Consider the following 144,179-nt stretch of genomic DNA (forward strand, 5'->3'; position numbering starts at 1 on the left):
ACCTGCGTCCCAGCTGCCCTTCCAAAACTGGGAAATGCTTCCAGGGAAAAGCAGTCTTAGGAACTGGACTCAATTGTTAGCTTCTTCATCTTTAGGCAGATTCTGGCTCCACTCGATTCTCTATTTTTAGTTCCCTGATGCTCTTAGCCTGAGCATTTCATATTGTATTCAGCTCACATATTGTACTCAACAAGAAGTTGGTTTCAAAGCAGAACTTGGCTGTCTTAAATGATGTTGACAGTACTTTTTGACACGGTGGGAGAAAGCAGAAGGAACATGCAGACCCTGATGGTAATTTCAAAGTACAGCACAATTGGCATCAGCAGGGAGTGGAATCCAGGGCACTGTATCCTGCGATAACTGTGAACCTGAAGGTGTCAGGGGCTGCTCCCTCCCTGGCCTATTCCTGGTCAAGAGCAAGGGCAACCTGCCCAATCTGCATGCTGAATGGTCTCACCTACTCATGCATGGTCCAGTCACTGCTTGAGGAGTAACTTTGATTCCTATGAATAATCTTTTGGGATTGAGCTGTGCCGACTGGTATCTTCCAAAAAGCTGGAATAGCCTTCTGAGGAGCCAGGGGCTGGGACAAAATAATAGGCTCCTTACATTTGAAGAATTCATGTGTAGACAAGGAGAGGAAGAGGTAGCTCATGGACACACAGGGAACCGTCTACACAGTCGGGCCAGAAGACCAGGCATAAATATAGAAAAAAAAGGGGAAGTTGGAACAAGGTTGGAGGAGGAACGCCATGGTGGGACAAAGAGCAAGAGCAGTGGCTACAGAGCTGCCCTGCCCCAGCAGCCGCAGAAGACTGGCTCCAGGACCCTGAGGCTTCGTCGCATCTCAGTTATGTGCTGCTTAGATGAGTTCAGTCATCCCAGGAGCAAATCCCCTTGACTCAGGCTCACAAGTTGACCACATCTCCTTGCCCTTCCTGTCCCTGGCCTTCAGAAGCACTTGGTATCCATGGGGGTAGATCTCAGACCAGCAGACTGTTTCCACATATGGCTAGAGAGTAAATAAATATACTTCGAAGGCCACAAGGTCTACACTCCAGCTGCCGGCTCTGTGGTGGCAGCGCAAACACAGTCATAGACAAATCATACATGAATCAAAGTAGCTGTGAGCCCACAAAAGCTTATTGAGGAGAATCGGCAGCAGACTAGGTTTGGCCCAGGCTATCATCCCAGTGTGCCAAGCCATGATCCAAATTAATCAATAGTGCACTTCTGCTGCATGAGAAGGAGCTTGGTAAGATTAACTGTTCTTTCATCTTCATACACTCTCCGATGTAAACACTTGTTAATGAAGGCTTTTAATTGCCATTTTTAGTAAACATGATGCATTCCATTTTAATCTCTTTCTAATTGGCTGACTATTGGGGAGAGGCAGTCTCAAATGTTTCCCTCTCTATGAGGCATCAGGTCCTTCTTTAGAAAAATAATTCATCTTTAATGATTTTTAAATTAACTTTCAATAAATTAGCCCTGATGTAATTGATTAATTATTACTCTGGCAAACAACACTTAATGTGTATTGATGGGGTACAGTATGATGTTTTGAGTTGTCCATAAACTGCAGAATAATTAAATCAATATAATTAATGTATCTATGTCTCCTCACCCACTTATCATTGAGTGTGTCTGTGTCTCTCTGTGTGAGAGGGTGTTTAAAATAAAATCTATGCTTCCAGCATCTGCTCTTTTGAATCTGATTTGCTGTCTAAGTTCCTGCACCGGAAATTTCTGCTAGGATCCACGCAAGTGAGTCAGCTGCCGATGGTTCTCTCTGTTCCCATTTGGACAATCTCTGATGAGCACATGCACTTCTCCGTCTGTTACCCACTGCTCCACATCCACCTGCTCTTGCCGTTATCACTGCTATTGTCCACAAAATTCTTAAGGTAGCGTGAGCATGCCAATCAGTTGTCAGCAAAATGACGATGAAGCTGCCTGAACCATCTGTAACGGAGAATTGCGTTTGAGTCCTAGACGAAACACTCCTCTTGGAACACCAATATGAAAATGCAAGCCAGGGGGTTTGCTCCACGAGAAACACCACAGTGTCCTTGGCTGCTATTGTGTCCTTCCTGTGAATGGAGACAGAGAACCACAGGGGAAATTCTTAGTGATCAGTGGCTGGACAATGAAGAGAAAGGTCACTGCTATTGGCTGGGAGTGACCTGTGCTCCCTGAGGACCGAGCAGGGAGTTTGGGGGCAGAAAGGTTATGCCCATGTTTCTGAGTGCAGCACCTTAGGTCAGGCCCTGGATCTTCTCTGAGTCACCCTTACCTGTAAAATGTGAGTCTGCAGTCAATGGGCATTGCTGGACTCTTCGCAGTCTGGCCCTTCAGTACCACACATCGAGAGGGAGGGTTTCCATCCCCGCCCCAGGAGCTGCACTGTGTCTGGCTGGCTCTAGATAGCATCACACACCAGAAGTGATGGGGCCATTCCCATCAATCCTCCGGAGGCTGTACCCTTGCTCCTGTGTCTCTGCTTAGAACAAAGCTTGACTGCTCTGCAGAAAGAGAGGTGGTGCTTACAGGAGAGCCAAGGCATCCAGCTGAGAGCAAATGATGCCCAGACACACATCACTGCTTGGAGGATGTTGGTTGTCGCTCTAGCTTGTGAAATGCTGTTATCATCATAGGAGACCCCATGTGGCAACATGCTTTGTGAGTGTTAAGCAGCAGACACACCAGGCTTTCGCATCCTTGGGCTCTGCACATATGGACTCAACCAATTTCAAACTGAAAATATTCAACAGGTGCGAGTTTGGTACAGCAGTTAGCATGTTGGCTGGGATGCCTACATCCTGTACCTGATACCTGGGTTTGAGTCTCAGCTCTGTTTTCCATTCCAGCTCCCTGTAGATACATATCCCGGGAGGCAGCAGGTGGTGATTTGAGTCCCTTCTACCCACATGGGAGACCTGAATTGAATTCTAGTAGCTGGCTTTGGTATGGCCCAGCTCTGGCTGTTGAGGGGACTTGGGAAGTGGAACGTCGATGGAATAACTCTCTGTCTCTCTGCCTTTCAAATAAATAAAACATAAATAAAATTTTAGAAAGTTGGAAACACTCTGCAAGATATAGGTGTAGACACTGATGTCCTAGAAAAATCATCAAAAGCAAGTGAAGTCAAGACCAAAATAAACAAATGGGACTACATCAACTAAGAAGCTTCTGCACAGCAAACAATCAACAAAATAAAAAAAGCAACAAACAGAATGGGAGAAAATCTTTGCACACTACACAGGAGACAAGGGACTAATCTCCAGAATATATAAAGAACTCCAGAACAATCAAAACAACAAAACAAACAAACAAGTCAAGAAATGGGCAGAGGAAATGGGCAGACATTTTACAAAGGAACAAATCCAAATGGTTATCAGGCATATGCAGAAATGCTCAAGGTCCCTGGCAATGAGGGAAATTCAAATAAAAACATCAATGAGATGCCACTTAACTCCAGTAAGAGCCCACATACAGAAATCCACCAACAACACCTACTGGCGAGGATGCGGGGGGTGGGGAAAGGAACCCTACTTCACTGCTGGTGGGATTGCAGGTTGGTGCAGCCAACCTACCATACTGTGGGAATCAGTATGGTAAATACTCAGGCAACTGAAAATCCATACCTACCATATGACCCAGCAATACCGCTTCTGGGAATATATCCAAGACTTGTTACATGAGAAAGCAACATGCACCACTATGTTCATAGCAGAACAATCAACAATCGCAAAAACACGGAAGCAACCGAAATGCCCATCAACGGAAGACTGGATAAGCAAACCTTGGTTCATCTACTCCATAGTATACCACCCAGCTATTTAAAAAGAATGAAATGCACTTCTTTGTGGCTAAATGGGCCCAACTGGAGACCATTATGCTAAATGAACTAATCCAAAAAGGTCAGATATCACAAGTTTGTCTTAATATAAGATAATATAATGTTAACTCTAAAAACTGTACCTGTGAATTTTATCTTACTGCACTTCTTGGCTGTTTGTACCACATGTAATAAGATCTTGTGATGCAACCTATTAAATAATAATTCGTGATTGCTTCTGATCACGTGAGATTGTTAATGTCCCTTTTCGCATTGATATTACTACTTCCCATCGGTGACAATGGTCTAGTTCTTACTGTATTCCCATTAGAGTCACACAGGTCACGCACTGGCATTTGTTTCTACAGGAAGATGTTGGATACTCTTGTTCAGCACCTTAGCATCACATTGATACCTTTGTTACAAGTTCAATAACACTGTGGAGATGAAGATCCAATATATATTTTTTCTTTGTGTTTTCTCTCATCCCTCGGAGGACTGAACCAAAGGGGATATAGAATGGAAACGTAGCGGAAATAAATATGTTCATAGGTAGAAACAGGGAGAAGTATGTCACCATGCATGCAGCACAAGGATGAACTCAGAGAAACGGCAGATAATCTCCTACGTTGTTGGAAGATACCTCAATTGACAGCATGATGGACTTCTAAGGACACACAAAAAACATCTATTGTAAGACTGGAGGGGAGAACAATAAGGGGGAGTGGGAACATGGGAAGGAAAGGGGAGACCCCAGGGCCTATTAAACTCTGTCACAAAATTTAAAAAAAAAGAGAGAAAGAGAGAAAAATTTTAAGTCACATTTATTTTTATTTGAAAGGCAGATTTACAGAGAGAAGGAGAGAGATGTTCCATCTGCTGATTCACTCCCCAAGTGGCTGCAACAGCCAGAGCTGAGCCGATCCAGACCTAGAGGCCTCTAGCGGGTATCCATGCGGGTACAGGGTTTTAGGGATTTGGGTCACCCTCTGTTGCTTTCCCAGGCCATTTGTAGGGATCTGTATTGAAAGTAGCGCAGCCAGGGCTAGAATCAGTATCCATATAGGATGCTTGTGCTTGCAAATAGAGGATTAACCTGTTGAGCAACCTTATCGGCTCCATAAAAAAGTTTTTAAGAAGAAAAGATTTGAAAAACTTTGAATATGAAATGTGCATGCAGAGGTGTTATTTTGATTTGTTTCTGCCATTGGGCTGGTCTATGATCTGGGTTGCACTATGGCACTCAAGTGAGAACTAGATGTCCACCCTACATGGGCCTCTCCTTTGCTAATCTTTGGTCATCCTCTGGTTGTTCTGACACATCCCCCTGCGTGCCTTGGATTGTGTGCACCAACAAGTCATTGTACAGGTCCAATTGATGACCCCTGGAGTCTGGCAGTAGCTTCTGAGAATGCCTCATGCTCATCCACATGTAGGTACAGATGTGGCTGTAGGATCAGGCCCAGGCTTGATGTGTCTATTGCCAAGTTTCAAATATGTTTGCAACTTTGATGTCAATTTTTCCATCTGTTTACCTTCTTTTCTTCTTTTTCCTGAACCTCAGTCTTAGACACTGCAAATTGGGAGGTGGTTTGGAGCAAAGCAGTGAGCCCATACTTCCTTACATCAGGGTGGTCACTGAGCAGACTGTTTTATAGCAATGCCACAGTGTGGCTGTCTGTATGGGTGGTGGTTGTTTCAGACACTTGGGTTTGGCCTTGTCCAGGTGAGCTTGGCAGTGGCATTATATTTCTCAGTGGACAATGTCAGAATGGGGTCAGTTGCATGAAATGGAGCTCTGATGTTGCTGTCACTCTGCCCACCCTTGGGCCCCAAAACCTGTCATCCCAACAGCTTTATAAAATCACAGAAGGGGCAAGCAAGCGTCAATGCTTTGGGCTTCATAACGGTGAATTGATTGGTCTAGACTCAGATTAAACATACCTAAGTCATTGCTAGGAAGCTTTAATGTTCTCCCAAACATACCCATGTTCCTGAGGACCAGCTGTCTGAGCCAGTGGGCTCGCCATCTCAGGTGGTCCAAGTTTACAGTGAAGGGCATTGTCAAAACCAAGGGGCTCGGCAGCGTGGCCTGGTGGCTGGGGCCCTCGCCTTGATCCCATGTGGCCGCTGGTTCTAGTCCCGGCGGCTCCACTTCCTCTCTGTCTCTCCTCCTTTCAGTATATCTGACTTTGTAATGAAAATAAAATAAATCTTTAAAAAAAAAAAAAAAAACCAAGTACAGTGATGTGAGGTGTCACACAGGTTGGTAACATGCAACTCCACATCTCACTGTAACAAGAGCCACCTGTGTCCTATAGGGAAGTTGGTAACCGACTCCCTGTTTTCTCTGCAGATGATTTTACTTAAAAGCCATCTCTCAGCAGCACCTCTCACCTGAGAGCTCATTAATTTGTGGCAGGCGGACTTCTGGCTGCTTTGTGGTCAACATGGGTTACTCTAACAATGCCACTCTGGCTGAGCGGTTTAAACAACAGACATTAGCTTCTTCACAGTCTGGATGTTGGAAGTCCGAGGTCAAGCTTGAGACAGAGTTGGTCTCCTCTGAAGCTTCTCACCTTGATTTGCAGATGGCATCTTCTCTGTGTCTGGGTACCAATCTTCCAACGATACCAGTCATGCTGGATTGGGGCTAGTCCAAAGAACCTCGTTTATGCTTCATCTACTATGCCCTGACAGTATCCCTGCTCAGGGCAACACCATGGGGCCTTGGTGGACAAGGACGTGCCCTTCCTGGCAGGGCTGATGCTATTACAGTGAGCTAGGAGTGAGGTTCTTAGGACACTGCTGTGAGTGAAGTGGGAGCCCACTGCTTTTACAATGCTTGTGGTTGGCTAGACTCCTAAGGGATCAGGGAACATAATATACACATGAGACCCTGGAGGGGCCTTTATATAGAGTCAAGCAAACAGTAGGTTTGTGCTAAGCCAACCGGTTGTAGATCAGCCAACCTATGTAGGGTGGAAGGACTTTCTTATCTGGGCCTTCACTGAACAAGTGGGGAGGGGGGTGGCTGGATGGAATTGTGCTATCGATCCAAGCAGCCCTGTGACTGGCAAGGGAAGCGGGCTGGCAAGGAGGTATCCAGGCCATGCCAGACCTGAACAAGGCCTCTGCCAGCACTGGTACTGCTTAATCAATGAGGCAAGAAGATGATATAATGCAGCCAAGCTCACCTTCCTCACCAGGAACATCGGTTCCTTCACCCCTGAAGTGAGGCTGCAGAGCTCCATGGGTAGCAGCACCTAACATTACTCACCTGAGACCTGCCATAGAATAGTCTAGCTCATAGGAGCATCCCCAGCCACTTGTTCTAGAGTCTATCCTTCTCAAGGACTACACTCATTCCAGGAGAAAAAAAAAACCCACTAAGAGCCCAGAAGATCCATCTCGGGGCTGCACTTGGAGGCCAGCTTGCATGCATGGTGGAGTGGAATCATTTACTCAGTCTCCAGCTGGCTGTGAGAGCCCTTTCATGGAATTCTCCAGCAGGTGCCCAGGGGTCTGTGGAGCCACATTCTCTGCTGGAGTGGGAGTGCAGAGCTTGACAGTACATGGGCATTGGGAGGAGCAGCTTTCTATTACCCTTGGTTGTTTCTCACTTCTAGTGCACAGCTTTTCACGTGCTCAGGCTGGCGACTGCACCACATGCCCTGGAAGTTACCACTCAGCAGGGAGAGAGCCCCAGGATGCTGAGACTGAATCTCAATGCCCTCTACTTTGAAATAGTGGAGATGACGGTCTCGGAAGGGCCTTCCAGCTCCTGAATACAGCCTCATGTTGGGCTATCCGTTGGCATGAAGCAGTTCCCTCTAAACAATGCTCAAGCTGCAATGTGCTGTCATGTGCCTCCATGCTATGGATTGGAAGTTCATCTCTGCTGCATAATGCCTGGGGTACCAACTAGGAGGGCACAACCTGGGCACCTCTCTCCTTCCTCTTCAAACTGCAGTTTTGTGTGTCTGACGTGAGCTTCTATACAGCATGGCAGTCTCAGGATTAGCAGGTGTATCAATGGGGGCTGGAGGTTCCACAAGTGCCCATTCCAAGAGGTATGAGTGGAAATGGGAAGCTCTTTAATGTGCATTCTGGAGTCCCAGAACATCACTTCAGGAACATTCTATGGGCCAAGGAATTCTGGAAGGTGAGTAACTGGCTTGCACTTATTGTATACAGAGCAGCAGAGAAGATCTAATCATGTTTTAATCTGTAAGACAGTAGGAGACAGATTGAGAGCAGCCATCTGTTGGTTCACTTGCCAAATTCTTGCAATAGCCCTTTTTGGGGGAGGGAAAGGAATTGAATCTGGGAGCTACAAACTCGGTATGGGTCTCCCACACGGTGGCAGGAGCCTAATGACTTGAGCCATCACCACTGCATCATAGATATCTATTAGCAGAACATGGAGTCAAGAGGTGGAGTGGACTCAAACCCAGGTGTTAAAGTTCAGATCATGGGCATCTCAGTGGGCATTAGTGGCTAAGCCTGATGCCCATTCTGATCATGTCTGCTGTGCCAAGATACACCTGCCCCTGAACACAACTCATCTCTAGCCTGCTCTGATTCCTTGCCTATGAATTCTCCCCAGTCTGAAAAAATTACTCAGTGCATGTGTTGGAAAGCTTAGCTTCTCAGTGGTAACCTCAGCCAAGAAACAAGAGTGTGTGTGTAGTTACAGCTGGGGAGCTCCCTGTGGACTGAGCCCCAGTTACCACAGGACAACACAATTTTCCCTGTGGCCCTCTTATGTCCCAGTGTCACATTCCCTGTCCCTTCCTCACACTTTACAGATCCCCTCCCCGGTAATCCACTTACCCTCAGTCTTTGCCCCAACATCTGCTTTTGGGGACTCCTAAAATGAAGAGGAAGATTTTCCCTGGCAGGTTTTGAGAAGATACATGTTAAATAATCAGCAAGAACTCGTGTCGGTTATTACTGTTGTATTTCTTTAAGATTTATTCGTTTATTTGAAAGGCAGAGTTACAGAGAAAGAAGGAATGACAGAAAGATGTTTCACCACTGGTTCATGCTTCAAATGGCCACAACAGGCCTGGGGCCAGGCCAAAGCCAGGAGTCAGGAGTCTCATCCAGGTCTCCTAGGTGGGTGTAGGGGCACAAGTGCTTGGCATCTTCCATTGATTCCCCAGGTGCATTAGCAGGGAGCCGAATTGGAAGTAGAGCAGCGGGGACTTGAACTAGCACCAATCTAGGATACCAGCAAGCAAGCAGCAGCTTAATCCACTGCACTATGGTGGTCCCTAGCTTTACCTTCTAGAAATGCTTTACATCACAATGAGGTTAGTTTTATAATCCCAATTGGAAAATTCCATAGGGCTACAGTGACCCAATGCCTGGGTAGATTTTGTCGCTAAACTGCTTATACCTGTGTAATTATTTGCCCTCCAAAGTTCAAGAGCCCTTACCATCCTTGTGTAAATGACCAGGTTACCTGGAGCCAAGAGTTGCTTCATGAACTTGTGTGGGATATAGATGGTGTGGTGGCATGAAGGTGATGACACCTGACAGGTGTTTCCAAGGTGGAAAAGCCTTGAGGCAGAGCAAAGCAGGTGCCATGGTTTGCACAGCCGGCTCCCAGCCCGTGGTCGCAGTGTCTTCCTGTGGTTTTGCTTCCAGGATGATTACATCCATTTTTATAGCCTTGCTGTTGTAGAGTTAGCTTTCACGGATGCTTGCCAGATAATGTATGCACTAAAGGCCTTCATGAATGTGACCTTTTTTAGTTCTCACAAAAACTCCTTGGTATTGGTAGGAGAGGACAGCAAGGTTTCAACAAGACAAAAAAAAAAAATGTATTCTAAACTCAAGGTGCCAAGAAATCTCTCTTCTGACCCCAACCTCACAGCCTTCTTCAGTGACATCTAACACACATTCCCGGGTACACACAGATAATCACACGCGTGCCCAGCAGACATTGGAAAGGAAGTTTTTGGTTCACAGTGGCTGTGATTTCTCTTTCATTTCTGAGATGTCCTGCTCCATCTTGAAAATGTTAGACCTATTTGAATAAAACTTAACAGCAAGAAAATAGGACACTGCAAGCCCCCACCTTGCTGGAACTCCTGTGGGAAGAAGCCCAGGAGTCTCGTGACAGGGTTAGGGGGAGTGTGGTCTGTCCCAGGGCACGATGTCAGAGCATTCATATATATATATGTAATTTAAATTTTAAAGCTATATATAATTTATGTATATTACATATAAACGCATAACTTAAAAATAATCATGAAACCAACAAAGAATAAATCTTTTTCCACTTGCATTTTTTTTAAAGATTTTATTATTATCGGAAAGCCGGATATACAGAGAGGAGGAGAGACAGAGAGGAAGATCTTCCATCCAATGATTCACTCCCCAAGTGAGCCGCAACGGGCCGGTGCGCGCCGATCCAAAGCCGGGAACCAGGAAACTCTTCCGGGTCTCCCACGCGAGTGCAGGGTCCCAAAGCCTTGGGCTGTCCTTGACTGCTTTCTCAGGCCACAAGCAGGGAGCTGGATGGGAAGTGGAGCTGCCGGGATTAGAACCGGCGCCCATATGGGATCCCGGGGCTTTCAAGGCGAGGACTTAAGCCACTAGGCCACACCGCCGGGCCCTCCACTTGTATTTTTAACACTGCTGACCACACTAATCTCCTCAAAAATCTTAGTTCTTGGAATCTTTAACAGGCTCTACAATTATGGGGATTAAGGTTAACTTTCAAATGAGCAGAAGGTCATTAATGGCCTTCAGTAAGCACTTGGTTAAGTCAGAGAACTCCGGCTGATCCCATGATGCACTTGATAGTCTATGGGTTCTGTGCTAGTGCCTAGAATTTTGGACAGTACCCCAGAGTTACAGCCACTGGGAGGAGTCTGTATTTTTATAAGGCAAGTCCAGATCTAAGTTCATGTGTACCCATTGCCTTTTGTGTCAGAAAAGATCTTGCTCAGCACATCAAGTATGCCCGATCTGCCTGCTACCTCAGACCACGCTAAGGCAGAAATGCAGGCCCTTTATGTTCATATACAACCATCCCCAGCTTGTCCCAAGCCTGTAGTTAGGCTGAATCACACACCCTGGCACTCTTTGATTGCTAGGTTGTAGTTGCCCCTTGTGTATCATAAACCTGCAGGACATCTTCATCAGAAGCACAGATCCTGACTGAAGCTCGTAGTAAAGGTGCTACCCATTGGCACTTCTAGAATGTTCCACATCCGTGGCTATAGAACCATCTGAGAAAGGCTGCTTGAGAGTCTCTACCATGGCTTCTCAAGGGACCTGGCTGTCCCCTCTGTGCTGAAAGTTGGTGCTCCCCACATACACCCACGACAGGGCAGGACTGCTGGCCAAGGAGTTGAGCCATGTCTAGCTTGGCCTCACCTACGGTCCACTACCAACTCAGGCTGTCCTACCCAGCGACTGGTTCCAGGGGTGCACAAGAGTCCAGCCCTGTCGCCTTTATTAGAGACAATCTTAAAGTACCCCAGCTGAGCCCTCCCCTGGGTTGACCACCTCTGAAGTCCAAATCCCCTCATGCTACCCTATGCCATGTTCTTCCCCTACTCAGGGTGAATCTCAAGGGCACTGTGCCTATGCACTCCCAACTCCCCACATTCTGGCTTATCACTTTTCTCCAAATGCACCTGTAGGTTTCATCCTGGTCACCTGTGCACCAAACATTTCTACCATCCAGCCCTGTGGCTGACGGGCAGTGGGCACAGTGATTTGTATGTCCACTCTGGGTGCTCTGGGGGACCCTGCAGCCTCTCTGCTCTGCACTGATGTGAGTCTCAGGCAACCTACACCAGGAAGAGATTCTCAAGTTTTCTGTGGGTACTTAATTGGGTCAAGTAGTTACCATTTGTGTACCTGTATCCCCTAGATGTGGGACTCCCGTGGCAGCAGCAGAAACTTTAACATCTGACCCATGCAGCTCCTTCAGTTTTGAGCTTCCTTCTCTGCATTTTCTGGCCATGTTTATCTGTCATGTTCTAAAGGGAATGCCGTCTTCATAGGGCCTTCTCTGAATACAGTGGGAATTGGACTCTGTAGGGAGGTGAGGTCTGCGGGGTGGACCCTCGACTGGTACGGACCTAAGTTAGGTGCCAAGGGTATGTATGTGTGTGCAGCATTGGAAGATGCCAATATAAAGGGTGTTCTTTACACGGGGACCAAATGTCACAGCTCACATGCCATGCAACAGCCTGGACCAAATCACTGCTCTTCCAGCCTGTGCAGCACATCCATGTTCTTGACAGATAAAACAATTCATTTAAGCATACCTGCCTACTCTGGGAGGGCTGAGATCAGGAAAATGGAGATTGTAGCTCAGGCCCTTGCGACCAATGTGTTCCCCTACTGTGGTGTGGAGGCTTTGAGTTTGTGGCAAAGGAGTTAACATAGCAGAACATCTTCACGGGAATATACTTTCAACACGCAGATCCAGTCTACCCAAGACAAAAGGGACATTCAGTAGCATCCAGTGCGTGAAGCGGAAGACTCAGAGCGTCTTCTAGAATGTCCTCAAATGAATGGACAAAGGGACCAGGAGACAGACATGCAGGACAGCTTTCTTCTGGGGTCCCAGAGGGGGAATGGGACATGCCAGAGCCACAGAAACAGACTCCCGGCCTGTGCACATTTTCAAGTGGTAATCAGGATTCGCTATGGTTGCTGTGGGTTGGTTCATACAAAACTGACCTCTTGTGAGGAAGAAATTCAACTGAGCTCTTGAAGAGAAAACCCTCCATAGATCAAAGAGAACAAACCAATTCAAAACTTGTACTTCCTCATTGTTCTGCTGGATTTCAAGTGCACTTAAGGCAAAAAAAAAAAAAAAATACACACCAAGACACACAGGCCTATTTTAAAAACAACAGGTATTTTTACATGGGTGTCTTGGCCTATTTCTGAACAGAAACTGGACTTGTACATCTGCAAGGGTTTCTACCCACCTGGGTTTGGCCTGCACAGTGGTTGGGAAAGAGCAGCCTGGGGTCTAACTGAAAACCCATTTTCCCTTTTTCTTATGATTGATAGAATGCCATGAATTTATAGCATCTGTGTTCCTATTACACACAGAGGCCGAGATTGGAGCTGAGCCCAGGCTTTCCTGGAAATGGTTCCTTTGAAATTAGCAGGTTCGCTTAAACCAAAGAAGCGTTATTCTGTCTTCCCTTGTGACTTGCATCATCGTTTGGATTTGCAGATTTCTTTTTCAAGACCGTGTCTGGAAGCTTGTGCTTATTCTGTGAGCTTGAAGGGGAGTGACAGTGTCTGCTGTGGGCTCCCTCTCATTTCTGGAACACGCTACAACACACGCTCAGGAGGGGATTTCACAGATTTGCACATCTCCACACGGATAAGAGAACTGTAATACAGGAGCTTTGACTTGTCTGTGTGGATCATCCAGTTCAATAACCCGAGGACGAGGCTGTGAGGTGTGGGCTGTGAGGAAGTTAAAACCGCAGGGCAAGACCCCATCACACAGTGGGGCTGCATAAGGGAACTGCCCAGGTCTACAGCAGCAGCAGTGCCAGGCTTGAAGCTCAGTGACCTCTCCTTCCACGATTGCAGCTCTGACTCTGCTGACACAATATGTTGGCACAAATGCACTGCCATTTGACAACACTCACCAATCTCCAAGAGATCTTCAAGCCAAAGATGTATTGGAAGCCTTTCTTTTCACACATAGGAAATTTGGGATGCAGCGAAACGTGGCTGATCAGCGATCCCCACAAAGGAAGAGGCAAGAATCAGGCAAACACATGTGCAGAAAGTGCCATTTAAATCCAACATAAAGCACCTCTGCTCAAGAAACAGCCAACAAGGCAGAGCCATGCTTTGACGCGGTTGTAACCAATATCCTCAAGAAGAGTGGAGACGGCAGCCCAGCCATGAAACAAGAAGAGGATGGTATGAAACGGAGCAGCAGAACTCTGAAATCTAGAAGAAAACCTCAGCAGTAGGGTCAACAGCAAAACAGACGTGAAGCAAGGTAGTCCGCGCTACTTGTGGAATGCCATTCAAAGAAATCAATGTAACAGAGAAAACTGGTCCATGAAGGGAGAACCAAGCGTGTCCTTATGTAACTATTGGGAGATTTAGAACACAAAACAGAAACTCAAGGAAGGGCGATAATCAAATAATGATGCAGGAAAATTGCTCTGCACTTTTTCATTCAAAAGTAGGGCCAATGTCCCAGTGGGATGGGGCCAGTGCCACTGCGTGGGCTCACACTCCTCACACTCAGGAAGGCTGTTCACTTGCTTGTTCTCCACCATAGCCATCCCAAACTTCCTGATAACTCGGTCTTGCATGTGGTTTGTTAGTGAAATCTGATAATGCAGTTTCTATATCTTGCTCCTTGCTGTCCCACTGCGTCCTGAACACCCATAAAAACACAACTGTAGTGAGTATGGGATCCATGCAAATCACCAACACTCAAAAGGCAATCAACAGGTCATGCAACGTTGTACCGCTGCATGGGAAGACGGTGGACAACTACCAGAAATCAGACATGATCTGTTTAGACTAGAACTTGAGTCAAGCACAGAGGCAAGGGCTTTCTAAGAGATGTGGCCAGCAGGGCACCTGTTGTCTCCCCTCTTTTCTGTGTTGCTTTCATGTGTCGGTCAACCATGCACTCTGAGGGAAAAGATGAAACCCCACCCACACCCCTGTCTTCCAGAACTTCCCTGCCCATCTCTCCGCCAAGCTGGAAGGAGTTGGCAGATTGTGTGCTTATCACAAGGTGAAATAAAAGCCACTGATTTCATTTTGTGCAGTTTTCCCACTGCTCTGGCAAGAACCCCGTATGTACAGTTGAGCAGCAAAATGCAAACTGTGATTCCTTGTCTGATTTAAATACTCTTAATTTCTGCAGCATTAAAACCAATACTGCACAAAAGACAAAATTTTAAAAACCAATTTATTTATCTGAAAGTCAGAGAGACAGAATCAGACAGAGATCTTCTACCTGCTGATTCACTTCCCCAATGTCTCCAACAATCAGATCAGGATGGAAGCAGGGCCAGACTTCAGCGGACGAGGTATGGCCTGACACTGCAGGCGAAGGGAGCACTTGCTAGCAGAGCACAGGCCTGAGAGTGCGAACCGTGTGAGAAATCAGCAGCTGGTCCTGGCTGGCAGTGTGACACCCAATCATGGGCACACCCTGGGCACACTGAGCACAAGCAGTCCTCTGTGGTGCAGAGGTCCTGTACAGCACATGCTATGGTTCCACAGTGGGGGACGTGATGGGCAGGGGCTTCTCCAGTGAGCAGAAAGTGTTGATGCAAGGCAATAGCCTTGGCTCTGATGGTCATGAGTGGTAACAGGCCACAGCCTGAAGCCAGGATGGAAGAGTCCCACTCCTAACACATGGCAAGGTTGATCCCCCTGCAAGGTCTGTGGTGGGCTGCAGCTGAGAAGCCACTGGGTGGGCTGCAAAGCATTGAACTGAATCCTGGAGTGAGTTTCTTCCTCCGCAGCAAGCATGTGCCTGTTGTGGCACCCCCAGCTATGTGGGGGTTGGTGGGGTATAAGGCAGGGCCCAGATCAGGGTGAGTGCTTCTCTTTCAGCTGGTCCTGTCCCCTGCCCCTCCATCTTCTCGCCTTAGTTCTTTTACTTCAACTATTCAAGATGCAATGGTTCTGTGGCTGGAGCAATGTGGGCATATGGGTATGCCAGGAACACCAGGATAGACAGTTGCAGGGCTCTTCATTACACAGGTCCTGAGAGGACAAAGGGAATGCGGGGTCTCCCCCACAGGTTCCTCTTGTACCCAGTTGAAGGAGGGGATGAGCCGCTGCTCGCCACCCAGCCTCCTGGCCCGTGAGAGACAAACAGAGGCACAGGGGTTCTCTCTAAGCAGTTCCCATTTATTGGGGAAATTCAGATTCTTATACAGGGTAAGGGATCCTCAGGCCAGGAAGTTCAGGAATTCCAGAAGGGGAGAAACTAGGAGCCAATTACTAGGAGAGACTGCGGAAGCCACCTCCCATAGGCCAGGGGTAAGTGAGTGAGATGGCCCTGGCCAATCAGTCGTTCTATGAAATGACGTGACCCCTGCCCTGGTTCATGCCCGGGGCTCTGTCCTTGGCTGCCATCTTGCCCGCCACCTGTGACCCAGTGACCTTGACTGTTAGTTACCATTTTATTGACTTAGTGACCTCTGAGCCCCACAAGGAAGATACGATGCACCGGGCCATATGACTGTGAAGCACTGTTGGACTCCCAGGCCTGGCCTGGACAGGGAGCTCAGTACACGGTCCAGTGGTGAGTCCACGTCCCAGGCTCAGCAGAACCTGCTCTGGAGCCAAAGACCTGCAGGTGCTGGTGGCCCTGGGACAGCCTTCATGGAGAGGGAGTTCAAGAACATGTGTTAATTTTGAAATATGGGACTGGAAATTTTACTGTGCAGGTCATTTTTCCCATCATAGGGTAAGAGTGATCTCCTTAGTCACCTGTCACACCCAGCTGTGTTATTCTAAAACAGGTCCCTCTCCTTAGCAAATGCACCAAGTAGGCTTGTAGCCAGCTATGCTTTTGCAATGGCTTTGGCACATGAATGTCTCAGGGGCACTCTAAGACAACACTGATGGCCCCCCTTGGTGGCCCTGTGTGCGTGTCCCTCCTCCCATGGACGTTTGCTGTTGGGAAGTTCTTTGCTGCTAGCAGAGCCTGATTCCTGCTGAGATAATTTTGCTTTTATTACAAAGGCGGACTGAGCAGACTCTCGCTGCACCTTCCATCTCTGCACTTTGCAGACGGATGTAAGGGACAGCTTACCTTGAAAGCTTACACCCCACTCTGTGGGGTGCAGGCTTTTACATCCAAGCTGGGTTTCAGCCTTTGAAACCCTCCAGGAGGTCCCCATCTAGAGAGCAGTGGGCTGGGTGACAGCTGGTTCCACAGCCCCAGAGGGAGCAATGCATGTGCAATGACCATGACATGGACAATAGAGCATGGCACGATCCTATCTGTGGTTCCTCAGGACACCTGGCCCCAGCACTGTGAGTCCTAGGGAGCCGACATCCACTTGTGGAAGCCATAGAGCTTCTGGCAAACAGGACCTGGATCCAAGGGCTTGCACCTTCCCCCTCCAGGGAGCGTCACAATAGCCACCTGCTGTAAAATAGAGAAAACAAAGGCCCTAGGCATCTCCCCTCCCATCTGATCCTATTGTCCTTTGATGGCTGTGGGCATACTCCAGCTCTAGGGTCTCTGGTAAAGCCTACCTCACAGTACCAGGAAAGCGAAAGTCCTCATTGTCCAATACCAGGTAGCGATCTAAACCCCAAACAAGCATTATTTGTTTGGCTGCATCTGCTGAACAAGGCAGTTATTTAGAGGAACTAAGGATTCATGAGGGACCTCATGGGTCTAGAAGGGTGTGTACCCTGTCGTCTACCCGAAACAAGCAAAGCAAGCAGTAAGCAGTCCTCCAGGACAACAGGACCCGTCAGCTAGAGATGGACACAGGAGGGATTTCTTGTAGGAACTGGCATGACTACTGCAGAGCCAGGAAAGCTGGTGGGATTCAGTCAGTCCTAAGCCCTGAGACTAGGGGAAACAGTGACTGTAGGAGGAAGATGGTGCAGACCTTGCTGCTCAGGCAGAGGGAGCACTCTCTCCTGTTCTGCCTTCTGTTCTACCCAGCTCCTCCAGAGTTAAGGCTGCCCACTTTTGTCGGTGAGCATGGTTTTTCTCTCTTAGTCTGCAACTCAGAACTGACTTCAGAAGCACCATGGGAATACACCAACATGCAATGTTCTCCAGCTCTCACCATCACAAGTCCAGCTCTGTCAACTTACCCGTAGGCGGTTCCTTAAGCCATACTTACTCTCAAGTAAAAACAGTACCAAGGTCTTCATTCCACCTAGCATAATGCAGCCACCTCGCATTCAACTGAAAAGCACTAGCCCCTTTCCCCTTAAGAGAAAGCAGAGTCCTGGAGTTGTGTTTATGCTCTCCCCTCAATGGTCCATAATTTAAGCATGATGATGTAAAACGGAGCATGCTGAAATACTAACACAAAGGCAGTTCACTGTGTGTTACCCAGAGAACAAGGAAGACAAAAGCTATCTGCTGACTGTGTGCACACGTACACTCCAGTGTATTCTGAACAAAGCAGAGAGGCAGTATTCACAACCACAGCCCTCCTCTTTGGTTCCTGTAATTGCTTACATGGTCAGAGCCAGTGTTCATAATCATCTTCCTCCTTCACTGCCCATTCTGTCTTCCCTGCCCCTTGGCAAGCACCCCAGCTCATTTTGGTCTTTTGCTGGTCACAGGCATGGAGATGCCCCAGGGGGCCCCGTGGTAGTCACAGCCAACCAGCCCAGCCAGCACTGTAAATCCCTGCTTAGCTGTGGACTCAGAGGCCTGCAGGCGCTGTCCAGAGCTCATGGAATCCCAACCATGCCCCGAGTGTCCTGGGGGAAGCCTCTGGGGGCACAGCATACATCCACGGACACAGAGAACAAGAGTTTTGCTAGAGGGTGGCCTGGGGTCCTGGTGCGGGGAGCCACTCACACTCCCACACTGCCAGAAATGGCTCCATAGAGCTTCCTGCCTGTGCCTGGACACAGAGAAGAAATTTTCCAGGCGAGCCGGCTCTCAGAAATCCTGACCACAATGTTGGGCGTCACGATGACGTGTTGTGTGAATTCCTACCTCTGTTTGCAAGTGCCCCGTAGCTGTGCTGTCAGTTAATGGCAAGGGCGTGAAACAGTGAAAACAGATACACAACTTTTCAATACCCAGGAGCTATCAGCAATCACACCTTTTCACATCCCCCACGTGTCCTCATGGCTGCAGCCAGAAAACAGCTCGGCCTCTGCTCTGCAACTTGTCTGGAAATCAAGGAAAATCACAAGTCTTTCATGCTCTACCCATTGTGGCCAACACCCCAGCAAGGTGCTGGAGGGCCCATGTTCGGAGCTTCAAGCATGAGGCTGTGGAGCAAGTGTCAATCCACAGCTGCCTTGGTCATTTGGATTTAGTTTTCTGACCTAGAAAGCAGAGGTTGGCTTGCCATGAGGTCCTGTATCCCTTAAAGAAGAATCCACTACACCAACCTCATTGCCTGTGGAATGAAATTACTTGTGTTTGCCTTCTCCCGCAATCCAAGCCTGGACTCCCCCAGCTCCAGCAAGGGAACTGAGCATTCCTGATGTTCAAAGTCCTTCTCCAGGTAAATGGAATGCCTCCTTTAGTTCCCACCTATCCAAGGACTCCAGGCTGGAGGTCCACAGGCCTGGATGAGGGTCCCTTAGTCAAACATCCTACATCCCCTTCAGTGATCAGAGTGACTACCTTTCAGAGCCAAAGCAGCACGCACCAAGAAGCTCTGTATCAAGAAGAAATGAGGAAGTCGGTGCAAATCCCCTCTGCCAGTCCATGCCTGGACACCAGGGATTAGAAATTGCTTGCCTGGCTACAACAATCTTCTGCTAACTCACTCAGTATATTATCCCAGTATCTGTTAGGATGTGAGCTTCAGTAATGCATCCAGAGAACTTGTCTCACTTTTAGTAACAACCAATACCGCCTAAGCAGACAGCATCTTCACTTCTGCCAGCAGATGGCCAGGACAGGCTCTTGTCTAGTTAGCTGCCGCCACCTAGCGGCGGCCTGGAGACTAGCCCTGGGAGGTTGAGCCGGTTGCTTGTCACCGTGCCAGGGTGCTGCTTGGGCCCATCCACCTAGCTTTCCTGCCACCACGTGATGATTTTGAAGGAGGTTCCAGTGCGTGATATCTGACTTCCACATGCAGTTCACAGGGGGCAAGGCATAATCCCCATGTTTCTGGACACTGGTGGCATTTGGCTGAAGGAGAAACTGGCCAGAGGGAGAGGTGCTCGTGGCCAGTGATGTTGGGTGTCCCAGCTGGCTCCCCCTTTGCCTTCCCTCCAGTTAGAGCTCACAAAGGTGTCTCTTTAGTCCAGCCCCCTATCCCTACAAGTCACAATTGGTGAAGATTTAACAGCATAAGCAAGGCTGGGAGCGGAGTCCCAGAACTGGGCAACCTCACACTTGCTCGATGCTAAGGGCCCTGAGTCCCTGTGAGTTACAGGTGAAAACAGGGAGCCCAGACAGTCACCCTTCTCCGTGCGCTTGGGAGGAGGTGGGGTACTGTGGGACATGACAGAAGCCCACCCTAAGACCCGGAGGGGATGGGTTGCAGATGAAAATCAACTTCCTTGGTGTGCCTAGAGGGCAGAACCAGAACATGGTAGCTGGACCATGAGGATGGAGCCCAAGGATGGGCAGGAGAGAGGTGGCTTGTAGGACACACACCTTGGCAGAACTGTCTGTCCCTGCTGTCCTTGGAGGTGTTAGGAAACATGTCCCGGTCTTACACAACTCCTGCCCTACAACCAAGTGAGCGCAAGGCAGGCAGACCCCCGAAGCTACAGCAGCAAGGAGTGGCCAGGAATGTTCTCCTGATAGGTGGTTTTGAGGGACCACCCATCATTCAGTGGGCAAGAAGGCTCCCCCAGCACCTGGCCTTGGCCCAGACTGGCCTGCTCCAGATCTCCATGTGTCCATGGACGTGACTGCACAGGAATCCCAGCTGCTAAAAAAGATGCCCCACATTTCCTCCATCCAGCCGATTCTAGAATCTGCCCAGCCCTGCCCACCTCATCTGCTGTCCCAGCCTCAGAGGTCATGAAGAGGAGGGCATGGGTTGTAAATTGTAGCCACTAAAGTATCAAAGTCAAGACATTTAAGAGGCCTTGCTGCTCTGGCTGCTCAGGGACCCCGGGATGCACACAGACCTGGATGGAGCTGCAGGAAAGACAAGGGCTTGGGCTGCCCTGGAGCAAAAGGGCAGAGCCATGGAGTTGGGAGACCCTTGGAAAATGCACAGTAAAATGCACTTATTCGTGCAGATTCAACTCTGCCTGAGGCCGGTGGGATTCCATAGCCTGGAGCTTTGGCATTCCTCAAGCAGCACAGTTTGAGTTTGCCTACTGCCTACTGTCCCAAATACCACCATGCAGGAAAAAGCCACAACTGAGAAGTGGGACGCATGGAATAGAATGGTCACATCTGGGATTCTCCCATGGTGCTGAAACAGGGACCTGGCCTGATGCTTGGCAGGCATTGATCCAGCCCCGGAGGCTCAGGCAGCGGGGGCGGTGCAGGTGAGGCATATCAAAGTCTTAAGATGACTTCATGGGGTTGGAACAGCAGGGCAGGTAACCCACCCAGAAGTGCCAACTTCCTTGCTGTGCCCCGCTCGCTGGCCACAGCTGCCCCTCTGAGTCCTCTGAGCTACTGTCCCTGAAGTGGAGGTTTGTGTCCCCTCTCTCTCACCTTCACTCACACAGCACCTGTGCCCTGAGCAGGTTTAGGTAGGCACGGAGCTTTAGAAGTAGGAGGGAGAACAGGGCAGATCTTTGTAAGGAGGGCTGTGGGACCCAGGCCATGTGTGTGTAGGAGTCCTTACCCGAGAAGGACTCTGGATCCAGGGTCCCCAGATGGGATGGTCCCAGGGAGGCCAACACATACACACCTGGACATTACACGAGCAGCCCCGTCTGCGTCAAGGATAACCCTTCCCCCAGCCTACCCTTCCCCCAGCCTTCCCAAGCAGGGCTGGCCTCGAATGCCTCATGGGGTTTGGATTTCCCACTGGATGAATTCAGGATCCTGCTGGCCCTAAGCCCTCCCATTCACCCCCCAATGCAGGCCCTGGAGCAACCTTGGGTTGCCTCTGCCTCCGCAGGGGAGCTTCCCCACGACCATGACTCCCAAATGCACGTGAGTTAGCCCGCAACTGAAGATGTTCAGGGAAGCCCTCACTGCTTCTTCTAGGGACAGATGTTCACTGTGAACAACCTGCAAGGAGACTGAGGGCTTTCTAGCACAGTCCCTTGCAGCCATGGCCTCTCCACTACAGGGTCTCAGCTGCTGGTGTAGCCGCAGGACTCTGCCCCTCCCCTTGCAAAGGGGATCCAGCTGGGACCACTTCAGACCCTGACAACTGAAGGCAGCTGCTCTCACTGGAACCCTGGGGGGTGTCCCCCTCCAGCAGGCTGTGGTGGATCTCATGCGGCTTATGTTGCGGCTTCAGAACTCCACAGCTCGGATGAAGCAGCCACCTCACACGGCCCTGCACCACTTGTGCAGGCGGGCTCGCCCCAGAACATTGGGAAGTGCATACAAAATGCTCTCTTCAACAGGTTTCCTGGGATCAGGGCCGGCTCACTGTGCCCTACAACACCAGTATTCCATGTCGAAGCACAGGTTCATTCAAGTCCAGGATGCTTTGCTCTGGCTTAGGTGCACCAGTCCTACGCCTGGTGACCACGGTGGGAGTGAATCAGGAGATGAAAGCCATCTCCGTTTGCCTGTGGGTGTGGCTCTGGGCTCCCCGTTGATCCTGGCTCCACCAGAGCTTCCCAGCCCAAGCAGCTGAAATGGCAGGAACCTGTTATCCCACAGCTCAGAGGCTGGAGCCCGAGAGCATGGTGAGGCTCAGGGTTGGGTCGCCCCCAGCAGGTCATGTGGGAGGAGCTGACCAGGGCTCTCTACTCTCTGCAACTTCCAGGGTATTCTGTGTGTGTCCCTGTGGTCCAATTTCCCCTTCTACAGACACAGCGTGCTGCATTAGAGGCAGCCTGGGAGCGGTCTGCACCTGCAGGGAGATCTTCCGAGACAGTTCCCTTGGGAGGGCTGATGCAGGTGCCCTGCTGTGCAGGAGCCTCTCAAGGCCGTGAGAAGGGCAGCCAGTACCCCGAAGGCTCTAACCTCCACTCAGCTTCCCCTGCCGTCCACAGAGAGGTCCTCACTAACCTGTCACACAGGCCCAGGCTCTGGCTCTGTAAGGAACCCTTGCTGCCCAGAGTGACTTCAGGAAGGATGGGAAGCAGATACAGGCATTCCTAAACCCTTGGAATGAATCCAGTAAGGGAAAGAAAGTGCCTGGGCACAGAGCTATGGCCTGAACTGTGGCCCCATAGCATTTGAGTATATGCACGGAGCTTGGTCCCAGGACCCCTGAGGATACCAAAACCCTCGGACGTGGGGCTGGTGCAGCACCATACATCTCCTGCCCTCTTGCACAGCTCTGGATGACTTAGCACACGGACCTTGGAAGTGCATTTGAATAATTGTTTTACCTTATCATTTAGGGAATGATGAAAGGAAAAGTCTATGCATATTCAATACAAATAATACTGTTCACAGAGGTGAATCCTGTGGATGCGGGAGGTTGACAGTGTCCGAGTGCCCCCGCCACTGCCCTCCGGACCCCAGTATATAACCTCTGCAGACAGAATTAGGATCCTGTGGGGACACAGCGGACAGGCGCCCTCTACAGGTCATGGACAGAGGCCTCCCAGTGGAGGGTACCCTGCCAACACCAGGATCTGAGACTAGGAGAGGACACCCACAGCTGGTGGAAGGCTTGCTTCCCTGTCCAGACAAAATCTCCCTCTTCAGGCAAGTACTTGATGCCAACGCGTCATTATCGAAGCATCACGCTTTTGCTTTTTCAAAACTGGGGACTGGATACAGTGAAATGCTTAATACTTTTAGTGTTGCTGAGCCCAAGCCTGCATGAAGCATCCTCAGTTCAGGTCTGTACATGGAGTTGTCTATTTCAGACCTCCCAACTACTGGACAAAGCCTTAGCTTCATGGTGTACTTTGACCAGGGCTGGTTCTGATGAAAGGCCCTTCTCTTCATAAAGAAGGTTCCACCATTGTGAACACATCACACTCCAAAGCCGTGAGAGCATCAGACTGCACAAGCCTCTTCTGTGGCCTCTGGGGAAGCCTTGAAGGAGGTGAAGCTGCTGCCGAGGGAGACGTACACCTAAGGAGAACAGGGCTTCGAGGTGGGGGTGGGGTTCTTGGTAGTGTGGGGGCAAAACTCTAAAGGCCCAGGGGGATGCTGGTAGGGGAGACGTTACAAATGGCTACCACTCTGAGTAATGCTCATTGCTGGGAATCCCGAAAGCAATGTGATGAAATGACCTTGAGCTTGTGGTTCCTCTCCTAGGTGAGGCCTGGTCTCCACAGTTAGCTAGCCTGGGAATCTTGGAGAATCATGCTAGGCGCACCATGGCTTCCGATGCTCCTTCTCTGCCCCCACCTGGTACCCTGGCATGCATACACCCAGCTCTGCAGACAGAAGAGTGAGGGGTGGTGGGTTCCCGGCTCTGGTCCTTGGTGTCCTGTGAGGCAACACCGTGAGCAATGCCATTCATCTCTTCTTTCTTTGCAATGCCTGAAGTTTTTGTTTTTTCCACAGGGTGCTTGGGATCATAATCATAAAGAGGTTGTGAGGTTTGGGCCCGGCGGCGTGGCCTAGCGGCTAAAGTCCTCGCCTTGAAAGCCCCAGGATCCCATATGGGCGCCGGTTCTAATCCCAGCAGCTCCACTTCCCATCCAGCTCCCTGCTTGTGGCCTGGGAAAGCAGTCGAGGACGGCCCAATGCATTGGGACACTGCACCCGCGTGGGAGACCCGGAAGGGGTTCCAGGTTCCCGGCATCGGATCGGCGCGCATCGGCCCGTTGCGACTCACTTGTGGAGTGAAACATCGGATGGAAGATCTTCCTCTCTGTCTCTCCTCCTCTCTGTATATCCGGCTTTCCAGTAATAATAAAATCTTAAAAAAAAAAAAAAAGAGGTTGTGAGGTTTAACAGCTTAAAAGCTACTGAGCCAGTTTCTCTATTAGTCAAGAGAGCCCAACACCCTTATCACCTAGCCAGTTTATAAACTCTATAGCACCTCCAAGAAAGAACTAAGTGGCCACTGGAAGATTCAGAGTTCCAAACGTTTAGCCTAGAAGGGAAACTGCCAACCTGCCAGAGCTCAGGTGTAGATCACACCATCAGCTTGCTGAACCTGGCCCCACTGGTCCCAAGTCCAAGATGTCCAGCAAGGATGAAGAGCAGAGAGGGCAAGCCGACCAGTGCTTGGAAGCCTTAACTGCTGCATCTCTGAAGATGACCAGCTCCTGGACTCCCGAGCCCGACTCTCGACCAACGGCACCAGGCTGTGCCAGTGGGCATGGGCAGCAACATCCTCCAGCTTCCACTGATTCCAGTGAGTGACCAGGCTGACACCACCAGTGTCATCAAAGACCTCTCGTTCAGCATCTTTTTCATTTGTTGCTGTCTTCTATGTCATACTTTTTTCCCCCCCAATTTGCAAGAAGAGGAGTGAATAACAGCTGTCCCAAAAGCTCATTGCTTTTTGACTCAAAGTAGAAAACTTACCAGAACAGCTTTGCACCCTGTGAAATACTACGCAAATGGGAATTCTAGCCCAGTGTGCACAAAAATCCCAGAGTGTGCATTTAGCCATCAAAGCAATTTGCATGTGTGGGAAATGCTGTGGACACTCACAGGTCCGGACGTTTTTTTATTGTGATGTCTTTTGCATGCTGGTCTGCCTGGTGCTTAGAGGAGCAGCCAGTGGGTGGCCAGAATGCATCTCACCAGGGTGCTGGGCCCAGGCCGAGAGTGGCGAGTGAGGCAACCTGGGGGCCACACCCCGTGTCCTCAGGAGTGTCTTCCCAGGAGCCACTGCTCCATCTCAGATGTCAGCTCAGCATTGCCAGGTTCATCACAAGCTGCAAGTCACTTCCTGTGCAGTCAATGCAGCTGAGGCACCAGCCCCTGTACAACTCGCTCTCCTTCTGATGTCGCCATTGAAGAGGACTGCACCTCAGCAGAGAGCCTTTCTGGGTAAGTGCTGCTCCCTCTGGGACCTTCCTGACTCACTACACTTCAAGGTTGAGGTCTGTCTGTTCCAATACCAGGGACAGAAAGAAGTGCAGTGGGCCCTGCCCACCTCGGCAGGAAGCAGAACTCCCTGTGACCTCATTGGAGGTACACGGTGGCAGGCAAGGGGACCAGGCTCTGGATGCTTATTTTTGTGAATGAACAAGTGTTGTGCTTGCACCATCGACGTTTTTCAATGAGTGCTCCTCAGGGTGATGACAGCCACGGAAAATTGAGTCATGAAGGACATCAGAGTCTGTGACTCACAGCTTTGCTACAACGATGCTCAGCAGAAAAGAATAGCTCTTGGAAATGCAGCTGGCTGGGTGGTGTGTGGGCTGTAAGCATCCCTTGCTTGCTGGCTGCCCCATCCGGGGTTGACGCCTGAAGCTGAGGTTCGCAAGATGGGGTTCCTGCGAGCGGGAAGGGGTGTGGATGAGCAGCTCAGGGCATGGATGCCATTCAAGGTGATTCTCCAGCTGGGCAGTGGCTCTGGGAAAGTATTCCTTCTTCCTGGAGGTTAGAGTTTTGCAAAGTTACACATTAATATGTGGCCTGAAAAGGCTTCATGTGGTGAAACATCCAGCGGCGTATCCGGGCCCCTCCTGCTGTATCCAGAGGCTGTCTTCCTGTTCGCTGACGGAAACGTTGACTGTACATGTTCTGTGGGTGTCTGAATGCACGTGTGTGTGCGCGGAGGAGCAGTGATGTGTGAACCCCAACCTCAGGAGCAAGCTGGTTTCTCAGGAGCACAAAGAACCGTTCCTTTGATGTCAAGGTCACTGGTGGTAGATAATTTTTTCCAGTTCCTTTTTACCGATAGTGTCAGCAGGATAAAGCAAAGGTTATTGAACTACATTCGTAAGGAGGAACAAGGGAGCATATGGCGTCCTTTTTTCATGGTTTGGGGCTGTTATCCGTAAACCCCAGTTGTAGGGGGCAGGGACTGACTGGTGAAGTGGTTGCAGAGCTCATGATTGGCATTTGGGATTGGCATTGGGAGGACTACCTGCATGTGCCTACAAACCAGACCTCTCCAGTGCAGCTGAGCTCCCAATTACAGGATCCTTCAACCACAAGTTATACAAAGTGGGTCATCTTGAGTGGATTCAGGAAGACAGCAGGGCTCTTGGATTCACCCCTAATGGAGGATTGTGGGTCTTGTCACCATTCCCCGTGGCTACCTTCAGAACCTGACAATGTCCATATGACCACATCCGGCATGGCCTCGAAGGTGACCCCTGATGATCTGGCAGCACATCCCAGTGTGCTGAGAAGGCAAGTCCCCCCATGACTGGGCACTGAGCAGGACACTTCTGGGGTCAAGAGAATGGGGAACATGTTGGGCTGGGAAAACCACAAGGAAGGCGTTTATGGAGTAGCTGATGGCGTTCAGGCTTTGGGCTGAGGGGCAATCAGTCTTTCCCACTCTTTCTGGCTTCCCAGGGAACCCTCTTTGAACGTGGCAGATCGGACTTCCAGACTCGAGTTCCCAAATGTTTGGTTGGATTCTCTTTGGACGCCCTAGAGTGCTACAGGAGACACACATAGAAAAGGGTTGAAGGTTGCATGGAGACAGGACCTCTTGCTTTTAGTAACACTCTCAGACAGTAACACTTGCTCTCACCAAGGAGGCATGGAGATCCACCCTGAGATCATAAACCAGAGGCCCGGAGAAAAATACCATGCTCTTCAACCCAAATGAAGAGATATCGTTGTCCTCTTTTTACCTGCAGCTTCGCTGTCCATGGTTTAGCTACCTCTCGTCAATGTTCATCCAAAAATGGGAAGTGCCACAAATAAACAATTCAAACATTTTCAATTGCACGCCATTCTGAGTAGCATCATGAGCTCTCATACTATCCCACGCTGTCCCACTGGGGACAGGAATCATCTCTCTCTCCAGGGTATCCACTGTGTATGCACTACCCACCTGCTCAGTTCCTGTCTCAGGTATCAGATCCACTGTTGTGGTATGGAGGTGCTTCTGCTGCAGTGACTGGTGTTTTCAGTAGCAGTGACCTCAAGTGCAAAAGTCATGAAGCTGTTGATGCGGTTATGCCAAAGAAAGACCCCAAAATGTCTCCAGGCAGTGAAAAGCCCAAAGCACAGTAAGACATACTGAGACCATATCCACATCACTATTACTCAAATGCATTGTCATAGTTGTCCTATTTCATTGTTCATTATCATTCTTGATCCCTGGTGCATCTAATGTATCAATTACACTTCCTCACAGAATGTGCCTACAGGAAAAACTGTAAACCTAGGGTTGAGTACTATCTGTGCCTTCTGGAACCCACCTGGGATCCTGGTATACATCTCTCATGGATAATGGGGCCTGCTGTCCCAAACCCCAAATTTCGTTTCAGCTCTTCCATAAAGCTTTCTTCTTTCCTGGAGTAACATGGCAGAGCAAGGGATGGCTCTTGCTACCCAAGTCATGGCACAGTGCCACCTGCTGGCCACAGTGCAGAACTGCGGCTGGCAGTAGCTGGGTAGTATCAGCGAACATTTTCAGAACAAAGCCACAGTGCCCAGCAGCACACTTGTCAGCACTGGCATCCCTGCTCTCCAGTGGAGAACAGGCTCAGTAGGACTTGCCCAAGGACAGTGCTGCAAACACAGCTGTCTGTTGTGTCTACCTGGGGCCAGACTTGCATCATGGTCCACTCATAGGGGAGCAGCCCCCGCAGCCAGCCCAAGGGGCAGTTGCTGCCTGCTCCTTCCCATCTTGGGGCTTAGGAGGAGCCCTCAGGCCAGCTGTTCCCATCATCTCCTCCTGACCCCTGATGGGCTGTAGTGGAGAGGATCCTGCTGGGTTGGGAAGGAAGGTTGTAACAGGAGGGTCTCCCGGTGCTTGACCACAGAGGGCACACAGGAGACAAACACAGAGACCCAAGGCATCTCCACGGGAGGACAGCACAGTGAGGACGCGGAGTAAGCTCATGGGATGTGGTCTGTTTGTAAAATGGGCACATCACTGCCAACTGTGCGTGTGCAGGATGTGGGGGATGCCTGGTGTGTGCAAGGTGTTCTCATGGTGTGTGTTCCAAAGGCAAATGCTCCGCTCATGAGCAGAGGACACGGCCCCTTGGTGGTGGGACAGGCCCCTGCCTGGCAGCTCCCCTCCTTCCCCATGGCAGGGGCTCCCAGGAGTCTGCCTAAATCCATCTTTGCAGCACAGGCAGGGGCCTCAGCCTGTTACCAAGCACATCCCACACCGGTCCATGCTCTGTACCACCATTTAAGAGCGCCACCTATCATGTCTCCATCACTCCCATGACAAGCACCTCAAAGCTAACTGAGTTTTTACACTGAAAATCACAATTTAGGAAAAGTATCCAGTGACGTGGCTGAGCTCCTCTGAAACAGATGGGAAACAGGCAGTGCCATCAGCTGGTGAAGAGGGCTCGCTGGAGGCCAGCAGGACCGGAAATCCAGCCGTGGTTGGGAGAAGGATTTCTGCAAGCAGACCTCCAGCCAGACTTGCAGCCCCCAGGCTGATGTCAAGGGGACATCTCTGTCCAGCCGACCCGAAGCGGGGCTGGGTGCAGGGGCACGAGGGAAGCCCTCATTCAGATGACAACAGACACACAGTGATGTTACCCACCCAGTGCATTTCCCACCAGCGATGCACGCAGCCCTGCTCAGGAGCACAGTTCCACAGTCTGGAACCTTCTGCCCGCCTCTGCCACTGCTCTGCCCCCTGGAAGACAAGGTCAGGAGAGAGCGTAGGTCCTAGGTAAAGGCGCATGCAGAGCAGTGAGAGGCAGCGTGCTCCAACTATGCTCACGTGAAACACCCTGTAAGAAGCCTGCCTTTCCCCCAATGGCCAGAGTGGACCCTCCTCGCAGTGTGGATTCTGCCTCTGCTACCTGATTCTATGGGACCTTCTCGATGCCCCAAGGGCAAAGAAGTATTTTTCCCATGGGACATGATATTCAGTGTTTATAAGACTTCCCTGCCACAGGATGTGGGCACTCAGGAACATGCTGCCTGAAGGAGGGGGCACAGGAGATGGTCTGGGGGGCAGGGGGACACAGCACCCCTTTGTCCAGCCTTGCAAACAGAGCCGAGGCCCTGACTCCCTCTTGGCCTGGGTATGTTCTAGAGAGGACGGGGGAAGGAGGGGGCAGGTGTTATAAAAGAGCAGTGAGAGAGACAAGTTCTGAGGAACTCTCCATAATCACTTTCATATAAGGAGGCTTTAGGAGGTTCACGGAAAACGGAATTTAAAAATACGTTTATTTCTGTTGCGAAAACATTCGAATCCATGCCTTGGCTTTCTCCATCCTACTCATCTTCCAAGGACAGTCTGAAGCGCCCTTGTAGCTCTCTGAGCGAGTGACCGTTAGGAAAGGCACCCTCTGGAGAATGAAGGCAGACCCCCCAGGGCTCAGCATCATTCGCTTCTTTTCAATCCAGCAGCTCCAGGCCCTTGCTCTTACGAGCCCACCTCTATCTAGGGCTGGCCCACAGGGATCTCATCCCCAGGGGCCCCAAGTGTGTTCAGTCCACTTGGCACTCAGGGGTCCTCCCTGGGTGCAAATGATCAAACTGCCAGGCAGCACGTCCATACCAAAAGGTATGGAAGACTTCTAGAAACTTCTTAATTCCTGCCAGAGGCTCATATCTTCTCTGGTCTAAGCAAGGGAAGGACGGTCACTTGTCTCTCTGCTTCAAGTCCCTCTGTTAGGAGTAAGGCCCCTCCTTCTGGCTGTCCAAGGAAGTGCTCCCGTTTTCAAAGGTCTCCGGCGCACGTGAACATGGGCTTGTTCGTAGCATCACAGCTGACACACTGCCGACAACGCTTCCACACGTTCGTGGCCTTCAGCAACATTCTACTCATGTAGAATCAAACACTGAGTCGAGGATTTGCAAAGTCTAGGAGGACAGAAAGGGACTTTCTGGGGTCTTGGCGCTCCAACTCACAGCCACACTCCAGGCCTCTCCATGGCAAGGGCCAAGGTCTTTGGCTGAATTATGAGTTAATACTTTTGAAGGGATTCCTCATTGGATGACATCGGCCTTTGCATCGTCTGCCTGTTGTCGGGGTTTCAACGTGTCCCAGAAGTCCACAGGTTGGAGACTCAACGCCGAATTCCTGGGTGGACCGTTTGCGGATGCTGCCGCAGTTAGGAGGTGGTTTTGGTGAGATGAGGTCCCGAGGCTGGGCCCCCACGAAGGCACTGCAGCCATTCTGGTGGTTCTGTTTGGTTTTAAAGCCTCGGAGCTTTTCTCTCCCTGGGGAAGCTGTTGCTGGAGGCTCAGCCTGTCCCAGAGTCACCGGCTCCTCCTCCTGCCTTCGTGCCCCTCTGTCTCACGGGCCGCCTGTGTCCCTGCCCGCTTTGAACATGTTGGGCTGTTGTCAGAGCTCTGCATTCCCTGGCCCAGCAGGCAGAGAACGCAACCAGGCCCCGGAGAACTACAGAGACAAAAGGAATTCCGAAGCAAATCCTGCAAGAACGCATCAGGAAAAGCACACAGCCAAGAATCCCACGCGTCTACTGGATCCTGTCGGTTTCCTTCTTCCGGGACCCAGCCAGCTCTCCTGACCGGCAGAGAGCGGATCAACACTGAAAATCAAGTCAACTGTTGGCATTCAGGTTCCTGGGGTTGAGTCTCCCGTCGGGGCAGCCCGGCCAGGCAGAGAAGCCCTTAGTTCACCACGTCGTAGTAGTAATTGCGCAGCCGCAGTTCCACTGCTACAAACCCGGGCCTTTTCTCCACACTGGAAAGAGACACAGCAGTGTCAAGGCCAATGGGGAAAAAAGCCTTCACTGGCAGCTGACAAGGCCAGTGCCCCCTGGTGGCGTTCTCCGGGGATTGCACCCACAGCATGGTCATTGAACCCACAGCCTCAGCCCACCCCTGACCTGCGGAACCCTGCAGCTTAACAACATCTCCAGGTGGTTGATGTTCACCTGCAAGTTGGGGGCACTGTGCACTAGACCTCAATATATGACCCCGGGGTTCAGATACTATCTCCTTGTGATTCTAGAAAAAAACAGAGTATGCCTGAACACAATCAGATGGTTAACATGCTGCAGATATATTGAATGCACAGCTTGTAATGGTGTTAAAAGGAGAAAGTAGGTGGGTAGGCATCATGGCTCAACAGGCTAATCCTCCACTTGCAGGCGCCAGAACCTCATATGGGCACCAGTTCTTGTCCTGGCTGCTCCACTTCGCAGCCATCTGCCTGCTGGTGGCCTGGGAAAACAGCAGAAGACGGCCCAGATTCTTGGACAACTACACTTGCAGAGCAGACCCAGTCGAAATTCCTGGCTCCTGACCTTTAGACAGGATTCTCTTTGGCCATTGCAGCCACTTGGTGAGTGAACCAGAGGATGGGAGATCTCTCTTTCTCTGTCCCTCCTTCTCTCTGCAAATCTGCCTCTCAAATAACCAAATCTTTAAAAATCTATATGAATATGGACATAACAATAACTCTCTTACTCATGGACCCAAGGGTACTGTGGATTTTCTGAAACTGGACTGTTGACAGGGGTTTGCATTAAACCTCAAGAACTGAAGACTCGGATCTTAGCATGGCCAGCCCTTACCACTGACAAGCCAGAGACTCGCAAATGCAGGCTTTGGTTAAGACCAACACTTACAGGTGTCCCTGCTGTCACTGCACAGACCAACTGGATGGGAACAGATCCAGTCACTGTCGGAGATAACAGGGATTGGCTTGGGACTCTCCTAGAGGTGAAGATGGGTAAGCCCTTCACACACAATGGTGTGCTGCTTACACAGAATCTTCACAACCCTCCTCTGTGCTTGATTAAATTACATTTACTTATTGGAAAGGGAAACTTTGCACCTGCTGGCCACTCCTCAAATGACATAGAATAGCCGGGACTTGGCCAGGCCGAAGGCAGGAGCCCAGAACTCTACTGGGTCTTTGACCCCGAAGGCCAGGGACCTAACTACCTGAGCCGTCTCTCCAGGGAGTGCATCAACAGTGAGCTGGGATTGGGAGTGGAGCTAGGACTTGAGCCCAGAAGGGATGCCAACATCCCAAGAAGCATTTTTAGTAGCTGTGCCAAACACCTGCCCACTCCCACTTACGCTCGATCATCCCTGGATGAGGTACAATACCTAATTAGTGTGCTTTACTCACAAATGATTATCATACTGTGTTGCTTGGGGACTGATAGCAGGAGAACCAAGTTTATACATGTTCAGTACACAGAAGGCATTCGGAACATTTTTGATCTGCAGTTGGTTGAATTCTTGGTCACAGATGCCATGCATATGTAGGGCTGACTCAATCCTTTAAAACCTTGAGACTGTAACCTCCCTTAGAAGCTATTTTTCTTACTTTGCAATCATCTGGCCATGTTGCAGGTGGATAAGGTTGTCTGACAAGTGCCACAGAATTTGCGGTTAGACTCGGGGTCAATGGCTACCTCCCTAACTCCCAGGTATGTCACATTTTTCCTTCCTGGCTGAGCTGCCCTGAATTTCTGAGTGGCATGTCATAGGTTCTTGGAAAGCACGAACAGAGTCTGAGTCCACTGGCAATGTTGTGTTCTGAGAGTTCTAGAGATTGCATTTCTCAGGGAAGTACATCCTTACCCAGTCCATCAGAATTGGCCCAAATCATGGTCATGCCACACTATGACCAGCAGTTAGGAAAGTAGGCATACAGGACACACACTTGCTGTGGGTACTTGTGCAACCCTCTTGGCCAGGGATGGCTGGCAGCACTAGCTGTTAACCAACATTGCTCCCACCCCCACCCTCACACACATCACACTGATGGTCAAATTAGGGCAACTGGAAACTTGCTCTCTAGACTCAAAAGAATACAAGTGCTTGGTCCAGGAAGCAAGCCGAGACTGCCCCATCCCCTGTGGTTCATGCAGACAGAAGCTCATTCCTGGCTCATGGAAGGGCAGGAGGAGTCGTTCTGGCCCTTGGCCAGGCCACCTGTCCCCAGCCGGTGTGTGATGAGGGGGCAGCCAGGGCCAGTACTCACTCATATGTCCAGCACAAGTTCATCAGTTCGTACATCTCCCTTGGGCACCCTGGAGGGCATCCCATCCGCTCTCCTTTCTCCAACATGGCAGTCACTTCACTCCCTTTCATCCCCTGAAACATGCAAAACACATACACACGTGAGCTGTCCGAGGCCAGTGTCGGCAAAACAGTACAGCACCTCCCACGTTCTGCCTGACACAGAGGCACACGGGCTGTCCACCGCCTGCTTCATCAGGGCCAGAACCAGGAATGCATGCTGGGGTCACATGGCAGGGATGGGCTACCCAGGGGCAGGGCTGTGCATGAGGAAGAAACAGAGGGCTCCTAAGGTTCTGCTTCTTCATCAGGGGGTGGAAAGCTCATCGAGCAGCCTCCCGGGATGCATGTCAAGCGAGGGGACACGTTCCTAGAACCATGTCATCAGGCTACGTGGATGTTCTGTGAGCACCTCGGGGCTCACCCCCACACACTACAATGGCTGCGGTGTTCACTTGATAATGTATGCTTACAAAACCAGCTTGGGCGTGCGGCCTCTGCACCGAATGCTGTTACACAGAAGACGAGTATAAATACTCGCCTTAAAGACTCTCAGTAATCAAATAGCTGCAAAATAGCAACTACCAGGAGTCATCGCTTCTAGTTCAGCTCGGATGACGTGGCTTATGTCTCATGCATAAGTACGTGTATGGGGAACTAAGCGCACACTCTCCTGGTAGCATCAAGCACTTCATTCTCAGTTCTGAATACTGTGAGGTCACATTCACTGGCACAGCCAAACACACAGGAAGACTCACACATCATGATTCCCTTTGATTTCCAGGTCTGGGCTGATGGGACAGCCACATAGCTAAATGAAGGGGAGGGCAGTGAGAGGGGCTCACCCGATATGGCTTCTGCCCGTAGGAAAACGCTTCCCACATCAGCACGCCGAAGCTCCAAACGTCACTCTTGCTGGAGAATTTGTAGTAGTTGATGCACTCGGGGGCGTACCATTTCACGGGCCACTTGCCATGCGTCTGTGCCTGGAAGCAGAGCACAGGGAGATGTGATGTCAGCAAGCACAGGGCTGCGCCCGTGGACACAGCAGCCGATCTGGGGGCAGTACAAGTGCCTACTGACAGAGGGAGGGAGCCATGACAACATGCAGGCACCCTGTGATGTGTGCAGTGAGCCGGGCACCAGATGAATCCAAGGGATCCCAGCTACCAGAGAGCTTCAAGGGGAGCCCAGCTCCACAGGCAGGAAGTACAATGGGGTTGCGTGAAGCTGTGGGAAAGGGAAATGAGTTGTTCAGTGGATATGGAATTCCAGTTCTGTAAGGTGCCAGGAGTTCTGGAGACAGCTTCCGCAACAGTGTGAGTAGACTTGGTATAACTTAGTGCATGTAGTGTATGCTTGATAATGGTTAACATGATAAATTGAAGTTAAATCTATGTTACCACGATTTTTAAAGAGTATCACCATAACCCACGAAATATAGAAATAGAGAGAGATAGGAAACAATGCTCTTTTCTAAAAATATATACTTTTTATTTGATAGGCAGAGTATACAGAGAAAGAGTGCAAGACAGAGAGAAAGGTCTTCCATCCACTGGTTCTTTCTCCAAAGGGTCGCATGGCTGCAGCCGGGCCAATCTTTTTTTTTTTTAAGATTTATTTATTTTTCTTACAAAGTCAGACATACAGAGAGGAGGAGAGACAGAGAGGAAGATCTTTCGTCTGATGATTCACTCCCCAAGTGACAGCAATGGCCCGAGCTGTGCCGAACCGGAGCCAGGAGACAGGAACTTCCTGCAGGATCCCAAAGCATTGGGCCGTCCTCGACTGCTTTCCCAGGCCACAAACAGGGAGCTGGATGGGAAGTGGGGCCACCGGGATCAGAACTGGCACCCATATGGGATCCCAGAGTGTTCAAGGCAAGGACTTTAGCCGCTAGGCCATGCCACCAGGCCCTGGGCCAATCTGAAGCCAGGAGTCAGGAGCTTCTTCCTGGTCACCCATGTGGGTGTAGGGGCCCAAGGACTTGAGCCAACACCTGCTGCCTTCCCAGGCCATAAGCAGGGAGTTGGATCAGCGGTGGTACAGCTGGGACACAAACTGACACCCACATAGGATCCTGGCAGAGGTTTAGTGTGCTGTGCCATTGCACAGACCCTGAAAACCACTCTCAAAAATGACTCTCAAATCTTAGACTCTTTTAGTGGGTGTTTAATCTAACAGTCAAGATGCTGGTTAAGCCCATGGATTTGATCCCTGGCTCTGGATCTTGACTCCAGTTTCCTGCTAATGTGTACCTTGGGTGGCAGCAGGCGATGGTTCCACTGTATGGGTCCCTGCCACTCCTGCGGCAGCTCAGGTTGAGTTCCAGGCTCCTGGCTCCAGCCTAGCCTAGCCCTGGGCAAGTGGGCATTTAGGGAGTGAACCACCAGAGGGGCGTACTCACTCTTCCTCTTTCTGTTTCTCTGCATCTCAAATAATTACAGAAAAAAATTTTAAATCTTTAAGCACTGCCTTAGGCCATGCACAGCTTCACAGGACACACGAGGCCGAAGGAGTCAGGCCTGAGAATCACTTGATGGGTGCTGCTTCCAGAAACACAGGCTGTTCCCAAGGATATTGAACTACCGTGGCTTTGCCTACACTGCTGAGCCAATGATGATTATTTTAGCAAGACTATGTGCTGGCATCATTTCAAGATGCCTTCAGTGACCTAACTGTCCAACTTAAAAAGTCACTGGTAATAAAGAGACCACGGCTGCGTGACTGAGGCGTTAGCCCAGAGTCTGGGATTTAAGCAGAACACTGCAGAGTGGTGTCATCTTGCAATGCCACCTGGGGAAGCCTATCTGGGAGGTGATTTCTCTCCACCATAGCTGGTCCTAAGGGGCACCGGGCGGAACGGCTCAGGAGACTCAAAGGTTCCCTGAAACTTCTGTTTCTAAACTTCTTTCATGCAAATCATCTTGTCTATCCTCTCTACGACCATGGTGAAGTGCATCTGGTGGTAGAACAGACTTGTTCTTGGGTGTCCTGGTGCTCCCCAATCTAGACTATGGCTTCCTGTAGTCTCAATACAGGCTCACGAGGCTGCCTATCGGATGACAGCTCCTTTCTGAGAGTTCCTGTCAATCGCTTGTCCTCCATGTGCTCCCTTAGCCCGTGGGCACTACCAACTCCCACCACCTGCCACACGACGACCACTGCAGGGAGGAACTCGGGCAGGGACCCACAGTTCCTCCTGCCCATAGCCACATCTGCCCATCACTACCCCCGGCCCCCAACATACATCCTGCCACTCAGGTCCCTAAGAGAATCCTGTGTTTCTGAGGGCTTGGTTATCCCCAGAAACGTGCCATGGGCACCCTCTCCCCCACTTCCTAGGTCCCCATCGCATTCTAGCTCCCAGGTCTCAGGTATAACTGTAGTTTATACAAAGATGGGATTTCTTGTTTTCCCACCTTCTGCCAGTTATTGAGTTCATTCCAGGGCTCAGAGAGGGGCAAATTCCCATGAGAAGCTGGGGTTGATCACGTACACTTAGATTTTAGGATGTGCCCAGGTTGGTATTAATGTTATGTTTCCCAAGAAATCTATCTTTAATTCTCTGTAACTTCTGCCTCCACTGACAGGCAGCACATTGCTTATGAACCTCATCCGCAGCAGCACCTTGACCTTTGTGATCCATTCAACACTTCTATTCCTCTGCATATCAATTAGCCCAGTAGCGTAATTTCCACATGAAGCCCCATTCTTGTCATTGGGAGTGGATGACACATTTATTCTCAGCTTCGTTTTCTAACTTGTACGCGTAAAGGAAGGTGTTCATTAAGCAGGTGCTTTGCCAGGGATCCAGACCTACATGTTACAGAACAGTGTCTCACAGGCTGTTATTAGACATCTCAGGGGAAAAGCAGTCCATGGATGAATCAGATCTGAGAGACTCCGCATGCCAGAGGCCTCTGCTGAGAGCATGAGAGGGGCTTGCACAACTCCTCCACCAATCGACCTAACACACGCTTGACAGAGTGGCTTAGCGACAGGATCACATTCTTCTTCTTTTCAACAAGAATCATCTGCTAATATCATGATTCCTTACTGTTCTGTGGAACATCACCCAGGAGACACTATGCGGAGTAAATCTCAAAGTGTGATATACTAGAATGTTTCTATTTCTCAAAGAAATGTTTATTTGTTTGAAAGGCAGAGCTAGAGAGACAGGGAGGGAGATAAAGAGAGAGAGGGAGAGAGAGAGATCTTCTATTCTGGCTCATTCCCAAATACCCACAAGAGCCAGAACTGGAGCAGACTGAACCCAGGAGCCAAGAGCGGCTTCCAGGTCTTCCCCATGGGTGGCTGTTCTCCACTGTTCCCCCAGGCGTATTAGCAGGCAGCTGGATCAGAAGTGGAGCACCCAGCACATGAACTGGTGCTCATGAGGGAAGCTGCATTGCAGGCAGTGGGTCAACTCACATAGCATTGACTCCAAATGTCTGTATTTTCAATAGGTTAAAGCTTAATAAAAAGATTTCAAGTAGTATTTTTTTTTTTTAGATAAACTACTTCTTAAAACCTTGACACAACAAAATAACACAAGCCCAGCCTTTGCCTTTGTGTTTTTGTGCCGTGGCACTGAGCAGTCATCACGGCATTCCTACCTTGTAGTAGTTCTCATCCGCCCTGAGCGCCTTGGAAAGCCCAAAGTCGCTGATCTTGGCGTAATGTTGCGTGACCAGCAGCACGTTTCTTGCAGCCAGATCTCTGTGCACAAAATTGCACTCCTCCAAGTACTTCATCCCCATGGAGACCTGATGGACCAACTCTATGATGTTCTTGTCCTTGACATGCCTGCAAGTCACAACGGTGCCGTCAGCAGCCATTTCAGAACAAAGGGACCACACTCCTCCCAAGGTGGCAGATGAATCTGCTCAAGAGTGGCAAGTGGTGACCTGTGACCTCGTCCGCGCACGGCACTGCAGGACTGGACACGGGTCTCTTACTGGCAGGACCTGGTCTGCATTTCCCACACTGCTGTTCATCCCTGGCTCATGGACCACCAAGCTCCAGGTGAAATCCTTGCTCCAGGACTGGGTGGGGACAAAGCCACCCTGTGTCTCCTCTGTTTCCTATCTGTGTGGGAGAAGTAGCAGCACTACTTTCCACAAGGAGTGAGATGAAACAGAGGCCCGATGCGTAGAGCTGAATGGGCTCTGATGGCCATGGCCAAGTGTGGATGATGTAATTTACAGCAACTTAACACAGGACCAGGGGTCAGCCAAGATGACCAGGGGGAGGAACACTGGGTCCAAGACCCCACCATGAAATCCTTCAAAAATGTGAACATTTTCAGCACTGATATGATGATCTAAGAGAAAATTTGATACCACGAGACTGTTTGAACCACAAAATGATGAAAGGTGTTGTAGCAGTGACTGTGTGTATAAAGTGCAAATGAAACACAATGGATTTCATGTTTAGACTTGTGTTCCTTTCGTAAGATATTTCACTAGATGGATAGATATACACAAATATCCCCCAACTCAAAACCACATCTGGCACTATGTACTTTGAATAGGAGACACTTAGCCTGAATGAAACTTAACATTATCCCTTAGAAAATATTCACTTTAAACAACATGTATTCTAGGGCCAGCACTGCGGTACAGTATGGTCCAGCCCAATCACAGCTGATGCAGCCTTGTGGCAAGTGAATCGACATATGGAAGATCTTTCTACCTCTGCTTCTCTCTGCCTTTTAAATAAATAGATAATTTTTTTCTTCCTTGTGAAGAGTCATTTTTATTTTTCCTCGAGGTTTTTTTCCTGAATCAGTATAGGCAACTTCAAAAAGATCATGGAAAAAGTCAAGTCAAAGATGTTTCTGTGGATGAGACAAAAAATTCACAAGCAAGTTTTTCATCATATACGTTTTCAACTTTAACAATGTTTATTTTGCTGAAAGGCAGGATGCCACGATGCATGTGGGTGGGTCCACGTGTGCACACACGCATGTACACACGCACACACACACATACAGAAAGAGACAGCGGCAGAGAGAGGAGCTCCTGCTCACGGGTTCACTCCCCATACTGCCGCAGTGGCCTGCGCTCGGCTGCAATAAAGCAGGAGCCTGGAGCTCCGATGGAATCTCCTGTGTTGTTGGCTGGTGCCCAAGTGCTTGGGCCATCTTTAACTGCTTTCCCAAGTGCATCAGCAGGGAGCAGCCAGGACTTGAGTTGGCACACCAGCGAGAGGAGGTGCTGGCACTGCCCGTCGTGCCTTAACAACCACTGCACCACAATGCCAGCCCACCCCATCCCATCAATGCTTTCAAATATTTTGTGTGTGTGTGGTTGGGGGCACGGGCAGCAACATTGTAAGTTCAGTCACATGGCTTATTCATCCCCAAATCCAAATGGTGGTCAGGGCTATGCCTGGCTAACGGCAAGAGCTAAGTCAACGTAGGTCTGTCATGTGGTAGCAGGAATCCAAGCACTAATTTAGACCTCTCCTGCTGCCCTCCAGGGTACACAGTAACAGCAACCTGCAGTCTGAGTGAGAGGCAACAAACTCCCAAAACATTCCAATGTGGGCACTGGTACCTTACCAGAAAGGCCACCTGCCTGCTTCTGCACAAACTTTTAACAGACCACTTAGACGCAGTGAGTCAAAGGGAAGAAAGAATATAAAATTGCCGCCTTTGAGTTTTTCTCTGAGCACCAAGAACCAAAGGAGTTGGACCCAGACTCTCATCTCCCTCACCCGCTCTCCCATGGTTGCTGGGTGTGGACTACTCTGGGAGTGCAACCCACGAAGCCGTGTTGGAAGCAGGTGGGAAGTTAGGCCCCGCCCCTCCCGGCACCTGCGGATGGATACCTGTTCTGCTGCAGATACTTGTTGAGCGGGCCGAGTTCCGCCATCTCCATCACCAGCATCCAGGACTCAGCCTCACAGATCCCGATCATACGCACGATGTAGGGGTTGTCCAGCTGCTGCATGACATTGGCTTCGGCCAACAACTCGTCTTTCAGGGCGGGGTCGTTGGCCTCATTCTTCAGGATTTTCACAGCCACTGTTTTCACCACTCTGTCAGGGGAATTGTAACGCATTAATCTTCGCAGACTGGCTTGTCTCCGTGTCTAGCCTGAGCATCCCTGACCCAAAAGGCTTGGGACCACCGGAGACTCCACATTTCAGAATGCCTGTATACACATAGTGGGTCAGTACAAGTATGAATGGGAAGTGAGTCTAAATAGAACATCCATTTGTGTTTCACAACCACCTTACACAAATGCCCTACCCTGAACTTTACTTGTACAAAGGAACTTCCAAAAGTTAGCAGACGGTGATAATAAAAGGTAAGCTTTTTTTTTTTTTTTGGTGCAAAATTTTTGAAATCCGTGCATACAATGGGTCTTCTAAAAGATCATGAAAAAATTTAACATGAAGAAACTATGCCTAGATTTCAAAAATTTTGTGCCAAAACATGCTTATCTTTTAATTCTACTTTGCAGTGAAATTTCTGGAATTTTTAAAAGAAGTATTTATTTATTTGAAAAGTAGAGCGAGGAAGAGAGATTTTCCATCAGGTGGCTCACTCCCCAGGTGGCGGCAGCAGAGAACTGCTCTGGTCTCCCCTCCCTGTGCGTGGAGGCCTAAGGTCTTGGGCCATCGTTCACTGAGTTCCCAAGCCATGAGCAGGAAGCCGCATTGGAAGCGAAGTTGCTGGGACTCCCACCGGCACATGCGATGCTGGTGCTGCAGACAAAGGTTTATAATAAAACTGCATCTTCCTGGGACGACTGCTGCTTTTGTGGAAAGCCCAAACTGGAGACTAAAACTAGAGCTATCCAACATAACAGGTGAACTAAGAACCACGCGTGCCTGACATACAACTTACTGCTGTTGCTAAATGAACATGCCTGTGCCTCCCACACAGCTGGATTTAGAACGTCTCCAGCACCCAGGAGCCTCCCTGGCTATTCGTTGAGACCAGGAAAGTCACATTTGAAGACCTCTCCAGACACCTTATTCTTGTTTCAATTCTCTTGTCTCAGTGGTCTCTCATCTGATTTGTTATATAGTGCGAGATGGTGTGAGAAGTAGACGGGGCTGACACAATGGTTCAATTGGCTAATCCTCTACCTGCACGCACCTGTATCCCACACCAGTTCACATCCTGGCTGTTCCTCTTCCCATCCAGCTCCCTGATTGTGGCCTGGGAAAGCAGCAGAGGACGTCCCAAAGCCTTGGAATCCTGCACTTATATGAAACATGCAGAAGAGGCTCCTGGCTTTTCTGGTTTTGGACCAGCTCAGTTCCAGCCATTGTGGTCATTTGAGGAATGACCCAGCAAATGGAAGATTTTTGTCTCTCCTTCCCTCTGTAAATCTGCCTTTCTAATAAAAATACAATAAAAGCAATCAAATCCATACATCTTCTGGAAATGTGGCAGGGGGAGATTTCCCAACTCATTCAAGAAGACCAGCAACCCTCATGCCAATGCCAGATTGAGAGAAGAACTCACTGACATTCTTCATGAACTCAGATACAAACATTGCAGGAGATATTCCTATAAAATAAATAGATACAATGCATTGTGAACAAGAAGGGTTTATTCCTAGCATGCAAGTTGGGTGCAGCATTTGAAAATTAATCCCGGGCATTCACCATAGTGTTTGCTACAAACACTATGTTTGCAGCATAGTACAAACTCTCCATTTTCTCCATGTCTGACACCTGTAACTAATGCCCCATATTGTGGTGACGTAGCGACAGCTCTCCCTGCCTGAAGCAGGAAGGAGGCAACGCCACTCTTGCTCCACACTGAACAGCAGCTCCCGGCTAGTACAGCCAGGCAAGGACAAATGCAAGGAAGCATGCGATCTAATGTGATGAAATCAGCCCACTGTTACTCACAGACGACAGATTTTGGATCACAAAATACCTTAGCCATCTACTAGAAATAACAAGGGAAAAACACGTAAATTTGGTAACTCTGCTGGCTGTCGGGCTCATGTATCAGGTGTGGAGACCACTTGCTCTGCCATTTGGATACGTACAACATCATTCTTGTGCCGTACAACACTATCAAACACAAAGTCAACCTGCCACAAATCTACTGAATTTCAAGTCCTGTCTGCAGTTGTCTTAGCAGGGCCAGATGAAATGATTTCATGGGTCTTAATTGGCCAGGGGACTGGACATGCCCTGTACCTCTGCCCTCTGTGGTAAAATTAGCCATATTTCAATATCCAACTAACGTCGAGGATTAGGAAATAGAACTGTCAAAAAAGGAACTGCACAGGTCAAGGTCAGAAGCAGCCAATGCACAAGGCTGATTCCAACACAGGTTTGTCCAGATCTCTGCACTGCACACCAAGCGATTCCACGGCAGGACCAGAGAGAGCCTGGAGACCCAAGCCAATGCAGAATGGCCCGGGTCCACTGACGGAAGGACGGCATTTTGCCCCTGACTTATCTAAACAGCCTGTCCTTCAAAGCCTCACACTGAAACTACACATCCCGAGTCATAGTCCCACTGACTTAAATATCACAAACGTTCCTAAACTGGGAGAAGGTACGCAGTAGTACGCAATAAGGGGAAGCTTGCATTCCTTGTACCACGTGACTGTGATGCACACAGAACACAGTATGGCCAAGCTGGAGAGCATGTGGCAATGTGGTACACACACACAGAACACAGCACGGCCAAGCTAGACAGCATGTGGCAATATGGTACACACACAACACAGCACGGCCAAGCTAGACAGCATGTGGTGACATGGTTCACACACAACACACACAACACACACAACACAGCACGGTCAAGCTAAGGGAGCATCTGGCGACGTGGTACACACACACACACAGAGCACACAGCATGGCCAAGCTGGAGAGCATGTGGCGACGTGGTACACACACACAGCACACACACACACAGCATGGCCAAGCTGCAGAGCATGTGGTGACATGGTACACACACAGCACACACACCATGGTCAAACTTGTGCATTTAGACACGGTATACACACACATGTGAAGGGCCCAGCCTGGAAACAAGAGGTCACAGGACTACTTTTGTGGATGATTCGCTCTGCAAATTATGTAAATAGTCCACTTACAAGACAGGTCAACAAAATCCTCTTACATTGAAAATATCCTGGCACAATTAACCCCGGCCACACTGCAGCCAGTCCCAATTCAAAGGAGGGTTTTGTCTCAAGGGACTTCAGGATTCAGCATTTCTACTGAACAGGCCATATGGGCTGCCTTCTGAAGAGCCAATGAAACACAAAGGCAGTTTAAAAAATGAACAAGTTGAGCTGTGACAAATGTACGGATGTGTAAAATTACAAGATAAAGCAACTACATAATTAGTCATTACATTTGGAATAGACATTTTTCTGAGAAAAATGAGATGCAATTAAAAATCAAAGGAAACGTGAAAATACTGCATTGTTACTGAATTATCGAATTTCAGTGAACTAACGCACATGCGTATGTGAGCGCGTGAAAAGATACACACCCATATACACACTGAAAGTACTCATGGCAGTAGCGTCTGGGTGCCACAAGTGTGATGACCTTACCTTCTTTTATTTTCATTTCTGCTTGCTTCTATTTCGTAATTTCCCATAATGCACAAAAACTCCATTTAACCCCAAATAGTTATCCCCATGGTTAATTTACATAATGGTACGCTCATTACAAGTGCACTGGAAGCGAATAAAAATCGTAACGTTAGTAGGCATGCTCTGCTAAATATTGTGTTTGGGATTAAGCACACGGATGCAGCCTGGGCGAGGACAGGTGTGGGGAGGATGGATCGGACCCACTTACTTCTTCATCTGGTAGTAGCCCTTCTTCACGGTCCCGAAGTTACCAGAGCCCAGCTCTTTGTCTTCCAGGGTCAGCAGCTTCCGGTCCAGGTAGACCTCTTTGGGTCTGATCTCTTCAGGGTCGGCGTATGGGCTCTCATACACCTCCGTGTCCATGGGCATGGCTTCTCTCTGGGGCCCTGCAGCACAGTGAATCAACATGTCACCCAGAGCAGAGTCAATCAGGAGGGATCCACTGGGTACAACACCTCCCTCCTGCAGGGCACCTGCTGAGATCTCACAGCAAGCGAGCGTCAGGGCCTCAGGACCAGGGACATCCAGGAATCGGTCACACACACACCAGGCTACCCCAGAAGTGCAGTCAGCGTTAGCCGTGGTGCACCAGGGTGGCTTTCCTAACTGTGTCAACCCTGGCATACATCAGGAGTGAACATGTGACTTTCAAGGTGAGCCCATGGCAGGGATAAAATGAGCAGCACTACCATCCAGTACCCTGTGGCCCTAACGGCTCCTGTGGCTTTGCTGGACACCCCTCTCTTGGAGCCATCAGATTCTACCAAAGAGGATCTCCCTAAGATTACATGTGTGACAAAGCTCATCCTGGAACACCTGCAGAGACCACCCACAGAGGGCCAGTGACTCAGTGCAAACAGAAGATGCTGAGCTGTCCCCAGCTCCCCTGGTTCCACGCCTGCTGGCCCAGCTCCTGCCACGGTCTGGTGACCACGGACCCTGAACTACAACTGTCTGGTTGAGCCTGGTCCAGGAGATCCTGCATTAAATCACCTTACGTATTTTCAGCAATAAGCAGATCAACCTGAAGAATAAAGGCTTGGGCGTTTTATGGGACAGAGAAAGGGCATCCCAAGGGCTTGTGTTTGGTGAGGAATATTGAGCTTCTCACGGGTATATATCTTCCTGAACCGGGTCCTTTCATGCTATTCCCTAAGCACATGGAGAACTCTAGAAACTCAGTCATTCCTTCATCCATGACTATATCTTAGGCATACTGTGATAGCATCTTTCCAAGAGTACAATCCTCACGGAAATGTAACCCTAAGAAGTTACAAGGAATTCCGAGGAAGCAGCAGGGGTTTGTCAGCTCAGCCAAAAGACAGTGAGGGAGGGGCCCAGTGGAAGAAATCCCTTTCCTTCTCCCGATCTCACCTGCTCCTGGACACGCGACACCTACTGCTGGCCACTAGATGGCAGTGCGCTTACTGCTAACCAGCACGGCACAGGTTGCAACCACAGACAGTGGAGCAGGTTCTTGAGCCGACCCTGCAAGCTCCAAGCAGCAGATGCTACACACCACGAACATCAAAGTGCATCTCTTACCTCTTTCGGCTGCCCAGGGCCCTCGTTCTGGCTCGTAAGGATTGAATGAGACGCTGCTCTCAGGCCGGTTTCCTTGGGGCGGGGGTGCCTGCAGGACACATGTGAGCACAGGTCATTTTCCCGCAAATGCACGCGCGTCTTTATATCGCACCAGCCGCGTCTCAACTTGCACGGGGCAGACAAGAAGCGAGCGAGGAAGACAGGCAAGGAAATAATAGCATTAGCTCGTTCTTCGGGTGACGGGATACTGTGACGTCTGAGCAAAGCTGGAGCTGTGTAAGCCCAGGGCATGGTCAATCTCCAGGGCAGTCACAATTCTCTGCTCCCGCCAAAAGTGTGCAAGGATTTCTTGCACCCACTGCCTTTATTTCTTACTTCGGACTCTTCCCCTTCAGTTTCATCTTCTTATGGGCATACACTTTATGAAGATAACTTAACACAGAAAATTAAATAAGCAGCTCCCACTACTTCCCCACTCCCCAGGATCAGGGTGCATCCATGTCCCCACATGGATCTTTGCCTTGTGGGTGACGTGGCAGCATCGGGTCCAGGTCAGAGGTGGCGCCAGTGCACTCCAGGTTCTGAAGGGGAAAGGCAGGCTAGCTGCTGCCCTCCTGGGAACCACACGGACCACGACTGCGAAGGACAGCAGTCGTGGGTCTTGGGAGGTAAACAAATCACCCTCTCTGTTCACCTGTGGGAAGCTAAGTCTGCCTGGTCCCCAAGCACGAGGGAATGGAGCACACTGGAAGCAATGCTCTGCTGGCCGTCAATCACGGCAAGCTGCCTCGTACTAAACACACCGTCACTGAATTGCGGATACTCCATCAACAGTCTACGGCAGGAAATGACTGCGGGAAAGCCTGCTCTCGGCATGCTTGAGGAAGTTTCCTTTTGAAAATTCTTGTATCTGCAGTTTGCCAGGCTGGCCCTCACCCCCAAGTTACAGCAAGCTTTCAATGTGACACACAGGTCACAGCAAAACCACTATTCAAAGTCCGTCCGCCCCCCCTCCCCACGCCCCGGCCGATTTTCAAACACCTGAACGGCAACTTCATATCCATGGCCCTTATCAGTGCCCAAACACCAGCCACAAAGATGCGAGATAACGCCTGGTAGAGCAGAAATCTGAACACATCACACGAGCCCTTGTCTGGCGGTCCACACTGAATTCACCTGTGCTATGCTGATATTACAAGCCAGACGCCAACACGATGGCGTCACCACCCGTCTCCCAACCTCCTGACGTCCATCTTCCATGCTGGATGCAGGTGGCCATGGAGGCTGGTGTGCTGATGGTAGCAAAACCCCTTCCTAGAATGCTGAAGGGCAACCGCCTAATCAAATGCAATACTGCCCAGTCCACAGCCGCCAGGCTCACTCTCAGCACTCCTCCCAATGCGCTTAACAGAAACAGCTAGAGGTTGGCTTGATGTCTCAATTGGTTCACTGGTGCAGAATCCCAAGGTTTTGGGTTGTCCTCCACTGCTTTCTCAGGTCATAAACTGAGAGCTTGATGGGAAGCGGAGCAGCCAGGACACAAACCAGTGCCCACATGGGATGCTGGCACTCGCCATTTAACTGGAGGTTTAAAAAAAGTTTTTAAAAAGTTTCTGTTCTTCCACTGCACTCCTTTTTTCCCTACAGGGAGCAGCATTCTGAGGTTCACAGAGCAGATCTGAATAGCCGGTGAAACTAAAACGCATTGCCTGGCAGGGCTCCCCACACAGGGAGAGGGGACCGACTGTCCTTGTAACATAAGGCGTCCTTCCTGCCCTCCGTCCACTTGGGACACTGTCCCGGGCTACAGACTTTCCATCCTCAGAGTTTTCTACAGAGCAACAGGGGTTCAAATCCAGAAGGCAATGTTATGTGTAAAGGAATTTTAAAATGAAAAGTGGAATAGCTATTAAAAAAAAAAGATATTGGAAAGCTCATCTGAGGGGTAAGAATTGGTAGTGATTCCTGGGATATGAGTAAGACACACTGTCGGGGGGCCAGGGGAATGCACCCCGAGTGCACCTTGGCCTATAGACCAAGAGACAAGTGTGGGAGCTCTTTCAGCAAGTAAACTGGCACCCCATTTTTCGCCAACACAGCTGAGGGTTTCACTTCCCATGATGCCTAACACAGAGAGCCGTGCAGTGATGAGCGACCGTGACCCGGCCACCAGCAGCTCCCGCGGCTCTCAGCAGAACACATCTGTTCTCCACCTGCACCCCTCACCCCTACCCCATTCCGCTCTGCTGACTGGTGGGGTGAGGCACCACACTGGGAGAGTGTTCGACGGGAGACAGCAAGGCAGGGATGTGAGATGGATCAGAGCCCGGATGGACACGCAGTGTTGGGGAACAGTGTCTGACACCACCTGCACCAGCAGGTGCTGCGCTGTGAGAGTTTTGGAGAGAAGGCACACAAAATTACAGGCTAGCTTGCTGGCTATGATTTACATGTTAATAATAAAATCCTCAGGAAGCAGAGATTCCTGCTCCACATGCCCGCTGCTTGTCACTGGTCTTCCTGCTTGGTGTGGGATCAATCAGGTATTACCATTCCTGCATAGAGAATAGCGGGTGGAAAACAAAATGCCAACAGTTCCTTTCCCTGCAGTTCTAACAGCAGTCAAAACAGGAATACCACCAGAGGGCGCCAGCTGTCTAGCCTTTAACTTTTCAAACCAGCAGGTACTAACCAGTGGGACCACAAAAGAACTAACAATCGAATTCAGTTAAAAACGATGATTGAGCCTCTTAACGGTAGGGCTTAACAAATATCAAAAGATGCATTTGAGTGCCTATGTCTAAGAACTTCGCACAGAATTAATTTTATTTTGGTGTCCCACAATCTGAAATCCATATAATGAATGGGCTGCCAGGAGAGGGATGAACCAGTCACTTTACAGCAAAGATCTACATGGCTTCTATCACCGCACTCCATGTTTCCCACGGCCTTGGTTATGGTTTTATGGTTTAGCCATCGCCAAGGAACAGGGAGTGGAGGATTTCTTGCCTTTCTCCCTGCTGAGCCCTGGCTAACTGGCCACTTAAATATACATTTTGAAACACTGCCATCCATGTGTGCATGGAAATTCTGGGACAAGTTTTTTTTCCGTTACATTGTCTCAGACGAGGCTCCTTTGAGGGGCAATGCTTACAGGCTATGTTCAGCTCTACAGGATGCTACTGTGCAAGTCCTGCCCTGGTCCCCTGACCCAAGGGAACAAAGAGAAAAATCCCAGCCCTAATCAGTGGAGGGTTGTTTTGTTTATTTGTTTGTTTTTAACCTCAGTACTACCTGTACTTGTAGCTTTTCGCTAAATTTATTTCTAATTTGTAAGGATGAACACATGACTGCTTCTAAAAGTGTAAAATGCATCTGCTTCTCATTATAAAAATGTCAAATTAGTTGGTTAATCATCTCAGAATCCGAACATGCTATTCACAAACTACCTAAACGCTAGCGCTAACTCACGCTCTAACATGCTTTTTTTTTTTGCCTCTGAATGATTAAAAACAAACTAATTTCTCTGAGCAAATTAACAGGTTCAACCAAGTTATTTCCCCGTCAGCTTAACAGAAGGAACAACTGACATACTGTGCACAAATGTTTTCTTACGACCGACTAAATAATGGTTCGTTGCCCGTCTGTTTGTGAAAATACAAACACTACTTCTTCTAGCATATTCCTTGCAAACAACTGAAAGATTTTCAATTCACAGCCTCCCTCAGGAACTCCGGCTGTCCTCTGGCTGTCTGACTTCTATGAAAACTCACCAGCTGTGTCAAAACCACCACACGTGTAAGTAGGCAACACTCCGGTTTTTCTCTTGCTCTCTCACCCTTTTTAACATTTTTTTTTCTTTTTGGTCAGGAAAATATTTTCATCATACTAATTACATGAATTCATTTCTAATATTTGAATCGCCCCCTTTAAAAAATTAATTTGAAACTTGTATCATGGTGTTGGCGCCTTAAGCAGACCTGGGCAAACAGGGTGACTAACAGCGTTAAGACTGCACGTTGCTATGCCCTCTTAACCAGGCCTCCATGGCAACCGGGCAGGAGCCAGCCAGCGATACAAACATTTTGTGTTGGTCCGCGGGCCCATAAAGCTGACACATTTTCTACTTGGTAGCTCCTCGACTGATGGCACTATTGTGTAACCTGTTATAAAAGGAGCCAGCTCTTGTGGGCTACGGATGCTGCTGTGTTCCGATCACCTACACCACTGCCTAGATAAACCGCGACCCATCGGCCCACGGCTCCACGAGTGTCTGCCTCAGTGGCCCTGCTGACCAAGTGTGGGACCAACATACAGGCAAACGTGAAAAGGTACAAGGGAGTTTACAATGAAAAACGGTCTTGACTCTCTTGTTTGGATTCCAGAGGTAACCAGGGTTTCTGGAACTTTCCATATTCTACCAGATTATTCTGTATCATATTGACTAACCCATTTGATATAATTGAATATGTGCACGGTTTTATCTGTTACAGCTCACGTGTTTTCTAAACATGTCAGGTTGCAGCTGCCTTCCACAGTGGTGGCTTTTCTCTGATTTGCTTACAATGGATAAATATGTCCATCATTACCGAACAATCCTGATTATAAAATGCTGCAATAAAAACCCTCATATTTACTTGACTGCACACGAATACAAGAATATCTGCAATGACAAACATCTAGAAATAAAATCAGACAGGTGATTTCTTTGTACATTGGACGGATGTTGCAAAATCACCTCTCTTAGAGATGGTATCATTTCACACTGTCCCAACAAGTGTGAGATTGCCTGTTCACCGTATCCTCACCATGCAATGGTACCAAGCTTCACATTGGGGTCAGCACACCACAGCTTTGTATTTCTTCCCACAAAGTTGAAAAATATTTCTTAAGTTTGAGCACTAATGATTTTTGCTTTCATATTATCCACTATCTTTGGATAGCATCATTTTTAATGTATATTTATTGCTATGTGGTCATGCTTACTGCTACTTTCTTCCCTTTTCCCTGTAAATGATCTCTTTCAGTCTAAATTACACTGAACATTATTTTCCAGCCATTTTTTTAAAGTAATTGTGAGTGATGTGAGCTAGCCGAAGCCTGCTGGGAAGATGACCCAGGGTGGGACTAAGACTTTGTATTTCATGACACTGCGTCTTCCTTGGGGAGTGTAATGGCTTTCAGTGCATAATGTTGGCTAGCTATGGGATCCAGCAGAGACCCAGGCACTGCTGTGAAGGAATCTGGGAAATGCAATTAGAGCGGATGTAGAATATAAACCAGCAGATGTGCGTTAAGGAAATTATCCTAAGGGCTGTGACTTCACCAGACAGGGAGTTTTTAAAAAAGAGTTAGGCTTTCCCAATTCAGAGAGAGAGAGAGAGAGAGAGAGAGAGGGCACAGACAGGTAGAGGAAAGACTGATACAGTAGCACCTCTGAACAGTAATTGTGGTCATGCTTGAAAGGTTTTCTCTCCTGCCTCTTAACATTCACTCCTGTGGACACTGGACTTCCCCTTCCAGTCCCAAAGGACACATACGGCAAGTCTTTTCAATAATTCAACGTGTGTGTGTGTGTGTGTAGATGTGCATATGTGATGGGTGTGTGTCACGCCTGTCCATGAAATCAACCTCTATATGCATGGAGATATGCCTCTATGGATATATACTAGGCTACTGCAAATAGTTCACAGAACAAATGTAACCACAGGATACATTTATTCAGTTATTTTGGTGGGAAAAAAAGGGCTGAGATTCACAGAATTTTTTAATACTCTGTATTTTCCATGAACTTGTTGAAGATTCTTTGATGTGGCTGCAAGTAAGTCCACGTATACACAGACGCACATGTGTAGGTATCAATATGTATGTGTGTGCATGTCACATAAGGACTCTATGTGCATGCGTGTGTTATAAGCAATTTCCTATTGCTCAAGCGTACTGGCTTGAACTGAGTGATAGAGCCGGACACTGCAGAATTAAGATAAACATGAAATGCTTTTTCTGTTCACGACTGCACCTAGGCTCAGGACTTACTGGTCCACAGGCTGCAGGTCATGCTGAACAGCCAGGAGCAGCAATTAAAAAGTGACGGTATGATCCGGGAGGTGGCCCATGTCCACTGAGGTGGCAAAGGGGTGAGATGATGGGCACCACACAGCTTTCTTGTGTCCTGGGAAAGTGTAAAACAAACAGCCTTCCACGGACAACCATTGTACCTCACGAGCTTCACTGTTGATCCCTGGCGGTGCATGCGTGGATTTAATGCATTGATAATCACAACCTTGAAAAGATGTGTCATCACTGAAAACAGCTTGAACCAGATGCATCGTGAAGCACCACCTGTGTACTTCCCCCTGGGTGAGGGCCCAAGTGGAAGGGCAGGTGCTGGATGCCCAGGGAGGGTCGGGGCAGTCTGAGGCTTCAGGCTTAGGGAGCTCTGCCACCCGCACAACAAGTCCAACTCCCTTCTGTTCTATGGGACTAGCCTTGCCTCCAGCACAAGTGTCAACTGGGAAAAAAATCTCGGGCACTTTATGACTTCTGTATCTGCTGTTTTAACAAACTGATGCAGGCAATTTACTCTGCGAGTCTGTACAAAAAATTGGGAATTGTTCATATGAAGCGAGAAAGAATCATTAATAAGGATTGCACTATCTCATTGATGACAAAGGCAGAGAGTAAAAAGCAACCTGCATATGTCATTTATGTGAAGGTATATCTATGTGTGTGTGTGTGTGTGTGCCTGAGCAGTTCACTACAATAAAAATCATTAAAAGAAGGATTCCGTGAGGTGGGCCTTTGGCACAGGGGTGAAGGTGCCATATAGGTTGCCCACATCCTGCAGCACAGCACCTGAGTTTGAGTCCCGACTCCATTCCCAATTCCAGCTTCCTGCTAATGCACAGATGGTGGTTCAAGTACTGGTGTCCCTGCCACCTCCGTGGGAGACCCAGGAGGGTGAATCGGCAGATGGGATAGCTCCGGTTCTTTCAAATAAATCAATGAAACATTAAAGAGTAAACACGAGGGGACAAGCACATCTATTTCTCTAAAAAATTTGACCATAAAGCAAAATCTAGAGTTCCATCACATGCCAACATTACTGCCTCAAAAAGAAAATATATATATATATATTTTTTTTTTTCTTCTAATTCTCTGTGTATTATAAAGTTCTTTGTGTGTTGGATAGCTGCCATTCATGAAGTTATCACAGGGCGTGACCCTGGGAGTTGGGGTAAGTCATCAGATAGGATGGCACGTTCCAACTAATTCCGTGTCTGGCCCTAACAGCACCAACGAAGCCCTCGACACAGCTAGCCTCACCCACCTGAAGTGCTCACCGTGCAGTTCACCTTTCAACTGCACAGGGGGCGCCATTCCTCCCAACGCCATGTATACAATCCCTTACCTTCACGGGGCAACCAACAGTCAGCTGATTGTCGCTGAGAAGATGTCCCATCATGAGAATTGGCTGGCGCGACCATGCTCATTGCCGTGACGTCACAGCTCCATGTTAGCAGACAGCGGGTGAACACGGATGCACTGCACTGCATGTAGCTCAACTGGGGACCCACATGAAAAGCTCAGCAAGCACTTATGGCCTAGACTGCCCAGGCCGGAAGGTGCAAGTGAGGGCTGAGCATGGCTGAGGCGCGGAAGCATTGCAGAAGGAACAGGAGACGTATATGCAGTGCAGGGCAGGCCAGGCAGCGGGGCACGGGCTGAGCGAGCGTCAGTCCTACCACTTAGGGACAGCAAGCAGGGCACGTCTTAGCACCTTTTTGTGGCCAGACTTTGGGAAGGTGTAGGATCTGATTCTGGAGATGATTCCGCCTGCCAACCACGTCTAGAAACCACAAGAGCAAGGAGGAAAAGTCAATTTAGTTTCGGAAAACAAACACTGGGCACCTGACATGACCCGGTATCGTAACCACTTCTGCCATTACACCACTAACCCGTCCCCACGCTGCCAATGAGAATGATCACAGGCAACACTTGGTCATTTGGAAAGCTTCCAGAAAATTCTATGGCTTGAACAGAAGGACAAAGAAGAAAAAAAAAGAAAAAAACATTAGGGAAGTATCTACCACTGAAGGCTAGCAAATGAGAGTTCTGTCATTTGATAGCTGATGTTTCCTACACATCAGTAAGTCATACCTCCAGGCAAACCATCCTAAAGAACCCACAAGTACACCTAGCCATTCAGGCAAATGCTACTGCCCAAAGGTGTTTATGTAAATACACCAAGATGTACATTGAGGGCATCCGCAACTTTTTTCTATTGATTTTTGCCAGTCAATAAAAGTCTATTTCCAAGCATTTAACTTCTCAAAGTGATTGGTTAATGCATGGTTTAACACGCAGCTTGCTAATCTTCTAAGGCTTTCAGACCTAAGCTTTCCTCCCTCTCCAACAACGATGTGTTTGCTTCATGGAACACACAATATTCAAGTTGGACTGCCAGGCACAGATCCATGAGTGGTGTAAAAGGTCCAACAAAATGTTAACTCTATAAGGATTCTGGCCCCAAATCCCCTGGTATTTCAGCTTCCTCTGATCTGAGAACAAGCAGGTGTTGCCTGGATTGCCTCCCCATTTTCAACATGGGCTCATCCCCAATTGGAGATGTTTCAAAGTCTGTGGACTTCATTGTTCAGGGGCAGGCAGCAGGCAGAAAGTCAGGTGAACATGGTCTCCTGCCCAGGTGACATTACAGGGCACTCAAAGCCCACACTGCAGTCTGCCCATACCAGCAAGGAATCAGTTACTAGGGAATCCTTCCATACCCCATGGGGTCCCTCCCCCACAGGGGCATCTTTGAGCAAGTCCTTCTTCGAGCAAGCCACCATGGAGGGGTCCTGAGCCACGTTCTCACTGACAAGGGTAGGGTGGTCCCTGGCCAAGCTTGCCCTGCTCCATCCTTCTCTGCGGCCTTCTCTTGTCCAAGACCCTGGCAGCCATCCTCATCTCAGGACGCCTTCTACTTGCCTTTAGTTGAACCAAGTCATGCAAACAGCTCAGATCCCCTGGGAGCAGCCTGAGATGTGGTTTGATCCCCCTCCCCAAAACCCGGACCAGCAACCTCGGGGTGACATGCCATCTACCAGGCATGTTACATGGATCATGCATTCATCAGAAGAGGCTCAAGGCTGAACTTGCACAAGTGCCCATTTCTCAGATCTAATGGGAGGCCAATTCTGATGTAACACTGGCCTTCATCTTCACTTTGCTGTGCTTTTAGTAAACAGCGAGAAGGGAGCCCAGCCAAGAAATGGGGACAGCTTGGTGGGCTTAGCAGTGCTATTTAACACTGACCAGAACTCCTACGTCAGTGAGGGGTTTGTTTGCCCACTATACCTATTGGCTGAAAGGCACTTTTCCATCTGTGCTAACAAAGCCTGGCTTTGCCTTAAGAGGTATTTCTCATGACACTTACCGCAGGATGGGAGCTTGGAAGTTGCGGACGAGCGTCAAAATCAAGGTTTCCTGATTAGAAAGAGCATGAACAATTATCATGATATCATGAAACCAACTTCTTCCAGATCGATCAGCCTGACTGACATAGTGCTGCTTGGGAAACAGACACACTTTCTGCCCATATTCCTTTCATTCCCCCGTCACCACCTTTTGCCATTAAAACTTCACTTTTTCAACGTGAAATTGATCATCCATTTTGGATCTGTGAGATCAAAAACTGGAGCGTGCTGACATCACATGTTTCACACATCAAACATCAGGCCTCGTGCAACCAGAACAGGCAACAGGACCAGATCTACACTGAGGCTGATGGTGACCGCTGGGATTCTAGTGACTTGGCAACTCACCTTGCTGTGAACCGATCTTCTGACATGGAACCGTAAGGACCCTTAACAAACCATCGGGTTTGTAAGAATAATGCTCCACAAGCTGAAACGGAAGACAGGGAGAAAGCATGGCTCTTGAGCAGGCAGGACATACAGGCATCACATCTGAGACTCACTGACTGCTCGAGGGGTTTCGGAGGTGACTCAGGAATCTTCTGTGTCCACACAGCCCTCTCCAGAAGCATGGTGGAGCACACTCTGGCACCCCTCCTTGGGTGAGGGGTCAATCAATTTTCCCAGGAAAGGGCCAGCTTGTGATGCTAAGGCTTCTGTGGGCCACATATCATATATCATATATATCCCTAATCCTTGGGCTTTTATCAGTGTGCAAACCACTGCCTTCATGGTCTGCACAGGACCATGCTGGGAGCCACATTTGGTCTGTGGTTTGCAGACCCTGCTGGAAAGAAAAGATGGCTTGAACAGGGTCATGCAGTGACTGCCACTCCCAACAAAACAGAACCAGGGTCCTGAGGTCAGGGTGGGGTATAAAGGCAATTCTGATGTACTTTCCCATCCACGGTGGCAAGAAAATACCCAGCGAGAAATGCTGAATGAGGCGAGCATGCAAGGATACAGCAGCGGAATCAGTAAAAAATAATGCACCATCTAGGGATGGAACTTTCCAACAAGGAGAGGTACTTAAAACAGCCAGTGCAGAACCACGCAAATCCAAGGAGGATGCCACACACGGAAAGCAGTCACGTGGCCAAGGTCCACTGGATGTCTTTGTGGAACTGATGGAGCCAGATGCATATTTGTAAAAAGCTCCAGGGGCTGATGATAGTCTGAGAGGCCACACTGCATACAAAGGCAAGCCCCGCCCTATTGATTTCTGAGTCTCTGGGACAAGCAGCCCTGTGGGCCCTGCGCTCTGCCCTTGAGGGCTGAAGAGGAGTCAAGCTGTACCTGCCAAAGTGTGTCGAACTTCTTCCCCTCTGGGATGGAGAGCTTCCCAGTCTTGTCTTTGTCGATGCGGTAATGCAGTACCTTCCCTTCATGCAGCAGGCACAGGGCATAGGACCCATTGTTGTCTCTGGCCCTGATCCTAGAATACAGGGTGACATTCCATCAGTGCCATCCGGCCAGGAACAGGAGCCGGTGTAGATGCACCCTGGCTGGCGTGAGCAGCAGGTGCTCTCCAGTGGGAAGAGGCAACTGTGAGCATCTCCCAGCCTGAAGGTCAAGCTCTCTGCCCAACATATGCAGGAAGGCCTGCCTTACAGGCAGTAGCTGACAACAAGGAAATGCTAGTAGGTTGGGGTGCAGTATGGCTAAACTCCAGGGGGTTAACGGGGAGAGTGTGGGTTTGGGTGGACAGCAACATAATCCAGAGTGACTTGCAGGTATGAGTCCACAAGGGGAGCCCACTGTCCTACTGGGATCTGGGTTTGAATTAGATCCACAAACAGTACAGAGTCGAGCTCCACTGTCCAGCTTGGGGCTGTGAATTGGGGCTATCTGATGGGCATTTTAACTGCAAATCTACAGGACCACAGACAGAGGCAGGGGAAGACCTCCTTTCCCCAGTATCGATGTCACCCCCCATCTTCCCACGGCTGGGAAGGAAGCATGAGGCTGGGATATAACACGGTTTAAACTGTGATGCTGCCAGATGAAGTTCTTGAGTGAGAAGGGCATCCCTGTCAAATGGGGGTCAGTGGGTGACATCAGAACCACACTGTCACCCTTGGTCACCTTCTGTGTGCCCTGCTGCATGGACTGGTCATCACAGCCCTGGAGCCTGGTACCAAGCTTCATGAACACACCCCAGCCATCCCTGAGAGGAGCTGCTTCTGATCCTAGGGGAGGCAGCAGGCCCGCCAGAAGGACGTGAGGAGCTAAGAGACAGTGCGGTCCAGGCGGTGGCTGCAAATCCCCCACGGCAGCTTCACGCCCTTCACCCTCCGCGGCCCACTTCATTCCTTTGGGCAACTCCAGACCTTCTGATCCCCCCTGTCAGTCAATGACACCTTCCCAGGAGGTACTCCCTTCACCTGGGACCTCTATCCCTCTCTTTTGCCTTCCTGAACATAGCCCACGTGTGGTTTCCTAACTTTTTAAACAAATGTCGTAACTCCGTACACTGTGCTTTGGACGTGTCTCTAAGTCAGAGACAAGAGCTTGAAACGGGGACTTCAGACCCCACCTAGCCCACCACAAACTGACTCCCCAGCTCCCTGCTTCAGCCTGGCCAGCTCGGGCATCTGGGGGTTAAACCAGCAGATGACAGCCTTGTGACATACTTCTTACAAAACAGCAGGTCAAGGAGGAAACAGAGAAGGTAGCTAAGGGCTTTGCTTTTGGACAAGCAACAGCTGCGAAGGTCCAATGTCTCCCCGGTTGCCCAACAAAAGGGACCCATCCTGCCATCTCTCCCCATCTGGAAACCTGTGCAAGCTCCTAGTGACAGGTGACCAGCAGGTAATGTACCCGGCCCCTGGACACAGACTGAACAGGCCTCCCCCTCTGGCAGCTGGCAGGAAATGAGGGCAGAGAAGGGAAACCCACAGGCCCAGCATCTGTAGGTGGTAAAGACCAGAAGGCTCCTAGACATCAACGGCCAGCAACTGTGAAGTATCTCTAGGCTGCAGGCAGATCCTGGGCGGGGCTGTTGCTCACGTGGCATGCTAGAAGCCGCAGCCTGCCAGCCTGGCTCCTCCCCTGGGCCCTCCTCCTAATGTTGAGCAATCTCCCTTGGTGAGTGGCAAAGGTGGCACGCCCATCCAGGTTTAAGATGAAAGCAAAGGCAAACTTTCCTGTTCCTGTCTTTGGTTTCAACTGCCTCCGGGCTGTTTACAGATGCCCCCAAATATGTACTCAACAAGAAGCAAGCTAAGAGACATGGATTCTGCTGGATTAGAAAGCCTGCAATTTCTCAGACTTGACCTTGGGGTTGTAACTCAAGACTGCTTTTGGCCTGCATGGGCATGGCAACTCCCCTGGGATGGGTGATCTCAGGTGCTGGGAGGAGCAGGCCTCACACCTGCACTGTACAAGGTTGGTGTGAGCAGAGCATGAATTCTGTCAGGGCATAGCCTGGGAGAACAGAATCCCTACCTGCCCCTGTGGCACCCTCCTGGGTGAGGGTGGGAGTGCGGTGACACCATGTACGGAGGAGAGTGAAGACCCTAGCAGTGTGGGAGATGCATGTGGCCATGGCTCCTGGGACATCGCCTGTGTCAGCAGCTGGTCTCAGCCCAGCCCAAGAGGCATTCTCTTTCTCCCCCGTTCATCAGAGTCAGGAGGGGCAGGGGGTACACCTGGGAGCAGCTATGTGCACAGTGCTTGAGAACGAACAGGCATCGTGGCCAGGAGGGCTCATGCTGTGGCGAGTGCGCAGGCTTTCTCAGGCCATCAACCTGACAACGGCTTCTCACGGAGGAGAGCCGGGGAGAGGGGAAGGCAGAGATGGAGAAGCCAGGGGAAGCCAGAGATGGAGCAGAGCCAGGGGAAGCCAGAGATGGAGCAGAGCTGTGCAGAAAAGAATCTCTGCTCGGGAGAGGCGCCAGCACAACTATCCACTAAAGACAAGAAGATGCAGTTCCTGGGGGCTTTGGGCGTACACCACAGCAACATTCAACAGGAGCAGGTGCATTCCACGCAAACAAGGGAAGCAAGATCCTCCCACGGCACAATCCTTTGGAGGGGCTACGGGGTCCTTCTGAACACACCTGCCTTTGAGATGCTGGATCCCAAATGCCACCACCTCCTTCTGCGCTCCTTCCTGAAGTTTAGCTCTCTGAGGCTGCAGCTGTTTGGCATCAGTCCACCACAGCTTTGGACAGGTGGGGGCTCTGCATGCTGACCCGGCTGTAAAACCATCTGAGAGACTGAACTCAGCATTTACGGAGGGCAGAGGGGGCTCCCAGTAGCCCACTGCGGGCTCATGAGCACAGGAGCGGTGATTTTTAAAGTACACAATCAACTTTCAAAATTTAGAGGTGAAACAAAAAGTGATTTGAAACATTATCAAGGAAAAGTGGGCTGCAAATCAAAGCAAAAAATGTGCGTTTGGCTTAAGGGCAAATGCTAAGATTAGCAATGCAGCGGAAGGGGGTAGCCTCTTATGCCAGCAACACCATGGACAACTGGAGATGAGATTTCTAAGTCATGAGGTTGAAAATACACCCAGTACTGAAGACTCAGGATTCCTGCAGATGAAAGTCAATCAAATATGGATTCAAAAGCATAACCCCAAACAGAATGGAACATGAGTTATGAAAAAGGAAAAAGGAAAAGACACAGACATATTGCCAAGGACAGTCAGGTATTAGGATAATCAAATATGCAATATCAATTACCTATGTAAGAAATGTTTAAAGAAATAAAGAATGGAATCCTGAAAGGGAGTAGCCAATAGAATACCCCCAAATTGCTCAGAAATATTTGAGAAGAGCTCCACTGGCAGCCAGGTAGGAAGGGGCATTCACTGGGAACTTGGGAAGTCAACCCAGCCACAGATCTGCAGGTTCTGCTGATTTGTCCAATCCTATCATGGGCAGAAGAGGCAGAGTGGCAGAGCCCAGGAAGTCATGTATGGGAGCAGGGTGGATTTCATGGCCCAGATCCCACTGGCACTACCTTGGGCACTAGTTGGTGAATTGGGGCAAAGATGCTGGAGGAAGGACAACACTGAGTTGTACACGTGCTAAGCCAGGGGAGAACTTACTCCCAGCTCAACCCATTGTACTGCTCCCAGCACAAAAACAATAACCACTCAGCACCCACAGGCTCCATCCAAATTAGGTCCAGTGCCACTGACGATCCCAGGTACTGCTGGAACCAGGAGTGGGAGACCAGGCAATGCTATATTCACAGCATGGGATTACAAGGGGTAGAGAGTGGTGAGCCAGGATTGTAGCATGGAACCCAGGACTGAATATCACTGCAGGGAGCAGTGACAACAAAGAACCAGGCACTGAATGAGATCAGTTAGGCCAACTGGTAAACCTGCAGGCAACACAGTTTAAAAACCAGCCCCAAAGAGAAGAATTTACCAATCAAAGTGACAATGACTAAGGGCAAACAAACAAACACAGGCACAGTGAATAAGGCTACCAACACCTCCCCTGCAAAGCAACAAAACCCTTTTTCAGACTCAGAGTTAACTGAGAAAGAAAGATGCGGAGGAACTATCAGATAATGATTTTTTTTAATCATTACAAAGCATCTTAAGAAAAATGAGAAGCACATACAGGAGTTCAAGGAATACATTATAAGGGAAATAGCAATGATAAAACAAAATCAAGCTGAAGTATCAGAAATGGAGCGCACAACGCAGCAAGTTAAAATCTTAGTGGAAACCCTCAATAATGAACGAGTGAGGCAGAAGCAAACAATCTCAGAATTGGAAGACTCCAGAGCACTCAGTCAAGCTAAGAAAAGCATCCAGGAGTTACGGGACACCATCTAAAGGCCAAATGTAAGAGTTATACAAGAACGTGGAGCGGCGGAAAGAGAAGCTGGGTTCAAAAATATATTCAGGGAAATAATAAATGAGAACCTCCCTAACATGAAGAAATAACTGGAAATAAAATACCAGAACTCCCAATAGAGTTGACCAAAAATGATCCGTGACACATCGTAACCAAGTTCTCACTGGTGGAACATAAGGAAAAGATACTGAAACATGCACGTGAAAAAAATCAACTAACTTATAGAGGAGCTCCAATCACATTCACAGCTGACCTCTCAGGAAACTCTACAGGCCAGAAGAGAATGAAGTGACATATTCCAAATCCTGAAAGGAAAAATTGTCAATCCAGGATATCTTATCCAGCAAAGTTTTCCTTTGCCTTTGAAAATGGAAGAAAATTCTTCCACAGCAAAGAATTCGCCAGCTCCTGGGGTGTGCCAGGTCCACTAGGCCAACTCCTAGACACCCCAGCTCCTGGGGTGTGCCAGGTCCACTAGGCCAACTCCTAGACACCCCAGCTCCTGGGGTGTGCCAGGTCGACTAGGCCAACTCCTAGACACCCCAGCTCCTGGGGTGTGAGGTCCATTAGGGCAGATCCTGGACAAGGCCTGCATGGTACTCATTTTCACATGCCTACTTTTCAGTGGATACAACCTTTATTCTTAGTCAGATTCACCAAGCCATTTAATCCTCAGCTTTATCAAATAGTGCAACCTCCTTTGGACTACTCATTCTAATGTTCACTGCTTGATTCTGCAGGGCCTCCCATGGGCCCCACACTTGAGGTATGAGTGTGTGTGGGGGGAGTGGAGACAGGATGGGATGGTATTGAGGGAATTATAAAGAAGAGAATGATGCAGAGTAGGGGGTAGGAACCTGAGAAACGGAGAGAAATGGTGACTGGCTAATAAGCAAAAGGATGACTCAAAGACTCAAGTGCAAAGTGCTCCCTGAAAGAGACGGGGAAGGTAAGGAGGCCATCTGAATTTCGGATGGGGAGCACCGAGGAACAGGACACACAGGAGGGTCAATCACCCATTGACCCCTCTGTCACTCCTCCCATCCAGCTAGCCCCTCTTCCTTTCTAGATGCCCCCATTAAACAAACCATACCATCAACTCCCCAAGAGGAACTTCTGTCTGGTCCAGGCACTTCCTTCCCTGCACCTGTTCAGACCACCTTCCAGTCACAGCATGCTAGGCCACAGTCTACGGAACCTCACAGCCCTACACAGGCATCTTTGTGCCAGAAAAATGTCCTTCTCTGCTTACTTGATTCTCATTACTCAGAACCCAAGCTGAACAGTCCTTCTCCCACTGAGACATGGCCCTGCATGCTGGGATTATAGCTCAGAAGACCATGCCCCAGTCCGTGTCTCTGCGGTACCAAGAGCACAGGAGATGAGGAATCATCAGCAAGTGAACCAAATACACTATCTGGTAGTTGCAGTGTCCACAAGGTTCAAGGGACAGCATCACACGTCACAGACTGCCAAATGTCCACTTGATTTTGACATCTTTCCTGCCTTGTAGAAAGGCATGTGATGTGACAAGACATGCCATATGGTAAGGCATGGACGTAATTCTGCCTGACTCATCACAGCATTCCAGCTCCTACCTTAATGCCTGCTGCATATCTGGACAAATGCATATTTTGTTGAATGAATGACAATGTCTGCAGCCATTTTGTTTCTATACAGCCTATTGCTAAAGTCAGAAAAGTAAGAACAGCACTTAAAATGATATGAGTGTGATGAAATATCACCTGTGCTGGTGACTTGGTTACTGGGAAAGCAGCATTTTATAGATCACCTTGAAATCACTCTGGGTTCTGTAAGACTCAAAAAGATACTCAACCAAAGACAATAAAATATCCAAAGAATACCAAGTGTGTGCATGCACAAACACACATACACACACAAAAACCTACAATGATTTTGATTGTAAAATCTAGTGCAACAGGTAATTGTTAGTGTTTTCTGAGCTACCTCGTATGAATAGCCCATAGCATTGCATTTCTGCAGAAACAACACACGCTGGAGGAGCATGTGTGCACAACATAACTGTGCTATGTAGATTGGCAACTCGAGAAGAGTCTAGCAAATGGGACCCCGGGACCTTAAGCTCATCTATAATTAGCGAAACAACTCAGCCTGGAAAGCCCACTGCTTTCCACTGCAATTTCTCTCCCCAGAGCTGAGACTGTGAGCCTGGTCAGAGTCCTAGCACTGTGCTTTCAATTCAGCCTCCTGTTAACGCATCCTGAAAGGCAGCAGCTGATGCTCAGACACTTGGGTCCCTGCCACCCAAGGAGGAGACTCAGACAGAGCTCTGGGTGCCTGGTTTTGACCTGGCTATCACAGACATCAAGGATATGAGCCAGCAGATGCAAGATGTCTCTCTCTGCTTTTCTTATTACAGAGGAAATAACTACATTTTAAAAAAGAGCTGAAGGCCCAGTACAGTAGCCTAGTGGCTGAAGTCCTCACTTTGCACGAGCCAGGATTCTATATGGGCATCAGTTCTAATTCCAGCAGCTCCACTTCCCATCCAGTTGCCTGTTTGTGGCCTGGGAAAACAACAGAGGATGGTCCAAAGCCTTGGGATCCTGCACCTGTATGGGAGACCCGGAAGAAGCTGCTGGCTCCTGGCTTTAGATTGGCTCAGTTCCAGCCATCGCAACCACTTGGGGAATGAATCAGCAGACAGAAGATCTTCCTCTCTGTCTCTTCTCTCTGTGTATCTGACTTTCAAAAAAAATAAGCTGAGGGATGGCATTGGAGCTATAATTACTCATTGATCAAGATGGTACACATTAATGGCGCACCTTGCAGGGCCCTGCACAGGCCACAACAGATACACGGTGAGCAGACTAGGGGGCTGAGTTACAGCAGAGACAGCTGCTATCCAAAAACATGGAGCTGCTGAGTCACCCATGAAGTCAAAGGAAGTCCTTGGGGAGGAATCATGGGAATCATGAACCAAGTAGAAATCTAGAACCTTGAGAATCAAGACGAACTCAAGCCCCAAACCAAGTATGTGGGACCAGGAAACACATAGGGAAGGAGGAAAGTGTGGCTGTCCTTCCAGTCTCAGCTCTTCCAACTATGTGTGGCCCATTAACTATGCCAGTGTAAGGACCTCTGGGTGTTCAGGGTCCTGAGCAGAGTCCTGGCAGATGAGCAGGGAAGAGCGGGTCAGGCTGGTGACATCCCACAGCGCTCTCTGACCCTGACAATGTGAGATAAAGGCAAAATCCCAGCTCCAATTATGTACATGATCTTTAGACATGGAAGTTGGAATATACAGATCTTTGGATTGCAGATGGCTTCCCAGCTGGAGTCTCTGATATGCCCAGATAAACTGGGAAGGCAAACCTTGGTGGTCCCTCATTCCCGAGAGGGTTGGAGTGGGAGAGGTTGCATCACCACAGCTGTCCAGGCCTGGGAACGCAGCCTTCCTCCTTGTTGCAGAATAGGGGACACCAGGGCGCTGAGCTTCCTACAATGCACACACATAGAGGAAGAGGGTGCATGCAGCCCTACGCTGACAGCCCAGGGAGATGGACAAGGAACCTGAGGGCACAGAGGGAACAGTGGGAACATAAAGCAGGAACCCACAGGGCTTCCTTTGGCACAGCCCAGGACACATAGGCACCCATCTGCCAAAAAAGAGTAAGTGCCTTTGCTGGGTTCACAAAGCAAAGGCTTTGAAATGCTGATAAAACTAATCATACTCCACCCAGCACAGGGGCTGCAGGACAATACCCTGGCCTCCTCCTGGTGCACCTCTGCAATGCACAAAGGCAGATGGGCCCTGCTGGGTGTCATTCGGATCTGGCCCTCACTTCCCCAAAGTCAGAGTTGCCAGCTGCCCAAAGCACTGTCCTCCTATTTCCCTTCATTTTCACCTTTCCCGCTTTGCACTAGCTACAAGGGGTCTCCTATCTTGGGTGGGACCCAGCCTCTGAGCACACTCCTGCCTATACATGCTCTTCCCTGGCAGGGTAGCCTCTGGCTGCCTCAGGTCTCCATTCAAACATCTCCTTCCCAGCTGAGTCGTTCCCCATCCAGTAGGCATACAACAGTGCCAAGGCAATTTGGCCCCAGCATGCTCTATTACTTTGCTTCTGTGAGCACTAGAAATCCGGTCAGCCCTCTGTATCCATGGGTCGCATATCCACACATCCTACATGTGCAAATTCAACCAAAGGAGCAGGTACTCTCTAAAAACTGCATCTGTACTGAACGTGCACAGGCTGTCATCCCTAAACATCACAGCATGACAACTCCTCACCAAGCATATACATTGCATTAGGTATTTTAAGTTTCACAGAGATATCTTAAAGTATCCGAGAGGACGGATGCACCACACCATTTTTAAAAGGGCCTATTTATTTATTTGAAAGGCAGAGTTACAGAGGTAGGGGTGGGAGAGTCACAGAGAAAGATCATCAACCCAGTGATTCATTCCCCAGATAGCCCAACTGGCCAGAGCTGGGCCAGCCCAAAACCAGGACTCAGAAGCTTCTTCCCGGTTTCTAACATGAATGCAGGGGTACAAGCACTAGGGTCACCTTCTGCTACTTTCCCACGCACATGAGCAGCGAGAGCTGGAGTGGAAGTGGAGCCCCTGAAATTCAAATGGTACCCATATGGAAAGCCAGTGCCACATATCCACTAAGCTACAGCACCAGCCTCAGCACACTGTTTTAAATGAGGGACTTGAGCATCTGGGGATTTTAGCATTGGGCTAAACACAAATGGGGGAAGGAACCAACAAGCTGGCTGAGCCCTAGGCTGTACCAGGGCAGCCATCCTTGTGGCCATGTGACTCCTTCCGTAAGGGAGGAGACCCAGCAGCAGCTGGAACTCAATTCTGTGACCAGGACCCTCTGTCATTTGCTCATCGCTATGACAAAAGAAAAAAGAAAGAAACATTCTGTGAAATTCCATGTAAGCAGTGAAAATTTGGATATTCAAATCAAAACCATGAGGGTGGTGGGCATTTGACCTGCAGTTGACTACAGGTTAGGATGCCGGCATCCCATATCGATGTGCCTAATTCCAACTCTTGGATCCAGCTTCCGACTCCAGCTTCCTGCTAATGCAGACACAGGGAGGTAGGAGATGACGGCTCAAACACCTGGCTCCTGCCACCCGTGTGACAGATGCAGGCTGAGTCTGTGGCTCCCAGCATCAGCCTGGCTTAGCCATGGATGTTGAGGGCATTGGGAGAGTGGACCAGTGAGTGGGAGCACACACTCCTTGTCTCTCTCCTTGTTTCTCTCTTTGTGTCTCTACTTTTCAAATAAACACACCTGGGTATAAAGTGCCTATGAATGGACATCAGCTCTGCATCAACCATTAGCCCCGCATCAACCATCAGCCCCGCACCTTGGCCTAGCCATGCTCAGACCGATGCGTAGCCAAGATCTGTAGGAGTTCCCTGGAGCCCAGAGAGAAGCACACACCAATACTCGTGAAGGGAAAGAGCATGTTGGACTTGAGAGTCCCTGTATTCACTGACAGACATTATCTCATGGTAGAAGCACCACGAGCCTGGGCCTCATGGGGACCAGTGGTAAACTTGTCACTTCTGCACAAGTGTATGCTCCGTGTGCAAACACTTACCAAGCCAACCCAACCTGTCCTTCTGAGAGGACGGCCCACATGCCCAAACACAGCAAGCTCGTGCCCCAGGAAGACACTGGGCTGTGGGTGCAATCACAGGTCACAGGGCTGGCCAGGATGCTACCATGGCATTTCCTCTGTTGAATGCCCCATGCAGGGTCTGCTGCTGTAGTGCAGACGCGCCAACTGCTGCCTGCAAGCGTGTCATCACACAAGGGCAGCGGTTTGAGTTCTGGCCGCTCCATTTCCAATCTAGTTACCTGGCAGGGCAGCAGGAGAGCCTGTGCCACAGCGTCCTTTTAGGAAGTGAATCAGTGGATGAAGTCCGCTGGGGGTGTGCATGCATGTGTCTGCCTCTCTCTTTAACTCTGCTTTCTAGCAATACATCTCTCCAAGAAACCCAATAGATTCCCTGGCAGTGAACATTCCCAGGGGTATCAACAACAGAAAGACATCAAGCAAGGAAAAGCCGGGCAGTTCTGCCCGCACATGCTGAGCTGCGGTTGGTGTGTTCTCACCTCCTCCAGAAGACAGCACTGAGCAGGGTCACTCTTAGCCCTGAGGGTCCACAACAGGAACATGGAATCTACTGCTCTCACGTCTCATCAGTACCCTGCTACAGAGAGGCCTGAGTTGAAGGCTACTGCTCACACATGGATCCCCAAGTACATCTGGCTGCAGGCCAAGCAGGACTGGCATGTGGGCAGAGAAGGAAGCCAGGGATGCCAGTGTCTGAGAGCTTGGCATGTGCAGAATACAAGTGGACAACTGCAGCAAAGGAAGGAGCGAGAACACTGTCCAAGGAGATCTACCAGGGGACTTGGCAGACAAGCAGAGGCCCAGGCCCCTCACCCTTGAGAGCCCCCTATGCTGTGGGTCTTAGAGTCATGGTGGGTGTCAGTTGGTGTGGGGAGATGTGCTGTGAGGGCACGTAAGCTGTCAGTCAGTGCAGGGGGACGTGGGAGCTCAGGATTTGTATTAACACACATTCTCCCAGGAAAGCAGAGCTGAATCTGGACTTTGGTAGGGTGCAGCCGCTGCGCCAAGAACAGTTTTCCAAAGGACATTTATTTGTTTGAAAGGAGAGAGTGCATCAGGGACAGATCTTCCATCCATCCACCAGTGTAATTCTCAATTCCTGCAACAGTGAGGTGAGGGCAGGCTGAAATCAGGCACCACAGATTCCATCTGAATCTCCCACATGGGGAGCAGGCTCACACTCCTTGAACCATCATCTGGCATCTGCCGTAGGTCATTAACAGAAAGTTGGAATCAGAAGCACAGCCCAGACTCGAACCCAGGCACTCTGAAATGGGACATGGGTGCTGCAAGCGGCAGCAGCGTAACCACGGTGCCAGAGAACAGATGACTCTTTTTTCGAAAGTTAATTTATGGACAGTAGACAAATGTCACCTCTATTGCCATACAGATCTCAAAGTTACAGCTGTTCCCCATAGGAGCCTGAAATCAGCCATCCCAACCAGTGGAAAGCCAGCAAAACCTGCCAGTCAGACTGTGCTATTTTGGGTTCATTTCACACACCAAGACACTGTGGGCACCGTCCCATGACTTTTGTGTAGGAAATTATTGTTGAGTGGTTGGTAGAAGTCCAAGCCTTGGGGTGGGGGGGAACTGGCTGGTAGGTGCTTCTACTAAGGGAAATGTTGCCTTTCTCCACCATGGCTGGGACGACATCTGCCAAACACTCCCATTCCAGCCACTGGTGAGTGGCGAGTTCATTAGTCTTGATTTTTAAAAGAGTAATATCAAGCAGAGACCAAGTGGTTGACACTGCTGGGGATGCCCAGTTTTCCTTCTTACAAATGTGCGTCTTGGGAAGCAGCAGGTGGTGGCTCCGTTAGTTGGCTCTGCCACCCATGTGGGAGACCTGGCTGAGTGGCTCCTGACTTGGGTTTGGCCCACTCTTGGCTGTGCTGGCCCTGGGAGGATGAACTAGCAGCAGGGAAATCCCTCCGCCTTTTCTAAATGTAACAGAAGCACTGCATGTAAAACCATTTGTGAAGTAAGATGGACTGTGAGAAAGCATAAAGAATATCCTAAATGCATAAGGAATATCCTAAATGGGTAGTCAGAGAGTACCGTTTCATTTTAGGAAAAATTGATGAAGGCAGCTTGGTCTTGTGCCTGGGCAGGAGACAACGTTGCCGTTTCTGGTTCAATCCCCAATGCTGGGGTGAAACAGTTCTCCCAGGGGAGTGATACTGAGCAGTGACAAACACCAGTGAGCATTTATCTCGGCAGCAACTCCCCCTCACGCTGCACGCTGGCCAGAACAGCTCAAGGAAAAGGGGGGAACACCCACCTGAGACAGACCCTCATCTTCCCTTGACCACTGACTCCACCTGCGCTGGCCGCACCTCCAGGAGTCTCTATAATTTAGGTTGCATTGAACCACTAAGGATAAGTACAAACCAAACTCAGGACTCATACCTTCTAAGTTCTGAATTCACCAGGCTCAAGTTCACACAAGTGCTTCCACACTCACTACCCACAGAAGTCACTCCACGACATTGTCTAGGAGCTCTGTGAGCACTTGGCTAAATGTCAAAATAGCAGTTTGGTGGGAGATCATGTGGGAAACCTGAGTGGATCAAGGACAGCTTTTTTTACTTTAGCTGGGTACAAAATCAGGGTCTTCTATCCCATGTTTGCCGTGAAAAGCGGACTTGAAGGCTGGAGGCAACGATGTTCCTCGGCGGTCAAAGAGTTTACTGTTGGGTCAGAAGAGGCTGATCTAAGGCTGGGTCACAAGGGACAGCCTGCATCCTACACGTCGTGGGGACAGGCCAGCACATGTGTTATCAGATGATAATGTGTGACCCTGTGCCACCGTCACGTGGTGTCCAGTCATGGGGACACTGAATGACCCCTGGGCATGCAGGCTGCCCTGTTGCTGGAGGTGACGGGAAGGAGGACACAATACTTACAGAAATTTCCCATTTGTCTTGGATCCAATCAGGACGATTTGCTCAGATTCATCTCGAGAGATTTTCCCGTGGAACCAGGGCATCTTTTCATGAGCGGTGGTGGCGATCAGCTTTTCCAGTTGGGGCTTCTGACTGATGATGGCTTGCTCCAGAGCCTGGCCCTGCAGCAAGGGAGGGCAGTGAGTGAGCCAGGAGCAAACCAAAATGAGCATGGGGCAAGCATGGTGGCACAACAGGTTAGGCTGCCACCTGCACTGTGGGCATCCCATATGGGCACCAGTTGAATCCCGGCTGCTCCATTTCCTATCCAGCTCCCTGGAAATGTGTCTGGGAAAACAGCAGGAGAGGGCGGGACCTTGGAACCCTGTACCCACGTGGGAGTCCTGGATGAGTTCCTGGCTCCTGACTTCGGTTTGGCCCAGGCCCGGCTGTTGTGGCCATTTGTGGAGTAAACCAACAGATGATTTTTTCTTTTCTCTCCCACTCCCTCTTTCCCTTCCTCCCTGCTCTCTGTAACTTTGCCTTTCAAAAACAACAAAAACAAACAAAAGCGATGGACACAAGTCATGGAAAATCTCCCTTTCCAAAAAAAAAAAAAAAAAATAGGAAAAAGGACAGCTATAGAAAGTATTTTTTTCAGCCCATTCTGGATCCTTACATGGCAAAGTGGGATCAGATTTAGTTCACAGACCCATCCATCATCTACACATTTATTAAATAAAACCTATAAGACTTTCATTTGAAGGTGCTTCAAAATTTTACGGAAATGGGATTTAAAGATGCACTATTTTGGTGCAAACTTTGGAGAAACACAAACAAGGTTTTCATAATATGTATTTTCCACGAACTTTCTGAAGATCCCCATTTAAGCACCTTCAGTAAAAGAACAAACTGCAGACTGAAAAGACTGGCCTGTCAAGGTCTTCTGAGCACTGTGTGGTATATATACCCCATGAGGGCTAGACGGCGGGATCCCTGCCTGCAGATCATAGCCATCCACCAGTCTGGCCATCCTGCATGGGGCCCTCTGGATGTGTGCAAGGAACGCACAGGCAGTTTCCTGTCCACACCTGCAAGGCTCCACTGAGCACTCATCCCCACCCCCACACACGCACCTGCAGCTGCAAGAGATGAGATCACAGACGAGATGGTAAAACATCTTGGCCACGTGGACTTAACAATATGGAAATCCGACATGGGAAAAGGGCTGGCAGCCAATTTCTTTATCCTTCCAGATGGGAGAGCTACAGATCTGCTCACTAACCACTGAGGGGCCAACATTTGATTACTTGCATTGAAAAACAGAAGGACCATGAGCAAATATAACTAGCCCAAACAGGAGTTGCAAGGAAGAGGGGAGAGAAAAAGGAACGAGGGTGCTGTGTTTGTGCTTATGCCACAAAGAGGCAAACGGGGATGGCAATGAGCGCACAGGGCGCAGGGTGAACACAGCAGAAGTGCAAGGCTGCACATCGTAAGCCAGACAGAACCCTGGCCATTGGTGACCACACTGCTAAACGGTAAGCATTCCACATTGCGTGAAGGAGGCCGCTGCTGCGGAATTCCCTTCCCGTGACATTCCAGAAAAGGCAAAACCGTGAGGACAGAAAGCAGACGAGCGGTTTCCAGGATCTGGGGCGGGGGCAGGGGAGGAGGGGCTTGAAGATATGAGGGAACTCCTGTTTCCCTCAGCAGTGTGGGGGTGAGGTGACGCTAAGCCTATGACAAAGATTGTCCAACTGCACAGCCAAAAAGGATAAATTTCACTGCAAGCAAATTAGGCCCCCACAATCTGACTTATCTGACATAAAGAAGAACAAAGGGGCAGACCAGCACATGCCCAACAAATGCACGTGAAAAATACTGAGTACCGCACGACAGTATTCCTCAGCAAGGCTGAAATGAATACAGAACACACTGAAAGAGTAAGCCAGTGCCTATACACTCCTCAGAGAGGCGACACTGTCATGAATCAACATGTATCCAACACACCACAAAGCATAAGGCAGACACCCAGGAGCACAAGGAGAAACGATTGAACACTTAGGTCTAAGAAGACAGCATCAGTCCGACCTGTTGGCTCCTTACTCAAATACTTCTACGAATGTGTCAGGAGTACAAATGCTCATAACCTCTGTCGCCATTTTCGATGGAAACTTGTCAGCATGGCCACATTACTCACAGGTGAACACACACCCTGGATCTGGATTGTGGGGTTGTGGCAAGCCCAGCTCTTTCGGGTTTATCTAACAGATGCAGTACATAAACTTAGTTCAAAAATGTCCATCAAGGGGAACTAGCTAAATAAATTTAGCACACAATAGCAGGCAGCTAAAGACAGGGTGATCAATGCAATCTTTTGAGTGCAGACATAGAAATATCTGCAAGAGATTTAGGGAGCTATACAACGTGGTGTCAACTTGTGGGTCTAGCATGACCTTTTTAAGTAAATAAATAACATCTGATGCCCATCAGTGACTCTCTAGAAGAGCCCACCATAAACTGAGCGTCAGGGCAGTGGTTTCCATGGTAGACACACCCATATGGCCAGGACGCAGGGCCCATCCTGCTGCGCTGTAGTTGAAAAAGTGCAGTCCTCTTAAAGCATTACTGACTAAGGAAACAGTTGTTGCAAGACTGGCTCAACAGGTCTGCAGTAGACAAAAATTAAAAGACAATTTGGGTGCAAAATATTTTAGAGTTTATGGATTTTTTTACGTGTTTATGGAAATTGCTTATGATGAAACAACAATGCATGGATTTGCGCACTGTGCTGTGGTTTTGCACGTAAATGGTTTGACAGGTATGGGATTACTACAAAGTACTACGAACAAAGGTGACAGAGCCAACCGTAGCCCACCTGCAGGTTCCACGTCTGCTTCACGTATTCCCTAATGAGGTTTTCCTTCAAGTCCTCAAAGGGTCCTGTCTTGGGCTCCACCCCGGGGGGCCGGTTGAAGGGTGTCTTAAGGAGGCAGACCAGGCCATCTGACTCCTGGGAGTGGTAGTGGCAGAGCTCGGCAGGGCTGCTGTGCGTTCTGCCACCCGTGATGGCGTAGGTCCCATTGAGCTCCCTCTCGATGGTGTAATGGTGCGCCTTCCTCGCGTGGGCCACTGACAGGGCAAAGCCACCCAGGTAATTGCGGCTCTGGCGCAGCAGGTAGAGCCCATCACTCATGCCTCCCTGGACCAGGTAGTCCTCAGCCTCCTCCCGGGTGATGTTTCCGAAGAAGAAGGGCAGGTGATTGGCGTTGTCAGCTGTGTTGCTGGCCATGGCTGTGCTGGTCCCTTAGGCGGTGAGAGGACACATGCAGGGATCCACCTGGAGCAAGACAAGGATGGGTGTCAGCTTCTGGTACTATCATGAAATATTCAAGGAAGGCCGCTTTATGAAGAAATTTATGTTAGTTCCTGGTCCGGAGGCACCAAGGCCCAACAGCAGTGGCATAGGCCTTGGCGCAGGTCTTCTGCATTGTACCGCACCACAGTGGGAACACACGCCCACTGCTTTCTCCATACCCTTCACTCTCCTTATCAAGCTGCTAGGATTCAACCTTGAAGGCTCCACTCTATAACCATCAACACTACAGTTGAATCATGTTCCTACCCTCTTGCATATCAGTAAAGTATGACTTTGGGGATTCGGATCTGACATGAGAGTGGGGTGACAGAAACTCAACCCACAGCCATGGGAGGACTCCAGGGAGGAACCAAAGCAGTGAGGAGCACTGGTTAAAATCACACGGATCCTTTCAAACTAGGATCCTGATCAAGGCAGCTCAACGTGAAAACACTTGCCACCCCCCGCCATGTTGAGCACACTGTGAGGAACCGTGGCTGCACACACCAAACTAGGTGCAAATCAAAGTGGCATGTTCTGAGGGCAACCCTCCTCAACCAAGGACCTCTGCCCAGCCTCCCGCAACAAACTCATCTCCCTTGTACTCCAGCCCAAGGCCCAATAAACCTTGCCTGGTTGCATACTGACCTCTTGTCAATTTCTGTTTGATTGGGGCTAGGATCATTCTGTCTTAGCACATTATCACAGTTTCCCAATACACTCTGAATCCTTATTGAAAAGATTTATTTATGGGGCTGGCTAATCCTCCGCCTGCTGGCATCAGCATCCTATGTGGACACTGGTTCATGTCCTGGTTGCTCCACTTCTGATCCAGCTCCCTGCCTATGGCCTGGGAAAGCAGCAAAGGTTGGCCCAAGTCTTGCACCCACAGGGGAGGTCCAGAAAAAGCTTCTGGTTTCCAGTTTCAGACCGGTCCAGCTGTGATCACACTGAGCCACATGAGCAATGAACTGAAGTACAAAAGGTCCCTTTCTCTCTCTCTCTCTGTGTAACTGACTTTCCAAGTAGAATTTAAAAGCATATATATATATATATGGATTATTTATATAATTTATATATAAATTTTATATATATAAAAGGATTATTTACTTAACTAAAAGGAAGAGTGATAGAGAAATAGATCTTCCATGTGCTGGTTTGCTCCCCGAGTACCCGCAACAGCCAAGGCCTAGGTCAGGCCAGAGCCCAGGAGCCAGGAGTGCCACCTGGGTCACCCACATGGGTGGCAGAAATCCAAGCACTGCTACCTCCCCAGCATAGAAGCAGGAAGCTGGTCTGGAAGCAGAGATGGGACTCGATCCCAAGCACCCTGTATGGGACGCAAGCATCCCAAATGAGGCTTCACGTGCTATGCTACAACACCTGCCCGCTGAATTGTTAACATAAATACACAGCATCTGACGGAAGTGACCAGACTGACCAGCTTTTCAAAAATGCATTTGAATAATGTAAGTTTAAGAAGAAGCAGCAGAGAAATCAACAGAAGCACCACAGCCAGAAAGGACCCAGAGCCAGCCCTCAAGTTCTGTCCTGGATGCAGAAGCCGGCGTGAGCTGACAGCCACTGCTCCCCTGTGGGCACAGATGACCTGCACTGGAACACAGCTAGCGTGGCAGAAATGACCCTGAGGTGTCCACTGCCCCAGGAGAGGCTGCTGCTCTGCATAGCCACATGGCGGCAGAACCCACAAAAGCTCAAATGAAGCCATGTAGAATTGCCACCTGTGGTCAGCAGAAGGCCTTCCCACTGCCAGACTGGGCTGGGAGGACCAACAGGCCAGGGCCTGAGACAGGGAAAGTGGTCTCCCTCCCAGCATGACGCCACCCCTCAGCCTGGGGCACCACGCTGCCTTCTGCCTACACATCTCCAGACCTCATGCCGAACACTTCACTTCCTGTCTGCACAGCCAGGGTAGGGTTCCCACACACACAAGGCAGCCTGGAGAGGAAGAAAACCTTGTCTTAGAGGAGAAACCCTTGGAGGTGGTCAGCCAAACTGGAGGATATGTACCACCTGGGCAACAGGGAATTCCCGGAGAGGCACACTATGATCAAATGGGGCTGCTCATCACACAGTCACTCATGTGGTGGCTCCTGCTCACGTGGGGACAAACAGCATGGCCCTTGGGTCCAGCAGCGTGGCCTAGCAGCTAAAGTCCTCCCTTTGAATGCGCCAGGATCCCATATGGGTGCCGGTTCTAATCCCGGCAGCTCCACTTCCCATCCAGCTCCCTGCTTGTGGCCTGGGAAAGCAGTCGAGGACGGCCCGATGCATTGGGACCCTGCACCCGCGTGGGAAACCTGGAAGAGGTTCCTGGTTCCCGGCATCGGCTCGGCGCGCACCGGCCCGTTGCAGCTCACTTGGGGAGTGAATCATCGGATGGAAGATCTTCCTCTCTGTCTCTCCTCCTCTCTGTATACCTGACTTTGTAATAAAATAAATAAAAATCTTTAAAAGAAAAAAAAGAGCATGGCTCCCTGTGTTACTCTGACCAATGCCTGGATCACACACAAACACATACATGCATTTTATATGCATATCACAAATGAATGCTGCATATGCATAACATACCTACTACATACTACACATACAAATACATAGATGCCACACAGGTTCACGCTACACACATGCACATGTATACACACATCACACACACATGCACAGGCACACATACCACAAACATATACACATACCATATACGATATACACTACACACACATGCCCCCCAACACAGACACCAACAGACATATACACATTACATTCATCTCACCTTTCACTTGTGTACCCTGCAACTCCCCACCACACACACACACCTGTCCTGCTCCCACCTCCCCTCCCCAGCCTTGAGGCCGATGACCCTCCACAGTCCATTCTGGACCCCACCCCCGCCAGGCAACCCCTTTTAGTTTCCCAGGGAGGGAAAAGGTCATTTTGGGTTCTTGGCAGCCCTACAGTGGCCAAGCAGCGCCCCTGACCGTGTGACTTCCTGTGCTAGGTGTGAAGGCGCTCCTCATCTCCATCACCGGTGGTTTGCACAGGGGGCCAGCACCCACCGGGTCACCAGGCTATCTAATTTGGGGACTATGCACTGTCCCCAGTGGCCCCCTTTAGGGCCAGCATCCCTGGCTTCACCCTCCTCTTCCTCAAACCTCTAGGATAGAAGATGGTCACCTTCCTCTCAACTGCTGTCCACACTAGCCAAGGGGCAGACTGCGGTCTCCGGTTCATTTCTCAGAAATGAGCTCCCACTTAGCGACAGCTGTGGCATAGCCCAGCCCCTACCGTTCACAGCAGCTACAGAGCCAGTGCTGTTCTCCCAGTGTGTATCCTTCCTACAAGCCACGAATCTGCCATATGCCTGCCACCATCTCCATGCAGGCTGTCAAAGCAGCCTTGCTCTCCCAGTGGGAGAAACCCAAGACTCAAATTCTGTTTAACACTCACTGCTTTCATCGGCCCCTGGGAAGGGTTTAGGGTCCATTCCCAAGTTTTGGATGATTCACATTCCCTGTGAATTTAGTACTCAGAAGTACTAAATTAACACACCTTTAAAAAAGCCTTTGGTCTCCACTAATCAGGTCCTCTACTGCTGGGGTAGGTGGAGGGAGGTGCTGGGGTCCATGCAGCAGGTGTGGATGACAGGAAGGTGTGAAGAGAACCGCTCCGCTGCTGGCAAGGCCTGGCAGATGTCTCTCCAACCACCTCAAGGCAGTTTCACCCCCCCTTTGCATGGACACCATAACACCCCATTGAGAATCTGTAATTATTGAAGCATTGCTGTTTGTCCCTACAACCGATGTCAGCTTGGGAGTTGATATTGCTGATAATGTCTTGGTAAATGGGCCTTTAAGGATTCACAGTCTCAGCCGCCCCCATTGAGCTGGAAGAGCTCAAGAATGTTTGTACTAATATTATAAAACATGCTTTGAGACTAATTTAGGGTTGTTAAGCCCATGGTTGCAGTGGGAATCTGTTTAAGTTTTTTTTTTGTCTGTGATCTTTAGGTTTTTCCTTCTGTGATGCATTTTCTGCTTTAGCTGATAAGATAAAATTGTAAAATGAAGAAGGTAGTAGGAATGTGTTACTGATTGATACTGTCCACACTGTATTGAGAATCTTCTGACTGCAGGGTCAGAATGGTTAATATCTTGCCTTAAGGTGAAATAAATGGCAGAATTATCTCTAGAAATACCCACTTGACCACGATGTAAAAAGTCTGTGCCAGAGTTTGGGACTGCTTCCGTATAAATAAAGGGCATAGCTTTCTTACCTTGTCCATTGTGATCCTGAAATTGCAGTGGTCCATCTTTTCTCTTTACGCCAACTCTACCCACCCTTCTTGAGCTCTCAACTCTGCTGGAGCTGGCCTCCAGCACTCTACCATCCTCTGACTGCACCTGCATCCCTCAGCTTGCTGGGTCTGACATATCGGCAAACACCAGCACTAGCAAGGAGAACCTGCAGGTACCAGGCAAGCTGCAGTAAATACAGTGACTCCTGGGCTCTTGTGGGGGTCTTGCTAGGCATGGTTTAAAAGTGCATGCAGTTCTGTAAAAACGGTTTGAACAAGAGGCAAGGGTTTATGACTCCTTGGGTTGCAGCTCTTCTTCCTGTTTGTTTCCCACACAGCACATCGCTGAAGGATGGTCAGTCCTCAAACCACTACCTTTGGTATTAAATTTGAACACAGCTTCATTCCCCCAAAGATGACCAGTGTGCGGCTAAGACCGGGATAGACTTGGTTCACTGCTGAAACCCCATGCCTTGAGCAGCTTCAGACGCAGGACAGGTAGTCAACACAGGTCGGTGGATGTGTATTTTCCTTCACGAGCTCCTGTCTCATTCGATGCCACCACTTGGATGTCCAACAGGCAGCTCGAAGTGCAGGTACCCAATATGAAGCAATTACTTCCTCTTTTCAAAAAATATTTATTTATTTGAAATTCAATTATAGAGCGGGTGTGAAACAAGGTCAGAGAGAGAGAGAGAGAGAGAGAAATCTTTTATCCATCAGTTCACTCCATTCCGCATATGACAGCAATGACCAGGGTTGGACCAAGCCAAAGCCAGAAGCCTGAACTTCTGTCTGGATCTCTCACATGGGGGCAGGTGCCCAAGCACTTGGGTTTTTTCACTGCCCTTCTAGGAGCATGAGCGGGGTGCTGGATCCGAAGTGGAGCATCCAGGAGCTCATATTAGAATGCCTGGATTGCAGGTGGCAGTTAAACCCACTGCATCATAAGGTCCACTCCAATTGCTTCCAAATACTGCATGCACACTTCACCAAAACCTATTTCTCTGCCACAAAACTCTCCTATTTGAAAAAATGACACCAATTACAAAGATATTTCCAAATCTTCGTGGGATATTGAACTAAAACACAAGGTTTTCTTTGCTGTGAAAACGTTTTTGAAATCCATGCCTAACTTTTCCCCTTAATATCCTACAACTATTCCATAAACTTAGACAACTATTGTTTGTTTCCCTTTTGTTTGAATGCCACAGAGATTGGAGGAGAGAAATGTTCCATCTACTGGTTCACTTTCCCCAAATGCCTGCAAGAGCCAGGCCACAGGCAGAGCCCAGTTCAATCCAAGTCTCCCATGTGGGAGTCACGAACCCAAGCTAGTAGGCCATCATGTGCTGCCCCTCGGGGTGCACATCATCAGGAAGTTGGACCAGAAGCAGAGCCAGACTTCAACCTGGCACTCCCATGTGAGATGTGGGCCTATGCCACAATGTGCTTTTGGGATATATGCTTGGATTTTACAAATTTTTCTACCAACTTAAATTTCACTTTCCATGAGCACTTTGTGGAGTACTGTTACATAGCCAGTTGCTTATGATGAGGCCCTAGAAACTCCCTGCACCCTCTCCTCATTCACTCCTCACAGCTAACTCACTGAGTTGGAAAGCAGCACACTCTCTACCAGAAGCATCTGTTAATTACACCTGGAGCAGGTTCCTTCCCAAGAGGCAGTACGCTCAAGCAGGACACAGTTCTGTAGATGCAGCCAGGGACTGGGGGAGGTACAGGAGGGGCAAATCAGTCTTAAGAGCCCTCTTGTAGCCTTCCTTTAAAATGCATCACTTAGATATTCACTCCTCACCCTTGATGCTTCCCTCACAGCAGTCACACCACCTTCCAGGTGATGGAGCTGTACCTCGTACTTTCTTTGACCCTGAGCCTCTTCCTGTCTACCTCCAGCAGACCATGTGACTGTTAAAAGACACCTCTATCTGCATCAAGTCCCAAACCATCTTCCTCCCATGCTCTGTAGTCTCACCTTGCTCCCCGTGTCCAGTCACACATCACCTTCCCCCATGCTCACATGTCCCCAGCCATGACACCCTCCCCCTCTGGCCTGTGGTCTCAATTCAACGTCCTCCCTGCCTCGTAGGACTGCCCCTGTCTACCCCTCCCATGCGGAGCATCAGAACGCTGCCTAAAAGCTCAAAGGTCTGCGAATTGGGATTACCTTGCTCAAACTTTGCTTCTACTTGCTGCCCACAAAACACCCACTCGATGGAAAACACAAAGCTCTTTCCTTGTGAACAGTTTCTATCATGACAGTACATTGGTTTCTTAACAGAAGCGCTAAATGTGCAGATGCTGTTTGTCCAAGCTTTCAGACGCCCCATTCTGGGGCTGCATCAGATGGGCACATGGCTAGGAGGGGAAGGAAACCCTTTCTGCATGTGCCCAATGCTGCTGGAAGGAAACATGCTCATAATCGATTCCTTGCCTCTTTCTGTGCAGCCACCAGTCTTGCATCTCCCTCAAGGGACACATCACACATCCAGTTCTGCTTATCCTAAGCAACCTTCCAGTACTTACAGAGACCACTCCACGTCCATGCATTCTTCATCTGACACTCTCTCATGAGTCTGCCCTGTTCACTTTCCTCACTAGTTCCATGCTTGCGCACCCCTTGAATGTGACACCAGCTGCCATAACGTCCTTGGTCTGTGCTTGGTGGTCCATACCTGCAGCTGTGGGCAGCCCCAGCTGCCCCACCACCCACACTTGGCTTCTGGAGAATGAAGTGGCCCTTGTCACAAGCAGCCCGACAGGATTTATCAAGAAAGACAGCTGTTTTTACCTGCCCCACCCCCGCACCCTGCTGGCTCTCCCTATTTCTGCATCCTGTTAGCTCAAAGGTATGTACCCGTAACACTCTTGATACTGCGGCCAAACTGCTCCCTGTTGGGTGCATGTGAAGTGGGGGTATTGTGTCCATTACATGCTGTGTGGCCTCCAGCCACCAGATGCTGGCAGCACCACATTCCCCAGTCATGACAATCAAATCCCATCTCTAGACACTACAGGTATTTTCTCCTGGGGTCTTGGGAGCCACCATGTTAGCTGTTGTGGTCTGACCACAAATCTCACGTGTGCCTCTTATCATTCCAGGTTTTGTTTTCCAATGAAACACGGGCAAACACTTTACCCTTGGCTAATGCATTTAGCAGGAGACCAGGACGGCTGAAAAGGAAGAGCTCCTGTGTCCACTGTGCATGGAAGCTGACAGAAGACAGCCACGAGCAGAGGCTGAGAGTGCGACAGGCTCACGGGCTGCTCCAGCTCTGTGTGACTGAAGCACTTGAGCATTGTGTCCCCTCACCTGGGAGCGGGAATGACCCCAGGCTCAAAGTCACCAGAAGCAGCCACTGTCGCGAATGGAGAATGCGGAGAGGTGCTCAGAGATGCTGAAACTATCAATCAAGGCACTAAATTTAGAGTATTCTGTTATGTAGCAATAGATTGCTAACAGTTTGTGCAACTGAGAAACAAATACGGTTAAGAACTGAGTAAGGCCTGGTGTGATGGCTCAATGGCTAAATTCTCACCTTGCAAGTGACAGGATCCTATGTGGGTGCCAGTTTGTGTCTTGGCTGCTCCACTTCCATCCAGCTCCCTGCTTACAGCCTGGAAAAGCAGTACAGGATGGCCCAAAGCCTTGGGAGCCTACACCTTTGTGAGAGACCTGGAAGAGTTCCTGGCTTCAGATAGGCTCAGCTCCAGCTGTTACGGTCACTTGAGGAGTGAACCAGCAGATAGATCTTCCTTTCTGTCTCTCCTTCTCTCCATAAATCTGATCTACATTTCCAATAAAAATAAATCAATCTTTAAAAAGAAAAGAAAGAAAAAAAAGACTTGGTCTGGCGTGGTAGCCTAGTGGCTAAAGGCCTTGCCTTGCACATGCCAGGATCCCATAAGGGCGCCGGTTCTAATCCCGGCAGCCCTGCTTCCCATCCAGCTCCCTGCTTGTGGCCTGGGAAAGCTGTGGAGGACGGCCCAAAGCCTTGGGACCCTGCATGCATGTCAGAGGAGGCTCCAGGCTCCTGGCTTTAGATGGGCTCAGCTCTGGCCATTGTAGCTGCTTGGGGAGTGATTCATCAAACGGAAGATCTTCCTCTCTGTCTCTCTCCCCTCTGTATATGTCATTTTCCAGTACAAATAAATAAATCTTTTTTTAAATGAACTTTCTCACTGAATAAGGCCCAAGGAGCTTGACGGTGAGTGAGTGAAGTGCTGGAGGTGGACTCCGACAGAGTTAGTGTAAGACTTTGTGGTGTTGAGGAGGTAAGGAGAAGCAAAAAGGGGGATTGGAAGCTGGATTTCACGTGCCTGTCACAGGCTCCCACACTCTGCCTGCCTCATTCTGTTTCCTCATCTACACGTTGACCTAATGCTTGGAGAGAACTGACTCCCCCAAAACCTGCAAGTGTCACCCGCCTGAGCCTGGCACCTACGGATGATGGGAACCGGGGTCAAACGCAGATGCTGAGTTCACACGAATCTCCCGCCATGAACAGCACTGCAATACACACACACCTTCGGTGTGCCATTGTCTTCTCTGTCCTCTCTCCATTTCCGCATGATTATTACTCTACCCTCTTTCTATTATATGCATGGAACACAAAACACTCACTTCCTATTACTCCTGGTAGTTGTGATCCATAACATGAAGCCTAAATCTGCAAATTGTAAACTGCCGCTTTTAGGGAAATATGAATATGGGTGCATGGCATCTACTGGTGTGTTGACTTTTCAATCCACAAGCTAAGTGTCTGCAGGCTTGTGCTTTTAAAAAGTGTGTCCGATGCTACTGACATTCTAGTGCTGAATTCATGTTCCACCATAAACCACGCCTCAATGAGCCTTCTCCAAGGTCCACATTTTCTTCAGAAGCATGTCACACCCTCTCCTGCTTACAGACATCAGTTCAGCGTTACCCCCAGAGGCCGCTTTAAATAGTGAAATTAACAAAAAAGACAAAATGCAAAACAAAACGAAAGAAGAACCCACGTGGCTCCCAATAGTGTGAGCTTATTTACTCTAGGCAAGTTGAAACAAAGAGACAGGGTGACCGCGCGCTCCACCCCAGGTTACACGCCGGGTAGCAGCTTTGGCGTGGCTTTGTTCGCGTCCACAAATGACTGAGAAAATGCTCCCCGGGTCCTGAGGTTGCAAACACACTGAGTGGGTGAATTCCCAAACCTGGCATCTACGAGAAAGCAGACCTGACTCAGGAATTTCCCACCTCTGCCCTCTCGGAGAAGAACCCATCTCGTTCATAGAGATAATCGGTTTCCCTGAGGTACCTGGGAAAAGCACTTATCTACATACACATCAGACTATGTTCTTTTTTTTTTTTTTTTAAAGATTTATTCATTTTATTACAGCCAGATATATAGAGAGGAGGAGAGGCAGAGAGGAAGATCTTCCATCCAATGATTCACTCCCCAAGTGAGCAGCAACGGGCCGGTGCGCGCCGAGCCGAAGCCGGGAACCAGGAACCTCCTCCGGGTCTCCCACGCGGGTGCAGGGTCCCAATGCATTGGGCCGTCCTCGACTGCTTTCCCTGGCCACAAACAGGGAGCTGGATGGGAAGTGGAGCTGCCGGGATTAGAACCGGCGCCCATATGGGATCCCGGGGCTTTCAAGGCGAGGACTTTAGCTGCTAGGCCACGCCGCCGGGCCCAGACTATGTTCTTAAATATGAAGGGTCTTCAGAAAACTTACGGAAATTCTTGCTATGAAAAAGAAAAATCATGCACAAATTCTTTCTTTTTTACACCAAAATCATTCCTTGTTCCAGGCGTATTTCGAAGCACTTTTGTGTCTATGATTTTTGTTCTTCTTACTGATGCTCAAGTCAGCATTTCCCAGCTTGATGGGAGATGCTGCCTGCGTCCTTGCAGCCTTCCTGTGAGAAATCACCCTGGCCATCCTCACAGTGCCCCGGACCCCGGGATTCAAGCTTCTGCTTTTCTTAAGACCACTGAAGCACGGCTCCTGCAGGTGCCGGCTGCCTTTCAACTTCCTGTCATGAGCACTGCCAATAACACCTGAATTTAAAGTGACTCCTTTTCACATCACTGGGCATGAGATTCCCCGCACAAACAAAGGTACTTTAAAGTAAATTATGGAAAACGGAACACAAACGTAGGCTCGTTGTGATGCCAAAATTTCTGAAACCCATGCACATCCAGGGTCTTCAAAAAACTCATAGACGCGATGATGACAGGAAACTATACTTGGATTTCAAAATTCTTTTGCACTTGAAGTTCAGCCAGGATGGCCCTAAGCTTGTTTAAAATCTTTGCCAAAATATGATAATAATTACACACTACCATAGCTTCAATGACTGGTGGTTATTCTATGATTTACAGGTGTGAAGCTGAACATCTTTTCATGTGGTGATTAGTCTTTGCCTACTTTCCTGCTGGGCTACCATCTTTCTCACTTTTTATTCAGTGATCTATTTAGTACAGCCATTCAACCTTTGACTATGGTTAGACAACCTTTGACTAAAAATATCTCAAAAAATAAAACATATTGAATTGGAAAAACACCCTTAATACCCATTATCTTTGAATCGAACACTCACAAACCTTTTGGAGCATTCTGATAACACAGACCGAGGCCACTCTGGCAAAAGTGAAGTGGTCCTCTTGGGGCAGTTTCTACCTGGGGCAGAAATCGGGGTGATGCAAATCTAGGCCCATCACAGGCAAAGCCACTAGGCCATCTCCATGCAAAGCAGCCCTGCTAAAAGGCACCCGGGATTTTCTTCTGCAGCTTGAAGCTGAGAAAATTATGCAGCAGGAGTTGAGTATAAGGACAAACTTCCTCTACGGGCTAGATTAATTTTCATAAGAAAGAGGAATGAAGCTGGCCCAGAGGGAGAACTGATATAGATGTCTGCTGGGCTGAGCAGAGTTTGGCTGGTGAGTTCTAGAGAAGTGGCCCAGCAAACACCCAGCACCAGGATCTGCTGAGCAACACTGTCCACCAGTCCGCCACACAAGATCATGCTCTGGTGGCACCTCCTTGTGCAAAAGCAAGCACAGAGAGATGCAGGCCTGGGACCTCAGCATGGAGAAACAGTACTCAGTATGAGATGGTCCAGTGTCTGTCCCTCTGGGTTTGTTAGTAGACCTGAGCTCACGCTCCCTACCACAGAAGGACCACTCCCATGTCCCCTGGTAACTCTGAAGCCCTCTTTCAGTCCTCTGGAGAACTTGTCCTATAATCCAGCACTGCATGCTCCAAGTGCAGTTAACACTAATGGAAGATACAGGAGTTGAGGAAAAGCAACAGAAGCTCATCTGACCCTGGAGTGCCATTGGAAAGGGGGCTCTGGAAAGACAGCAACTCTCCCCTGTACCGGGTTGATAGCAAGGGACGGAAAATCCAGCTCAGGACTCCTCTGAGAGTGGTCTCTGCATTTCCTCTTCTCCTGGATGCACAAATGTGCTCCAAGAAGGTGAAGATTCCTCCACGAGCAGCTGATTATTAAGAAGACTGCTGGTGGAGGGGCGGCAGTGTATAAGAGTGAGCTGATGTTGTGGCATCATTAAGTTAAGCTCTGCCTGTAATGCTGGCCTCCCAAATGGGAACTGGTTCATGTCCTGGCTGCTCCACGTCTGATACAGCTCCTTGCTAATGCATCTGGGAAAGCAGCAGCAGATGGCTTGAGTGTTTGGGATCCTGTACCCATGTAAAAGACCCAGAAGAAAGCTCCTGGCTCCTGGTTTCAGGTTGTCACAGCTCTGTTCATTTGGGGAGTGAACCAATAGATGGAAGATCTCTCTGTATCTCTTTGTGTCTCTTTCTCTCTCTCTCTCTCTGTAACTGCCTTTCAAGTGAGTAAAATAAATCTTTACAAATAAGACAAAATAAATAAAACACAGAGGTGGCCTCTGTGAGTAACAGACTGTCCAAACACGCCCCTTACCAATGTCCCCTCCACTCTCTCACGCAGAAAAGGCCACCTGGGGTTGTATCCAGTGACCTGCAGGTCCACGGGCATCTCCCCAGTGATGTATACACCATTTCCAGATCCCAGAAACACCTCATCATTCACTCGCCCCTGGGGACAATACAAGCTTGTCAGAAAATACATTCTGACAAGCTCATGGAATCGGAAAAATTTAAATCTGCGTATAGCTTCCCTTAGTAACATGAATTTCCCAAGAACATTTTCAAAATCCCACAATGCATGGATTTCAGAACTTGTTTGTTATCAATATAGATTTATTATCTTCTCAATTCCATTCGTTGCCAGCTTTCTGGAGTGCATGAGACTGATGGGTCTTAAGTGTGTCCTTCTCTGGGCAAGCCGCATGGAAAAAACAAACCAGGCACCACAGTTAAAAAGCCCTTCTTGATTCCCCTGACCTCAGCCAGAATCCAAGATCCTTTTCTACTTAGAAGATCTGAGAGGCTGGAATCCCATGAATAAGACAGTGGACGGCTATCAACAACAGGTGGCAGGCATGACTTCTATCTGACCCATGGGTACTTGGCTAAGTAGCTCAGCTTTCAGTTACCCTTTTACTTTTCCATCATTCCACAGCCCTAGCACAGTATTTACAGAGACCTTTGGGCTTGCTGGAGAAGCTAAAACATCCTGCTTTAAATAAAAATGCCTCACTGAACATACAGCAAGAAATCTCCAGAGGAAGGAGCTTGGCACAGCAATGAAGACACCACTTTGGAAGTTGTAGTTTACACTGTAGTGCCTGCGTTTCAGGGCCATTTCCACTTTCCTTTCCAGTTTCCTGCTAACTCATCCTGTAAGAGGCAGAGATGAAGGCTCAAGCATTTGGGTCTCTGCAGCTCACATGGGTGACTGGCATTGAGTTCTGGGCTCCTGGCTTTGTCCTGGTATACCCACAGCTGGTGGGAATACCGGGGCAAGGAGTCAGTGGATACAACCTTGGTTTCTGCCTCTCTCCTCATCTCTCATGCCTTTCAAACAAAATATTTTTTTAATTAAATTTCTCAGATTCTACTGAACACAATTAAAAACTCACCAACAGGTTTTCTCCTAGCCAATTAAAAAAATAATTGTGCGTGAACGCAAAATAGTCTCGAATCTTCAATATGATCTCCTAAGTTTGTCTTCCACATGCCTGAGGCATACATGGACTCAATGCTTACAGAAGGTGGTCAAGGTTACATGGGGAGTAAGGAAGATGGTTCAGCCTCCTATAACCGCCAACATGCACTAGGATGGCAACGTGCTTAACTCCCAGCTCAAGATGGGCATACGCTTGGCAGCGGAATGCAGGCAGCATAGGGGGCAAAACCCACACACAAAGAAACGCCCCACCAGATCTTTCCCATGGGCACTGAGGGATACGTAGGCGGTCCTACAGTCCCAGTTTCTGAATAGATTTAGAATTCCTACAAACTTGACCTACCTTCACATCCTGGATTTAAGCACGGGTCTGGAATTACAGGCCCAGGCAATGGGAAATACAGAAAAGCAAAAGCACGTGAAACAGAAAGAAGCATTTTCGCAGGAGAGCGGCAGCAGGCATTTGACCAAGAAGTCCGATCCCTAAAAAAGGCAACCATGTCCCACCCTGCAGTACCTGGGCTCAATGCTTGGCTTCAGCTCCCGACTCCAGCTTCCTGTGGGTGTAGACCCTGGGAGATTGTAGTAATGGCTCAAGTGGAGGGAGACCTGAATTGCATTCTTGGTCCCTGGCTCCAACACTGGCCTAGCTCTGGCCCTCACGCGCATCTGGGGAGTGAAGCAGTGAAGAGGAGCTCTCTTTGTTAGTCTCTCTGCCTCTTGAATAAATTTTTAAAAATGAGAAGTGCTGAAACGAAGAGAAAGCAGAAGACAAGCCTGGGCAAGCAGGAGTGTTTGCTGCTGCAGACCCGGCTGTCATTAGGGAAGTGGGTCTTTTCCTCAAAGCGTCAACATGCAAAACAGCCCAGAAAGCAGAAGTGAGGGCCCCAGTGGGATGAGGCCTCTCTGAGTTGCACACTGCAGTGAAGTAACACTCGGGGGCAAGGATCCCACCGAGGGAAACGCAAGCGCAGCTGGGAGTCGGTGGATGTGACCGTGTCATTGCAGGTTCCCCTAGCCTGAAATTGACTTTCCCGCAGTTCTCGTGGAAACAGATTTGGTCTCAAATGGCCAGGTTGAATAGATCTGCCCTTCCTTGATTGCTTTCTGTTTTATATGAACTCCTGGGATCTTGCTGTGAGAGGAGTCAGACTGGGTAGTTGGCAGTTAGGGTATTCTGGGTACCCGAGTCATCATTTTTTCCTCAAATATTAAAGGGCATTTTCTCCACCATGTCTTGGATTCACCAGAGCACATTTCTCCCAAGAGACAGTGCATACTTTAACATATCAAGAACATGCTTCCCGAAGAGGAAAGGGCGCATTAACATATCCAGTTTCCCACCTAAAGCGCCAGTCCAATGTCTCTGGCCAGTGCCAAGGGGAGAGGTGTCAGACTGGCCTCTATCATTAAATGGAAATCAGGATTTTTCCTTTGTTTACGGAGAAACTCCTCTGGAATGAACTTTTTAAAAGACACCATCCTCACCATTAATTTGGGGCTTTTCCTTCTATCCTGAAGCCACTATGGCAGGAGGCTTGGGGTCTTTTTCTCTCTTCTTTTCTCTTTTGAAGTCCCCTCCCATTACTAAGCCAGGAACTCCTCTTCTCAGCTTTCCTAATACATCTTCCTTTAAAACTGAACTGTGACCGCAGGAAAATTCATCTTTCCTGCGAGACAAGAATTGAGGTTGCTGCCGTACTCAGGGTCAAAAACCCTAATACATTACCCAGAAGAACAAGCCAAATGGGAGAGAGATTCTTTTTTTTTTTTTTAAGATTTTATTCATTTTATTACAGCCAGATATACACAGAGGAGGAGAGACAGAGAGGAAGACCCTCCGTCCGATGATTCACTCCACAAGTGAGCCGCAACGGGCCGGTGCGCGCCGAGCCGATGCCGGGAACCAGGAACCTCTGCCAGGTCTCCCTCGCGGGTGCAGTGTCCCAATGCATTGGGCCGTCCTCGACTGCTTTCCCAGGCCACAAGCAGGGAGCTGGATAGGAAGTGGAGCTGCGGGGATTAGAACCGGCGCCCATATGGGATCCCGGGGCTTTCAAGGCGAGGACTTTAGCCGCTAGGCCACGCTGCCGGGCCCAGACTATGTTCTTAAATATGAAGGCCAAAAGAGAGACCTCAAGAGGACACACAGCCAGGACACACAGCAGCCAGCTGTGTAAACGTGAAGGGTCAAGGTACAGGGAGGGGGGGCGGCTGGCTCCTTCCGTGCCTATTCTCAGGACTCCCTCTTCCCCCGGGGCTAACAGCCACTCACAGAACCACCAAAGAGTGCTGCCTTCCACTCAAGCTGAATCAGGGTACTTACTACTGTCCAGGCATCAGGCAAGCACCCATGTACTTTGTGAAGCAAGTCAACTTAAAATTTCTCAAGTCTTTGACATCACCCACACTGGGAAGCAGAGCCATGAGAAGCCCCACCAGACTCCACTCCATAAAGGCTGGGACACCTCAGAGGAAAGGCAAGATGGGGAGACATTCTGCCCTGATCGGTGGGAGCTGGAAGGAATCACATGGATGAGTTTAGTGGGGTAGGGCTGGAAGATGTGAAAGTAACCACGGCCACCTTATACCTCAACCTTGTGAGAGTAACAGCCACGAAGGAAATTACTGTTTGTCAGTCAATACACTTGAGCTACAAAGAGACTATACAGACACTTGAGTGCTGGCCAGATGGCCATGAAATGGGTACATTGACCAGAAAGAGTGAGAAAGGACAGCCTTGCCTTGCTTGTGCAGAAGGTTTTGGGAAAGTGTCTATCACCATTACGTATGATGTTACCTGTAGGGTTTTTGTACACATTTCTTAATCAAGTTATGAAGTGCAGAGTTGAAATCAAAATGGAGTAAACATGGCTTGTTGTTAACTGCAATTCTTTTCACTTTCGTAACTCCTGCTTTACTTGCTTGACTAAGAAACTGTGTGAGCTTGCAGGCCTAATGGTCAACGTGACCTTTAGTGCCAATGGCCCCCCAGTCCCCATAAATCAAAACCCCAGCATAATTAATCCACAGATAATTCCAGGAGTCTGTTCATCACAGGTGGTGCCAAGGCCAGAGCCCAGACCAGAGAAGAGGCAGACAGGGGCTGCCCAGCCAACAAGGAATGTGCAGTCTTTCCTCCCTCACCCTACAAGCTATTGTAAACTGCCCCTTTGGAGCTATTGTAAACTGCCCCTATAAAAACCCTTTGAATGTGCCATTTGGGCCCACAGTCTGGTAAGGGGTGTTGGTCCGGCTGGCCGGTCAGCCGGTCGGTGAGTCAGTCAGTTGCCTTGCCTCTCATTTGTAATAGAATTTCGTTGACTGTCACTGGTGAATGTAGCATTCTGTTTTAGCGGTCAAGTGGATGCAACAGGAGTTCCCATCTATTACTAGTCTCCTAATATTGTTTGCTAGGAAACAGTGTTATGTTTTGTCAAATGCTTTTCCAAATTTACTGACGGGATCACATGGTTTTCCTTCTTTAGCTTGTTGATAGAATAGGTAGCATATTTTCATGATGGAAACTGCTTGGCATACCTGGAAACACATGCCACCTGAATGTGGCAGCTAATCCTTTCACACGCTGTCAGCTTTGATGTTAACATTATCTTGAGGATGTTTGAATCTTTGATACTGGCTTTGTTTCCTTTTATGGTAACGCCTTTATGTAATTTTCATGGTAGAGTAAATGTTAACTCAGAGAATGAATCGGGTCATGTTTTTTCTGCTTCTATTTTCTGGAACAGATTCTGGGAAACTGATATTATTTCTTCCTTAAATGTTTGCTAAGGCACATCAGTAAATCCACCTGAGCCTAGTGGTTTCCTTCCCTCTTTCTTTCTTTTGATCTGAAAGGCAAATCTTACAAAGAGAGAAGTACAGACGGACAGGGAGATCGTCTACACACTCACTCGCTCACTCCCCAGATGACCACAATGGCCAGAGTTGGGGTGATCCAAAGCCAGGGGCCCGTAGCTTCCTCCAGAGCTCCACATGGGTGCAGGATCCCAAGGACTGATCCATCCTCTACCTGTTTCCCAACGTTACAAGCAGGGAACTGGATTAGAAGTAGAGCATTTGTGGGCCCGGCGCCGTGGCCTAGCAGCTAAAGTCCTTGCCTTGAGCGCACCCGGATTCCATATGGGTGCCGGTTCTAATCCCGGCAGCCCCACTTCCCATCCAGCTCCCTGCTTGTGGCCTGGGAAAGCAGTAGAGGATGGCACAAAACTGATGATGAGAAATCATTCCCTCTTAAGAAAAACTTCAACATGCTAATTAGGAAATTCTTCTTTAAGAAATCACAAAACTTACTACCACAAAAGCTTTTCAAAAGGTTCATGGAAATACATACTATGCAAAAACGAAATATTTTTTGCACTAAAGTCTAGAGACAGCTTTCATTTCTATTTTCCATGACCTTCTGAAGTCCTGCTGCATGTTGAAACAGACATAAGGAGGTGGTGGGTCCTCCTTTCTATCCTGATGTCTGTGATCTGCCTCTCTGTATCTGTTCACTGGTACCTCCCTGGCATCCACACAGTGCCTGGTCCTGGCCACATCAAAAGAGCACATTAGTGAACTAATCCAAAACACAAAAATTGGACTGTACACTCTGTGTTTTACTTGAAGATTTATTTATTTATTTGAAAGAGTTACAAGGAGAGAGAGCGAGACAGACAGAGAAAGAGCTTCTATCCAGTGGTTCACTCCCCAGATGGCTGCAACAGCCAGGGCTGGACCAGACCAAAGCCAGGAGCCAGGAGCCAGGAGCCAGGAGCTTCATCCAGGTCTCCCATGTGGGTGCACAGGCTCAAGCACTCGGACCCTCTCCTTGAGCTTTCCCAGGCCATTAGCTGAGAGCTGGATCAGAGTGGAGCAAGTGGGACATAAACTAATACTTGCATTACAGATGGTGACCTTACCAGCTGGTGCCACAATGCCAGCCCCAGATGTATTTTATTTGTTACAAAAACAGTCAAAGTTAACTTGGTTCCAAAAGTCATTTCTCTGCTATGCACAAGAGAAGGACAGTCCATAGTTATATCAAACAACTCTTGCACACAGCAGGGAAATAACTCCGATAACTTTTGCTGCCTGAGGTAACTACGAACATGCTCCATGCAGCCCCTCTAAGCTCTGAGCTGGCAAGTGCTGGCCCTGGCTCCTCCTCGGAGATGCCTCTGAGATGCCTCTGCACAACAGCATATCACCCGCAGATCCACGTAAGGCTGTGTTTTATGTGGATCTCTGCTCAGACATCTTATGACAATACTACTGATCCATCCACTTGAAGGGTTCACAGCCCTGCCACTCCTGCCTGAAGACGGCTCTGCTAACATGCTCATTTCTTCCCTAAGACACATCACAGCCTTCAGGCATTCAGGGAAAGCGGACAACCCCTCAGCCTGCACACAGGACCCATTGTAAACAGCACAGTGGAGCAGGGGATTTGGTCTACCACTTAAGACATCCACATTCCTAGTCACAGTTCCTGGGTCGGATCACATGCCCTACTCCTGACTGTAGCTCTGCTAATACAGATCCCAATAGTAGGGATGATTTCACACCTGCTCAGCGTGCGCTGAGTCTCATAGGAGTCAGAACCGGGGGCGGGAGGGTGGAATGAACCAGCAGATGGGAGCTCTGTCTCCCCTCATCTCCCGTAAAGAAATTTGAAAACGCAACACAAGGCAAACAGCAAAAGCACCAAAAATCAACAAAGCATGACAATTTTCAAATCAAGCTGCTGCACACACTAGACAAGGACACTTGTTTCTAGTACAAGCTGGAACATGTGCAGGGAGCCCTCTCGCTTGGTTCAGCCACAGCTGGGAACGTGCACGCTGAGTCTCTCCAGCTTTCTGCCACTGTGCACATATTCAAAAATTATCACAAAAGCGCTGCATGCTTTTATTTGGGGACTGAAATTACAGTGGTGTGGGTGAGCAAATTCACAGTGTTCATAAATAACAAGAATCGACCACTGCATTTCAGCTTACATCAGGGCACTAGCTGTGGCCCTTAGATTGTCACCCATTTTTTTAGGGACTTCTAGAATTATTACAAGGAACTTCCATGGTCACAAACAAACCAGATGGGTTTGCTCTAAGTCCAGGTTATTAGGAAAAAAAAATACCTGGAGAGTAGATACCAATATTTGGGAAATTCTTTTATCAGTTTATCTCAGTTCCTGACAATCACCTCTCCCTGGATTCTGTGCTTTCAAACAGAATTTTTCCTGCTACCCTCAAAAATATAGGTTGTATTTAGACAATCAAAATTCAAGGTCCAGAGTTGTGGTATGGCAACTCAAGCCACTTCCTGTGAAACCGGCCTCCCATATGAGCACCAGTTTGTGGTCCAGCTGTTCTATTTGTAATCTAATTCCTGCTATTGTTCCAGGAAAGGCAGTAGAGGCTGGAACAAGTGTGAAGGGTCAAGATGCCACTGCCTGCTCCTCTCTGAAATTGTCCTATAATAAGAACTAGAAAAAAAGAAACACATTAGAACTGGTCGCCCTCACTAACCTGAAAACCACCCGAGGTGGCAGCTCCGTCTGTTGCTGTAACATAACAATTGCCTAAAGCTGGGACTCTAGAAAGACTATTATTGGTGACGCTTCTGATCCAAGGTCAAGGATCTATATCAGCTGGTGACCTCCTTGCTGGAGAGTCCTGAGCACCCCACCACATTGGCTTTGGCTACAGACCTCTGTTGGCGATATCCCCTTGACCATGAATGGAGGAGTCCCTTTGTGAGGACAGAGCCCTTGTCACCTCTAAAGGTCTTACCTCATCCCGCCTCTCAGTACCTCACCATGGGGACCGAGTTCCATCGTGTGTTTCAGAGATACCAAATCATCTCCAACCATAGCAGCTGATCAGAGGATGCCCTGGCAAACTTGCAGACCCTTAGGGAAGACTGTCACAGATCTGAGACAGAGCGTGCAGGGCGGGGGTCCCGCTCAGCAGGGCGAAGCCAACTGCTGCTTGCGGATGGAAGACAGGAGATTCCAAAGGAATAGCACCCTCCCCAGGAAAAATACCTACGAAACAAAAGCTCTCGTGTTCACACACACACACACACACACACACTCTCTCTCTCTCTCGCTCTCTCTCTCTCTCGCTCTCGCTCTTCCTATGAAGTTCCCTGCTAATGTGTCTCTTAAAGCAGGGAAAGGTGCTCCTGTCCTGTCAGCCACGAAAGAAACCAGGATGGAGCTCTTGGCTCCTGGCTTCACACTGGCCCAGGCCTGGCCACTGCAGCCACTGAGTGAACCAGCAAATGGAAAAGTGTCTGTCTTTCTCTCTCTCTCTCTCTCCTCTCTCTTTCTCCCCGCCCCTTCCCTCTCTCCCTGTAACTCTACCTTTCAAATAAAGAAATGTTTCAAAAAAAAAAGCAGAAGTTCAAGGTGTGCAAGCAAGGCAGGTACAGAGAAACAAGAAAAGGCACAAAAATATACTACCAGGTCAGGGAGAAACAGCAAAAAATAAATAAAGGCTTTCATTTCAAGCTAAGAGGAAAAAAAAAAAAGCAGATACCAGCATTGCAAAGAGCCTAGAGAAGAGAATTGAGCAGCTTGAGAAACATGAAACCAAAATGGAAGTGTGAAGGAATTCAACAGAAACCCAGGAGGGCAAAGGAGACCCAAGACCAGCCAAAGGGCATCTCCAAAGCTAAGGCTTTGAGCAAAGGCACAGAGTACATGTTTAAACTTCCAGAAAAGAGTTCTTTGTGCCAGAGCACCAGGAATCAAAGATCTGCAGTGTGCCTCTCTACTCCTGAACAGAAGTAGGTCCCTAATAAAACTGCTAAATATACCTAGACAACAAAATTCTAGACTCTACCATTGCTTATCCCTACAGTGTCATGACGCATGCAAAGAGCAGAGCACTGGAGTTGAAGGACTGTATTACCGTAAAACACTGGGGACCGTGGCGAGGGGAGAAGGAGCAGAGAGGCAAGGGGGGGGAAGAGGGGGGAAGACCTACACTTCCAATAGTGTAAAACAAAACATAAGAAGAAAAAAGAAGGAAGTTCTTGACTCCAGAGTTTAAAAAGCTTTTTATCTACAAGTCTCCAAAGGAAACATAAACTACTGGGTCTTAACTAAATACAGACCCAGCACAGCACCCAGCAATCCCCTCTGGGGGTTTCCAGAAGGATTTGGAACCAGTGGCTGGCGGCACCACCACTCACTGCAGCCAAGACAGGAGTAAACGGATCTACACATGGATGAACGGATGAAGAGAATGCGGTCTGCACAAGCACCAGAATGCCACCCAGTCTTCAGAAAGCTGGCAGTGCTGCTGCCAGTGGCGACAGCGGGGAGCCTGGAGGATGACAGGGTAAGCCAAAGAAGCCAGACACGGAAGACAAAGACTGTGGCTTTTCCCTCACGTGTGGAAGCGAAAACAATGGAAAGCCTGGAAACAGAGCAAGAATGCTGGTTGCCAAGGGCCTGGGAGTGAGCAGGTGGGATGATGTTGGCCAATGAGCACGACACTGCAGCTAGACAAGAGGAAGACACGATAAGCACTTAAGGGGACAAATATACTTATTAGCTTGATTCCATCATGCCACCTTGTATTCACGTATCACAACCATAGCTATATCCGCCACACTTACAACTTGTCAGAACTTTAAAAATACATTGGACCATCTTCCTCAGCAACTCTCAGAGCAGAAGAGCAACAAACACAAGGTTTTCAGGCGTAGCAGCACATCCTACTCGGGGAAGGTGGTCCAGCTGGGCTCGGGGCTACTCACGAGGCATTTCAGTCACTTGGGGACTTGGACTGAGACGTCAGACAGGTTCTGGGGCCTCAACATAACAGCCAGGGGCACAGGGGCATTGCCGGGGTGCACTGCACTAAGTGGCTGCTTGCAAGCCATGCATCCCATATGGAAGCCCAGCCACTCCAATCCTGAGGCAGATCCCTGCTAACGTGCCTTGGAAAGCAGCAGCAGATAGTCCAAATAACTGGGCCCATGCTACCTCTGTGGGAGATAAGGATGGAGCTCTTAGCTCCTGGTTTAGTTGTGGCTTTTGCGGGAATGATTCAATAGAGAGGATTTTTTTTTTTCTCTGTGTGTGTTTCCCTCAGGAAACGGAGCCCCGCACGGTGGCCCACCAGCTAAAGTTCTCGCCTTGCAAGCATTAGTGCGTATCCCAGCAGCCCTGCTTCCCATCCAGCTCCCTGCTTGTGGCCTGGGAAAGCAGTCGAGGACGGCCCAAAGCCTTGGGTTCCTGCACCCGCATGGGAGACCCGGAAGAGGCTCTGGGCTCCTGGCTTCAGATCAACACAGCTCTGGCCATTGAGATCACTTGGGGAGTGAATCATCAGACGGAAGATCTTTCTCTCTGTCTCTCTTCCTCTCTATATGACTTTGCAATAAAAATAAATAAATCTTAAAAAAAAAAAAAACGAGGGAAGGATAAGGCTCCCTATCTTTAACACCTGTTTCAAACTCACCCCAGCTGCTTCTGAAAAATACAGGTACCAGGGAAGGTGCAGCCAGTCCCTGCCGACCCAGACACTGCTGGTGAGCACCAGGTGGTAGCAGCTCACACTACACAGGCACAGAGAAAAGCTCTGGGCTAGGCAAAGCTCTTCCTTCCCCTGCAGGGGGCAGTCACCTTGACTTCCGGATGAGGGTCCACCCTGGTGAGGGTCCACCACAGCACATTTTTGTAACGCTCTCCCAGCAGCCCAACAGGCAGCCAGAATGGAGAACCACCTGCTTTGGAATTTCAGTAGGGAATGTTCTGGGCTTCACAGATGTCTGGCCATTGACACAGACAGCCATGCAAGCCCCCTGCCCAAGCCCAAAGAATGTCCCAAGCAGATGACTGGGTGACACTGTAAGGAAAAAGGAGAGGGCCCGGAGGCGTGGCCTAGCGGCTAAAGTCCTCGCCTTGAAAGCCCCGGGATGCCATATGTGCGCCGGTTCTAATCCCGGCAGCTCCACTTCCCATCCAGCTCCCTGCTTGTGGCTGGGAAAGCAGTTGAGGATGGCCCAATGCATTGGGACCCTGCACCCGCGTGGGAGACCCGGAAGAGGTTCCAGGTTCCCGGCTTAGGATCGGCGCGCACCGGCCCGTTGCGGCTCACTTGGGGAGTGAATCATCGGATGGAAGATCTTCCTCTCTATCTCTCCTCCTCTCTGTATATCCGGCTTCCCAATAATAATAAATCTTTTTTTTTAATAATAATAAATCTTAAAAAAAAGGAAGAAGGAGAAAAGCCATAACCCACAAGAACATTTTTATTTAAATAAATATCAATGTTGGTAGAGCAGCAATTGTGATAAAAAGAGACTTTTTTTCTTGTTAGTGGCACATCATAACTGCACTTACAAGGGTACTTCAAAGAATTTGTGAAAACAACAAATTTTTTTAGTGTATTTAGCACAAAAAGTTTCTGTAAGCTAGGCACTTTTTTTTATACCATGCCTTTCACACAAACTTCCTGAAATACCCCTGCATTAATGGAGAACAGTATGACCTTTCAACACGTGAATCCTGGGCTAGCTGTTACGGTGCACGATAAGACACCTACTTCAAACCCACAGGAAGTACTGGAGCTCATTACCTGCCTCGGGCTCCTGACTCCAGCTTTTTGCTAATGTAGACCCTGGGAGGCAACACGCAATGGCTTGCGTGGTTGCCCCCAACATGGGACGCCTGGATTGAGTTCTCACTCTCAGCCTCACCCTGTCCAGGTTTGGCAGGCACTCAGGGAGTGAACCAGAAGATGTGAGCTTTCTCTCTCTCTCTCTCTCTCTCTCTCTCTCTCTCTCTCTCGCCCTGCCTCCTTCCCTCTCTTTCTAACACACTCACTCACTCATTCTCTAACAAACAAAAATTGAGCAGCAACATAAAACATACAGAGATCATATGTACTAATCCAGTCAAAGTTAATTGGCATTTCCAGCTCCTTATCCTTTCTTTGGAGCCTTCAAGCTCTTCTAGTTCTTTCTAAAACATGAGGGATCTTCAAAAAGTTCAAGGAAAGTGCATGTTACAAGAAAAATGCATGGATTTTAAAAAATCATCGCTTCCAGAATGGACCCATGTCTTCAATGCCTTTGTCTGCAAGTGTTCTGCAGTCTCACGTGACATCATAGGCTACCGTGAGGAGCCGACATTCCCGCACTTAAACCTCAGGGATCAAACACAGCATGACAGCATGCAAGGATCCTGACCCTTGTCCTTTGCCATCCCTGGAGCCCTGGTTCGGCCCCCAGGTGCTGAGAGAAGCCTCTAGGCACTCCGCTGCTGCTGCTGCATTTCCTGATGCTGGGCTGAGTCAGCAAAGGAAGTGTGTAATTCACGGACCCTTCAGAGTGGCTTCGCTCGCGGTATTTTATCTGTGCTCAAGCCAAGCCACACAGGAATTCCCGAGACCGACTGACCGGACATCTCTTGCCCACCAGCCAAGTGCAAGTGCACAGCGAGCGAGCGGCTGGACACACCACATGGGCCCTGCTGGGGAATGTCCACTTTCCTGCCTCTGCTCAGTCCTCTCACCTCTGTCCACCTAAGATAACTGGGGCCACCTCAAGCCTCTCCCACAACTTCCACATGTCTCTACAATTTCTGGTTTACATTTATTTTATTGTTAGGTATCTGAACAGCACAAAGACACACACAAACAGAGAGACACAGAGAAAGAGAATTTCTGTTTACCAATTACTCTGCAAAGGCCTGCACCAGCTGGGGGCTTAGCCAGGCCAAAGCTGAGAGCCGGGGACTCAAGCCAGGCTCCCACACATGTGCAACAGAAACACAACTATTGACCATTGCAGCCTCCAAAGGTGCACTAAGATTTATTTTTATTAGAAAGTCAGATATACAGAGAGGAGGAGAAACAGAGAGGAAGATCTTCTGTTGGCAGATCCAATCCAAAGCCAGGAGCCAGGAGCTTCTTCTGGGTCTCTCATGCAGATGCAGCATCCGAAGGCTTTGGGCCATCCTCCACTACTTGCTCAGGCCACAAGGAGGGAGCTGGATGGGCAGCAGGGCTGCAGGGACACGAACTGCCGCCCAAATGGGATCCTAGCACATGGAAGGAGAACTTTACCCACTAGGTTACCACGCTGGGCCAAATCTTAGTGCATTCATTTGGAAACCATCCCCAAGCACCAGCATCTGCAGGGCGTGAGTCCTAGGATCCCCCTCGGGACCAAAATTATTGCAATGACTGAAGCTCAAGTGATTGGTAGAAAATGGTGTAACACTTGTTCATGAGGTACCTGAAAAAGTACACGCAAACAATGGAAAATCACATTTTGCCACGAAATTTGAAATTCACGCAGTTTTCTTCATTATATATATTTACTTTATATGAAAGATAAAGAAACAGAGTTCTTCTATCCACCCGTTCACATCCCAAATGCCCACAGTTCCAAGCCGAAGCCAGCAGCTTGGGGTCCAGTCTGTGAATCCAACACGGGCGGCAGGGACCCATCTAACTTGAGCCACTGCCTGCTGTTTTCCAGTGAAATGGAGACAAGTCTTAAAACCCAGTCTCTCCAATACTGAATCCCAAATGGCATTTTGACCTTTCACGGACTTTTTGAAGATCCCTTGTATGCATGATTCTAACACATTTTGCCTGAGATTAAAATCATCTTTACATCTCATTTTCCACAAACTTTCTGAAGCCCCCTTGTCTAATACAAGCACATCCTCCTGAATACTTTAAGTCATCCCTGAAGTGCTGAGCTAATGGGTCAGTACTGCTGCGATTATTGCTGGCAATGTTTCTGACCCAAGGTCGACTGAGTCCTCTGATGCTATGGAAACAGACCACGCAGAGCCGACCATGCCTTAACCAATGTGCTTCATATCTAAGGTTGTGTTCATCAACTCAAACCCGCTTGGTCTGGGTTCCCACTCATAAGTTCTGCTGCAAGGGGATAGCACTGGGACACAGCATATCAGGCCCCCACTTACGACCCTGGCATCCCACATCTAAGAGCTGGGTTCGAGTTCAAGGCAGCGGGTGATGACCCAAGTGCTTGGACCTCTGACTCCCATGTGGGGAAACCATGAGAGTTCCTGCCTAGATCAACTCTGGCTGTTGGAGCTGACTGGAGAGTGAACCAGCAGATGCAAGATTTTCTCTCTCTCTCTCTTCACCTTGCAATTAAATGATAATTTCAAAATAGGAAAGGGAAAAGAACTTTGCTTCAAGAAAGACTCTGGGAACCAATGCCTTTCCCATGTGAGTCACCAGTAATGTCACCGCTAACCAAACAGTCATGGACTGCCTGCATTTCGTGGATGTGTCGGGAGGCTGTGCGTTGAGTGGGCAATTACGGTGGAGTTAATGACTGGGCCAGATCAGATACCTGAGGACGAGACTCACTCAGAGCTTCTCAAAAGCGAGGATGCAGAGTGGCTGCACGGCCTGGCAATTAAAATGCCTCTGGGATGCCTCTACTCCATTTTGGACTTCCTAGGTTCCACATCTGATTCCAGCTGCCTCCTAAGGCACTCTCTGAGAGGCAACAGGTGATGGGAGATGGGGACCCGCCATCCGCCCGGGAGACTCCTGGATGAAATCCCAGGCTCCTGGCTTCGGGCATCCCTGGCCATCACGGGCAGTGAAACAACAGATAGGAACTCTTGCTGTTTTCTGCCTCCCAAGTAAAGTAAAAACATACACAAATTCCAAGGTAAGGCTGTTCTCATGCCCCCATCAATTCCTGGGATCAGGGCTCCCCAAGAAAATTGAGGGTCATCAACGTATGAGCAAGGGACACTTGTCTTGAGCAGTGGCCTGAAGAACCGGGATGGGGGCTGGCAGGGCAGAGCCAGTCCTGCTCTGGACTCCCCAGGGAAGGGCCATGTGGGGCTGGTGTATGACCCGCTCAGTGTCCAGCAGCCTTTGCCATGACTGTGGTGATATTTGTAGACTCTGATGCAGAGCTGTCAACCACATGTGTCTACTGGCCCTTGAAATGTGGTTAGCGTGACTGAGAACTGAATTTTTAATTTGATCGGTTTTTGAACAGTTGAGTTCAAGTAAACAGTCCCACAGAGAGACTGGCTCAGTACCAAACATTTGTGACAAGAAGTCCAGGGAAAGTGCTTACCCTGAGACCACTGTGTGACCAAAATCTAACTGTATCCAAATTACATCTGGTAGGTGACAATGTTAAAAATCTGTAAGAGTGTCTACAATGTACAAAGTAGGGGTCACTCCAGGAGCAAAGGGCATACACAAATTCTGAGAGCATGATCTCCAAATGGATAACTTGAAAGAGCAAGATAAGGGCCAAAACCACATGAACAAAGCGTTTCACAGTTTCAGAGTAATGGCAGGATTCTCTGGCCTGGTCCTGTCCAGTGGGGAGGCTCAGGATAGCTGGGGAGAACACAGCTTATGCGTCATTAATTAGAGCCAGCCAGATCCCGGCACAGACAGGCGGCTTGGCTTCGAGGTCAAGTGGCACTGCTGGCCTGGAGCTCATTTCTCTGAGCCTCCTTTAAAATTCTTCTGGAACCATCTTCAGTCTAGCAGTTAAGAAGTTGATTTGGATGACCCGATCCCTTGTCAGTATACTCCTAACTTCAGCTTCCTGCTCAGGTAGCCCCGAGATGCCAATGGCAGTAGCCCACATGACTGAAAATCTGGACTCTGGCCCTGGTCCAGACATGGCCACTGGGGATGTATGAGGAGTTAACCCAAGGATAAGAACTCTCTTGTCTACTTGTTTTTCAAATGAATAGATTTTCTTTAAAAATCAAGACAGAATTATTTTGCTCATCAAAGGTTCCTGTTTTTCAATTGCTAGTGAACCAGTTGTTATTTATTCCAGATCTCCTGCATTCAACCATGACCGCCTTGCACAGGGGCTTGCTCCTTACAAATCAATCTGCATGCTGCTTTGCACAGAGCATCTCATAGCCTGACGGGCACCGATGGAGTAAGCATTTTTAGCTCCCTTTTGTAGGCGAGGGAGCAAGAGTCAGTATCATCACAGATAAATGATGGAATCTGGACCCAGTGCCCAGTGTGCTTCTGCCGACCACGCTGCTCCCTAGAGGGGCGTTAGGACCTCTTGCTGGTATGGCATGTGGGAGGATTAAAGCCATAGTCCTGGACGTTTTGTTATATAGGTGAGGTGTGTGCATTCAAGGAGCTGTGCTGTGGAGGGCACAGTGTGGGTGGAGGGAGTCAGGCTGCAGACGTGACACTACAGCCTGTCCCCAGCCGGACCCCAGCAAGAGCAGCCCACAGGTCATCACGTGCTGCAGCCTGGAGGGCCAGGCACAAAGCCACAGACACCACACTCCAACCCTGAGAAGACAACGGCAACACGACACAGTCGTGTAACAAACAGTCCCACAGCAGATGAAGACGATAGATGGGGAGTGTTTTCATGTCAGCAGGCCTGGATCAGGTGCCAGCTTCTGTGTTTCCCAATGAGCTTCCTACTCATGTCCATCCTGAGGAGGTGGCAGATAATGGCTCAAGCACTGAGGGTCCCGGCCGCTCGTGTGGGAGAACCACAAAGTTCTGGGATCCCGGCTTAGGCATTAGCACCAGCTGTTGTGGGCATCTAGGGAGTGATCCAGTAGACAGATTTCTGTGTTGCTCTTCCTTTTAATTTCAAATAACATGAAAATTTAAAAAACAAAAAAGAATGACCCTAAAAAAAAACCCCTTAAATTTGGAAACCATTCAAATTGACATGGAAAATGTGACAGGTAGGTTTTCATAGCTGAAGGAGACACACCTTCTCTTTCTGAGGATTTATTTATGGGCATTCACCTCCCATAAGTTTCGAAACAGTGTGCAGACACCAAACTGTCATTCTTACTCAGCCACTTTCCTCCCCAAATTGTACAAATGCACTGGGAATGGAAAAGTGTTTGCTGGGCCCAGAGGTGTGGCCTAGCGGCTAAAGTCCTCGCCTTGAATGCCCCGGGATCCCATATGGGCGCCGGTTCTAATCCCAGCAGCTCCACTTCCCATCCAGCTCCCTGCTTGTGGCCTGGGAAAGCAGTCGAGGACGGCCCAAAGCTTTGGGACCCTGCACCCTCGTGGGAGACCCGGAAGAGGTTCCTGGTTCCTGGCTTCGGATCAGCACAGCACCAGCCATTGCGCTCACTTGGGGAGTGAATCATCGGACGGAAGATCTTCCTCTCTGTCTCTTCTCTCTGTATATCTGACTTTGTAATAAAATAAATAAATCTTTTTAAAAAAAGTGTTTGCAACAGAAATATGTCTGAGCTGTCTTTCCTCTGTCTCTTACACATATATACACAACCCAAATAGGAAAGAACCTTCCCAGCCAGCCCAGAAAGCATGCGACCGAAGGCACACACACTGCCATCAGAGGAATCACATCAAGAAATTCCCATGTGGAGTTCCAGTGCGATGGTTCAGTGGCTAAATCCTCACCTTGTACTCATCGGGATCCCATATGGGCCAGTTCATACCCCAGCTGCTCCACTTCCCATGCAGCTTCCTGCTCATAGCCTGGGAGGGCAGTGAAGGACAGCCCAAGGCCTTGGGACACTGCACCCACATGGGAGATCCAAAGGGAGCTCCTGATTCCTGGCTTTGGATCAGCTGCAGTCATTGCAAATGACCACTTGGGGAGTGAACCTGCAGATGTAGAATCTTTCTCTCTGTGTCTCTCCTTCTTTCTGTAAATATGCCTTTCCAGTATACATACATATATAATATATACATACATACATAAATTCTCATTTGGCAGGTGCTTTCAGAACCCGCAACAACGTGTTCGTGGGCTATGGAAGCCGATGTTCTCAGCCTCCATCGGGGCTCCTCTGCTTTGGAGGCCCCACGGCAGGCCACTGCAGGCTGGCCTGGGCTTCCGAGGTTGAGATGACCTCCTCTAGAGACGGCAGTGCACCAGTGAGGGTGAGAACCACAGAAGAACTTCACGCAAGCCGCCAGGACGCTCACATCTCACCTCCTCTAAGACGGAAGGGTCCAGCGGTCACGCCTGCAGATGCCTGCCCATGTTTCTGAGTTGATGTTCTACCCTGTGTCGCCTTAGCGACTGTCTTCCTCTCAAGCAAACCTTTGTGTGTTACTCTTACTTTTCTAAATTGCAAAAGTCACACTCGTGATTGCTGTAAATATAGCAAAGTTAGAGTTATGCAGAATAAAAGGGTAACTTTCTCCTTTTTCCTCAAACCAAGGCTGCTTACTGCCTTCCACAGGTAATGGCCATTCTTAATGTCATGTTTTCAGATCAGAATATATATTTATGCACATACACACATACATGTATAGGCAGATTTGCATCTAAATAAACAGCAACTCACCATAGTCTATGTCACTATATGCATGAATAGGTTTTTTAAAAAGACATATAATGAGATGTCATACCTTCCTTTTTAAATCAATATAATTTGAACATTTTCATACTTGGGTGTACAAAAATTCCACATTAAAAAAAAGACTGTAGATCGCAGAAACGCTGTTTAACTAGTTCCCCTACTCACACCTATTTTTTCCCCTTTGTTGGTGTTACAAAACAAAATGTTGCAACAAATCACTGTATGCATACAAATTTCTCCAGTCTTATCACTTTGCATATGGGTAGCAAGTTCCGAAAAGTGAAACTGTTGAGACCAGGCGCTGTTTGAAACTTCAGCAGATACTACAAAATGTCCCTGGCAATGCTCACCTGTTTTCTTTCTTTTTTTTTTCCTTATTGATTTCAAAGCACTCCTTACATATCGAGGCTATCGGCGCTTTATCATTAGCACTGAAAGTAAATGCACGTTTGTGCGGTAGGAGACTCAGATGAGCGACGGGCCGGTCCTCGCTATACCAGGTGCCACAGATTGAACTGTGCACCCCACCGGCTCCCCAGTTCCACTGCTGGAGTCCTAACTCCCAGAACCTCCTAGTGTGATCACCTGTGGAGACAAGCTCGTTTCAGACGTGCTTATGTTAAAGTGTGGTCCTTTCAGGTGCACCCCAATTCAACTGGTTGAGGTGTTTATGCACAAGGGAAACCTGGACTGAGATTGTACAGGGCGTGTCACGTGGAGACGATGAAGGCAGCCAGCTACAAGCCAAGGACCGAGGCCAGAAGGAACACACACAGTGCTTGTAACAAGACTGGGAACTTCTTGGCCTCTGGAAGGGTGAGAAATAACATACGTTTCCATATGTTATACATGTCTATCGCAAAGCCACCCGGTGTGAGGTCCTTTATTCTACTGCCCCTGCCACCCCTCCAGCAAAGCAACCCATCACTGCTCTATGAACAGACACAGACAAGAAGCAAATGGCCAAAAAGGGATACCTTGGACATATTCAGGTCTTTACAGGCACTGGTGGCTCCTTGGGAGAACATCACGGTGCATAAATATTCATCCACCTTCTTCCTACTTGCCAGACTCCTTGACCGGATCACTGAAATCCCACCCGCACCCCAATCTTTCCATTTCTGCTTGGAAATGACTCTGGAATTTCCCCTTTTTCCCTTGTTCTAGAATAACCCTCCAGAACATCGAGCACTTCAAGCCCTTCAACTCTCAGAACAGTAACACAGGCACGAGACAGTAATTCTACCACTAGGAAGACAGCTGCAGACGTGAGGGTCTGATGTGCAAGCCACAGTGAGTGGCTCCATGCACTCAGCTTCTATGATCCCAGTTAACTCGGCTGTTAACTGTGCTTTTTCCATTGCTTGCACAAAGCACAAGGGGCTGGGCCGTACATAAAGAACAGGGATTTATTTAGCTCACAGTTTGAGGGGTTGACCATCCAAATCAGGCGTGGATGTATTCACCGGTTAAGGTTCCAGTGAGAAAGGAACATGGCAGGGGCGTGTGTGAGAGGGACCGAGTGGTCACCTGGCAAGCAGGCAGCCAGAGGCAGGTAGGCAGCCCTGCTTGCTCTTCTGCTACCCACTCCGTCTTACAGGAACTCATCAGCATCCTATGAAAACTACACAATTTTGGAAAGGGCAGCACCCCTGGTGATGCCTTACCTCCTACAAGTCTCCAATTTTTCAACGTTTCAGCACCTTCCAGTATCACCATGCTGATGACCATGCTTCAAAAACACGTATCTTTGTTTTGGAGGGGGGCACATTCAAACCATCACAGCCAACACAGCTGTGACTGGCTCATCCTGCACCACGCATGCCCACGTCCTCACAAAGCACAGGCCGTAAGAGGTCATGCAACAAGTGCTGCCTTCGTAGACTAACTCCGAGGGCACCTCAAACTTGAACGTGAGACAAGCACACCAAAACTTCTCACATCTGCCTGTCATGGGATGCTGCCATCTAGTTCCCACTGAATGTACTTAATTTTCAACACAAAGACACAAATCGCAATACCTGCCAGGCTACCTTCCACTACCGGTGCAAGAGTCATATCAACATGTCTTTCACTCAGCTGGAGTTTGTTGGGGGAACTTCAAAGTCCCCCCTCACTAAGACATGAGCACGGCCTCATTTTTCCTCATTCTTAAAGCAGTGGGCGGTACTTCTAGTTCTGGAAGAGAAACAGACAGGCTCTAAGGGCTGCAATCCCAGTGCTGCTCCCACACCTTCTGGGGCCTCACTGTCTCTCAGCAGGTTTGGGCAGATAATCCTGAAAAGCCCCCTCAGTGCTAACATCATATTATTTTTTTTAAGCTTTATTTTGTTTTTATTGGAAAGTCAGATATACAGAGAGGAGAGACAGAGAGGAAGATCTTTTGTCTGTTGATTTAGTCCTTGAGCAGCCGCAATGGTCACAGCTGAGCCGAACTGAGGCCAAGAACCCGGAGACTCTTGCAGGGTCCCAAGGCTTTGGGCCATCATCGATTGCCTTCCCAGGCCACAAGCAGGGAGCTGGATGGGAAGCAGGGCTGCTGGGATTAGAACTGGTGCCCGTATGAGATCCCGGCAGGTGCAACGCAAGGGCATCAGCTGTTAGGCTACCGTGCCGGGCGCCACAGGTTTCTTTGAACATGTCCCTAAGACAGCTATGATTTGGCACTCGCGCAGTGCTAATAAGTAGTGTCCTCTTTGCAAGGGTGCCCCCCTTCCTGGATATACTTCCTGTGTGAGCCACATGACCTCTGCCTATTGGCCTCCAAGGAGGACACTGAAGATCACAGAAGCTGGTAGTGACCTGTGAACCAACCTGTGTCGGGAACCAGCACCCATCCTGCTACAGGAGGATATCTCCTTCCGGCTTACCAAACTCCTTTCACACAGCTTTGACCATTAACCAACCGGCTTTGCTGAAAAAGAAGGACGTGGTGGACTTCCGCACCCATCCTATCCAGGCACTATAAATGCAGAGAAGGCAAAGCAATCATGTGAATAAGGATACCACAGAAACTCATCCACAGCAGGGTAGGGCACCAAGAAGCATACCACTAGGAAGAATGAGAAGTATTGCGGGTCTTTAAGACACAAAACAAGTTCAGATTGAAGAGGGCAGCTTGCAGGGGCTGCAGCAGAGGTGGGGGGGATGCCCTAGGAGTGTGGCACCTCAGTAGGGCCAGACATGCGGACAGAAAGTGGGTGTACAGTCAGGTGGCCTGGCCCTCTCCAGTTCCATGACTACTAAACAGGTAACCGAAGCCCCTTGGCAGGAATGAATGTAGATCTGGTTTCATTTGGGTAGGCAAGGCATAGACACATCCACACACCCAGTGACTGGCTCCTCCAATCTGATGGAGCACAGGCTACAAGAAGATCATCCAACAAAGACATCCTTTAAACACTAACTCCTAGAGCCTTTTGGAGCAAAAAGACCAATACATAACCGGGAAATGTCAAGCACATCAGGACAGCTGACACCAAAATGCAGGCAAGCAAATGGGCAAGAGACGAACTGATGCACTGGACAGGTGTCAGGGTGCAACGACAGGATGGCCTCACCAGAAGCAGTAATAAGAACACAGAACCAAATGGACCACTTACTAAAAGCCCATGGACTTCACTATTTGCAAATCAGTAGGTTTTCAGTTTGGCTGTTTATTACTCATAATGAATCCTTAATGTCTAACAGCATCTACTGTTTACATTTGCCAGGGGTCTCTAAACCATTATGAGATGAAATGATTTTTGTGTTCCTTTGTGTGTGGCTGTCATAGAATTAAAATGTTTCATGAAATTCAAAAAAAAAATTAGAAACCTTGGGGCAAACACTGCTTTGCAATGGGCTAAACTGCCCTCTGTGAGGGTGGCATCTTGTATCAGGGAGGTGCTAATGTGCCTGGGAAAGCAGTGGAAGATGGCCAAGTGTCTGGTCCCCTGTGTCCATGTGGGAGACCCAGAAGGAGTTCAAGGCTCCCTGATTTGACGCAGCCGTTGAAGCCACTTGAGAGTGAACCAGAGGACAGAAGATAGTTTTCTTTGGCTCTGCCTCTCTTCTCTCTGTTATTCAAACAATACTTTCAAATAAATAAAATATTTTAAAATTTAAAATATCCACAGAAGGATAGAAGAACAGGAGTGCAGGGTTGAAATATTTTCTTATTTTAAAAAATGTATGTATTTGTTGGGATGAGGGAAAGAGAGAGAGATGGCACCCCTGGGCTGATTCCTGGCTCTAGTGCCCCAGTGGCCCCGGGGCAGGTCAGACCTGAAGATTGGAACTCAATTTAAGTCTCCCTGCTGGGGGACAGGAACCCAGTCACTTGAGCCATCACCAATGCCTCCCTCTACGCCAAAATAAACCTGTCATAATTCCATATTTGATAATGCTTGAAAGTATTGATCATAGGGGCATTGATCATAGGAGAAATCAACAGGGTGATCAGGCATTTGAATGACACATGTTATCCTATTCCCAAACATAATATGTCCTGAACACACAAACACACACACACACACACACACACATACACACACCTCTACACAGCAGTGCTCAGAAAGGAGCTTGAAAATGGAGGTAGATGGATAGTCAGGGACTCCAGAGAAGTTACTTTCAAGATGTTAATTGTCTCTAAAAATGAGGTTTTTCCCTATTTCCATGCTCTTTCTGAGGGAAAGAGGAAACAGAATTAACATCTCAATCCCCATCCCTTTGAAAGGAGTTATTCAAACACCCTGGACCCAGTGCCATTTCCTCTTCCTCACAGGTCATGAAATTGGCACAGGTCCACCTGTTGACCAATCAGATGTAACCCGGCATCTCACCTGGGAATCCCACCCCAGTCTTTCCAGGGCCCCTTCCAAAACGCTGCCCACTTACCAATTATCCTTAGGCATTCATCTGAGGACACCAATCCCCTGGGACCTGCCCCCAGTCCCTCCCAAACCCACCCCAAACGCCTTGCAAGGGCTCACCTGAACATAAAAGAGCCCCAGCTGCCACCCTTCCTTTTCCTGTCGCTCTCCCACCACCTCTGTCCTGTTCCTGCCCCGCCAATAAACCTCCTGAAATACCTCGTTGCGTCTGGTGTTTTTGGCTCACGGTAAAAGAACTAGGCTGCAGGAGCAAGTTGCGCGTAATAACATAAGAACCTTAAGAACTTCAAGTGGTTTTCAATAACTAACACCCTTAGCAAGCAGACTGGCCCAAACTTATTACTTTGGTCACTGTCAAAAGAATGCAGCCACCTCAGTTTATCCTCAGGGTTGGGGAAGGAAGCTACTGGTCTCACCTTTTGTTTCCAGACAAGGCGGTAGAAATTACTGCCTGTTTTTTTCTTTCTGCCCTTGGGGTAATTCATGTGAACCCCTCCCCGAGATGGTGCATAGTAGGACCATTTCCACCATTTTCTGCAGTCCCTCCTGCCTTGGAGTCCCCTCCTGTCACTCAGACAGGAGCCCTTTTGCTCTCTTTCCCAAATAAACCATACTTTGCAAACAGTTTGTCCACAGGAAAATTCTTCTTTCTTGCGAGACAAGAAACAAGGTTGCTACAGTATTTTTTTTTTTTCGCGTCCAACAGCCTACAATCAAAGGTGACAGATTCAAGTGTTCCCAACTTGGGGACAGGGATGGTGGGTCAGATGGTTTTTCTATTTGGATTCTTTACTATAGATATTGCCTCCTGCTTCAATTATGTAATTGAAAGCTTCTCAAAAGAAAAGTTTTCCCTCCTGGACGCTACAACTCACTTTAGAATTTGTTCTCAAGAATGATTCAGAGAAGTCATTTCCTGGAAACCTCCATGGGAACAAACACAGTTACCAGTCTCCATCCTGACAGGGGCAGGTGCCCAGGGCTGCCCACCCGACAGAAGCCGAGACGGTTACAGCAGTTCTAACCACACACCAGGTATCAGACAGTGATGGCTACAGGCACAAGGGAGCTCCCCACTGTGGTTATTTACTTTGCGCAAACTTCAGTAGGAGTTTGAAAATAGTGAGTAGGGAATGCAAACCCTCTTGGGTGCTGAAGAGACTTGAGCAGTCACCAAACAGCTCAAGTATTCCTAGTGTACAAGTTGAAAGCAAACAGGACATTCTGCCTCTACCAAGCAGAGCCTGAGGGCCCTGCAAAAAATGTAGCTAGAAGTCATCTTGTATGTCCCAAGCCACCAGTGGAGTCCCACCCCTGCAAGCTGCAGCTGCAGCAAGCACACTGGGGAAGCTCGCAGTCGCCACCTCTGCTGCTGAACTCAGTTCTGTCCAATGCTCCCCACCCTTACTGGAGCAACAGGGCTGGACACCACACAACATCTCCTGCAGCCATTAAACGGAGTTCAAAGCCAGCCACCTGACTAAGCCCCAAGGGCTGGGCAGGGGGAGAGGGTGAGGGAAAAAAAAACACTCCATTGTCCAGAAAAGAATCCACCAACAAAGGTGGCACTACTGTGGTTTTAAAATTCAGATACTGGCTGATAAAGAAGTCTTCAGATCAGTCCCATTCACAACAGCTACAATAAATAAATAAAGGCATAAAATGTAGGATCCATTTAACCAAGGATCTCTACAATGAAAATTAACAGGGGCCCAACATAGTAGCGAAGCAGTTAAGGTCTTCGCCTTGAATGCGCTGGGATCCCCTGTGAGCACCTGTTCTGATCCCGGTAGCCCTGCTTCCCCTTCAGCTCCCTGCTTGTGGCCTTGGAAGCAGTCGAAGATGGCCCAAGACTTTGGGACCCTGCACCCACGTGGGAGACCCAGCAGAGGCTCCTGGCTTCGTATCGGGGCAGCACCAACCGTTGTGGTCACTTGGGGAGTGAACCATTGGACAGAAGCTCTTCCTCTCCGTTTCTCCTCTCTGTATATCTGCCTTTCCAATAAAAATAAATAAATAAATCTTAAAAAAAATTAGCAAACAGGGAAAAATAGATGAAGACACAAAAAAAGGAAAGATCTTTCAAGTTCACGGACTAGAAGAATTTATACCATTAAGGTGTGCAAAACAGGTTATAAATTCAATGTGATCTTGATCAATGTAACAACGACATTCTTCTCAGATTTAGAAAAAACTTGATCCTAAAATGTATATGGAAACACAAAGCACCCAGAATAACCAAAAATCTGAATCAAAGGAAAACAAACAAACAAACAAAAACTGGAAGCAATACAACAGTCGATTTCAACACATAGTACTGGGTGGTCACAATCAAAACAGCCTGCTACCAGCACAAAACAGACACATGGGCAATGAAACACAACAGAAACCCTCGAAATTAATCCGGGCATCTACAACCAAGACTCCTTAACAAACAGGCTAAAATCAGTCCTTGGAGAAACAGCAGTCTCCTCCACCAATGGAATTGGCAAAACTGCATCTCCCCATGCTGTATTCTGAAACAAAAGTCATAACTCACACGCCATTCAAAAATCAACTCTTTCGGGATCAAGGATCTACACCTGAGACCTGAAGCCATCAAATTACTAGAGGTCAACACAGGGAAAACGAGGACACTGGCCTAGGCAAAGACTTCTTGGATATGACCTCAGAAAGACAGGCAACATAGAGCAAAAATAGACAGACGTGAATAGATCAAGAAGCGTCTGCATTGCAAAGGAAATGATTAGCCAATGAAGAGGCAATCAACAGAAAGGGAGAAAATATTTGCAAACTATACAGCTGATAAGGATTGAGATTCAGAATACATAAGGAGCTGGAGCAACTCAACAACAAACAATCCAGTTAAGAAATGGGTATTTTTTCAAAGGAAGCAACACAAATGGCCAACACACAGATGGGAAAACTCTCAGGATCACTAGTCATCATGGAAGTGCAAATAGAAACCACAGTGACGTATTACCTAGCCTGGCGAGAATGGCCATCAGCCCCTACCAAAAAACAATGACTGCTGGAGAGGATGTGCTGAATTTCTCCCTAATGTGAACCTTGGAGAAGGTACACTAATACAGTGTTGGTGGGAATACAAACTGCTAGGCCCATTACAAAAGTGTGGAGCTCACTCAGAAAACCAAGACAGAGCAACCCAGCTATACCACTCCTAGGGATATACCTAAGGGAAATAAACAGCATAAAAGAATTGCCTGAACCCCTACATTTACAGCAGCTCAATCCACAATAACTAAGATTTAGAATCAACCCAGATGTAAATCAACAGACGTCCAAATAAATAAAATGTGGTGTATATGTATATATATACATGATGTAATACGATTCAGCCATAAAAAGAATGAAATTCTGTATTTTGTAACAAAATGGATGCAAATAGAAACCATGATGCTTAGTGAAATTATGCCAGATCCTGCTAATAGAGGATCAAAAAATTTAACATATATGAGTGAGATGGGTCATATTTTCATTTGATCATTGTTTATAGCCGTCGTCTGTATTTCTATGGAAGCGTTTTCTGCGTGGGGAAAAAAAAATGCCTTATTTGTTTAACTCTACTTAGTGGAGCTTTAAGTTTCTGACTATAAGGTAAACCAAAAATACGTAAAGTTAAAAAGATAGCATTATATCCTTGGGACAGTATCTATAACCTACTATGTTCTCTATGTGTGTGAATTTTTCTGAAATAATAAAGATACTGTGTGCTAAACTGGAGTAAGATAATCTCTCCCTAAGCATGATTCAAAGTATGTCCTGAGTTTCCTGCTAATGGGAACCTCAGAAAGCAGTTGGCAGTGCTCAAGTACCTGGGTCCTGGTCACTCCCATACGAGACCCAGCTGCGGTTCTCAACTCTGATATTCAGCCCGACGTGACCTCAGCCAGCTAGAAGTGAAAGAGCAGATGGAAGTTTCTCTTTCTTGCCACCCCAGCCCAATATAAGGCAAGCAATTAAAAAATAAGTCCTGATAGAAGAAATCACAAAGTTCTAGAGCACAGAAAAATAAATAGCCATAGAAACCAAAGTTTGGGAAGTGTTGCCTTGTTGTTGTTTGGTTTTGGTTTGGCGAATTCTCTGGAGATCTTCTCCAAAAGGCAAAGCTAGGAGTATGATTCAGCAGAGGGCAAAAAAAAGTGTATTTAACTGATAAATGGCCCTAAACATCCTTTAGTTAACAATGCCTGTGAGGCAAGACTGAAGAGTCCGTAGTCCATGGAAGTGAGAAGACAGAGGGTTCCCAGAAGAGACAGAGACAGAAAGCAAAACTGAGAAGTTTCTTAGTATATTCAACTCTGCGGAAACTCAGGTCAAGAGGGTTTTTAGCTTATGTCAGGGAATAGGGAAGAAAATGATATTAGCTCAGTATAAACTACGAAACTACAAAATTAAAAGAAGTAGTCACCCCTGGAAAAATGAAGAAGTGTATGAAGAAAACGCAAGCGCTGGCATCATGGTGTGGTTGATGAAACCACCCTCTGGGACACTGGCACAGGCACGTCCCAGTGCTGCTGTGCTGCCAATTCCTTGCTAGAGTGCCTGGGGAAACAGAAGGTGGTGGCCGGGGAATCTGAGCCCCTGTCAATATGCAGAAGATGCGGAAGATGCGGATGAAGTTCCCAGCTCCAGTCACTGCAGACCTCTGGGGAGTGAACTAGCGGATGGAAGAGCTTGCAATATTTTCTCTCTGTAACTCTGACTTCCAAATAAACATATTTTAAAAAAAGGAAAATGTAGTTGTAACAAATACCTGCTTTTGCAGTAAACCATATCTGTGTAATCACAATAAATATCAAAAGACTGCTCGACCTCCAAGTGATAGAATAACTATCCTAGGATGGTATGCAAAATGGGTGGGGATGTCAGGTGGGCTGGGATAGCCAAGTGCTCCATTCTCAGACTAGGAGGTCAGCAGGAAATAGCCTGAAATAGATGTATGTACTGGCAAATATGTCTACTACACATAAGGAAATAGTTCAGGAGAAAGCTCACACAGCAAAAAACGTACAATTAAAAAGCAGTTCTAGCATATGGGAAGAAGGGAATAACCTGTCACAAGCTCAAAGTAAAGAAAAGAACTCAGGTCACGGAACCTTTCCACGGCAATTCAGCAGGCACTGGCAGACCCAGCAAAGCCTCACTCTGATCCAGACAGAGTGAGGATTTATCAGGGAAGAGAAACAGATGAGGAGGGAAAGAGTGGATCTCTTGCTGGGCTTGGCCAGTGCTTTTCAGAGCCAGACAGAGCACACTTGAGTCAATGGATACTCAAATTGCAGGCATCCCTCGGTCTCCTATGACGTCAGCCCTGTCTCCCCATGCAGACCTGCTGTCTGCTTGCACATCTGCACGCAGGTGCAGCTGGAGGCCGACATCTGCCCAACCCCGTGCCCTCAGGAGCCAGGGCCACAGTACCAGAGGCTGGACGAAAGTGCTGCTCATGGCACCACCACCCCCTCCCAGGAAACCCATCCCACCAACCCTCTGGGTACGCAGCTCTGCCTCCCTGAACCCATCTGTCCGTGGCCTCCAACAACAAACAATTTGGCTTCCAGGAAGAAAAAACTCAAGACAGTCATTTTTCATCTGTTAAACCTCTTGTAACATAAACTAAGTTGGCTATCTTTAGCCTTGGTTAAATTCCCTTGTACTTAAAGATCCCAACTTAACTATCCTTGAAGAGGTGTAATACAGTACTCCCATGATTGAATTGTAACAAAAAAAAAGCAAATTAGAGGTAAGAAAAAAAGCAAATTAATACACATTAATAATTCATCAGTTTCAAAAAATAAAAAGTAGAAAATCTCCCCAACAAAGTGAAAAGGAAGTGAGCATACTTTCTTTAAAGCCAATGGGTCTAGTTTGTTAGTCGGTTGGTTGGTTTGACAGGTTGAGAAAGAGCAATGCCATCCACACCGCTTTGGACCCCAAATTCCCTCAAAGGTGGTGGCTGGGCAGAAGCCAGAAACCAGAAACTCAACCCAGTTCTCCCACAGGGATGGGCAGGACCAGGTATTTGAGTTATCACTGCAGCCTCAGGAGTCTACATTGGCAGCAAACTGAGGGTTCCCCAAGCCCAAGTAATCCACTGTAGGATACGAGCATCTTGGATGCTGGGCCACACACCACTCCTCATTTCTATTTTAACCTTCCCACAAACTCTCTATATAGAAAAACTTTTTTTTTCCTTGTATTCAAATCCAACCTTTTCAAAGGCAACATAGGAGAGAAAACAGATGCAATGCAATTACACCAGGCAAAGCTTGCTTTGGCCTTTGAACCTGAGTTTGTTATCAAAGAAAACACCAATGCTTGGGATATAGACATTCGACTTAAATTCCTATTTTCCCCCCCTTACCCATGCACAGCTAAACCATCCAGAACAGAGGGAAAATGTGAAGCCTACAAGACCAGCATGGCTGGAGGTAGCCGGAAAACATCTATGCAGAGCAAGTAAAAATGAGCTGGGATTATAAAGAGTTCTGCACTTCCTTGGGCACAGATAAAGGGCGGAGCTAGAGCCAGCCGCACTGCTCACAGGACACCGTGTGTGTGTGTGTGTGTGTGTGTGTGTGTGTGTGTGTGTGTGTGCGCGCCTTCCAAGGACAGGTTCAGCTAGAAAGGCTGATGAGGGTCCTTCCCAGGTAGCCTACGAGACCGGACAATGCCACTGCGTGGGAATGCAGCTGCTGCCCCCACTGAGATGGCTGGAAGAGGAAACGCCCCACTCCCACTTGCAGGATCTCGATCTTGACTAATCTAGAAAAGTCAATGAACCCTTGCTGCTTCCGCCTCTGAAGAAAGCGTGAGTTTGGACAAACGGCGGGACAAAGGACCTTAACACTCACGAAAACACTATGCATTGACTTCAGAAATTTTTCTTTGCCATTTTTCCCATGAACTTTTTGCAGTTCCCTGGTACACTTGGTCCCTTATAGCCAGTTCTGAAAACACACACACACACACACACACACACATTTTAGGGAACCTCATATCAAGAAAGCACTTGCCTTAAACTGACACAAAACTGTTTAGTCTTTAAATTATTGGGCAAGGACATTTACAACTAAATATGAAAGTGCAAAGATACCAGCACAGGGGAATCCCTGGCTGGGATGGAGACTGGCCACCAGTGTTTAGTACCTTTCTAAATTCTGGAATTTGAAATCCCATGGGAAATTCCACATTGTGAAAAAAAAAAATCCTCATTTCCAGAACACATCTCAGCACAGAAGTTCTGGGGACGCCCGTGGACACACACGGAACTGCGTATGTGCTGCATCTTTGGCTCCAAAACAACAGGGCAACTCAGTGTGCAATGGGATGATTTAACGTGAGCCTAAAAGATGGCAAGGCATATCCTTTCGAGCAATTTCACACCAATGTCATGCCTCAGAAAAGTTAAGGATCCAAAAGTTCACCCTATTTTTGCCCTAACTTCAAGCACTACCAATACGCTAGTATTCAAGCTGCAAAATCCCACCCATGCATGCACTTCAAAGACAGGGAACACTGCTAATCAATTTCTACTTTGCTACAAAATGGCTCTGAAGATACTAAAAGTATGATTTAGATAACAGGAAATTATCTCATCAAATAATTTAGCTGAGAAGCCTCAGTTAAAATATTTAATACTTTCCAGGTCTAAGGATCTACGCACACTCTGATTTTTCATGCATCTGCATATTTAATTGTCCTGAATTAAGATATCGGCCTGTGTGAAGGCCATATACTTGTACCCAGGGAAACGAAGAAATCAGAGGCTAGAAGCCATTCCTCCAGAAATCCCTGGGCATTGCCTGATGGACTTTCTGCAACCTAAACATCAGATATGACACATTTCCAACCCTTTTTATCATGTGAGACAAAGCAAAACTTCCAGCCAACAGTCTTCCTTGAACTCAACCACCTCTCTCGTGAATCAAGCCAAACTCCTAAGAACAAGGCAGACCATGTTCCAAGGCAAAATGATTCAAAGTCTGACTTCTTCCGATGGATTGCCTTTCTCGATTCAACACACAGATCAGCCTGCACCTGCATAGTTTAAGGTTAGGGAACCGTACTGCTAAAGTAAAGAAATAAATAAGTAAATAAGTAAATAAATAAATAAATAAATACGTTTTCCTATGTAAAACTTGTCTGCTCTCCAAAGCATTCAGTCTCCATGGAGGAGGAGGAGTTACTTTGCAAGGAAAACGCCTCCACAAGGGCAGCCATGCTCAATTTTAGCAGCCTGTTGGAAAGTTTAGCGTTTTAGGCAACTGGCTTTCTGCAGCACAGGCACAAGGGGACCGGATACACATCGTCCGCACGTCCCAGGGGATTCATGTTAAGGGCCAAACAAATACCTCCAGGGGTCAAAACAGTCTGGCAGTACACCTGGTGCTAGCCTCGTGCAAAGCCGACCCGAGGCTGCTTCTTCACCGTCGGCCCCGGGGAGGCGCCAGCTTGGGGTTCCCGCGTTAGTTTCCCGGCCCTCCGCGCTCCCGCCTCGGACCAGGCCGAGACCCCCTTTCCCCCGCACCCCTCCCCGCCGCAGTGGCTGGGTTCGAGATGCAAGTGGTCCGGGAGAGGAGCTAGCAGCACCTACTTGCTTTATCTAGCGGTTGTCATCCTTACTTCTGAACTGGAAAGGCTTAGGTCCCGCGGGCACCTGCGCCAGCGAGCGGTTGCGAGAGAAACGGTCGACAGTGAGCCCGGCCATGCGTGCCCCTCCAAGACGCGGGAGGGAAGGCGCGCGCGGCCGCACCTACCTGTGCCAGGTGAGGCGAGGGTGGGACGCGCGGGATACCAGGCGCAGGACGGGGCGTCCGCAGCAGCAGCGGGGCGCAGCACCGGCCGCCGGGGCTCGTTGCTCTCGAGCCGCGGGGGTCGCTCAGCCGCCCAGCGCGCGGCGCTTCCTCATTTTGGGCAACTTCCTTAACGCGCTTGGCAGGCAGCCGCACTTCCTCCCGGACGGTACTCCCCACCTCCCCTGCCGCAGCAGGCGCACCCCACTGACCGCACCGTGCGCCCTTTCTTTGGGAGTGCACTGGAACGCGAGGCGGGGGCGCGCAGGGGCTACAGGAAGCGAGGAGGCAGGGTGGGGCGCTTCACCCTTCTCCCACAGAAAGGCTGGGCGGGGGGGGGGGGGGCCTCCATATATAAAGAAGCTAGGGCAGCCAATGGTATGAGCCGGGCAGTCGCCCGCTCCTAACCGCTTCCCTGTTAGCTGGCCCAAGGCTGTGACTGCCACAAGCACACCAGAGCGGGCTTGCGGATTGCCGTGGAATTGCTTAGGGAGGCACTGTGGTTCACTGCATGGTGTAGTCTCAGTCACCAGCTAAGAGGTTCCTGCTGACCAGAGGGCATCCCGGATTCTGGAAGGCGCCCCCTAAGGGTGGGCTGCATCTGTGCCACCCAGCCTCCCTGAGACTTGCAGTCTTACAGGAGGATGCCTTCCATTCTCCCCATCCCGGGGCTATACTATCTATGGCTCGTCCAATTAAATGCAATCCTTTCTCTAGCCCATAAAATGGTTTATAATCACCTACCTGATGACTCTCTTCCCGTTTCCAGCCCTTCTTCCTGCCATGCTGTGACCGTTGTCAGAATCAAAACTCTGTCAATCCCCCAAATGACAAACAGCTGGGAGCGGGGCTACAGGCACAGGTGCCTGATGACAGAAACTATCACAGAGACGCTGCCCGAACCTTGCGCCAAACCCACGAAACCTCACTTTTGCCAGTACGTCTGTCCCAGCCTTCTGTCTCCTCGTGTGGCTGCTTGTTGTCAAGTTCTTGTTCCAAAGAATCTCACTTAACTCACTTTCTGTCTTCCAGCTCTCTTTGTCTCAGACTGTTGGCACAGGCACACAGGTTCCCGCAGCTTTGCTGGGCTGTTCCTGAGTAAAATTAGCTTGGAGATTCTCCTTCTGGGATCCATTAGGGTTCCATTAGGGTTTCTTTTTCGAGCGTTCCCCACGCAACAGTACCCAAGTGACAACCGCATGCTTCATAGGGACCCTGATTGGCAACACTTGTTTGAAAATACTGCCTCATGAGCCGAAATACAAGTGTCAGAACAGAGTCCACAAAAGTGCCGAGGGCTTTGGGATAACGGTCCTTTGTAACATGAACCAGCCGATGGAAGAGCTCTCCTTGCCTTTTCCTCTCTCTACGCTGCCTTTCCCAGGGAGCACAGAAAGTTCTCATTCAGCCTTTTCCATGTCATATTTCATCATTTCCACCATCACAGTTTTGTAACCTACACAAAGGACTTGTATTATGGTTCTATTTGCAAATCATAGGACCTCATTTTGCTACAATCCGTGATTATGGTTGTTGCTAAGATGGAGACTGTTGAATGTCTGCAAGAGAGAGGTTCCGATTGGCAGATGTGGTTGGAAATAGGCTTGGGTGGGGGGCCTGTTTCTATTCTGCGCATGGTAAGCAGACCCAGCGTTTCCTCTCAGGACATGTCCTTTTAGGTGCCCACCTGGCAGGGTGGTACAGGGCCCTCCATCCATCTTTGAACTCCCCCTCCGTAGCTGTTGTGCATTTTCCAACCTTTGAGTCATCATCAGTGTGAACTACCATGCAGGGAGTGATTTTCTGGATGTCAGAATTGTCACTGAAACACTCAGAAAGAAAAGTCTTTCCTGAACCCAACCCTGGCCCCATTGCTGCCTGCATACCCTGTCCTTTTTCCTGTGCTGGTTTTGCTCTGTAACCGTTCCCAGTGACACAAGTCAGCCATGAAGATGCGTGGGCCGAGTGCTGCAAGCATTCCAGACAAGTCCTGTCCCCTCTTGCCTCATGGTGTTTGCTCTTGGGGGCTCTCAACACAGTCACTTTTGAAAATCTCCCATCCCATGACTGTGAATTCTTTCTATTTTAGTTTTTTTCCCCATTGCTAATGTATTTTCATTTTATTTGAAAGGATGGAGGGAGAGGGATCTTCCATCTGTTGGCTCACTCCCTAAATGCCCATAGCAAGCAGGGATGGACCAGGCCGAAGCGAGGAGCGCAGACTCCATCCACGTCTCCCGTATGGGTGGCAGGGACGCCCCTGCCTCTTAGAGGGGTGCATTTGTAGAAAGCGGGAATCAGAGCAGATCATCTGGAACTCCAATTCTACACTCCAATATGGGATGCATCCGTCCCAAGCACCACTGTGCCAGATACTCAACCTTCGTTGCTTTTGAATTGGTAGCTAGATGTTTGGCTTGATGATTAAGATATTTGCACCCTGATGCAGAGGGCCTGGGTTTGATTCCTGCTTTAGCTCCTGACTCTAGTTTTCTCTTGGGAGGTGGCAGGTGGTAGATCAAATAATTGGGTTCCTGCACCCGCTTGGGGGTCCTGGATTGAGGGAGTAATTCCTAGCTGAGGTCCTACCCAGGCTGACTGTTGTGGGTGTTTGGGGACCCATGAATGAGCGCTTCTTCTTGTTGTCTGTTTGTCTCTTTGTGTATCCTTGTTTCTCTAAGAAACAAAACCATTAAAAAAATAGAAAATACATGCATTTTGTTTTGTGTTTCCACTATTGTGTTAATTCCCACAAAAATTCTCTTCACATCTGTTGGTTGTCCAAGTGTCTCCCATGTTTCCCTCTCAAAGTGCTTGGTCACTAGGTTGTCTTCCACCATGGGACATTCATTGTCCTTGAATAGCTCTTTGCAGGGATGAGTTGAGACCCAGGAAGAAGGTATTTTCTTTCGAAGGGGATTTGCTTTGCATCTGTCGGAGTCTCTGGATATGTAAGATGAATTCTCAGCATCAGTGTTTTTACACAACCCAGCTACTATGAATGCGGGCAGTGTAGGTACATATTTTGGTGTGTGTGAATTTGTGATAACATGCTTCATTTTACTCTTGTTTTATTCCGCTATGTATGATTCTCCTATCCTGTGCCTTTCCTTTACTTAGTTGATACCGTTGTAGCTCTCTCAGTAGTTCCCTGAGAAATAACAGGCAATATTTCTAAGACCATCTGTGTCCAAACTAGTCCTATCCTCAAATGCATTTATTTAAAACTTTATTTACTTATTTGAAAAGGAGGAGGAGGAGGAGGAGGAGGAGGAGAGAGAGAGAGAGAGAGAGAGAGAGAGAGGCAAAGAGAAAGATCTCCTATCTGCTTGTTTACTCTGCAAATATCTTCAATAACTGGGACTGGGCAAGGTTGAAGGCAGGAGCTTCTTCTGGGTCACCTGTGATGGGTATAAACACTCGGGCCATCTTCCTCTACCTTCCTAGAGCATTAGCACAGACCTGAATCAAACTTGGAGCAGCCAGGACTCAAACCACCATCCATAGAGGATGCCAGCATTGCAAATGGCACCTTAACCTGTTACACCACAACACTGGCCCTATATTCTCAAGTTTAATTGATGATTTGGATTCTGTTGTCTTCTTGTTTATACATTATTTTGCACCATAATTTTATTTTGCTTTGTTTAATTTGTTTATTTTATTACTTGATGATACAGTTCCATAAGCTCTGGGATTTCCCTTCCTCCCTCCCCAAATCATCTCCCCACCACTGATTTCTCCTGTATCATTACAATAGTATAGTCCTTCATAAACAGTCACAAGTTCATCATTCAGCCATTTCAGTGCCATGGACAATGGCAGAGAGTTCAGTATCCTATTGTCAAGATGTAGTTAACAGTTTCCTTGGGAGTCCATCTTTGATTTGGAAGGAGAGGCACACTGCATTGTGTCTTCACATCTATATGTGATAGTCTCTACTACATAGATACTATACACCTCTTGAAACGAAAAGCCACAAAACAAAATCAACACCAAGAAGAAAAACAGAGAATTAACATCAACATGAAATAAAATGGTATTGGATGACCAACGTATCGTGAAGAAATAAAAATAAACAAATAAATAAAAACCCTTCTTGCCTGGCCCTGCCCTAGATATTGTGGCCTTTTAGGGAGTGAACCAGAAGATCGCTCTTGCTTGCTGCCTGCGTCTTCCGTTCTCTGTGCCTGCTACATTCAGATCGATAAATTGATTGACAGATGATAGATGGCTGATTCTATTGAAACAATTCTTCACCACTAACATTGCATTTCCGGAATGACCTCACTGTGATAACAGAAAAAGACAAGTGAAAATACAAATCCGTTCTAGTTATTTTTTCAAACCATTCTCAATTCAGTATCAGTTAACTCTCCCGTGATGCGAGAGCTAATGTCTGCTTATACTCACTGCTCAAGTTTTGTTAGCTGCATGAGTCTTTGCCAAGTTGTTTACATTGCACTGTTTTTGTTACCAGGACCCCTAGACTGTTTATTCTGAATAAATGAATTTCCTCCTCACCTCCAGTCCTTTTCCTAGCCCATCTCCATTCTCAATTCCTTATTGGTTGGCTGAATGAGCTCTTCCCAGAAGCAACCCCACACGCTGACCTTTGACGCCTCTTGGGCTTCTGGATGTTGTTCCGTTACCATTACCGAGACTGGAATGATGTCAAGGGGAGGTCCTTTGCTCCTTGCCCCTACTGCTTTAAGTAGTAATTTAACTCCCTTGTCTTTTCACATTAAATGTTGCTTTGGACAACTCCGAGAAGAGCTGGTCTGCTGCCCTTTCAGTTTTAGGTGATATACTATCTGAGGCCATATTCAGTTGCTGTGACAGGGACTGGAGGCAGGATACTGTATGGAGAAAAAAGGCTTTTTCAGTTTACACTTCTGGGCATCCAAGGCTGTGGTCCAGCCCTGACTTCTGGTGAGTGCCTCTTGATGATGGTGCTTCAAGAAGCCCCAAGGAACCTGGTCAGACAGGAGCCCAGGAAAATGCAGGCCAGGCTCATTTCTCACGACCATTTGCTCTCATAGGGACCCACTGGGACCCAAGGAAATGACAACAATCCCTTCTGAGGGCAGTGCTGCCGGTGACCTAAGCACCTCCTCCAGGTGACCAACACCACCACACTGTGTGACCCAACTTCCGACCCTTGAACCGTAGAACAAACCGCATCCAAGTGGTAGCAATGCTGGATAGCAAAAGGAATTATTTAACTGTGTAATCGAGAAACTTGACAATGTTTCCCACGTTTACATGGAACCACTAAACCCCGTGTGCGTTTTGAGCAGCAGACTTAGTCTTTCCTTCAAGGACATTTTTCTCGTTTGATTTTCAATACTTTCCAATTGATTAGGCTTCTTCGAGGAAGTTCTTCACTCTTGCCCCATTCATATCTACTATTTTTTTTCTGATTTCTTTCACTTCAACTTTTTTCTTCCTTGTTCACAGCAAGTTTGCTCTCTATTTTTTTAAGTCAATGGCTAGCTGCTCAGCTGGGTCTGCTTTGCTTTGCTCAAGTTATTCCCCCAGCTCTTGACTTTCATTACTATGTTCTGTTTCTACAATGGTTGTTATCAATTCATTATTAATTTATTCATTATTTGACTATCTTTCCCTCTCTACCTCTGCCTTTTTCCTTCTCCTAAGATGTGAAGGGGGGAGGGCAGGCATCACTGGGCACAATGGTTAGGATGCAGAAGGCCTGCCTTGGAGTCCCAGCTTCCCTGCTTCTGACCCGGCTGCTTGGCAGGTACATCCGGGGAGGCTGCGGGTAATGGTTCAAGTACTTAAGTCCCAAGCACTGACATGGGAAACCAGGACTGAGTTCTAGCTCCTTCAGGCTGACCCATGCTCAACTGTCTCCAGTCGATGGGAGGCCTTTGTGTCTCTTGCTACATTTCCAATAAATAAGTAAACAGTAAAAAAAATAAATAAATAAATATCGCCCTGGGAATGGTCAGGTTGCTGTTACTCACAGATAAGGCTTCTGTGAAGTGGGAGCACAGGGGATGAGCTCATGGCCATCTCCCCAACTTCTCCTTTGCCTGTGAGTCAGCATTCTTTGAAATGTGCCCCATTGACTGCTTCTCTTTTCCTTGTTTGGTTATTATTGGGGACTTTCAAATTTTTCTTCTCTCTCTTCCCGTTTTTTTTTTTCTAGGAAGGGGTCTTGGGGGAAAGATAGGGTTCTTTTTTTCCAGATAGTGGAGCTTTGATATTTCCTATTTTAACACATTTACCTAGAATTTCATTCCACACACGTTGCTTTGCACTTGTACTACTTAGAAAGCAAAGTTCCCATTATTTATCTCTTTTCCAAAAAAAAATTTTTTTAATTCCACCTCAAACATGATGTATCTGTTAGGTTGATATTGGTTACAAGAAAAAGAACACTCAGCCTCAACTATGGAGATTTTTTCTGTTGGCACAGAGAGAAGAGCAGTGTGTGGTGAGGGCCATGTCAGGTGCAGCTTTACACAGATTGCACTGAACGAAGAGTCCTTCCAAGATGTGAACTCACAGATGTATCTTTGGCCATGTGCAGTCCCTCAGCCCTTCACTTAAAGAGGCCAAACGGACTGTCCCAGCCCACCCTCAGCCAGATGAGCTACATGTCTCAGGGATTCCAAAGCCTGGCCACATCCATCCACCTGCCAGAAGGACATGGATGCAGCCAGAGGAACAGCATCCTGCCCCTGGCATTCCTCGGCCAGCCACCCCCAATCCCCTCCAGAGAGTAATGGGATTCTTCGCCTATAAGGGGACAGACTACACCATGGTTATGGTTGAACTGTGACTAGATGCATCAAAACCCAGGACTGCGTACTCTGCCTTGGGTCAGAAAGCATGAAATGGACATTATGATGCAGCGGGTTAAATTGCCACTTGGGATGCCACCATCCCGTCTCAGTGGAGTCCTTGCTGTTCCACTTCCAAGTCAGTCCCCCACACCCTTGTGCCTGGCAAGGCAACAGATGATGGCCTAGTTACCTAGACATATGCCACTCACGCCACTCATAGGAAGGATTTCCTGGCTCCTGACTCGAGCCTGGATCAGGCCCTGAAGTTGCAGCCATTTGGACAGTGAACCAGCAGATGCAAAAGATGATTCTCTCTCTCTATCTCTCTCTCCCTCTCTCTCTCCCTCTCTCACACACACGTTAATAAATGAACTTAAAAAGAAATGAGAAAGCATAAAATATTCATGACACATCATGTGCTTCTGTTGGATGTGTGGCCTGAGCCGGTCAAATATCCCCTGTGTGCCTCCGATTTCTGGGTGAAACTCAGGCCAACAAACTATTGAACATCTTTTACTTGCCAGAATGATTCTAACCACTGGAGATGTGGTTAGAATAAAAACAAGTGGACATCCTGTGCTGCATAGTGCTACTTCTCTTTAGCTGTTTCAGTAGGGAATTGCTCATTTGCCTAATAGACTGATCAATGTTCTTTTTTTACAGTTTTTTGTTTTTATTCATCAATTACATTGTATTATGTGACACAGTTTCATAGGTACTGGGATTCTCCCCACCCCTGCCCAAACCCTCCCACCATGGTGGATTACTCCACCTTGTTGCATAACCACAGTTCAAGTTCAGTTGAGATTCCCTCATTGCAAGCATATACCAAACATAGAGTCCAGCATCTTATTGTCCACTTAAGTTTAATGGTTTCTTAGGTAGATCCTCTCTGGTTTGAAGACAGAGCCAGCAGAGTATCATCCCGATCAATTAAAAGCTCCAACATACCATCAGCAAAAATTTACATCATTATGGAATTAATTGACATAGTAATGAGTAACCAATATGTTAAAAATAAATGTGAGTTCTTAACCACATTCTGTGCCCACCTCATTGACATTTCAATTTTAGTTTATACACAACATATAACATACATAACATGTTATACATAACATCATATCATCTTAAATTAAGGCAAACATGTGGTATTTAACCTTTTGGGATTGGCTCATTTCCCTTAGCATTATGGTTTCCAGTTTGGCCCATTTGGCCACAAAGTACTGTATTTTGTTTTTTTTTAATAGCTGAGTAGTATTCCATGGAGTAGATGAACCATAGCTTTCTTCTTTTTTTATGGTTGTGAAATGTTGTAAAAGAGGTTTTAATTTTTTTTCTTTTTTTCCTTTTTATTTATTTATTTATTTATTTTAATACATTTTATTATTGTTGTTATTATTTTATGATACAGTTTCATATTCCCTTATCCCCTCCCCAGTTCCACCCTCCAGTTCCTCTATATCATTACTAACATATAGTTCTTCATACTCAGTCATATGTACATCATTGCGGGCATAGACAGTGGCAGAGAGTCCAGAATCCTATTGTCAAGATATAGTAAACAGTTTCATTGTAAGTCCATCTTTGTCTGGAAGTAGAAACGTATACCACACTATATCCTCACATCTGAATGTTAGTCTCAATTTCGCAGCTACTGTACATCTCCTTAAATGAAAAGTCATGATTCAAAATCAACAATAGAAAGAAGAAATTTACAATGCCATGAAGTTAAATGACATGTTACTAAATATGACAGTTTCCATTACACAGCTACTAAACATCCCCTTAAATGAAAAGTCATGATACAAAATCAATAATAAAAAAGAAAAATAGAAATTTACAATGCCTGAAGTTAAATGACATGTTACTAGATATGACAGTCTCCATTACATGACTACTATACATCCCCTTAAATGAACAGCCACAAAACAAAATCAACACCTGGAAGAAAAAAGAAATTAACGACATAAAGAAGTTGAATAACATGCTATTAAATGACTAATGTGTAGCTGAAGAAGTGAAAATCAAGAACCTTCTTGAAGAAAATGATGCTACTGTATGATCTACGAGTCATTGAATGATTTAATCAGAAGGAAGTGTTTTGAAGACATGAAAACAACAGAAAATAACAAACCCATGCGATATAGTTTCCGCTGATCTTTGTTGAAGTGTGTCTCTTCCAGACAATAAATAGATGGGTTTTGTTTTTTAATCCATTCTACTAATCTATGACGTTTGATTGAGCTTAAGCCATTTACATTCAGAGTTTAATACACATGGGTGGTACTTTGGTCCTGTCATTTTAGGAATGGGTTGTTTATTGGTTTAGTCTTCTGTTGTCATTTTACTGGGATGTTCTTCACATTTGCCTTTGGTTTTGGTAGGTGCTATTCCTCTTTTCTGTCAAGAGAACTTCTTGAAGTATCATTTGTAGGGCAAGTTTGGAAAAGGCAAATTCTTTTAGCTTTTCTTTACTGTGGAAGAATTTTATTTCATTTTCAAAGACAAAAGAAAGCTTTGCTGGTATGTTATCCTAGGCCGACAATTTTTTTCTTTTAGAATCTGGAATATGTCACTCCATTCTCTTCTTGCCTGTAGAGTTTCCTGTGAGAGATCTCCTGTGAGCTTAATTGGCATTCCTTTATATGTCAATTGATTTTTTTCACATGCACATTTAAGGATCTTTTCCTTATGTTCGATTGAAGAGAGCTTGATTATCATATGTCGTGGTGAAGATCGCTTTTGATCAAGCCTGTTGGGAGTTCTGTGCCCCTCCTGGAACTTGTTTCCCAATTCTTTCTCCAGATTAGGGAAATTTTCCTTTATGATTTCATTAAATACATTTGCAAACTCAGCTTCTCTTTCTGCACCTTCTGGGACTCCCATAACTCTTATATTTGGCCTTTTAATAGTGTCTTTCAATTCTTGAATACTTTTTATGGCCTGATCCAGCTCTGCTTCCACCTTTTTGTTTGCTTCCCCCTGATGACAGGAAATACCTTCCAATTCTGAGATGCTTTCTTCTGCTTGCTTCATTCTGTTTTGGAGACTCTCCACTGTACTCTTAATTTGCTCTACTGTGTTCTTAATTTCTGATATACCAGCCTTGATTTGCTTTATTGCTTCCTTAAATTCTTTGAACTCTTGCATGAGCTTCTCATTGTTGATCAGAATCTTTAAAATGAGTCTTATGGATTCTGTGTGCCCCATTTTCTCGATGTCTTCCTCAGTTAACTCTGAGGTTGGCACAGGGTTTTGCTCCTTTGCAGGGGAGTTTTCGGTAATATTCATTGTGCCTTTGTCTCTTCTTTTGCTCTTGATCATTGTACTTCTGGTTAGCAGAGTCTTGAATTCCTTGGGGCAGGTTTCTAAGCTTTGTCACCCACAGGTCTACAATGCGATTTTACTTATTGCGGTTGGTACACAACTTTTTGCTTACAGCCACTTGTGCCACAACCTCCAGCGAGTTCCAGTTCTGGGTTCTTATGTCAGATTTCCACCGTGGTCTCCACAGCCTCAGCTCTTGGCTTACCACTCTCCACCTCCTGTGATACCATGCTGAGGCTGCACTGTTGTCACTGCAACCTTTCTCCCACTTCCAGTTGGAGCAGGTCCCAGGATTAGAGAGACACCAGGTGTCCTATATAATTAGGTTGTTGGTGGTGTTGATTTTGTCAGAACCTGTTGGACTTTAGGTTTGGGTGCCACACGTACCTATTTTGACCAGTACGCTGCCAGGGTCAGTATTAATTTCCTGTGCGACCTGTGCTATCACGGACCTCAGCAAGTTCTCGCAAGATCAGCACATGCGCAGTTCACTATTGTCCCCTGAAGTCCCAAAGCTATTGCCACAGTGCCCAAAATGGCGCCTCACATACCACCACTACAGTTCTTGATCTGCTGCCCGTCAGATCTGAGGGCTACTCAGACCTGTCCTGGGTGGAACCCGTAGAATGCCACATGGTTACAGTTCACTGAGACAGAAATGAGCTCACTCCCAGCTCAGCGCATGCTCCGTCACTTCCCTTGCCCTTTTCTCCTTTCACAAAATGGCGCCCAATTCAGCTCTAAGGCGCTGACTGGGCTGTGAAATCCACTCTGTTCTCGCACTGCCCGTCTGAGATCTGCTGCTCTGTCTCTGCTCCTGGTCAAATCAAACGGACCAGCAGAACGGACAGTTCTTTGGGTTCACCACCCGAGCTCCCAGTGAAAGTCCCTTCCCACCTGGTTGCTGGTGGCATTCCGGATGCTGTTGGAGTTTAGATTGCCGTTCTGGAGTATCAGTCTCTGCAACACCACACCGCTGTGTCCGCTGCTTTCCTGTGTCGGTCAGTCTCCAGGTACCCCTCTTCTGTTGTTCTGTCCCTTCCTATTTCCTGAAATAAGTCCTCTCTGCTTCATCCTGATTAAATGTTTTTCTGTCCGCATAAACGTGTCCTTACCCTATTCCGCCATCTTGATTCTGAACCATAGCTTTCTTAGCCAATCCTCTGCTGATGGGCATTTTGGTTGCTTCCATGGTTTTGCAATTACTGATTGTGCTGCTATGAACATAGGAGTGCATGTTGGTTTCTCATAAAACAAGTGTTCTGGATATATCCCTAGGAGTGCTATTGCTGGATCATATGGTATGTTGAATTTGAGTTGTTTGAATGTTCTCCATACTGATTTCCATAGAGGCTGTACCAACCTGCAGCCCCACCAGCAGTGGAGTAGGGTTCCCTTTTCCCCACAACCTCGCCAGCAAGTGTTGTTGGTGCTTTTATTCATGTGGGCCAGTCTTACTGGCGTTAGGTGGTACCTCATTGATGTTTTAATTTGGATTTTCCTTATCGCCAGGGAACTTGAGCATTTTTTCATATGTTTATTTGCCATTTGGGTTTGTTACTTTGTGAAGTGTCTGCCCATTTCCTGTGCCCATTTCTTGAATGGCTTGTTTGTTTTGACATTTTGGTTGTTTTGTAGCTCTTTGTATATTCTGGAAATTAGCCCTCTATCACCTACGTAGTGCGTGAAGATCTTCTCCCATACTGTGGGTTGCTTTTTTACTTTGTTGATTATTTCCCTTGCTGTACAGAAGCTTCTTAGTTGGATGAGGTCCCATTTGTTTATTCTGGTCTTGATTGCTATTGCCTTTGGTGTCCTTTTTAGGAAGTCGGGGCCTACCCCTAGATCTTGCAGAATATTTCCAACATTTTCTTCCAAAAATTTGAAGGTTTCTGGATGTAGGTTTAGATCTGTTATCCATTTAGATCTGATCTTAGTGTATGGTGAGAGATGTGGATCTATTTTTTTGTTTCTGCAGGCTATTAACCAGTTGTCCCAACAGCATTTATTGAACAGACCTTCCCATTTGCCTGGATTGTCGTTTGTCTTTTTGTCAAAGATTGTTTGGCTGTATCTGTGTGGATTCCCTTCTGGTGTTTCTATTCTGCTCCATTGATCTTCCTCTCTATCTTTTTGCCAGTACCAGGCTGTTTTGATAACCATTGCCCTATAGTATGTCCGGAGGTCTGGTACTGTGATTCCCCCTGTTAAGTTCCTGTTCTTCAGAGTGGTTCTGGCTATTCGTGGTTTTTTGTGTTTCCAGATGAATCTGTGTATCATTTTTTCCAGTTCCATGAAGAATGTTTTGGGCAATTTGAGTGGGATTGCGTTGAATGTGTATATTGTTTTTGGCAGTATAGACATTTTAATGATATTGATTTTACCTATCCAGGAGCATGGGATGTTACTCCATCTTTTGAGGTCTTGTTCAATTTCTTTTTTAAGTAGTTTGTAGTTTTCTTCAAATAAGTCTCCTACATTTTTGGTTAGATTTATTCCCAGGTACTTCATACTTTTCTCTGTTGTTTTAAATGGCATCTTGCTGGTTAAATCTTTTTCCATTTTGGGACTGTTTGCATACACTATGGCTGTTGATTTTTGTTCATTAATTTTGTACCCTGCCACTCTACCAAACTCTCATATGAGTTCTAGCAGTCTCTGTATTGAGTCTCTTGGCTCTTGTACATAAAGAATCATGTCATCTGCGTATAGTGAACGCTTGACTTCTTCGTTTCCCATTTGGATTCCTCTGATTTCTTTTTCTTGTCTTATGGCCTCAGTGAGTACCTCTAGGACTACGTTGAATAGTAGTGGAGAAAGCAGACATCCCTGTCTTGTTCCAGATCTCAGTGGGAAGGGTTCCAGTTTTTCTCCATTCAGTATGATGCTGGCGTTGGGTTTGTCATATATTGCTTTGATTATGTTGTGGATTTTTCCATGTATGCCTACCTTGGTTAGGGTTTTTAGTAGGAAGTGGTGTTGGATTTTGTCGAAAGCTTTTTCTGCATCTATTGATACTATCATGTGATTCTTGTTTTTCAGTTTTTGGATGTGGTGTATCACATTTATGGATTTCTGAATGTTGAACCGTCCCTGCATTCCAGGGATGAATCCTACTTGATCCGGATGAATGATCTATCTGATGTGTTTTTGAATTCTATTGGCTAGGATTTTGTTGAGAATCTTAGCATCAATGTTCATCAAAGAGATAGGTCTGTAGTTTTCCTTTTCTGTTGGTTCTCTGTCTGGTTTTTGGCTTCATAGAATGAGTTTGGAAGGATTGCTTCCTTTTCAATTGTTTTGAAGAGTTTGTAGAGGATTGGGGTTAGTTCTGTTCGGAATGTTTTGTAGAATTCTGTAGTGAAGCCGTCTGGTCCTGGGCTTTTCTTTGTTGGGAGATCTTTAATCACTGATTCTATTTCTGATTCGGTAATGGGTTTGTTCAGGTCATTTATTGCCTCTGGGCTAAGTTTTGGCAGGTTGTGTGAGTCTAAGAACTTTTCCATTTCTTGGTGGTTTTCTGATTTGTTGGAGTACAGTGCTTTGTAGTAATTTCTAATTGTGTTCTTAATGGTTGCGGTGTCTGTTGTTATGTTGCCCTTTTCATCTTTGATACTGTTGATTCTTGCTTTCTCTTGTTTTTTCTTTGTCAGTCGGGCCAGTGGGGTGTCTATTTTCTTTATCTTCTCAAGAAACCAGCTTTTTGATTCATTGATTTTGTGTATAGTTTTTTGATTTCTATCTGATTTATTTCCTCTCTTGTTTTGATGATTTCTTGTTTCCTATGGTGTGTGGGGCTCTACTGCTGCTGTTTTTCCAGTTCCTGGAGGTGTGTGTTTATTTGCCTAATAGACTGATCAATTTTTTTTTATCTTCGTGAAAATCAATCCAGTGGTTTTTCTCATATGAATATATTTTAATTCATTTTTTGAATTTTTTTTCAAAGATTGAGTTACAGCGACCAAAGAAGAAAGAGAGAGCGCTCTTCCTTCCCTGCCTCGGTCCCAAGTGGCCATCACAGCCAGGAAACCCAAAGTTTCACACATGGGTTCAGAGGCTCAAGCACCAAGGCCATCTTCCACTACTTTCCCAGGCTCATTATCAGGAGGCTTGATCAGAAGTGCAGCAACCTGGACATAACCAGTGCTGCAAATAGGGTGCTGGCGTCACAGGCAATAGCTCAACTCACTGTGCAACAAGACTGGTACCAAGTACAATTCCATCTTTAATAATTTTAAAGATGCAATTCACGTGTGATACAACTTGCCACTTAAAGTGGGTAGTTCAGTTGTACAACCTCTAGCATAATCACAATTAGAACATTTTTAAGTCTCAGAACAAATCCTGTACTCATTATTAGTCACTTCCCATTCATCCCATTCCATACAGCCCCTCCCCACCCAAAGCCCCAGCATAAACGTCAGTCTATTTCCTGTTTCTGTGGACATGCCCATGCTGGGTAATATACATGGACCTAATTGTACAGTATCTGTTCGTCAGGACTGGCTTCCTCCACATTCGTGGTATAGCACAAAATACTTCATTAGTCTTCATCACCAAGTAATATTCTGCTGAATGGATGTACCACATTTTATTTATGTACTCTTTGGTTTCTACTGTTTGGCTGTGAATATTTGGTAGAGAAAAACTCTACCCAAGTTTTTGTGTCGATGTTTTTTCCTTCTTTCTTGGATATTTAGCAAAGAATGAAATGTGGGGGCCATGTGGTAACTTTGTGTTTGTTGTTTTGAGGAACTGAAAAATTTTCAAACTGATTTCATCACTTTTAGTTTTCCACCAATAATACAAGCAGGGCTCGTCTTCCCACGTTATTGCCAACTCTTGCTATTGTCTGTCATTTGGGCTATAGTCTTCCCAGAGTGTAAAATGGTAGCTTATTATGATTTCATTTTGCATTTCCTTTATGGCAGGTAACAATATCTTCTCTTATGCTTGTCATTTATGTATGTTTGGATTAATATCTATGTGTAGATCATGCACCCACTTTTTCAACTGAGTCATTTATTGTCTAGTATTGAATTTTTAAGAGATTTATTGAAGATACATTGCAGTTAGCATCTCTAGTCCTGAATAAAAGGGGGATTGCCAATGAAACTGTTAAATGTACCTTGACAATAGGTTACTTGAATTTCCACCATTGCCAATACCTACATTGCCATGAGAAACTTACATAACAGAAAGCTGGATTTGTGGCTACTGCTGTAGGACTATCCTGTTGTAATACTATGGGTAAAAAATGGTGTGTGGGGGTGGAGGTTGGGGAGGAATGAAGGAGAGGATCCTTATACCTATAAAACTATGTCATGAAGATCTTCCTCTCTGTGTATCTGACTTTCCAATAAAAAAAAAAATGTCATGGAAAATAATAACAATTTTAAAATACCAAAGGAAAAAAAGAGATTTTAAAATTTAAAAGTCAGGGAAGAGAGAGAGAGAGAGAGAAAGAAAGAAAAGGAGAGGAGAGAGAGAAAGGAAAAGAGACTTCCCATCCACTTATTCCCATCCCACAAGCCTGCAGCAGCCAGGGCTGGCTGAGCTAATGCGAGGATCTGGAACTTACTACTGCCAGACGCATGCAGCTATGTGAGCCCTGACCTACTGCCTTCCACAGTGTGCGTGAGTAGGATGCTGGATTAGGAAGCAAAGCTACAAATGACAGGCAGTCATTGCATCATGGAAGGCAGGTGTTTCAACTGCGAGGACCAACTCCCACTCCTGTCTTTTTATTTAATTGGTGGTATCGTTTGCAGCACAAACATTGTCACTCTATTCCAAGTTCCACTTACTTTTGTTGCTTGTGATTTGGATAACCTACCTAAAACAAAACAAAATCGAAACAGAAACAAAACATTACCTAATCCAAGGCCAATTGACTTACATGGTTTGTCTAAGTGTTTTATGATTGTAATTCCTGCAGTTGACTCTGAGATTGATTTTAGCTCATTTTTAAGGATGGTGTGAGGCAGTGGGAAGTCCAGGTCAGGTTTTCATGAAGATGTGCCAGAGCAGCATTGCTGACGAAACAACTGTTCTGTCCTGAATTGACTTAAAATCCTTGTTGAATATCCCCATAAAGATTTACCTGGAGATCTTCAACACTATTTCAGCAATCCATATAGTTATATACTAATATTATAGAGAGGAGGAGAGACAGAGAGGAAGATCTTCTGTCTGCTGATTCACTCCCCCAAGTGATCGCAACGGCCACAGCAGCACCAATCCAAAGCCAAGTGCCCAGAGCCTCTTCCGGGTCTCCCACACGGGTGCAGGGTCCTGAGGCTTTGGGCCGTCCTCAACTGCTTTCCCAGGCCACAAGCAGGGAGCTGGATGGGAAGCGGGGCTGCCGGGATTAGAACTGGCGCCCATATGGGATCCCGGCACGTGCAAGATGAGGACTTTAAATGCTAGACTATCTCACCAGGCCGTCTTAGTAAGTTTTTAAATGGTCCTTTTTTGATAATTATTCGAGACCTTATGGTTTCTGTGAATGTTCATGCACATGTTCGTGCTTTTCAATCTATGTGAGAACAAGAGCTGGTGTGTTGACAGGACTGTGTTAAACCTAGATTAATTTGGAGTGTTACCATCTTGATGTTATGAAAAATACCCATCCAGGAACACTGTTTGGGGGTATGTTTGTGGTTTATTTTCTCAAGCCTAGGCTTCTTTACTTCTGTTAACATGGTTGTAATAGTTCTCCATTCTGCTAAGTCCACCATCTGGAGCGGTGATAAGATAGTTTCCAGTGCCTTTTATATCCTCCCCAGTCTGATTGTATATGTGTCTCATTTTTTGCTGCTGTTGAAACCCCTGGATGTTTTGTTCACAATTTTATTTGTTTGTGTTTTTTTTTTTTTCTTTATTGAAAGAGAGAGGGAATGCTTTTCTATCTACTGGCCAGTTCTGCAAATGCCTGCAACAGCCAGGGTTGGGTCAGACTGAAGCGAAGGACCTGGAATTCAATCCGGCTCTCCCCCCAACTGTTTGAGCTGTCATCTGCTGTTTCTCAGGGTTTGCATGAGTGGGAAACCGGAATCAGGAGGAGAGTCGGGAATTCAAACCCAGAAAATCCCCTACGGGATGCAGGCATCCCAAGCAGCGTCTTCTCTTCTGTGCCAAAAGCCCAACCCCAAACTGTAACATTTTAGGTAACGTGGGTGTGTTGTGCTTGTAGCCGGCCTGGATGCTGATACCTTCCGCTTCAGGGCTTGTTGTCATTTGCTTTGCACCTGCTATTGTTTTGGCTAGACTTGTTCAATGAAGTTTATTTCCTGATCGAGAGCAGCCTGTAGAGTTGTCGTCTGTGGGCACAGTCTCCCTGACCAACAGGATGACTGTGGTCTCAACTTTGGGGTGAGCTTCTGTCTGCTGTGTGCAGGTCACACCAGGTGCTGGCCCCTTTGAATTGCTGCCAACTGCTTTCCCCCTTGTTTTCAACACTCCTGCAATGGGGGTTGCCCTGCAGTCAGATCCAGTGACAGCCAGCCCTCCTTAGGAGCGACAGGTGCTGCCAGGCATTGAGATCTACCCCTTAGCAACCTCTCTTCCCTAGTGGCGCTCTTTGGCTTGCGACTCCTGCTATCAGAGAGGTCCCAACTGTTGCTCGGCCTCAGAATCTCCACCGTTCTTAATAAACTGAGGGAAGAACTTCCTTGTACTCTTTTTCAGATTGAGTCAGCCCTTTGGGGAAGTTGGGGAGCCCTCTGTTTTACCACCTTACCTCTCCTCTAGGGAGAAAACATGGCCTACACCAGAGCTGTGCTTGGGAGCAAGGGTCTGCTTCCCCCGCTATTTAAAAGCCCACCACCCCTAGCAGGGCACGGTTGGGGCTGAGAACCGCATGCCCCAGTGTGTGACACTCTGACATCCTGAGCACTTGGCACTAAAGGTTTATCAGACACAACGAGTGACTCTCTCCAAGTTTCTGAATGAGGAAGCACCTTCCAGAAGAAATAAAATAGCTTTGGATTTTTTCCCTAAAATCCTATTAACTAGGAAACGTTCAAAGAGGAAGACAGCAAAAACTCTACCTATTGACATGAAATAAGCGCCTGTTCTGTAGCAGACACTGCTACGTGGATGGCATCCGTGGCAGGGTAAGATAGCTTTGTACATAATGCAGTTCTGCCCATGACCTTCGCCCGTCCATAACGTTCCACGCAAGCCAGAGGATCCTTGTCCCAGGCTGTTTCTTTTCTTCAAGCCCCTTCATCTCCCCTAAGAATCACTAACTGCTCTGTTATCATTGTCTGCAATCTCCTCTCCTCTGCGCCACATAGGGAGTATTCAAGCCTCAACCATCTGACCCTTCTGAGTTTCTGTTTTGTGTACTTAAGTATGCGCACATGCAACTTAACTCCTGTTCATCTGTTGTCAGTTTGCTTCAGCTGCTCTAAGCCTACAGGGGAGAGGGAGCATTCTCTGCTCGTGTGATAAGGGTGACAGGCTTGGACTGTAGGGGCAGAACTTGTGCCCAGCAGGGCAGCTGAGGAGCATGGCTGGGGGTCCAGGATTGTTGAGCTGCCAGGACTTGGTGGGAGAAGGGAGCTTGGTTCTCCTTGCAGGCACTTGCACGAAGGGTAGAATCTACAACATGGAGGTGCGGTGCGGATTGCAGGATGGATGCTGAAGAACAGTGTACCGGTGCTTTTGGCTGTCTCCACCCAGTGCAGCTTCTGTCTTGCTGAACCTGGCAGAGAGGAGGGGAATGAATGGCAGCCCAAATGACACCGGCTTTTGTGTTCTTATAGGGATGTCGTAGTTTTTCTGGAACATTTTTTTCTCTTTGCTGTGTGTGCTTAGGGCAATTTCCAGAATTATTATTATTCATTTATTTGCAAAGTTGGAGAAAGAGCTTGCGTCAAAGTCCTTTCTCTTTCATTGTGAAAGCCTCACTGCTTTTCTCTTGAGATCTGAAGGGAAAGTGTGTTGAAGGGGTTGGATGGAGGAGATGTGCTGCTCTGAGGCAGGCACATGTGTAGGGGGCAGTGCTGGGAAGGGGTCCTTGACCGTCACAGACCAAACACCTGAGGGGTGAGGGCCAAGAGCTCAGGGCACCTGCTGTGTGCTTTTTCGGGTGCTGAAGAATGAGTTGGATTAAACTGCAGCTCTTTGTGAAATAAGAGGATTTATTTAACTGTTGTAGATGCCAGAGCTACAGAAAGGATAAAGTCCTGGGACAGTCTTTGCCAATTTCCAGCAGCAAGGTAGAGGACAGCTGGGAAAATGTCCACGGGACCTAGAGCTAACGGTATTTTTATACTGGAAAGTCGGGGCAAGAAAGAATCCGTTGTTTCACACTGAGCAGACGTTGGTAAGGAGAATGAGTAACACACAGTGGACGCTTCAGGATTGCTGCCTGTAGGAGGAAGGCCTGGGATTCTGGCTTGGTGGGCATTGGTAGCAGGCTGTGCAGGGGCCAGAGGAGAGGGGAGGAAGCGGGAGGAGGTGTGATGGGGTTTGATTTCAAGTTTTAACACGCCTTCAGGAAATGTGAACCAGTTGACTTCATTCACCATCAGGAATGTGGCTGACTAACCTTCAATCTCTCCCCCGCTTTAGCCTTCAACTCTTCAACTAGGAACACATCAGAATTTTTGTCTTATCAGTGGTAACCTTTCATGTTCTGGGTGTAACCCAGAACAATAATGTTTGGGAAGTCCTTGGCTTGTGTGTGTATTTTTCTTTTAAGATTTATTTATTTTGGGGCATTCTCTTTACAAGAATGACCCACTGTGTGTTGTCTTTTTGTAACCCTAGTCCCTCTGCTCGACTCAGGGTATGCGGTGACGCGGGCATTGCCAACAGATGGAGGTCCCACCGAGATCGAGAAAGAGAGGATTCGACGAAGGGTCGTCCCGGGAGGCTGGCCAGCTGATTAAGGTAAGTGGGACGTATTGTAAGCCTTTCCTAAACTGGTAGGAGAGGGAGTTTTATTTTGAAATATAGTTAGGTTTTAGATTTATTTTGAAATATAGTTAGGTTTTAGATTTATTTTGAAATATAGTTAGGTCTTGGTGTTTAATTTATCCTGCGAAAAGGACAATAAAATGGGTTCAGCCTTCTCCCAGGATAAATTGGTCACCGAGCTTGAAGAACTTCTATATCAAATGGGGAACGCTGCTGGTCAGAACAGGCTGACCAGAAAATTAAGCAATTCAAGCAAGGTTGATTGAAAAAAAAAAAGATTTATTTATTTTTATTGCAAAGTCAGATAATCAGAGAAGCAGAGAGGAAGATCTTCTGTCTGATGATTCACTCCCTAAGTGACCACAATGGCCAGTGCAGCACCAATACAAAGCCAGGAGCCAGGAGCTTCTTCCGGGTCTCCCACGCGGGTGCAGGGTCCTGAGGCTTTGGGCCATCCTCAACTGCTTTCCCAGGCCACAAGCAGGGAGCTGAATGGGAAGCAGGGCTGCTGGGATTAGAACTGTCGCCTGTATGGGATCCAGGGCGATCAAGGCAAGGACTTTAGCCTCTAGGCCACCATGGAAGGCCCTCGGGTTGTGTTTTGAAGATTACAAATGCCTGTCCTGGACAGGAAAGCATTCAACTCATAAAGTCTGCACTGTGACAAGCCACTCATATTTTTCTTCTGGTTTAGTGGTACCTAAATGGATTTGGCTTATTTAAGTCTGTGCCTGATCCTAAGCTATGACAAATGAACCACGGGGGGGGGGGGAGATTAAACCTAAAACTACAATGAGCAGCATTGTACTTAGGAGTATTTTCAATATAAAGTATTAAGCATGTTGGTGCTAAATCCTATTAAGTGTTAGAGCTGAGACTGAACCCCTATAATGGAAAGACAGGACCCACCTCTCACTGTCTCCCTTACCCCAGGGAGACCTTATCTGTCCTTTCATTAAACTTACTGAGTGATACAATCAGCCTGGCAAGGTTCTATCACTGGATTCAAGAACTCATTTGCTTCTCCAGTAGATGCAATCCTATTGGTCAGTATTGTCCAGAGAGGCTTGCTAAGGATAAATCCAACTCCAGGAAGGAAAATTCCAGGTCTGTGGCAGAAAATAAATATCACTAGCATGTAATGGAAGTCCAAACTAACAGAAGTCCATCTCACTAAGAGCATGGCATCGCAGACCCATCATATTCTTGAGCACTCTTGGCCAGCTAGGAACTTAGACATGAGGTGGTTATGCCCGTCTCAGTTCCAGTGCCAGTTTATGAAAACCTTCACCCCTCCCTCCTCAGGAAGCCTGGGAGTTAAACAATAGCTGACCAGCTTCTTGCTCTGTGCTTCGCAGTAAATACATACTTTCTTCCACTACCCTGACGTCAGTTGCTGACTTTCTCTATAATAGGTAAGTGGAACCCAGTTTCTGGGTTCCATAGTAACACCTGTAACTAGTTTGCAATGTTGTTCTGCAACACCTGTAACTAGTTTGGAGTGTTGTTACGCTACCCTGGGGATTACAGTCTATTTTTGCTATACTCAGAAAATATTATGCCTACAAACCAAGAACAGAGACTGTGTTTTCTTACTCAAACATGTTTCAGTATGAATGAATATTTCCTGCTTGTCCACACAACTGTTCCACTGATAACACTTGAAAAATGGACTGCTATGGATTTGCAGGTTTTATCTGATGTTTAGATTCCTCCTTTGAAATGAAAATCATGATGGAATATTTTAATTGCCAAGTCTTTTGTAGTTATCAATACAGTTTGCTGTAAAATGTGATGGCTCAGTAGAAATTGAAGAATGATTTGAACGGTTGGTTATACTTTCACCTTTGATTTTTGAGTTTTTTCAAAAATGATTAATTTTCAGTTGTTTGACAGGAAGAGAGACAGAAAGAGGGAGAGACAGAAAGGTTTTCCAACTGCTAGTTCACTCCGCAACAGACTGCAGGGGCCTTTGTTGGAGCAGGCTGAAGATAGGTCTCCCACAGGGCTGACAGTGTCCTGGGTAATTGAGCCACATCTGCTGAATTCACGGGTGCATTAGCAGGGAGCTGGATCTGGAGTGGAGCAGCCAAGGTTTAAAGCTGAGCTTAACTCACTGTGACACAGTGCCAGCCTCAATTTATATGTTCTGAAGATGCAAACCCCTCTGTTCCAAATGGGGCTGTTCTTTGTCTTAAATCCCTGACAAAACAGGTTATAAGGGAACCAGGGGGGCGCCATTAGGTGGGGTGAGAATAAACACAAAATGTATTGGTAGAATTGGCTCAATAAAGAACACTCTGGTTTTCTAAAGATAGTATCTATGTCTGAAAGTAAAACTGAATCTCAACAGCAGAGACAAATACTCTTAAGTTGTGTTTGTTTTGTTTTGTTTTGTTTTTAAGGAATTCTGCCCTGCAAATGGAAACATACATGTCATTGTGGCTCTATATGTTGTTGAGTCATCTGATTGATGGCCACTTATGAGTTGCTTGTGTGCATGAGCCAGGAGTTACTGACCAATCCCTGAGTGATACACAGTGGATTGTTCCCAAGGTTGTGTTGTTGGAAGAGCCCTGTTTCTGCATCTTTGATCCCAGGTGGATCTTTCTGTGTCATGGAAATGTTGAGGAGCAGAGAGGGTATGGTTTTCTTTGTGATACTTGTTGCTAAATTGCACTCTGCAGAGAGGCATTCCTGGTTAGACTTCCACCTTGTATTATGCACAGGGATCGCTTGTTTGGTCTAGGGGAAGGAAGGAGTGGCAGGGTTGGAACCTGGACCACACCATTAGCTTCCCACGAGCAGGGAGCAAGGGGTGCTGCCCATCACCACACACAGGCTCTGTGCGACAGGCAAGATACTGTCCCAGCAGGCAGTGTAAGGATGGGCCTTTTCTGCCACCTGTTGTAACTGGTGCAAGCAATCTCTGTGTTTTCAATCCGGGCAAGGTGAAGGGCAAAAGAGATGTCCTTCAAGTTTGTTTCTAATTTGTCCTGTTTTAATGAAAGAGATAGAATGGCATTTGACATATTTTCTTACGTATTTCTTTCTGAAAAGGAACATTTAGGATTGAAAGGACAGAAGGATTTAATTTGCTTTTTTGCTTTCTGTATGCTGCTTGCGGTAAAGGACAGTGAGGGTAAAGGACAGTGAATAGTTGAAGGAACATTTCATGATAGAGCCTGGGAGCCTGAGAGATAAGAGGCACCTGCAACTAGTCCCCGCCCCTAATTGCATGGCCCCCTCCCTGTTTATGTTAATGGTTCCCCCTCCCTGTTTATGCTTATGGTTCCCCTCCCTGTTCATGGTTATGGTTTTATGATTTTAGCCTTAGCTTAGCCTTTAAAAGAACGTCTGTCTAATGATTCGGGGTCGATGCCTAGCCTCCTGCGTGAGGAACTGGCCCCGGCCCCAGCGCGCTGGTGATCGAATAAAGCCTCTTGCTTTTGCATCAAGTCTCGTCTTCGGTGGTCATTGGGGGAAACTCACTCTCTCGAGACAGATGGTAAGGTGTTCCCTGTTGGGGGGGCCTTACACTTTCCAGCTGCTGATTTTTCTTCATGAACTTGTGAAATGTTTAGCAGGTTATGTACTATCTTCCTGTATTCATCAGTTAAGTTATAGACAATTACTGCAGTTTGCTTTTTGTCTTTCAATGTTCTCTTGTTTATTCATGCCAGAAATATGATATAGGTGTTTTCTATTTAAAAATAAAATCACCTATGTGTCTGTTATTCTCAAATATATAAAATGTCCCATATCCTCTTTGAAATTTTATTTATTTTTATTAGAAAAGCAGATTCAAAGAGAGAAGGAGAGACAGAAAGAAAGGTATTCTATCTGCTGATTCACTCCCCAAGTGGCCACAACAGCCGGAGCTAAGCTGATCCAAAGCCAGGAGCCAGGAGCCTCCTTTGGGTGTCCCATGAGGATTCAGGGTCCCAAGGCTTTGGGCCATTCTCCAACTGCTTTTCAAGGCCATAAGCAGAGAGCTGGATGGGAAGTGGAGAAGACGAGACACAAACTGGTGCCCATATGGAATCCTGGCACTTGCAAGGTAGGGATTCAGCCATTAAAGTCATCATGCCAGGCCCCTACCATATTCTTTTGCACTCAGCTCTTTATATCCATTTGGGCTTTTGCTTGTTCCCAGGAATGAGAGTTGGTTATCTTCTTCTCCACTAGTGGCTAGTCAGGGAGTTTCCCCTAGAGCCCATCTTCTCACTGGTTAGCAATTGAATGTTATCAAAGACTGAATTGTACAAATGTTTGGGTATATTTCTGGCCATTAGATTCTGTTTAATTGCTCTGTCTATTGTGCTAGAATGTTGCAGTGACCATAACTTCAGGATTTGAAAACCTTGCACAAAGCTCTGTCCCACACATGACGAGACGTACCTTTGTGGCAGTACATGGAGACCGTGCATGTGCGTCTGGATTTCTAGAACACAAATTCTCAGGGTCAATTTTGTGGAGATGAGGAAGACAAGAGAATATTGCCTCGCGTTTCGCTCTCCTCTGAGTGGGGAAGTGAATCCATTCCAACTTCCTGTGGTAGTGATCTATTTTGGATGATGCACTAGTTAGCTTTTTACTTCTACCATGAAATGCCTGACACAGGCTATTATGAGGAAGGAGTGCATTAAGCTCACAGTCTTGAAGGTCTTTTGGCCTGGTGTCTGCATCAGCTTGTTGCTGATGTAATGTCGGGGCTTTTAATTGATCGGGATGATACTCTGCTGGCTCTACCTTCAGACCAGAGAAGGTCTCCCCAACAAGCCATTGAACTTATCTGGACAATAAGATGCTGGACTCTATGCTTGGTAGATGCTTGCAATGAAAGAATCTCAACTGAACTTGAGCTGTGGTAATGCAACAAGGTGGAGGAATCCACCATGGGGAGAGAGTTTGGGGAGGGGTGGGGGGAATCCCAGTGCTTATAAAATTGTGTCACATAATACAATGTAATTAATAAAAAATAAATAACTAAAAATGCAAAAAAAATTTTAAAAAAAAGAAAGAACCCTTTAGAAGTAGCTGGGACTCCTTAGAATTTGGACGTGATGGTGTCTCTGGTCCCAGGGAGAGGAGAGTGTTGAGACAGCAGGAAGCTGAGCCACATCAGTGTCACATGCTACTTCCAGGGAGCTCATGATGGAGGCAGAGGGCCCCAGCCCCAGGAAGCTGCAAGCTGTGATCTTGGGAGGGGCAGGTTGAGGGAAGTGCATTTCACAACACGGTCCTTCACACAGCATTCTTTCTCATTACAGGTTACAATGAGGGCTACTGTAGCTTTTGAACTTTTTTCGTTATTATTAGCTGATGTATAAGGATTGTACATACTGGGGTTGGCGATGTGGCGTAGCCGGTAAAACTGCCTCCTGTGATGGTAGCACACCATTTGGACACAGTTCTTTGCCTGTCCTGGTTGCTGCACTTCCAATCAAGGTTACTGAGAGTGGCCTGGGAAAAGCAGCAAAAAATGGCTCAAGTACTCAAGCCGCTACCACCTACAAGAGAGACCCAGAAGAAGCTCCTTGCTTTAGCCTGGCCCAGCCCTGGCTGCTGCAGCCTTCTGGGGAGTGAACCACCAGATGGCAGATTGATCTCTCTCTTCTCTCTTTCTGACTTCCAAATAAGTAAATAAATCTTAGAATGTTTTAAATTGTACGTTTTGGGCTACAATGTAATCATTCAGTACATGTAACAATATGTAATGATTCAGTCTAATTCAGATTGGTGTTGGGACCCTTGAAACTCGCCTTTCCTAGTTATTCTGAGATGTATGTAATGAGTTGCTGTGAACTATAGTCACTGTACTGTGCAAGAGAAGGCCAGAAGTCAGAGCCTGTACCAGCTGGCTGGTCTCCCCTCATCCTGTCTTCTTTTCTCTCTCAGCATTGCTGCTTACTCTTCTATTCTCCTATCAGTCCAACATATTAGTTTCCACCCTTGAGTGAGGTCGTGTGGCGTTTGTCTTTCTCTGCATGGCTTATTTCACTTAACCTAATATCCTCCCATTTCATCCATATTGCTGCAAAGCAGGGCTTAATCTTTGATACAACTGATTGATAATCCATTGGTTAACACGTCTTGAGCAATCATTGCAGTAGAATCACTCCAGCACCCAGTCCTACTCAGGGGCACTGGAAAGCCCGAGATGAGGCAGCCAGGCTGTGGGGGTCTTTGGTTGTACCATTGCTGATCAATACCCTTGTCAGGTGAGTTGCAGTGAAGGCCCTTCCTGACTGGTGCTTGTTGAAGCAGACTGGGGAGAATGGCTGGGAGACAAGAAAGAAGAAAGAGTGAAAGAAAGAGAGAGCTGGTTGGGAGCACACCTGAGTATTTTCAGACTTTCTCTGGTGAGCCTAGTGAGCTCTGGGAACCTGCACACCTTGTAGATGAGCCTCCAACTCGCTGTACAAAGCCACGGTTCTACATACGCACTTCCTGAGATGTGTGCCAGCCATGCCCAGCCAAGCGGTGTTTCACCATCTCAGGGAAGAGGATGAGACATGGACTTTTCATTATTTTCTTCCTCTGAGCCATTTTTCTCTAAAACGAACAAAACAAAACAAAACAAAAAAGCCTCATTGTTAGGCATCCACGACTGGCAAACCACAGCCACAGGCTCAATCTGTGAGCAGTGATTCCAACATCCTACCCTGGACCCTGCATCGTTTGCTACTTTCCCTTCCCCAC

General features: G+C 47.9%; 1 protein-coding gene across 3 annotated transcripts; it reads right to left on the minus strand.

Moving 5' to 3' along the window:
- Positions 1 to 30,885: 30,885 nt before the first annotated feature.
- SYK (spleen associated tyrosine kinase) lies at positions 30,886 to 117,549 on the minus strand. 3 transcript variants are annotated; one of them, XM_058672883.1, is made up of 14 exons: positions 117,370 to 117,548; positions 72,504 to 72,965; positions 69,644 to 69,804; positions 56,554 to 56,692; positions 55,606 to 55,687; positions 55,218 to 55,267; positions 53,559 to 53,627; positions 45,779 to 45,866; positions 44,442 to 44,619; positions 40,476 to 40,685; positions 38,258 to 38,447; positions 34,484 to 34,624; positions 33,601 to 33,713; positions 30,886 to 31,341 (listed from the first exon to the last, which is right to left on the minus strand). In XM_058672883.1, exons 2-14 carry the CDS (start codon positions 72,915 to 72,917, stop codon positions 31,269 to 31,271), a joined length of 1,908 nt encoding a protein of 635 aa, XP_058528866.1. In that variant the 5' UTR covers positions 72,918 to 72,965; positions 117,370 to 117,548; the 3' UTR covers positions 30,886 to 31,268. The 3 variants fall into 3 exon arrangements, with proteins under 3 accessions (XP_058528866.1, XP_058528867.1, XP_058528868.1); XM_058672884.1 differs by lacking the exon at positions 117,370 to 117,548 and adding an exon at positions 86,898 to 87,259; XM_058672885.1 differs by lacking the exon at positions 53,559 to 53,627 and having other exon boundaries at positions 117,370 to 117,549.
- Between the last annotated feature and the right edge of the window lie 26,630 nt (positions 117,550 to 144,179).

This window comes from Ochotona princeps, chromosome 14 (genome assembly GCF_030435755.1).
Source record: "Ochotona princeps isolate mOchPri1 chromosome 14, mOchPri1.hap1, whole genome shotgun sequence".
Taxonomy (NCBI): Eukaryota; Metazoa; Chordata; class Mammalia; order Lagomorpha; family Ochotonidae; genus Ochotona; species Ochotona princeps.

Coding starts and splice junctions, on each gene's coding strand:
- SYK (XM_058672883.1), bottom strand. CDS start 72,917: ATGGCCAGCAACACAGCTGACAACGCCAATCACCTGCCCTTCTTCTTC. Junction 38,448..40,475: donor AAGTATCTGCAGCAGAACAG/GTATCCATCCGC, acceptor TGTGACTTGCAG/GCATGTCAAGGACAAGAACA. Junction 31,342..33,600: donor AACTTGTGCTGGACATATGA/GTGAGTACTGGC, acceptor GTCTCTTTCCAG/TGTGGAGAAAAGGCCCGGGT.